This window comes from Sinohyriopsis cumingii, chromosome 19, assembly GCF_028554795.1.
Source record: "Sinohyriopsis cumingii isolate HCF-2022 chromosome 19, ASM2855479v2, whole genome shotgun sequence".
In the NCBI taxonomy this organism is placed as follows: Eukaryota; Metazoa; Mollusca; class Bivalvia; order Unionida; family Unionidae; genus Sinohyriopsis; species Sinohyriopsis cumingii.
Genome location: NC_142979.1, coordinates 31,387,845 through 31,509,740, shown reverse-complemented (window position 1 = coordinate 31,509,740; position 121,896 = coordinate 31,387,845). Strand labels below are relative to the sequence as shown.

The following is a 121,896-nucleotide window of genomic DNA, read 5'->3' as shown; positions in this document are numbered from 1 at the left end:
CCTGATCCAACATGACGCATGTCTGCGGTCCACGTCGCTCAAGACCCATCATACTCTGGCTTTACGGATGACTCAGTTTGGGTCGCCTTTACTCTTTGGAGGAAAAATTGAAGAAGTTAGGAAGCAGGCAGCTCAGGAACTGCCCCTCCAACTCGCCGCCCAACCCTCGCAGGCGTTTAGAAAAAATCAGCCCCTGCCATAGCGGAGGGATGATTGGCGGACCAGGGACAAGGGATCCTTACAATCAAATGTGCAGTATAGATCCCAACCCAATGCCAGGAGACAGCCTAATCAAGCTAGGAGGCAACCATACAGAGGCGGTAAGAAACAAAGTTTCTCCGTCTTCAAGCCTCCTAACTTTAAAAATTGACATACCCTCTCCACCACCCACGGACAGTCTACCTGTGGGCGGCCGCCTCCTGCAATTTCAGGACCACTGGACTACCTTTTTTCCTCAGAACGATTGGGTGATCCAAGTCATTTCGGAGGGACTTCGGATTTCATTTATCCAACCCCCTCCCCTGTCCTCCTCTCCCCTCTTCACGGACGTACCGTCCGATCAGGAGAAGGATACCTTTCTACAACAGGAGATACGGTCGCTCATAGAAAAACGGGCGGTGAAGATTGTGAAAAACCCGCAATCGCTGGGGTTTTATTCCAGGCTGTTTCTTATCCAGAAGGCAAACGGCAAGTTGAGGCCGATCATCGAACTGAGTCGCTTCAACCAATACATTTTACCACCGAAATTTAAGATGGAAACGGCGAGATCAATCCGTCTTTCCATCCGGCGGGACGAGTATGCCGTCAGTCTAGATATGACCGACGCATACTTTCACGTTCCTATCCACCCCGCGTCACGGAAATTTCTCCGATTCGCTTACCGCGACGCGGTTTATCAGTTCCAGGTCCTACCCTTTGGCCTCAACATCAGCCCTTGGGTTTTTACCAAGGTTATGGATTGCGTCGTCACCCTGTTCCGCTCGATTTCATCTACAGGGACGGCAGTGTACTTGGACGACATCCTCCAGAAACATATGGTAAGTTCTATTCTGCTCAAAGGCAGAAACGATCTCTTAGCACTTTTAGATCATCTAGGCTTTCTCGTGAACTGGAAAAAGTCCGATCTCCGTCCATCTCAGCGTTTTGTCCATCTGGGTATGGAGTTTCTCATCAATCTGAATCTGGTACGGCTTCCTCGCGCTCGCGTAATCCGGGTCGTCGAACTCGTCGAGTCCGTTTCCAACAGGACGTGGATTTCAGCGAGAGAATTCTTGAAACTCCTCGGATTATTCAATGCGGCGGCTGACTTGATCCCGCTTGGCTGTCTTTTTATGCGTTCCCTACAAATGACGTTACTGGCACAATGGCGCCCCTTTTCAAGTCCCCTCAATCAAACAATAATGATCACGCCCGAGATACGATTATTCCTGAGTCAGTGGCACAACCCAGGTTGGCTGTCCACGGGGATTCCTCTGGAGATGACCCAAGCGGAGATAACGGTATGTACCGACGCCAGTACCTACGGTTGGGGTGCCCACCTGTTGCCGGACTTCGCTACAGTCAGCGGCACGTGGGAGCCAGAGGAGAGGTGTCTCCACATCAACCTTTTAGAAATGAGGGCTGTCATCAATGCCTTTCATTTCTGGAAGGATCAACTCTCAGGAAAAACTGTCTTCATTATGTCAGACAACTCTGTGGTGGTGACTTACCTCCTCAAAAAAGGGGGCACCAAATCACCAGACCTGTGCATTCTGATCTGGCAGTTTCTACGTTGGTGCGACAACCTCCACATCAACGTACAAATCAGACACATTCCCGGCAGACTCAATGTCTTGGCCGACACTCTATCCAGGAAAGGTCAAGTCATTCACACGGAATGGCCACTCCATCAGTCTTTCTTCGGATTTGCACACTTTGGGGGCGTCCGATGATCGATCTTTTTGCGACAAGGTGGAATCGCAAGTTGCCCACCTTCGTCTCCCCGGTTCCAGACCCAGAGGCTTGGGCTGTGGACGCTCTGTCAATCAGCTGGGGGGGGGGGGGTGTGGGCATTCGCCTACCCTCCCACGGTTTTGGTACCAAAAATAATCAAGAGGTTAAGGGGTCAGAACTGTCGGATGATTCTGATTGCCCCTCTCAGATGGAACAAGTCCTGGGTTACCGATCTACTCGATCTAGCGATAGATCTACCCAGGAAGATTCCAACCAGCCCAAATCTTCTCAAACAACCGCGGTCACGGGTGTTCCATCCCTGCCCGGATCGTCTTCTTCTTCACGCTTGGCTCTTGTCCGGGCAGCCTTGCGAGACAAACAATTTAAACCTTCGATTGTGGACAGAATCTCAAGAGCAAGAAGGCCCTCCACTCTGAAGGCTTACAAGGGAAAGTGGCGTGTTTTCAGGGACTGTTGCCATATCAATAACATCGTCCCTTTGAGTGTCTCAATCCCTCAACTGACCGACTTTTTTCTCTGGCTTTTCGAGGAGAAACAGTTGGCCCCAATTACTATCAAAGGCTACCGCTCCATGATATCAGACACATTCCACCATCATGGTAGATGTGACATTGGGCATAACAAAGATCTATCAGATCTTTTAGCCAATTTTGATTTCAATCGACCAAAATTTCTCACCCTGTTTCCAAAATGGAATCTGTCCTGGGTTTTAACATGGCTCAATTCAGACAAATTTTAACCTTTAGGCCACACTTCGTTAAAGCTACTATCATACAAAACATGTTTCTTGATAGCCTTAGCTTCAGCATGCAGGGTGAGCGAGTTACATGCCCTTTCCAATGACCCAAACTTTCTAAAGTTCAGATCAGATGGTTCGGTGGTCCTCCTGACGCAACCAGGCTTTGTAGCCAAAAATAGGTTACCATCCATTGCCAATCAAAGAATTGTCATTCGCTCGCTCTCTTCCATAGATAAGTCAAGAGCAGCAGCCATGCAAGATCCTGTTCGTGCACTCAAACACTATTTAAAACGCACAGAGGCGTGTCGGGACACACGTAAGCGCCTCTTTCTTCCGGTCAAAGCTGGTAAACGGGATATCACCCCTCAAGCCCTTGCTTCATGGCTGAAGTGGGTTATACGCTCAGCGTACTCTCAGGTCTCACAAGATCAGAGTCGCCTCATGAAGATTACGGCTCATGAGATTAGAGCAATCTCGGCGAGCCTGGCATTCGAACGCAATGTTTCGATCCGAGATATAATAGAAGCTGTTGGCTGGCATGCAGAGTCAACCTTCTCCAATTTTTATCTCAGAGATTTGGCTTCTCAAAGGCAAACCTTGAATCGGGTAGGTCCAGTGTCGGCAGCCCAGATGACCACCAGACCCATTTAAAACAATCAGCACAGCCTATCAGCTTCGCTGGATTCGCCAGTGAAATTTCGTAGGTAAGATTTCAATAACTATCTTCTTAACCGTATATAGGGGTCACATATCACGTGACCCTAAGCTGTGTTGCTGATGAAATTAGGAGAACGGGTTATCGTTCAAATGGGGAATCCAGCCATCATTCCCTAGAAGGTACCCGGGGTGGAGGTAGGATGCTCAGCATTCCCTCCTCCTATTACTTATTCTCCTAACGTTAATGTGATCGGGGAACGTATTTGAAGGAGAAAGCAAATTTTTAGTAAATTGTGTTTCTCCAAGAATACTTACCCGATCACATTACTTAAAAACCCTCCCAACCACCCCGCTATGCGAGCATCCTCGTATAATATATATCGCTCAGCTTAAAAAAACTAGTGACAGCTGGCGGTGGCAAGGGGAGGTAAGGGGCAAGAGTTATTGCCCTTTGGTCTATATGAGATAGACCGAAAAGACGAATTTTCGTCTTTTAGTAGGGCTGGATTCGAGAGGTAGCAGGCTTATATCCCGAAAGTTAATGTGATCGGGTAAGTATTCTCAGAGAAACACAATTTACTAAAAATTTGCTTTCTTCTAAATACAACAGTGTTGGTTTTTTTCTTTCCAAAATTGTGTTTTTTGTGTGATATGGCAGTTATGCTGTACTATGTCTCATTTTTTTTAAATTGGTGCTTCCCTATATGAATGTGGCCAAATTTTGGCTCACCGTGGTATATAAATATAAACAACTGTAAATAGTATTAAAAGTACATATTTTAAACATACACTGTATACTGACCTTTGACAGCATGCAAGTTTTAATAAAAAAACAAAAGAAAGTGATGCATTTTTGAGTATAAAATACTGAGTGAAGTTGTTACTTGTGTGTATATATAGATATTGTATATATGTGTGTGTGTGTGTATATATATATATATATATATATATATATATATATATATATATATATATATATATGCTTCTCCTTTCCTGTAGTTTATTTTAATGACAAGAATAATCCTAAGATCATACTTTGCTTGAGATAAACAAAAATGTGTGGAATGAAAAGGTACAAAGTTGTCACAACAAATTGTCGATAAGAATTAAAGAAAGAAAAAAAACCTAAAAATTACTAAAAAATAGCCAAACTTCAAAATTAATGAAAACTATTAAACTTTAAAATTTATAATAGCTGCTAGATCCTGTCAATTAAAATCTAACAAACAACATTTGCATCAACTATAAAATGCTATGAAAAAAAAAGTTCAGCAACAATAAAAAGAAGCAGTTTCATATTTTGATCTGAAATGCCAGAGTGAAATGAAAATCTGAAGCTCTTAAATTAACAAAGATATTTTATTTGTAAAAGGCCAAATGACCCTACAGCAAACAAACAACACAAAGGATATTTACAATCAATATGACAATTAAAAAGTGATTTACAGTGGGATAAAATGATGGAAATTAAACAATGCGAAAAGAACATCATGTAACTATAATCATTTGATTGTGTTCTATAGGCACACATGCATTATACAGATCTTAAATTATTATTCTGTACAAATGTAAATAGGCCAGCATTCTGTGGTAGATACCTCTCTCAAAAGTAATGTGTCTTGAAATAAAACTTCTCAATGATATAAAACAACGATCTCAAACATGCAGCTGTGGGCTGCATGCGGCCCACCAAGCTGTGTCATGTGGTCCCAAAAAATGATTGGTGTCACAAGATGTCATGAGATTATATCAAAAGTATGTGGCCCTTGGGCCATTGAAAATGCCATCATGTGACCCTCAGGGTGGTTTGAGTTTGAGACCCCTGATCGCCTTAAAATCTTGCTTGTGCGTATCTCTTTATCTCTCAAACCATCATACAATATTTTTCTCTTTTGGCAACATACAGTTTCTATATTGAAGATTTGCAGTACACATGTGAGATGGTTAAAAATGACATAAAAAAATCTCAACTGATATTTCTTTAAAAGCCCTAAAAACAAATATTAAAAGACTCAAAAGTTAATTTTATTTATAAAAGTAGCACAACAAAAGTTAAATTAATTTAGGTTATTTCCAATAATACTTGGGTATATATTTATTGAAGTCGTTATAACAAGGACATTCTAAGATAGTGAAATTTCAATTTCTAAAATAATACAACCTCAGCAGATTCTATTTTTAAAAAGGAATTTGTCTCAGCTTTGCACACCTACCCATTTGCACTTCTTGGTAAGAGAAAGTACAAAGACAATGCTAAATTTCTAAACATCAACAAGATCGAGATAAGAATAAAACCAAAATCATCAAAATTACAATAAAATTAAGCCCTAACAGAGTTGTGAATTTTTCTTGGTAAATTTTTAATGATGCTGTCATCTTGTTTAAACAGAGTCAAAAAATTATTAGCATCCACCAGCCTGTGCCAATTTGTCTGCATCATATGCAAACGTCCGGATTCATGTGAACAGTTCAAATCTTCAGGGGGGCCCCAAGTGGCTGAGTGGTCTAAAGTGCTTACCATTCCAGATCACTGCCATCTCAGCTCTGTCTGTGTGGGTTCGAGTCTCAGGCTCAGCTAACATGAGTATGTGAAAAAGCTTGCCAATAGCTTCTCGTGAGTCACTGGTTCTTCACAGGGTTTCCCAAGGTTCTTCCTCCACCAGTTATACTGGCCGCTATGTATAGCCTACCTTGTGCTGAAAATGGCGTTAAACCCTACAACAACAACATATCTTCAGAAGTCATATTTCTTTCTCAGCAAAACATTCTTACAAGTATGGATTCAAAGTAGAACTGTTCTAATTAAACAGAAACTTAAGCTTCATGTTGTTAATGGCTTATTTGTGGGAGAGTAATTTCATTGGTAAGTATTTTCCACAAGTTTTTAAACAATAATTACAAAACAAACCTTGTTTCTCACCTATTTCGATCCATGTACAGGTCTTTTTCAAGTTTTCATGGAAGGACTATTTTCATTCTGGTGCGAGTTGCACCATTTTAAATTTTCATCATGCTTATTAGTGTAACTAGAACTGTCGTTACTTTGAGTGAAAATATCTTCATCTTCCTTGTTTGCCTCTTGTACACCCTCAACTCCTAAAGTTCTACTTTTTGGATGATCTCTCTCTCAAACAAAAAGGGTATGAAGTTTAGGCTCTTTCTCCATTTTGTCATGCAGCAGGCCTGGGGCACGAGCCAAACATAGTTACAGACAGAACTCCGCTTTCACCAATTATTTCACAGACTGATGTATCCAATTTTAATATAGAGCAAGCACCGACTTTGTATGTGACAAGAATAGAATATATGTAATGTATATAATAAAAAATTACAAACAATGCTTATTTTTTGTGTCATTTTGGGCAATAGAGACAATAGTTTTGTGGCATATTTTCAGATTTTGTGAGAATCACACAATCATACATACTCATTCAACCTCTGTATATCATGACACCACTGTTCCATGTTCAGACTATTTTTTTTACAAGCAAATAAACCTTGTAAACAAAATCAACTCTTTACTGTTACATATTTATCTTACTAAAAAAGTGTTTGCAAAATAATCCTATTAAACATATGTTATATATTATTCAAATTGCAGTAATTTATGTTCAGCATATGTGCATTATAACCATCTTGTAATGTTGATTTATATTTATATATTATTGTTCTTATTATATTTGAAATACTGAACAGTGATAGTAGTAGTTTTGCATAATTCAATTGACACTGGTGCTGGTTAATAATTTTGCAATACTATTGAAGTCAAATTTTCCATAATACATCACCAAACAGAAACAATGTTTTTACTGTAATACAGTCAATTAAATGCCAATTTTTGTTACATAATAAAAAATATCTGCCAAATTCACTTTTGTAAAAATTCATTTTGGAGTGTCTGTTATATGTGATACCATGGCAAAATTAAAACCAAATTTTTTCCTTCTTGTGTACAATTTTGAAAATATGAATTAAAGTAGTTTTGCACTGAACCTTTGATTGGCTCATTGTGTAAATTGGGGGGAGCAGGTATTAGAATTAACAAGAAAATTATGTGACACCTTTTCGAGCTAAAATTGAATTTCATCAACATGAAAATAAAACAAAAGTTGAATATTCTCTTTAACAAAAATCAGCAACATTTACATTTGTGTGTCAAATGTAACTCAAATACACTTTAAAGCTCCCGACGCACAGATTACTCTAACTAAAACAAAGTCTTAAAATCTAAAAGATCTTTAAAGAAGAATTTGTGCCATTTGAAAGACATTTTCTACCATACACAGTGGCATATGTCAACATTTATAAAGCAGCTATGTCCAAAATTATGTTACCATTTCACCAGTCATGAAATGACATCCCAAAAGTTGTGAAATCATTAAGATTGTTGATGTGGTCCTATGGTGTAAAACCACTTGGTGACAGTGCATTGGTAGGACTAGCAATGCTGTTATTCACACTTCCAGAGGGGCTTGGTGATCTGATGTTGCGGAATTTCTCTTGCATGCTACTGATGAGAGCTTTGTAGAGAGGCTCCTGTACACCTAGCATACTACCAGGACTCTCAGCAGACTTGCCCCTCTTTGGAACTATAGGTGTGCAACCCGCAGACCTGAAAATGAAGTGTAATCATCATTATTATTATTATTAAAAAGTGAATTTCGATTAAAGGTTATCTCTTCTAAAAAGCCAACTGTCCTGAGACTAAAGAACTCGATACAATTATTGTGGAGTATGCATAAGAATAGTATGCATGTATGAACAATAATTGCTATGTGATGCCAATTCAAAGAACAGTTCTACAAATGTGCCAAAAAACAGTACATTACATGAGAACCAACCACCGTCATAGACCATTTTGACTGGTTTAATTTGTATTTTCCATGTTTGAAAACACAAATAGATGCATTCACGTATACAGTTTAGTGGCATATCTGAACAATCCAAGCAGTATAATGCTGATTAAATGTTGTTTTAAAAAAGTCATGGTAAAAATTGCAAAATACGTTAGGAAATCGAGAAACCATCATAAATAAAGGTAAACAAATAGACCTTCAAGATAAAAGGCAAAGATGTTAAAATTCTTGCAAAGGCATATAAAATTAAATAAACAATCCTTAAAATATAGGGTCATACCTATCTATCTATCTATCTCTCTCTCTCTCTCTATATATATATATCCACTTTGCTTTAAAATGACCAAGACTTTTTGTGGAGGTACATCATCAAAAAGCTTCTTAACAGAGTCCACATACAAAGTCGTCTCACAAAGGGGAAGTTGAAATACCTAACAAGAATGTGCTCCATTGTTAATGAGTACTAACAAAATATGTACTCTAAGGTTCACCCTACAGGATGTATGTATGCAGACCTGCTAACCCTAACAAGATCTCAGTCAGACAGTCAATATTTGTAAGTTAGACCGATTTTCATTAGGTGTAACAAAATACATGTAGTGCTATACTCAACTTGGAAAACATGCATTTGAAAAAAGCATGACCATCTATTCCGATACAGTAGTGATAACAATATTTACAACAAGGCTGCTTGATGTCAAAATCAGCATGACTTAATTTAAAACCAACAAGAAATCATAAAAAGTCTTTTAGTGAAAATCTCATATTAATATGACCATCTATAAAGGAGTAGTGCTAATAAGATTTTCAAGATGGTCATATTGGATGTGTGAGCAGAACCATTTTCTTTCAGGATCAAGAAGTCTTATGGTACAAAAGCCCATGTCAATATGACTTTCTGTACAGAAGAAGTGATACAAATATTTTTAAAATGGCTACCATATTGAATGTTAGATTGGCACATTTTTTCATTTTGGACCAAGAGTCACAACAGCAATATTTTCAAGATGACTGCTGTGATAGCCATATTGGATGTCTGAGCAGCAGCATTTTCATTGAGGACCAACCTGACAACGGGAAGAATTTTCTTTTTAAATTTGTAACACCAATGTACCTGAACTGAAAATAGACTGCTCATGTGCACTCTTGACCATTAAATACATTTTCTTCACTAAAGTCAGCATTATACATCATCATACCTTGATACATAACAATTTTATTTGAGGACACTGTTAACATTATACACCAAACCTTGATGTATAACAATTTTAACTGAGAACACAACTAACATTATACACTGTACCTTGATTGTAAGAATTTTAACTGAGAACACAATCAACATTATACATTGTACCTTGATTTGTAACAATTTTAACTGAGAACACAATCAACTTTCTACACTGTACGTTGATGTGTAAGAATTTTAACTGAGAACACAATTAACATTATACATTGTACCTTGATTTGTAAGAATTTTAACTGAGAACACAATTAGCTTTCTACACTGTACCTTGATTTGTAAGAATTTTAACTGAGAACACAATTAACATTATACATCCTACATTGACATGTGTGAATTTTAACCAAGCATACCAGTAACATTATACATCTCACATTGACATGTGTGAATTTTAACCAAGCATACCATTAACATTATACATCTCACACTGACATGTGTGAATTTCAACCAAGCATACCATTAACATTATACGTCCTACATTGATGTGTGAACATCAACCAAGCATACCATTAACACTATATATCCTACACTGACATGTGTGAATTTTAAACAAGCATACCATTAACATTATACATCCCACATTGACATGTGTGAATTTTAACCAAGCATACCATTAACACTATATATCCTACATTGACATGTGTGAATTTTAACCAAGCATACCATTAACATTATACATCCTACATTGACATGTGTGAATTTTAACCAAGCATAGCATTAACACTATTTATCCTACACTGACATGTGTGAATTTTAACCAAGCATACCATTAACATTATACATCCTACACTGACATGTGTGAATTTTAAACAAGCATACCATTAACATTATACATCCCACATTGACATGTGTGAATTTTAACCAAGCATAGCATTAACACTATTTATCCTACACTGACATGTGTGAATTTTAACCAAGCATACCATTAACATTATACATCCTACACTGACATGTGTGAATTTTAAACAAGCATACCATTAACATTATACATCCTACATTGACATGTGTGAATTTGAAACAAGCGTACCATTAACATTACACTAAATATGAGCCAGATTTAGTCAGCTGTAATCACTTGTGAGCCATTTAAATTGCAAGATATTCCAAGCCACCATTCTGTTTACCAGTAGGATGCCAGTCACCCTAAATGTAATCTTTTCAACCTGATTTAAGTAAGATTATGCCAGTTATAAAATCAATGTTAAGTGAGGTGACTACTGCCAGCTGAAATCATGTTGGGATACAATGCAATGCAAAATTGTACTATGAATCAATATATTGTGAAAACCCACAGGGTGTCAACTGTTAGAATGATTTGCTGAGCTTGTAAGTTTCTATTACATTAATAAGATGTTCAAACTGTTGTTTTCCTTAAATTTAGAGGTAAATCAATATTTTTCAATAATCATTATCTATAATCTAATTGTATGAAATTATTATGATTAGAAAATAACATTTATGATTTAGAGAATTACATTACTGTAGTTTTGTATCCCATTATTATAGTTGTAGTCATTAAAGCTGTAGGTATCCTGCCTGGTGCATACAAGAAAGATGTGCTGAATTTCTTATTACCTGTGGGAGTATCCACATCACAACCACAAACCTGACGATAAAACTTTCAGCCAATATTTTACAAATTATTTCTATTTTTATTTAATGAATTTTTTAAAAACTTGTGATCTGAATATTTTATTATTACTTTAAATGTAGACAAAGCACTAACATTTTAAATGCTACCTAATTATTAATTTTACAAAAATATTATGGAACCATTTTTATTCAGACTGCATTATTTTTGAATGGGTGGCATAGAATTAACAAAGAAATGATGAAGTCTATATTCTACTTTATATCAATTTTTATGCTTTAAAGAAATTTGTAGTTTATTCATTTTAATTTTACTGGTTATAGTGGTTGGTATAATTCACATAGTACACAGCATTGATGTACTGACTATTGCTTTTACCTGCACAAGCATCTGCATCGTAACCGTACATCTTGTGTTGTACATTGGCCTGCTTGATCTACTACAAATAAAATTTCTTTAACACTGCATATTCCAGTGACTTCATTTTTCCAACTGACAAAAGTTTGTGCTGACAGAACAAGGTTTGTTGTGAAATTTTTAAGGTATGAAGGGATTACATTATCTCCAGCTAGACTCTAAATGTCCCAAGTATAATACTTTTGAAATAAGGAGGTACAATTAAAAAAAATGGACCTGCTATGGACTATAATTATTTGTCAATGTGAGAATGTGTATACCAATGTGAAGTAAAAGTGGGGGACTGAATTCCAAGATAGCAAACCTCTAAATTTCTGGATGTTTTCCATGTGGATTCCATGTTTGCTACAGAAAACTCACAAGTTCATCAACTCCCAATAGGAGAAAACTTTCTTTGCCCATACTGACTGAATACACTGTATGATAATATCAGAATAACATGAATATCACGGGATAACTCATGACCACTAAAATTAAAGACAATAAAGTTCTCTGCCCTGAAGATTCATTTGCTGCCAGTTAGACTGCTAAAAGGGGGTTAGATTTATTTAAAAAAAATATATTCAATGTTTTCAACATCCACACCTGTAATTTCTGATTTTGTTGACACGGCCCACACTAGAAGTGATTTTCCTAAACAATCCTCCACTGTCAAAATCACAGTAGTTTGAAACGCATCCTCGTATAGAAGTTTTATTAAAATGCCATCCCTGTGGTGGATATGTTTTACGGGAACAATCCTAAGTGTAAAGTTACACCATGTCAGCTGGATTTCAAGTTTTGGGATCAAAAAGGTTTAAGAAGATGGGACCTAGATCTAGTATTCTAGTTTGTTGTTTTTTTATTTAAAATTTTTACTACAAGTGCCAGGTTTTGTTACTGACCTAGGCTCTCTGCAGGAATGAAGTCTCTTCAAAGGATTAGATGAGAGCAACTCCTTATGTAGTGAACTAAGTGAACCAACAGAAGGCAGTGGGGACATGGTACCCAAAGAGCTGTAATAGTAAAAAAACAAAATTAAACAAATGAGTAAATAAATAAATCAATAAACACAGATAGAAATAAAACAAGGATTCTGTGCAGCACAGTGTCTTAGAGTTGCAATGGCAAAGTGGTTAGCATACCAGGTGTATAAGACAAAAGTTGAGTGTGTGAATCCATCCCAAATCTGCATTGGACTACTGTGTTCTCTTGGCCAGGCACTGTATACAAATTCCCCTGCCACTATATAGTCTTTCATTTGTTGATGTGTTTTTAAACTCCTAAAGAACTTGACTGGTAAATATGTTGTAATGTATGCTATATAAAACTTGACAGTTAACAATGTTATTATGTATACAATATAAAATTTGAATTGTAGCTATATTGTAATGTATGACTTGTAGCTATATTGTAATATATGGCTGGTAACTATTTTGTAATGTATGACTTGTAGCTATATTGTAATGTATGGCTGGTAGCTATATTGTAATGTATGGCTGGTAGCTATATTGTAATGTATGGCTGGTAACTATTTTGTAATGTATGGCTGGTAACTATTTTGTAATGTATGACTGGTAACTATGTTGTTTATGTATGTTATGTAAAGCTTGATTGGTAACTGTTGTGATGTTAACCTGGTTACATTTATTGTGATATATGCTACATAACACTTTACTGGTAACTATGTTGGGATGTATGTTACATAACACCTGCCTAGCAACTATATTGTGATGTAGACTATATAACACTTGCCCGGTAATATTGTGATGTATGCTAAATAATACTTGACATAAATGTCCAACTTACACAAACCTTTAACATTGTTGACACAAATAACTACAAAGTGGCTGCCAGAAAAGTACAAGTTATGCCTATTCTTAACTGTCAATTGGGTGAAGACAATGAAGAGAGTGAACATTACAATTAACAAAATTCATACAGTCATCAGGGAGAGAAAAATGTTGAAAACACATAGTTGCCCACCAGACAATCAGAATGAAAAAAATCTGGTTGCCTGTCAAAAAACTTTGGTTGTCTGATGAAAAATCTAAATATTCCAATTAAAAGAGCGATCATTCAATTATTTAAAATTTATAATCCATTTTGTTGATTTTGCATCATGGGAAACATACTTAAAATCCTCAAAATCAAAAGCTGCTTTGTCCAGTTGAGATCTAATTCAGATCACTTGGTTGCCTGGTTTACCTTTTTTTAGTTCTATCCTACTGGGCAATGGATTTTTCTACCCTGATACATACACTTGTAACTACATCTGTTTATATCATGAACCCTTCCTAAGATGAGCAATATAAAAGCACCATAAAGCTTTAACACAATCTAAGGCAAGGATTTCAAACTCTGTGGGTTGCATAAGAGCATTTATGATGGCCCATGGGCTGAACCCCCTTTGTTATCTCTCACGACACCTTGTGATACCAATCATTTTGCGGGCCACAGGATATGCTGAACCACCTTTGTTATCTCTCACGACACCTTGTTATGCCAATCATTTTGCGGGCCACAGGATATGCTGAACCACCTTTGTTATCTCTCATGACACCTTGTGATGCCAATCATTTTTCAGGCCACAGGATGTGGCTTGGTAAGTTGCATGTTTGAGACCCCTGATCTAAGGGTTAGTCAAGTACATGAACCAAGGGTTGGATTTCCTCTAAATTCCTTTTCAGTAATGGCTTGGTGAACGAAAGACCAAACAATAAAATATGTATACAGAAAGAAAAAAAGCATTTTGATTCAAGTATGATTAACAAGGTAGACGTACTCATTTCTTTCATGTTTCATCCTAGATTTGATGAGACTTGGAGGTGTGTTCATCTGAAAAGAAAATAACCTTATGAGAAAAGATTTAACACGTAAAAGCAAAAGAAAAGCAGCATAAGTTTTTTTCCTGGTAATTGTGATTACTTGAGTTAATCTGCTTTTTTGCTATAACTGATCCCACACAGACATAATTCAATAACACATAATAATGCTCAGATTCATGTACATTTAGATTCTTTTACATACCTAGAGGTTTCCAATATAATATATATTTATCTCTATATAAAAAATGCAATGTAGTTCATTCTCTGTAGAGTCCACCTTTCCCATAATTTATTTCTTTTTCTTCATCTGATGACTGGAATTGTTCTCTTCTATCCCATAATGTAGATATTTCATTATTTTTCTGTACTTTATCTGAAGGTTTTCTTAGGCCCTTGTAACTGTCCCATTTTTATCTCATGACAAAGAGCTTACCTAGCCAAAAACATTTGGAAAACTAATTTTTGAGTAAAATACGTTTTGTTAATACTACCCAATTATAATACATTAGAAGAACATCCTTGACCATGAGCGCAGGGTTATGATTGAATATGTAAGACACCATCAACATCTATCACATAACAAATGAGGCAAAGATCTTTCAATATGTGCATCTTCAGATGATGACCATAATATCAAATTTCACAGTTATCCATCAACAACTGCAGACAAGTTGTATTCACAAGATTTTCTCATACAATGGATTCAGCTACAAGGCAAAAGGGGCACTAACTAAAACATTGCATCAGCAGTAATTTGTCAACATGCGAATCTTCAAATTAAAACCACAAAATGTCTAGTTTCATGGCAATCCACTGAAAACTGTGAGACTAGTTGCATGCACAAAGTTCTGTCATAAACTAAAATTAGGCTTCAAATAAAAAGGTCAAAAACTCTAACAAAAATTACAGAATCACTATGATTTGTAAATATACACAACATGACCAAAACATTTCCCAAATTTCATGGTGATCCACTAAACATTGTGAGACTAGTTACAATCCCAAGATTTCTGCATATACTGCATTCAACTGTTTTTTTTTAAAAAATGTGGTAGTAAAGATTTGTCAATATGCATATCTTATCTTAAGGTGTGTGTGTATGTAAGTGTGTGTGCATTTTATTTTTAACATAGCTTTAAAAAAAATTCAGTCATATCACTATGATGTCTGCAGTGTGGCAGTTTATAGTGATGTCTAGCACTGGGGTATCATGGGGTATCATGCCACAGACATGTAGCATGATGTCCCACCCAGTCACATTATCCTGATACCAGGCTGACCAGTCCTAACACTAACCTCTTAATGCTGAGCATCTAACAAGGCAGCTGTTAGTACAATTTTTATGTCTTAGGTATGGCTAGGCCAAAGTTTGAACCCATGACCTACTGCATCCTAGGCAGATGCTCTAACCACTAGGCCACCAGAGCAGTACTTTTGTCTCTGCAAGCAGATCACTTTTTAGCATTTTTAGTGCGAAAGCAAGTTAAAGGATGTGGTTAATATATTTTATGCTTGTGAGGGGACTGTATACACGACTGCAAAGGTGTGAAGTGCACAGGCTATTTAAGTTACGTCTACTGATGGAGTAGCAAAGTACCTTGTAAGTACCATAATTGTCACTACAAAATTGGTTTATGTTGGAATAGTTGTAGTAGTAATATAAACTAACAGATGTATTTATTATGTCCTTCATTGGAGTGCTTTTCCTGTCAGGTGTCTTAGCTTCATTGACCATCTGCACAGGTAGTGGTGGTGGTGGAGGAGGGGGCATGGCTTTGGAGAAAGTGCCATTATTTTCTTTGTCTTTCAATCTCTTCTCTACCAATCTCTTTGATGTGCGCTTCCGTCCTTTGCTCTCTGTAAAGTACAATTATGAACAGTGAAATCTGTGATAAAAAGTCATAGGGAAAAAAGAACCCAATAACAAATACACAATACAGTATATATAATTGAGACCTAATTCAGAACTATGTTATATCCAAAAATTTTAAAAGTCAAAATTCATTACATAGTTCCAATGTATTTCTTTTGCCACATCCTCACAAATCTCATTCAGTTTATAAACAATGAAAAAGAAAACAAAAATGATTCTTCACAATTGTTTGTTAGTATACTTTGGACATGAAGATTAATTTCTACAAATATACCTTGATAATTTTATCTACATTTTGCAAACATAAATCAAGATGTTCACTTTTCAATACAAACCTCTCACCAACAACAGCATATTTGTAGTAGCAGACAATATACAGACTGGTACAGAGGAAAATACCATATGTACTCGAGGCTGAACATTACTTTTGGCATAGCTGAGTATTCTTCTTGAGATGTGTTAAAACAAAAAAATTTCATGTATAGGTCCAATGTGACCCAAGATATTGAGGGCATAATGAACAGATAACTCAAAATACAAAAATCACTCAATAGTGAAGATTAGGCTACAGTGACCAAGGCTTGGTATGGTTAAATTACGCTCCTTGAGACGCCTCCATGTGCCTAAAATCAATACACTTTGTCATTACCCTACATGCAAGCTGTTCACAAAGTTTTGGTCAAGGTCTGTGAAGTAGAACTAATTAATGTCCAGGACAAATGACTTTTGAAAATTCACTTGTCCCCAGATTTACATTATCTAGAAAATAGTGATTAACTTTGATTTTATTTAACATACAAACATTATTATTACAGAACAATTTCAAAAATGAATTTACAAAAATACCATGTTCACTTTTTCTAGGTCTAATAATGACATTAAAAAGTAACATTACAATTTTTTTTAAGATCAGTACATGCAGTTTTTAAAAACTCATTGAAAATGTATTTTGTAAACCTTACCATTCTTTCTTATAACTTTTTTCTTGATTTTTTTCTCCCTTTTCTAAGAGTGGCATATATAGCTACATAGATAATTATTCAAATTTTCATAAGAGTACAAAACCTGATAATATTTATATAGTACCTGATGAATACTGTGTTTTGAATCTGCTAACTACATTGCAAAGGTAAAGGGTTATTTAGTTGGAAAAAAATTGGGAGAGAAAAATAACAAGACAAGGAAATCCCAGTCCCAGGGTTACATTATTTGTTTCCCCACTTGGTATAATCTCCTGGGGAGACAAATAATACAACCCCATGACTTGGATTTCCTTGTCTCGGTACAAACCCCAACATAGATTCTATCAGTCACAGGCTGGCCACTCAAAATTTGTCAAAGCCAAACAAACATTTTACCTGTCCAGATATGGAATTAGCTCAGTTCTGTATTCACACAAATATTTTTCTTTACATTTTTGCAAGGATCCAATATTTATAAACTACAGATAAGAATACCTTGAGAATACTCAAACACTCGATGCATGTTGTGTTTTAGTGCTGTCAGCTGAGTTTTACATTCTATGTCACTGACAGGAGGTCCAGGGTTGTCTCCTCCATGCAAAACATCCATAATTTTTACCTAGTAGGTGAAGAAAACAAAAGTTGAAACATGAACTGTTAGGAAACAAAAGATGAGACTCAAAAATGAACTTTGAATATATCAAAAGGTACAATATCATCGGCCACAGCCAAGAACAGGAACAAAGCCTAGGAAAAGAACGGACCATGATAAGTACATTAATAAGACCACACACCACTTTAACAAGCAAATTTTTAAAGGTATTAAAGCAAATTGTTAAGGTATTAAATGCCCATTATTTTTACAGGCCTATACAGTTGTTTTCAAGAACTTTTCAAATCCTTCAAAAAGTTATCAACAAGGATTTAAACTTCCACTTTTACTTTGTTTAACACTGCAAAAGTAGAATGAACAAAAAAAATCAGCAAACAACTACTGGCAATATTGTATGCCATTTTTTGATCCACCAGTTTTATCAGGTATTTTCTAAAATAAATTTAAGACCTTTTGGAGAAATATTAAAAAGTTTTCATCATATTAGAGCAGCTTACAAAGATAAAACCAGTTTTTAAAAAAGGCAACCCCTCAAAATTCAAGAAGTTTTAATAATTTTATAATAATTTAATGTCCCCTGATAAACCCAATTTTTCCATGAATATTCATGGCTGGCCCTTTGGGTTTAATATGTTAGAAATACTGTCATTAAAGATGGCCTCCAGCTTCCCAATCTCATTACCTTTAATTTAACATTTTCATCTGAAAAATGTTGCATGTGTACCAAAAAGCTGATTTAAAAGGATTTACAATGTGCAAGTCTCAATCCAACACATAAATTCATAAACATTTTAATGCAAATGGTTATGTAATGCATACATGCCTCACCCCCAAAGAGGTTTAAGCATAGTTATTGCTATTATATGTGGCAAAAAAGTGTAATTTGGGAGTAAAAAGTGTAATCTATATATTACATGCCAAAATTACAGCAACTATGAAAAAGATATGTTTAGTTTTGTTACAAACATGGATCTGCAGTGGTCAAAATTTTTGTTGTTGTTATATGGTTTAATGCCATTTTTCAGCACAAGATAGGCTATACATGGCAGCCAGTATTAATGGTGGAGGAAGAACCCAGGAAAACCCCAGAAAGAACCACTGACCCATGAGAAGCTACCGGCAAGCTTTCTCAAATACCCACATTGGCTGAGCCCGAGACTCGAACCCATGCAGACAGAGGTGAGATGGCAGTGATCCATAATGGTGAGTGCTTTAGACCACTTGGCAACTCGGGGTCCCCAATTTTTTTTTAACAAAGAGTAAAATCCATATGGATTAGAACTAAAATTCTTTATATTCAGCACTCACTGTTTAACTAATCTATATGTTTAACTTTCTCTAATGATCATAAACTGGAATTCTGAGATGAACATGATCAGAGTCCTGTATTATATTAATCTCATATTCTTCTTTTAAAGTTTGTAAAGTGGTGTTAATTTGTCATTTTTTCTGATCTGACATGTTCTGAATGTTTGAAAAGATCAATCTGCTCTAACATTTTCCATCATATAGTATCCACACCTCACACCATAAAGCATTTCGCTTTACATCTGGCACCATCTTCTTCAAAAGTATATACTGGTCTGCTACCTAACTTGCTTATCAATATAATAAATCTGTGAGGCAAATTTATTTGAAGAAACAAGTCTGTTAGGTGAAAAAAAAGCATAATGGTTGGCATGTATGTTTAATGTTCCAAAGTGGCGGTAAAATTAATTTTAAATTTTCATTGGTTAAGTATACACGTTCGTCATAGAACAGAAAAAGAAAATTTCTTTAATAAGCTGTCCTAATGCATCCCAATCCTAAAAAAAAAAGTATTAATTAGACACACAATTCAAGCTACATGGATTAAGAAACAGCAGAAACTTTCAAATAATTAAAACATCAATAATTACTAGCCCTAGATAAATTATTACGTTACTTAAAAACATTTCACAAATTTGAAATCATGGATAAGAAAACTACCATAGCTATAAACATTAGAAAACACATTTCCCCCTTTTTGTCCATGTTAACATTTCCCTGACTGAGGGTATGAAATTTCCCAATCATAAAATTCCCCAACTCTTCTACGACTTTCCTGAAAACTGAAAATTCCTACCCTTTTTCTGACCTGTGAGCATTCTGCAAGGACATAATCCAAAAGCTGGAGTGAAAAACTTTAATATCCCATCATTGGTTAGAACGTGTCATATCAGAGTATAGGAAGAAAGCAGAATTTGTGACTATATAAGATTCAAAATTTCAAGTAAACTGGACAAAGGCACATTAAAGATGTCTGCCTGTACTAAGCTATGTATCTATGGTTGGTTTCAAGAAATGCTCTTACTGGTTTAGAAAGCAAAGTTGTGGTTTACTGTCATAATGATGAATGTCATACATTGAAATTGTGGCATTTAGTGGCAGTACTGCAAAAGTCCCTGTAAAGGTCAAGCACAAATTAAGGTCATGGGTGGCACTGAAACCCAAGTCTGAAACCCATCAACAAAGAAGGAGAAGCTGTCCATCTCTCTGTTTCGAAAACTTTTGGACAGACTGGTAGATCAGTAGATTATATATATAAGTCATACAAAAACAAGAAATTCCAAGGAATTATGTCTTGCCAGTATCCCTGCTTGATACAGATATTTTACCTTTAAAATGACCATGACCTTCCATGTGGCTCAGATTGAGTGTATGGATATCAAAGGGTATACCATCTTAATTAGAGTCCAAGTATGAAAACAATCACTCCATAAGTGTGACCACAAAGAAAAAAATTAACCAACAAAAGACTCAAGTGGACACAATATTGCTCATCTGACTGACATCTGTCAAACATTCAAATGCAAGAGCAGTAGGCAAAGAAATTAGGGTCAGTTGTCTGCTTTCTCTTGCAATTCCTTCAGTGCTGCTGATTCTATATGTTATGAAAATAAATGTTTCAAGGTTTTTCAAGTTTCTTTCTGACCATCCACATGTGATCCCACATCAGTATAATTTTCTAACAAAAGACCCATACACCAGGACACTTTAGTCAAATTCTGTTCAGCATTTTTTTCGTAAATGAAGTTTTGCAAATAATTTTTTTATAATTTTAGTAACAGCAGCCATATTTGATTGTGGAATGGAATCTTCTGTTTAAACCTGAAAGGCATCCATGACATCCATGTTTTGGGGATAGAGGAAGTGTGGGGGTACATGGAGCCAGTAGGACAATGCATATTGATTGTACTGTCCATGTATGACAGTATTCCCTCTAATGGTTTGGAAATTGTGACCACACAAAACTTTAACCTAAAATTAACCACGATTTTTAATGACCTTAACATGAGCAAGAGTGATGTCATGTGGAGATGAAAGAGCAAATGCTTAATGATTACATGGTCTAAGTATGAGGGCTATCCAATGAATCGAAACCTTCCCCACAATATTGTGTGCAGATGAAAGACCAAATGCTTAATGATTACAGGGTCTAAGTATGAGGGCTATTCAATTAATCCAAACCTTCCCCAATGTTGTGTGCAGATGAAAGACCAAGTGCTTAATGATTACAGGGTCTAAGTATGAGGGCTATTCAATTAATCCAAACCTTCTCCAATGTTGTGTGCAGATGAAAGACCAAGTGCTTAATGATTACAGGGTCTAAGTATAAGGGCTATTCAATTAATCCAAACCTTCCCCAATGTTGTGTGCAGATTAAAGACCAAGTGCTTAATAATTACAGGGTCTAAGTATGAGAGCTATTCAATTAATCCAAACCTTCCCCAAATGTTGTGTGGAGATGAAAGACCAAGTGCTTAATGATTACAGGGTCTAAGTATGAGGGCTATTCAATTAATCCAAACCTTCCCCAATGTTGTGTACAGATGAAAGACCAAATGTTTAATGATTACAGGGTCTAAGTATGACGGCTATTCAATTAATCCAAACCTTCCCCAATGTTGTGTGCAGATGAAAGACCAAATGCTTAATGATTACAGGGTCTAAGTATGAGGGCTATTCAATTAATCCAAACCTTCCCCAATGTTGATGCTGCTGCCACAGCAGTTGGTATAAGTGACTATATATGTCTCTCCTATTCTAAAGCAGCCAAAACAGAAACTAATATGCTGAAAAAAGGCAAACAAACAACCTATATTCAAAAGGAATCACAGGGACAAAGGACATAATCCGTCACTGTCAGCGATCTCCCCATATATTTTTGATAGCATGGACATATACACATGTTATCATTATAAAATGTTTTAACAAATGCGCATTATCGTCATAAAAGTGAAACAATTGACGTCAATGATATAAAAGAGAAGTACATATATTTACATAGTATTCATAGAAAGATTTCGTAGATGTCTGTAACCAAACTATACAACAGATTTGCTTAGCTGTCTGTAATTATCATCTGCTGTTGAAATCTGAGGTGATAATGAAACGTCTGTACCCCATTATCACTCAATACTCTGATGCACACATCCAGTTATTTTTCTCCAAGATTGCCATTCACGCTTTCATCAAACCAAAACACAAATGTGTTCCATTTGATTTTCTACTCTAAAAGAGGTGAAAGATGTGGTGCTATACCAAAGGTAAGAAGGTATGCTAAATTGTGTTCCCCATATGAATGCTGTTTGGCAGTGGCACTGTCTGGAAACATGATCTTAAAATGTCTGAAATGTCTTTACAAAAATGAAAACTGAATAAGGTTGTGACAACTTTTTGAGTCCACAAAATTTCTGCTTTTAAATATCTTATGCATTTGTGGTGAAACTACTCAAACTTGTCAAATTCAGGCCAATGGTCAAATTCAGGCCAATGCTTGATATGTTGGCACAGTGGCAGTAGCTAGCTCCCTAGTAATAGACTCTGGATGTAAATAAACTATGTAATTAAAACAGCATGTCAACCTGAATTTATTAAAACCAAATCTTTATTTCCACTTGCATGACTGTTCAATGCTGACTCTTCCATTGCCAAAATATCAATGTGCTTTTCAGTGGGAAAGCAGTATGCTTTGTTAGCACTTTTTCAAAGCTAATCTATCATATTCCTTCCTTTCAAGCCATGTTTCATGAAAGTAACAAGAACTCCATTTATAGTGATGGTTCATGATTAATCAATTGCTTTGTTTTATTTTTTCACCTGCTGTAAACAAGCACACAGTACACCCTTTATGAACTAAAAACTGTACTCCCAGAATGCACAAGACCACTTACATGCAATTAGCAGATGACACGTTCAGTCATGGTCCACTAAAAACTCTGAATGCCAATTATTTTTCATATTATGAACAGTACAGCAAATGAAATGTATAAACATATGTTTCAGATATTATATATTATATTTTGTTCCAATTTTCATAAAATTCAAGTATGTTCAAGGACATGGAAAACAATTTCAAAACTCAAGGACATTCAAGGTGTGTATAAACAATGTTAATGTTTCATGGAAATTTCCATTAAGCTGACTTTCATCCTGCTTCTCAAATTGTGTCTTTGGTTTTTTGTTAAGTTTGCTTACCATATTTGCTGGCCTATAAGTCAATGCGGAGTATAAATCGAATGAGCGAATTTGGCAAATTTTGTATCCTTCATACATATATAAGTTGATATTGAGTATAAGACAAGGCCAGATCAATACCATGGAATCGTCTTTTTCACTTTGTTCCTCACAGCATCGTGAATTTTATCTATCCGTAACTCAGTAAACTTTCTGGTCCGGATCAATAAATGTAACTAAAAGTACCTAATTTGTTTCACAAAAAGTATTTTAAATGTATTATGTACTTTTAGCCCCATATAATGACAATGACCTGAAAATTTATTGAGTTACAGATAGGATGAAATTTGCATTTCTGTGTGGAATTAAACTATAATAACTTCTGGTTTCCTAAATATTAAAAGTATCAATGTATGCTATTTCAGATTACCAGCAATAGGGAAACAGTATCATTGATGCTAAAATGCTTTTTCCACATTTTTTGCAAAGGGGGGGGGGGGAGAGAGAGAAGCATATGCATTCCCTCGCATTTTTCTTCTTGCACTCATGAACAAAGTAAACTATGGCCCGATATATAAGTAAATGAGAGAGAGAGAGAGAGATTCCAGGTCTTTGTGCGTTTTTTCTTCACCTTACTGCCCATTTAACTGAAGCTTTTGTCAATGAGAGAAAAAATTATTAATTAAAATAGTAAATGTAAACTATGAAAATACATACCATACTCATTCAAGGTTTGAATATTCACAACAGTTATATCCACAGACTCAATTTTCTAAGTTAAATCCCAAGAATGACCATTGTGCACGCCTAATTTCAGACCTGCCAACCCTGATGAGTCTGTCTCAGTAAAGCAGATGATTTTTTCCGTACATTTGACCAGTTTTCAGTAAGGTGAAACAAAATTTCATAAACTGCTATTGTAAAGCTGGAAAACATAACTAAAACTTCACTATTCAAAAAATTGCATCGAAGATAAATGTTATGTTCAACTGAAAAAATTTCTTACCACTAGTACAGTTGGACAAACTTTAATTCCAAACTCTATGCAGCTCAATGGCTTGTTACTATCTCTCAACTTTACATAATTCATTTCCTTTTCACATCACGGTGGCAATCATATCTCCCACCATGAGACATACTCAAATTGGCAAGTGATGTCCAATAAACTAACTGTATACCTTCCAACTTTTATTCACAAGAATCTGAAAATTTCTTTTTATTCTTCTGTGTTGATTATTAACACAGCTCAAGAGGCTTATTTTCCCTTTCATCTTAAACATGCATTGCTTGCTGGATGCCATTTTAAAAAAAGATTCTATAATAACAGTTTGATCATGCAGACGCTTTGCATGAACAAATAGGTGCAGTTTAAAGCATCTGAGGTGATGCTGTAAAGTTAGTCTGGTTACCTACCTAATTTCACTATTTCTAATATGAAACCCAGAACCAAATCAAACACGGATGAACATATTATCTGGACCTGTCAGTGATGATTATTTTTCCATAGTTTATGCTTTTATGCCTAAGTCCGTATTTTAAGGGTAAATTTTGTAAGACTTACGGAAAAATCGTAAGAGTTGGCAGGTCTGTAATTTTCTTTGCAAGTATAATGACCTCTCCATTCCCAGCAAATAAGATTATTTTTTTCAAGTGCATGTATTCTTCCTGTACTTAGGCGGCAATTGGTTTTTTATCTTTGCTCATGCTAGATGTTACTTTAAATTGCTTTCAGTCCTATTGGCAAGTTTAAAAGATGTCACAGGATGAGAAATTTACATGAGTAACACCTGGCATTTCCTTTCATTATGTGGTACCATATTCATAATACCCATGGTTAGCCTCATTTCTGTATTGGTAGCCTCACTAATCTGATCTGGTCTGCCAAATCTTGACATCAAACAGGTGTTAACTCTGGAAAACCTGACTACAGTGGTAGAATATTTAATTAGCATGTACATACCACCACAAAGCCACACAAATGGAGAACAATGGAAGTGATATCTAAAACAAGAGAGGACTGCTTACCTAACTTGTACATAACTATGATAACAGTCGTCAAGTAAGTGAACAATAAAAGATTACTGTACAATCATACATACATCTCTCTCTCTCTCAAATAATGGGGCAAAATTTTTTTCTGATCATGAGGTGCAGTAAGAAAATTGTGAAGCAATATCTGTCTCTGTCATGGTTATTCAACTTCTAACTTTTAAATTCTAATGCACCCGTATCAAATTTGAACAACGTATATTACAAACATATATTACTAATAATGCTGCTTTAGCACAATTACACCTGATATAAGTTAATTTTATGATTTTGCGATCTGGATGAAAATATCCATATATAGGTCAATTCAGAGTATAAGATGAAGCAAAGATTTTCTGGTTAAAAAGGTATCATCGTATAGGCTGGCAAATACGGTATAATGGAATTAATCATTCCATATCTTAACATCAATCTTACAGGAATTAGTCTAAGTTGTGTTTCAGTTCAAATTTGAGATGATTTATTTATTAAATTAGTCACTGGAATTACAAAGTGCCCTTTGATTTTTGGACATAATCATTATTTTGGGATTGCTGTGAATTCATTAAAGGTCATTTTGGATTATACCATTGTGATACATCAAGACTGTAAACACATCACCACATTCCAGGCTACTGACACAGCTGCACATTCAAAATTAGACTTCATTCGGATCACCACTGTAATTCATTTAGAACTCGTATTTATGGACTTGTGATAGAACGTTTAGGACTATTTGGGATTTAATTCACAATACTGATGTTCTTTTCAAATTTTCACTTTGTATTCTTGAGAAATAAATTATTTGCTGAATTTTACAAAACCTGTTGGTTTTCATGCTTTTTCTGTTACTTAGTTTAACACTAGATTCATGACAAGAAGGCCTTGACTAGTTTTACAGAGAATACACAACATCTTTCCGTACTAAGTTATACTGTGTTAGGAAAAATGACAAAATACCAATGCCACAAGAAAATATTCATCATATTTAGAATTTATCACAGTCTTAATTCAAAGTTACAGTGTCTTCCAGTTTTACTATGCAAAATATCATACGTATTATACAAACTTTTAAAAATGACAGAAATCCAGCATTTTCCATATCTTGCTTTTTCTTCCTCCTCAGAATTCTGCGATAAACTTCTGGATTTGCATCTAGGTATTCTGTGAGAGCCTGCAAAAGAGAACAAATTTTGTCATTTTGTGAAGCACAACTACTAAGCTCAAGATAAGAATTAAACAACTTGGATATTTTTCAACCTGGTTTGAAACTAAATGGATTTTAAAAAATTTGACAGGGCATTTTGGAAATATGGCAAAACAAAAAATTATGATATCAAATTGAGTTATCATGAAGATGTTTATCATACCTCGTAGACAGCATAAAACAGCTTGTAGACCAAAGCTAATTTAGGATACACACGATTATATGGCTCTGTTTGAGTTAGTGTCCTTACTGATATCAAGTACTATCATTTTAAATATGCACGAAACATAGTTGATCAAATGTGCCTTAAAAAACATGGGCTATGCTTATGGCAGAAGAAAAAAAAAAGCTTTGTGTTGAATGTAGAAAATAACTTTCTTGCATAATTTACATGCATTAAAAATTTCTCTGTGTATTTGTACTCAGTTTGTTGAGAATAAAATATGCTGCTTATGAAGATCTCTAACATCTAAAATATATTTTAATATTTAAGTTGTTGTGTATATATTGGAAAAAGCCAGATCAACAACAGCTGATGCGTACTTAGACCCATATTTTTGCACACTTCAATTTACTAATCTTCACAAATTAAAGCATAAGAATTAATAAACTGGATATTTTAATCCCTATTTTGGAATTAATTGCATTTTTAAAAATCTGATGCAGTATTGTATAAAGACAAAAGAAAAGAAAAAATGCATGCCAAAAGACTGAGTTTTAATCATCAAGATGTAAATCATGCCTTTGGAATGCATCTAAATCGCTTGACAACCAAGACTAGCTCAGGATGCATTTTGTTATTTATATGACTCTGAATAGGTGTTTTCACAATGATCAAGTACCATCTTTTCAAATGTACATGGAACATCTTGAACTTCAACATATAGCAGTGTGCTATCAGACAACATGGACTATGCTTTCAACAGAAGCAATATGCTGAAAACTCAGGTCCAAATGCTTAAAGTGGTAATATTTTTGCACAATTTAATTGTCAACATAAAATATCCAAATATCTATTGATACCTTCATTAGAAAATTAAGTTGGATTTTTGTGTGAATGAAGTAAAATCTGAAAGAAAATGTTTCTTTATTTCAAGATTTAAAAAGGGATTATTGTAAAAGCTACTAAATGGTGAGCAGATCCTTTGATAGCTCCACAGATGTGTCTGGACTGGCTTTTCACTTTCGAGTTTCCTTCTGTGATCTTGATATTTACTTATATACCCATTGCATTACATTCAACTGTGATTTGCAGAATTAAGATAAACAGGACAATGTACACATTCATGTCAATATATAAACTTCATTTTAAATTTGTAGAACTAATTTATACTTCCTGCGTTCTTTTCTTTCTAATAATTTGCAATGACTTATTTTAAATATGAGTTTGTGTGCATGTGTCATGGTGCAAAAGCATTCCGAAATGCACACATGCATACTTGAACAGTATACTCTTATTAATAAAATATAAATGGTGGGCATGAGAAGTGTCAGATAAACCCAACTGTTGAATAAACATTTCTTTCTTTGAACAGTTTTTAAAAAATTAAATTTGTTCCAAAAAAACAATACATCCACTGTCAGGATAGCTGCCCTGTTGTGCAAACAGACTATTTAAAAGCTAAACTCACTTATGAAAACAGATTTTGAAATGAACTTGTGCATTTCCCAGATATGTTGTCCCCAGCTATAGTACAAGTCATACATGTCATTTGGGTGTTCAGAACAGACTTTTTCAGTAACAGGTGTCATTGGTTAGAATTTAATGCAGATATCTTTAAATGGCAATTATTCACTTTAATTGGATCTTCAAACAGCCATATTCCTTTAGAAGGTCATTATTCACATGTCAGAAGAAATACAATAGCTATTCTAACAGAAGCCCCAGATGCAGTGCAATTTCCAAAGGAGAGGGGTGTGTGTTTATTAAGGACTATTAGCATTATTACCATCATCCCAAAAATCCTGCAGAAAAAGAGTCTAAAAAAAGACCTGGACCCCAGCAACAAACTCAGAGCCACTGATAGGCTTCGCATTTGGCAACAAATGTAGAAGAATTTTGAAAGTGGCACTTTTTTTTACTGACTGGCGAAAGTTGCTGGCAACAAATTTTTATAAAGTAAATTTTTAATTTTTCATTGATTTAAGTGACTCAGGCCACTTAATACCCGTTTTTACTATCTGTGGCAGCCAGTGGATCATGTCAGTAAATGATGAATAAGACGTTATTCGAACATGATTGCAGCTAACTGCAAGCTGTCAGCCGGTTTTGAGAAGCAATTAAATGTGATTAGTAGGAAATAAGGAATGACCAGGGGTTACTCTATTTTTGAAAAGGTTGGCAAAAAGATTTGGTGTCATTTGCATGTGTTGTTAATTTATGTTAATTGCAAACTGTGAGTGCGAGATATGTTTGGAACTGTGTTTTAGGGATTATTTACTTAGATAACACGTTTTTGTGGTCTGAACTTAACTGAGTAACACATGATGCCATTACAAGGATGCCAGTTGTCAACTCTAAAGGGCCAGGGTCGCTTATATCAATGAAAAATTAAATAAATAAACTCAATAAAAAAGTCTGTGTATCAAACACAAAGAATATGGCTAATTTAGCTCTGCAAAAGAAAGATTTATATCCAGCTACATCTGAGACAGCTACCAGGTTACTTGTTGCCTTTATTTCTACATACAGACTGTGAGAGGGGGTTTAGTAGCCACAATCTGCCATCAAAACTTAGGAAATTCTATGGGTATATCTACTCTGAAAAATTTAATGAGAATTTCTATTAATGGGGCCAGTGTTGAGAATTTTGATTTCAGGAAGGCATTTAAGAAATAGTCGGGGAAAAAAAATGAGGCGGATATTGATGAAGTGTCAGTGACACTCTTGATAAAGACTAAGCAGCATTTTGTATTATCATTCTTGCTTTTCATATGCTATACACTGAACTTCATATGTATATAATGGTATTGTTATGTTTATTAATAATTATTCTTGTGCTTTGAAATGTAATAAAACATGTAAAAACTTTTATATATAAAGTCCCTGCATCATGGCATACAATAGCTTCTTTGGCTGAAAAGGGGCTCCAAATTTTTTTTATAGTGAATTTGATGGCACAAAGAAAAATATTTCCAAGGAAGACCCTGCAAACTAGTTATATTTAATCTCCATGTGTGTAACAGCTAATCCGGTGCTGAAATTCCACTTGCTTTCACTGATGTACACATACCTGTCAAAATTTCAAAAGCCAAGTAGGGAGACTGAATGATTTTTTTTTGAAAGGGAGATTGGGACCTAAAACTGGTAGGTTTTTCACAGTATTTTATAAACCTAGTTTTCAATAAATATTGACCGATCTTCCGGGTCCAATCCGCGTGAAATTCTCAAAAGATGTGCAGTTTCTCCCTGTAAAGTGCATTATTTTTTCCCCAGGACATGCCCTCTTTTCATATTCTGGCCAGCTGTGGCATTAACAGTTAATCCTGATCATTGCAATTATCTTGTCAAAAGGACTGGACCTCTGACATAATTCAAAGAAATCATGTTCTACAGTGAATGTTATGTAAGCACCAGCAATTGATTGGCGAATAAATAATGCACTATTTTGTTGTAACTAGCGGTACCTAAATACGCAGTCTCAAGCTACATGTACCATACATGAGACAACTTATTTTCCCATGTTTTATATCCCTTTTATAGTCTCAACTCAAAAGGCCTTTAACATCATTTACTAAATGACATATTTATTCTGAATAATTTTTTGAGGGTAAATAAGCTGTCTGGTATGTTTCTCCATTCCATCTTTTAATTTAATAATGGTAATTAACGTTCGTAAATATGGTACAATAATGCCAGGTGTTCACTCGTGTAAGTTTCATTGGTGCAAATGGAGATGCTGATCATTCTTGGGACTGAAACTAATTGCTGACAATTTTGTTGTTGTGCTTTATTTTCTGAATATAGTATTGTTGTAAGGTTAGAAACATTCAAAAATTGACTTGATTAATGTTTAAATTCTATTTACTCAAGAAAAATGTAACAATTGGGAGTTCTCTGCAAAAATCGGGAGATAATATGAAATCAGGAGGTAGGCATGGAACACCCCCCCCCCAAAAAAATGGGAGTTTTTGTTTCCTGGTGGGAGAGTTAACAGGTATGTGTACATCACTGTTTGACTGAAAATGTTCATAAATTAAGTTGTTTTGATTTTTCTAACAGTCATTGGATTACTCATGTACTGTTTTAATTATCTGGATTACCACAATGGATATTCATGGATATTTATGCCTCAATAAGGTAGGAATTTCTTTTTTGTAGAGAAAGGTAGGAGGGTGTTTTTATTAGAAAAGGGGCTCCTATTAGAATAACTATGGTACTTACAGCATAATCAGTGGTAAATAATTATAACATTTTTTATGGTTAACCTAAAGGTGTGATCCAGTATAAACTGGACTGAATATTGTGTGTTATAATGTCACAATGAAAGCAGTATGCATTGAAAACAAACACATGCAACCTTGCATTTGTTACGATAGACCTGAATTTATCTTTTCTTGAACCAGTTTAGTACTTGGGTACCATTGTAATCATAAGTATGTAGTAATCAATAATTTTTGTCTGCAAGTTTCTTGACGGCATGTAAGGTGCACAACATTCAGCTCTCAGCATTGAAAAGGCTTTGTTTACACTATTTTAATATTAAATTTTAAATAAAATTTACTTGAATTTGAGAAAATGAACTTACATCACCTGTATGACTTTCACTATAGTAGAATAATTCAAACAATCAGAATTGCTTTGAGCCAACTCTAGTTATCTTTACACCAGATATATTTAAATGGACATCACTGTCATATTGCCAAAGAAGTGGGCATTACAAACCCCAAAACTCTAACATTCTTAAAGAAGAAAAAAGCCATGATGCTTCAAGTTTTATGATTCTTTACATATGAATAGGAAATAGAGAATTGTAAGTTTTTCAGAGTGAGTTTTTACAACAAAGTTGCTTCAAAACATAAGTTAACAAAAACTAGTAGTTTCTTAGAATATTTATGCTTAAATTATACTGTATAATGTAATAAATTACACATTGTTACAATATCAGCTGCATATGAACACATGACATGAAATCAAAGTACAGATCTTTTGGACACACCAATCTAGGTGATTCAGTTACCTCTGTCTCTGATATGTACCTTTCGTCTATTGCCAGGGTCAAGTTGAAGAAAATTTATTTAAAAATTTTGCATCACATTAACTCTACTTTTTAATGTTACAAATATCTACAGTGAAGGAGCCAAAGGATGTCACTCATTTTATGAAAAATACATCCACTGAACTTGTGCATGCACAAATCACAGTTTGTAGTGTAGAGATATTTGAGCTTTGGAATACTGTAAATTAGAAAATAATATTAGTTTTAAAAAATCCTTCATGACAGGGAAACTGGATTTAGGAGGTAGTGGATGTACTCCTAGCATGTTATAAATGGTTTAACATACCTGAAGAAGAAGTAAGCAAGACCTGGACCTGAATGTCATGCCCATGAACAAATCTTAAAACAAAACCTTAACAAACTGCAGCCACTGTAACAAAACTGGTTACAATTTTTAGCTTCCCACTAACATTGGCTCAACAAAAATAATCCCTATCTCATTATAATAATGAAAATATTATTGCAATGATAATGACAATTATTTGTGATTTGACCTTTAATGCATTTTCTGTTTCTATTGATGTTTCCTCTTCAAACTGTTCTTTCGTCATCTGACAGCAGTACGTCTTTGTCATTTTGTTGGCATCATCAAATTCATCACTGTTTTCAACAGTATAAAAAGCCTGCTCCATGTTTTGAATGGTTCTGTAAAGAAGAAATGTTTAAATTTAGCAAATTATGTCCTTTTATGGTAAAATGACACTTGTATTCTTTTTAAATACCTTATTAGCTTTGAACAATGTTTAAAGCTTTTATAGTGTTCTACATTGCAAGAAAATGATTGTATTTGTGACTAAATATTGGCATTTATGAGTAAAAAATGTCAACTGATCACCATCTGGCAAACATAAGAATCATTATGCTGGAACAAGAAAATGAACAACACTGTCAAATTAAAGTTACACTTATATATGTACCATGTCTTGCACTAACAAGTATGCCCTTGACGTTGGTACAGCACACCAAAAAGGTCCAGGAAGAATCAAAATTAAAACTGTTGAAAATATTTAAAATAGCAAGTTTCATAAACTTTTAATTAGGTCATCTATTGATGCATATGCATACCAAATTCCATTTGTCTACCACATGTGATTTTTTCCCCCTAAATTTTGCTCAGATTTTGTTGTATAAAATATCTCCCCAACTAATTATTTCAAAAAATAACAAATATTACTATTGTAACCTGAAAATTTTCAGAGGGCACTTTGTGCTCTACGTAATTTGATCAGGCGACTGTTAAAATCTGTGGGAAAGTTAATTTGAATTCAGTCCTGAATTTTATATATATATATATATTTGTGTTCAAATTAAAAATTACTTAAGTTTAAATGTTTTGTTTTCATTTATGAATCACTTTACTACAAACCTTGCTGTTTACTTAGCAGATGGAAATATAATTTCATTATTCAATCTAATATTTCCTGAACTTTATCCTGTAAACCAGGATATCCTGAGAGTCTTCAATTATGTTATTGCTAAGCATGGTGTGCTTAGCAACCAGAAAAGGTGGAACCAGTCTAAAACAAGTAACAGTTAATGTGACCAACAAGGACCTAAGTCAATAACTTTGAACCACAAATGATGGGAATGCAGGATTTAATGTACATGTGAGTACACAGTACCATGTTGTCAAGAACATGTTTGCAAAACTGTTGCTGACACAACATTTACTTTTTTACTTTTTCTAGGAAAATAACGTCACTCATTTTATTTGTAGAGTTTTATTCTTTTTACCTCTTTTTTATTGTACATCTTTTTATCAGGATTTTAACATTTTTACATTTTATCTTGTTTTGCAAAACTTCGTAATTAGTTTAATTGTAAGCTTTATCATCATTTTTTTGCAGTTGTTTATATTTCCATGTTTAGAACTTAACTTTTAACATCACCATATAACCAGTATTGTGCTGACATGTCTTTAAAACCTCAGCAGATACTTACATGCTATTTGTGTTGTATATATAAACAGGTTTTCCATATAAAGTTACTCTTATTCATAAGATCACCTTTAAAGGCATGAGCCAAACTTGTCACTTGTAATGATGGCCCTGCAGTTTTGATGTAGGAACTGTCAGTCTCACAATCAAGATGGGATTAATTTATTCAGTGAGTTAAGCTGCATGCACTGTTTTATCCTCTCACTGTGATAGAGATGGAACATATTGCTTTGCTGTCGTATGTCAATGCCAAATTACTGTAGCTTAAAAACTGTTTGGATTAAAGTCATGAAATTGTGCACACATTATTCTGGTTAGGAGTAGATAACTTGGTCAGAGTTTTAAGTCACTGCAGCATTTTTATAGAGTTTTACACACTCTTGATCCTTATTTAGCACAATTTAGCAAAAACCACTGGAGGTAGGCAAATGAAAATTGGTAGGTATAATTGTTTTTATATGACCTGGTTGGACATTCAATTCACTACAGCAAATTTGTCATGTTTTGCAAAACTATTGAACTTTTTGGCAAACTCCACTGAAGGTAAGCAAATGAAATATAAATGGCAAGTTATCTTTCCCATAGATTTTAAGTCCCCTGATCAAATTACGTAGAGCACAAAGTGTCCTCTGAAAATTGTAAAAATTCTGTTAAAGTCTACTGCATAAAAACTGTTAGTTTACTGACATGTACAGATAAGTTACCAGTCCAATGTTTTTGCAGCTGGTTACCATATATTTGCAAAATATATTAACTTCAGCAAAATTTATATTTTGCAAAACTTTTTAAAAAACCTAATATTTTCCAAAGATAACACCACAGTTTACTTATTACAAACCAATTCATATTTTCACAAATTCTCCCCTGAATGTGTACAATATTAAGATGTTTCCAGCTAGATGATGTGAAGTCATCATGATACCTCAAGACCTGCAGAACTATCCACTCTGATTCTAAGTGAGCACCCTTACCTGGCTAGGAGGCACTGATGCAAAGGAAGGTTTGAGGTTCTGGGACATCATTTAGTCAGAAACCAGTCCTGATTTTGCCACCAAGTCAGATGGCGATGAAAACTAGAGCACAAGGAAATCCAAGCACACAAAGGGTCCCTGTACATTCTCCAGTTTGTCTATAGCATGAATTGTTGAGTTTGCAGATTAAAGCTTCCTTGAAGAACTACGTATATTGCTGCATTCAGAGTGCCCAGTATAATGCGATAGAGGAAGAAGAAAAAAATGATATCTTCTCTAAAAAACTTGCACTAAGAGAGACAGGATCCATTAAGTCCAATCAAGAGAACCCAAACATCCTGTGATGAGTGAAGAAAATTCATTGTGTAAAAAGAATTCTAAGGGATAAAATATGACTCCTCTTGGTTGGGGATTAGTCCCAGATGAGTCACTAACAGAGTGAAAGGTCCTTCAGATCTGCGACTCTGATCAAGCTGTGTGGTCAAAATCATGGAAGATGGGGACTCTTTAAGATATGAAGTCAGCCGCTATTAAACCAATCACTCAAGTAATGGCTCTGGGGACAGTGGCGAGATTGAAGGAGAGGCCCTGAACTAAAAGATCTCCAGACCTAGATAAAACTGCATGACTTTCCTGTGGGATGGGAAGGTGAGGCTTATAGGTAAGCATCTTAGATCTATCTATGGAGACCTTACGGCACTCCTGACTGAGGCTGAAGTTTCATTTTGAAACATTTATCCTTACAAAATCCTAGAATTGGAATGCTTGTCACCTTCTCTACAAAACCCATCCTTAGAAGTGTGCACACCTCTTCTTTTAGGGATACCTGTATGGACTTGTGGAACAAAATATGCATCTTTGAAGAATGTGGAGGATCCTGGATGCAAAGTTGGAAACCCTTCTGTATTGTGGAAAGAACCTGTGCATTGTCTATCAGGTCCAACCAAGCCTTAAAAAACAGTTCCAGTCTGGCACCCACAGGGAAGAAGGTAACTTGGTACAAGAGAGAGTGCACAGGGAGGGGTTCGCAGTCTTCCTCCACTGCTTACCATGCACTGCCCTAGTCCCTGCCACCTCATGTGAAAGATGGGTCTGGTGATTCTGCAATGGAACCTATTTTTAGGGAGGAGAATCCATAGACCTTTTAGAATGAGAGCATTTCTTAACCAAATCAGCAGGGCCCACAATCTCATCTTGGGATGGGTGTAGCTGAATCCTCTAATTTTGCAAACCCACCATAGGAATAAGCCCTTTGAATAGCATCATCACATCAAGTGTAGTGACCCTGAAGAGGTTTTTGGTATGCTCTATCAACACCTTTGATATCTGCCAATGACTGTATAGAAGCTTGGCAGAGAATGCTCTGAACATAAAAAGCATGTATTAATGTCTTGGAAATTATCTCAAACAATCTCTTCATTGTGACCAGAGACGACAAAATTCCTTCAGAAGACTAAAAAAGGCAACCAAAAGAATATTGGCATGGGAGGCAATAGAAACAAGCATACAAGTCTTGAGCTCCAAATCTTCAAGGGTTTGAACAGAACTGACATAAAATAGCATGTAAACTATGCAGATGTTACAAAAATGTCACAGGGTGTTTTCAGGATGAAAGAGGTCCAAACTTCCACCATCACAATTACTTGAAACTTGGTTGGGGTGAAGATGGGGACCTAAAAAAAGAATGTTCCAATGCAACTGGGTCTTCTGGGAACTCATTTGCTTCTACAAAATTGAGAGTTTGTGGTCTCATCTTGGCTCTTGGGCTAAACAAGATCATCACTTCCTATCTCCCTCCTTGGAGAAGGCGACTTTACAATCATGGGACCATTATTCAGTTGAATCTGTTGGTCGTTTCTCCCCACGGAAAGGGATAGATGATCCACTCTCATCATGTATAGTACATTAGGATACTCCGGGGCCCGGAGTGGCCGAGTGGTCTAAAGCGCTCTCTGTTACGGATCACTGCCATCTCACCTCTGTCTGCGTGGGTTCGAGTCTAGGATTTAGCCAATGCGGGTATGTGAGGAAGCTTGCCAGTAGCTTCTTGTGGGTCGGTGGTTCTTCCCGGGTTCTTCCTCCACCATTAATACTGGCTGCCATGCAAAGCCTATCATTTGCTGAAAAATGGCGTTAAACCCCACAACAACAACAACAACATTAGGCTACTCCAATTCCAATTATTAGCATTTAATTAACACTGCACAAGCCACTGACAGCTACATTCTCCAAATTACAACAGCTAGAGTGGATGTAGCATGATATGGTTTAAAATCTGTAAGCCATTAAGGGATTTAATAATGCAGTGTATAAAATGTCAATGATATATTCTCTAATACTCTTCTTGGCATGCTTACAACCAGATGACCCCATGTTGGAGAGACTGTGAAATGTTGTTGTTGTTGTAGGGTTCAATGCCATTTTTCAGCACAAGATAGGCTATAGATGACAGCCAGTATAAATGGTGCAGGAAGAACCCTGGAAAACCCCAGGAAGAACCACCGACCAATAAGAAGCTACTGGCAAGCTTTCTCACATACCCACGTTAGCCGAGCCTGAGACTCGAACCCATGCAGATAGAGGTAAAATGGAAATGATCCAGAACGGTGAGCACTTTAGACCACTCAGATACTTGGGGCCCCGACTGTATTGCATCAAATGTATCTATTTCTACCTATTAAATTGTTGCACATGTAATCTGTGAAAAAAATATATCATAGTATATCAACAGCACATTAGAAGTGCAGAAATCTATTGTCTGAGTCAGAAATTTATAATTATGTTCAAGCAACCTTTGCAAGTTTACTTGTCCATGAACACGTAAATTGCACCCAGTAACTTGAAAGGGCAGTATTTCCCATTTTATCTGAGCAATGTTTACACATATGCCACTCATAATTACCAACCAGTATCATATGGGTGCATTGTATATTTACACAGTGTATGCTGCAATGTGTCAATGTTTGACATGTTCCAAACTGATCTCACAAGTTTAATTCATAATTAAAATATCAATAATAATGATAACATAATTTAATAAAACTAAGAACATAATTTATAGTACAATAATTTTAGGGTTATTAGGTACAATCACATCTAATTAATGAATTTTTAATCGATCCTCTTTGTTCTGACATCAAAAGAAAAATCTTTTACTTATGAAAGCGATATTTTTCATGCCACTTTTTAACTACCTTTACCTCACCCCCTCTTCGTGGTCCTGACTTTAAAAAATGATGGCTCTGTAAAAACAAAATGCTATAAATATGTAAATCTTTTTTTTTGACTATGTTTTTTACTGATTCAGTATAGATGACTGAAATTTCCTTGTAGTAAATGTATATTGGAATGTCAAATAGATCTTGTTCAGTGCTCAGATTGTTGTAAATGGTGCCATTGAAAGTGCATTGGGATGTCTTCTACACTCAGCCAATGTACACACTTCAGTAGCACTTTCACTGACATGTCCTGTTTGGAAGAATGTTTTTGTAAAACCACATTCAAATCTGCCTGGTGTTGTGGACCTTCAATCAGCAGTTTGTGTTAGGGCAATCCAGCATGCCTTGTCAATGTACTATTCTGAAAGTTCTGGATTTTTGCACATTTGGTCATAGAGTTTTTTTCTTTAGCCTCTGTACATATATGGCAAAACATAAAGGCCTCTTCTCTTTCACATTCATCACTCGGCTTAACTTCTTTTTGAAAACATATCCAGTTGTATGTTTTCAACCGCTGCTGCACAAAATTACGTTTTATCTTATGAGTAACCATTACCTCGTCTTTGGATGATGAAGGCTCCACTAGTTCAATAAAATTACTGTTATCATCGGTTGGACGTAAGCAAGATCCAAAAGATAATTTCATTTGTTTTGGATCTATTTTGATTTATTTTGCCTATGACGCCATTTTCAGTTGAATGCTGACAGTATCTTGGAACAATGCAAGGCATACTATTCAGCGAATGGAAATTGTTACTAGTTGCAGGAAATGGGTGCGGATAAAATAATAGTTTCCTGTCAGAATCACTTTAAAATCATGTTTATATTTTCTGCTTCTTTCTTCGGTGTGGTAGTATATGGTTCTAACATTCTGTTGCTACAAATGATCTGACAGCTACAGGTCACGTAAGGTCAGCTCCAGGCTCCACACTCAGTTGTAGCCCTATATGCCTTATGGTAACATTAGCATAAAAAAATGACGTGTGCATGTTTTCCCTGTTTGGGAGAGTTGTAACCTAGTCATTGAAGTTGTTAAACCAAACCTCTGTTTTGTGTTAATCAGCAAAATATAACATTGGGGTGTACTAATTTACATACTGGCGATGATTTTTGTGTGTCAAATCGGAAAAGTCTGCATATTTGACACACAAGTAGATAAAACACTAGATATTCCACTCTGGATTAGAACTGATATATACCAACAGCTAGTTTATGTTATATGTTCACTGGGTTTAAGTTCCATGGGGAATATATTTTCAAGGCAGTCTTTTCACCCCTTCCTAACTGTACAGATGTCTTGTATTTAACAAACAGTATAGAACGCCTTCTGCAGTTATTCTTCAATAATAAATAACATTACATCATTGGAATGATGAATCATACTGCAAAATGTTTAAATATATAATTCGTAATGTTCACCGTTCAAGAACCTGGATTGAAGAAGGCATGGAGACACAGTACTGTCTGATGTTTCTTAAATTGTTTTCTTCACGTGTTCTATAATATGGCTTGTGTTAATAACTCGGGTCATTTTAGTGAATCTGACATTTAGAATACTGCACTGTTGGTGTCCGTCAGCAAAGCATCAAAAGCAAGGCCACAAGACTGGTTAGTAAAGTGCTGATATTTAATTTAAAAAACAAGCAAACAATGGTCTATTGATCTTGTACCCAAATGAATAGCATCACAATTAGAAAATCAGCTGACATAGTCTTTCTCATTGGCTTACCTATAAGCATTTAGTTATAAATATATTTAATTAGCCTGAAAAGCTGAATCTTCAGATTAGACTGTCGACACAAGTGTCAAGTGTAACCCAGCATGCCATTATGGCATCTTCTGAGTCCTTGAAACATAGGACCATGTCTATCATACTATGTCAGAACAAGTCATAGGTACTTTTGCCACTTGGTATGATTTTGTCCTTCACATTATTTGGCTATAACAACATAACTAGAGAGCGCTTCAGTCGGGCCAAGTGCCACCATAACGATTTAAAGAACTACTGCCCAGTTTCTAATCTCCCATTCATATAAAAAAATCTTAGAAAAGGTTGTTCTGTCCCAGTTTGTATCTCATCTAAATTCAAACAGTCCTTTTAGCAATGTACAATCTGCATATCGCCCTTGCCACAGTAATGAAACTACTCTTCCAAAAGTAGTTAATGACATTCTCTCTGCGTAGGATAGTGGAAAGATAACAGTCCTCACCATCCTTGATTTGTCTGCAGCATTTGACACAATAGACCATGATATATTATTTCACCGTCTCCAGCATATATTTGGCATTCATGATACAGCCTTACTGTGGTTCAAGTCCTACTTGGTCAACAGGACACAAACTGTATCTGCAAATGGAACACACTACAGCCCAGTTAATCTATGTTGTGGTGTTCCACAGGGGTCTATTCTTGGACCTGTTCTCTTCATTATGTACACTCAGTCGCTCTCAAGTGTTATAGATCATCATCCAGTGTCTCACCAATTGTATGCTGATGACACCCAAATATACAAATCAAGCCACCCAACTGAAGTTGATGCTACCATCCAAGGTGTAGTGAGGTGCATTTCTGATGTGAAATCATGGATGACATGTAACCAGCTGCAGATGAATGACGATAAAACTGTGGCCATTCTGATCACAACACAAGGACTTTCTCATTCACATCCTTTACCTCAAACAATAAATTTATCAGCAACACCAACATTAAATTCACACAATCAGTACAAAACCTAGGTGTTACTCTGGACAGTACTCTCACATTGCACCAACATGTCATGAACATATGCAAGGCTGCATACCATGAGTTGAGACACATCAGCTCAATTCGCAAATATCTTTCAGTTGATGCCACTAAAACACTTGTGTGTTCATTAGTACTTTCAAGACTGGACTATTGTAACTCAATTCTGTCTGGTTCATCTCAATATCTGCTCCAGAAACGTCCAAAAGTTCAAAACACAGCTGCTCGGATCATACTTAGAGTACCACAATCAGAGCACACCTCTCCGCTGCTCTGTACCCTACACTGGCTATCCATTCTATTAAGAATCAAACACAAACTTTGTTCTCTGTGCTACATTTCACTGTCGGACTCTAGTCCAACATACCTATCTGACCTCACCCATGTGTACACACCAGCAAGATAATCATGCTCCTCTTCTGACAATCGTATACTCATTATTCCCACTATGAAAACAAAGTCATATGGACAGCGTTCTTTTGCATACCAGGGCCCTGCAACGTGGAATGAATTGCCCACTGAACTTAGACACAAAGACACAGTGATCACATTCACGAGTGCTCTCAAAACTTACTTATTTCGACTGCAAGAACAAACTTAAAGACCTAATAATGTTTCCTACCTGAAATATTCTCAGCATGTTTTTTATTGTTTCATGTTTTTCTAATTTCATGTTGTTTGTTTTTGTAATAATATTATTATGTTTCTTATCTTATAGGTGTCGTCTAATGTTGTAAAGTGCTTAGAGCTTCTAACAGATTAGGCACTATACAAAGTCCTCATCATTATTATCATTATTATTTATGGGGCTCCTATTCTTTTAACTTTGATTGGATAATTTGATGAATAGAGGGAACATTTTACATCATAACCTTTGCAAAGGAAACAATTTGGCTTTTCTTTTAAACTATTCGTTTTGGTAAGAAATTGATATGGCTCAGAGAAAATTTTCGTGAAAAATCCACAAAACATGTGGGTCATGGAGGGTTTCATGCGGGAGAGGTTTTATTTATGTATATAAAAATAGAATGTGCCAAGAATATTGTGGTAGTATTCTTCATTTCGTGGGAATAGAGTTGTATAACATACCCTCCATCTCATCTTTAACTGGAAGTGTATGTCAGTTCTCTCCCTTGAGCACCTGGTTGTGGTAGCAACCACAGTCTGACGTTTTATCAATAAAGTACAACGAAATCTGTGACAACATGAAATCATGTTATCTGTATAGTAAATATACATATATTTATAGTACATCAAGGTGATTTATTGTAAGGCACTTTACTGACAAAGTCAGACTCCTTCGGTAGCAACTATATACTGAATGAATATAAATATCATTGCTACCACTACATGTAACCAGCAGTTTGTTTTTATTAATACTGCTACAAAATAGTTTAAAACCTCCCTGATACCTTTGGATATGAAATTAATTTATTAGTAAAAAAAGATTAATACAAATTTATACTTGTATCTTCACAGATGAGATGTGATTGTTTTCTGTTTGAAGAATAAGACACCCCACCCTATAATAATTTCAAAGAAACTTTTGAAGTTTTTAAGGTTACTCACAGCTCAAGCTGTTGTAGCATCCATACCCCCTGCATAAACATCATTTGTCTGTGATTTTACCATTATTTTACACTGTATAAAAAATAAGTTAATATTGATATGACAAAAAATGGCAGCACAATCCAATTACGCAAAAAAGCAACTGCAAAATAAAAAAATAAATACAAATAAAAAGTATATACAATACTGTAGTTAGTGTTGATCCAATTATCAATTATAACCGATCATCAGTTGGTTGAGTGAACCAATAAGATAATCGATTGTGAACTCCATAATCAATTGTGCGTAAAGGGAGACTACTTTTTAGTTGAATGCAAAGCACAAAGGTTAGTAAAACTCCCAGCCACTAAAGTTGACCTGAAATCTATTAATTCCCTTCACAACTACAAATATAAAACCAATTATTTCATAGGTGCAAAATTGCATAATTAGGAACATTTAGTGATTATTACATGATAAAGTTGTTAAATTGTTGAGTTAATAATTTTAAACACATTTTGATTTGTTTTAGTTTAAATGCAACATCATTTATAGTATTTGTAAACAATGACAAACAAAAATACCATGTCCTTCTACACTTAAAAGTATAGACACATCACATATGACTGAAAGGATTTTGGGGGATTGTAGCAGTATTTCAGTTACATATGACTTATCAGCCATGAAAAGTTGTGCTCATTTAACAAAACTGTAGAACAAAAATAACACAACACAATAGACAAAAATGTAATATTATTATCAGGTTAAAGTATACATGTCATTAAAAGAGATTACTCCTGTACATTTATTAACATCTAGAACTCTTGATCAAAGATATAACTCTATAACAAACAAAAATTAAAACTTGCTCTTAGTAGCCGATTATAATTGATTATCAGTTGGTTAAGTGGAACCGATTATCGATTATGAATTCCTGACCAATTCCCATCACTAACTGTATTTAACTTTTCACAAGAAATATTAGAGAAAAATAAATATTTTATGAAACTTTCAGTCATAAAAACAATACTTTTAGATGAATTAGTTTAAAACAAATTTTATTACAAGTAGGCATTTAAAAGGAATAAATACCTGGATTGTCTTGTTACATTGTCCTTATAGTTTACTTTTGAAAAGTAAGTAGGCACATGTTACCGAACCCTTTTGTTTTTCACTTTCACATGAATAAAAACAAGCTTTCCACATAATTTGGCTTTTGGATTGGACATACACCCATATTTGTAAATTCTGAGTAATTAAAGCTGCAAATTCTGGATTGGCTGAGGCACATTTTCCCAAAATTTCCTTTTATATACCATATACATTTGTAAAGTATGCCTCAAGAACAGTCTGGTTATATTCTCCAGTGACTGCTTCATTAATTAACCCCCAAAAACATTCATTACTGGATTTGTTTTCACTATATACACTGTACAAAAAATGCTCATATCATAGAGAATTCTTTGGGGGGGGGGAGGCAATAAAAAAAGTTGTTTGCACTTGCTATGAGCAAAAACCATGAAAGGAGCATACTTTATTTGCTAATTTGTTATTGTGGTGCTTTGACCTTATCAAAAATACCATATTTATTAACCTGAGATGAAATTTTAAATTTGGCCTGTTATCCCTAGATTATTAGGTTTTTTGTGCACAGGCACTTGATTCTGGGGAAACTAATGTGTACAATCACCATACATTAATTTCCCCAGAATCAAGTGCCTGTGGTTTTTTCAACATCAAGCTCCCATCGAGTTCCTGTGTTACGACCCATTTCAAAGTGTATGCGTGAGGGACTGTCAGCGTTCGAATTCATTACAAATGGTATGGGCTGTAAATGAGGCAAAGGTGGGGATGGTGGTATTTAGTCCTACAAGTACAACCCAAGACGACCACCCTGATATTTATGATGTAGGGGTCGCACCCACTCACCCCAAATAAATATGAGTGGACGTCTTACATTGTAGGACTACTGAGAATAATAATAATAATTATAACAATAATAATAGTTTTGTACCAAAACAATGTAATTTTTAACGAGCACAAATACATCGGTGTTAAAATATATTATCGATAACCGGATGTTTCTTTTTCTAAAGGGATCGCGACTATCTATATATTTCGACACAAATATATACTAATTTGTGATAACCTATAACCTTAATATTGATTGTGTTCTTCTGTAATATTAATTTTCTCAGTATGAGCTGCAACAATGATCAACTTCGAATCTTATCTTAATTTGAATTTTCCGGTTATAGCCTCGATATGAAAATGACGCGAGACTTGAAATGAACTTTGGATACAGTCTACATCCGGGCAATTGACAGGCGCTTGACGCCATTTAATGAACTCCAGCGATCGGAAGGTCGCACCCAAGTTGTTGATAGGCGATTTAAAAGCCGCTTTAGGGGAAAATATAGCCCCTAAAGTCTGTATTCAGATTCAATATTCCATATATATTTCATTATAATTCAAATTATATAAATAAGTTATTGATTTATTTCATATTTTTGTGTTGGCCAACATGGAGCAGTAAAAATGGTGTCTCAGAAGTCAGTGTATGTCTCAGCACTCGAGAAAAGTGTGGCCTTGAGGTCAGCTTTCTTTTTTGATGAGAGAAAAGAAGATAGTGATGGAAAAGAAAACAAATGGTCGTCAGTCATCTGTGCCTTCTAAGGCCAATGGAAGCGACACCAAAAAGGGTATGGACTCGCTATAAAATGTTTATTAAAAACCACAGGTGCTTGACGTGATGTTGAGAAAAAACCAACAATAATTTGAAGGGAAAAAATGACACAAGAGTGATAAAAATATCTTATATTACCCCATCTGACATTGGACCCTTTCAATCATACTATATAAGACTCTTAGAGAGATGGTTGTCCTACAATGCAAGACAACACACGTTAGTACAAATATTAGTACCCCTACTCATACATCGTGGTTGGGGTACTAACATGAGCTCTTTTAGCCAAATGTCAACAATTTAAACATATTCCCTGCATATAATGAAATAAATTGAGTATTATTTAATACTGAAAGTATCGCAGATCATTGTAGAAATAGTTGTAAAATGTCGTTTACCTTGTACGATATTTTCGTTTAGCACGTTCTCTATATAGTTTCAAATAATGATTACTTCGGTTCTCAGCCTCTTTTGTTTGTGTGCCATATAAGGACATTGAGGCCTTATTTGGAAAGGTAAACAAATTGTACAAAAAATATGGTGCAGTTTGAGTCAGAAGTTACGAACATTAAAAGTACATATGGTTTATCTGCAACTTTTAAATAATAATAATGAGGACTTTGTATAGCGCCTAATCTTTAGAAGCTCTAAGCACTTTACAACATTAGACAACACCTATAAGATAAGAAACAATAATATTACAAAAACAAACACCATGAAATTAGAAAAACATTAAAAAATAAGAATATTTCAGGTAGGAAACATTATTAGGTCTTTAAGTTTGTTCTTGCAGTCGAAATAAGTGAGTTTTGAGAGCACTCGTGAATGTGATCACTGTGTCTTTGTGTCTAAGTTCAGTGGGCAATTCATTCCACGTTGCAGGGCCCTGGTATGCAAAAGAACACTTTCCATATCACTTTGTTTTCATAGTGGGAATAATGAGTATACGATTGTCAGAAGAGGAGTGTGAGTATCTTGCTGGTGTGTACACATGGGTGAGGTCAGATAGGTATGTTGGACTAGAGTCCGACAGTGAAATGTAGCACAGAGAACAAAGTTTGTATTTGATTCTGGATCAAATGGATAGCCATTGAAGGGTACAGAGCAGCGGAGAGGTGTGATCTGATTGTGGTACTCTAAGTATGATCCGAGCAGCTGTGTTTTGAACTTTTGGAAGTTTCTGGAGCAGATATTGAGATGAACCAGACAGAATTGAGTTACAATAGTCCAGTCTTGAAAGTACTAATGAACACAAGTGTTTTAGTGGCATCAACTGAAAGATATTTGCGAATTGAGCTGATGCGTCTCAACTCATGATATGCAGCCTTGCATATGTTCATGACATGTTGGTGCAATGTGAGAGTACTGTCCAGAGTAACACCTAGGTTTCATACTGACTGTGTGAATTATTTTTTGGTGTTACTGATATTTATTGTTCGAGGTAAAGGTTGTGACTGAGAAAGTCCTTGTGTTGTGATTGGAATGGCCTCAGTTTTATCATCATTCATCTGCAGCTTGTTACATGTCATCCATGATTTCACATCAGAAATGCACCTCACTACACCTTGGATGGTAGCATCAACTTCAGTTCGGTGGCTAGATTTGTATATATGGGTGTCGTCATCGTACAATTGGTGAGACACTGGATGATGATCTATGACACTTGAGGGCAGCTGAGTGTATAGAATGAAGAGAACCAGTCCAAAAACAAACTTCTGTGGAACACCATTACATAGATTAATTGGGCTGGAGTGTATTCCATTTGCAGACACAATTTGTGTGCTGTTGACCAAGTGGGACTTGAACCACAGTAAGGCTGTATCATGAATGCCAAATAGATGCTGGAGACGGTGAAGTAATATATCATGGTCTATTGTGTCAAATGCTGCAGACAAATCAGGGAGGATGAGGACTGTAATGTTTCCTGTATCCAAAGCAGAGAGGATGTCATTACTTTTAGGAGAATAGTTTCATTACTGTGGCAAGGGCGATATGCAGATTGTACATTGCTAAAAAGACTGTTTGAATTCAGATGAGATTCAGACTGGGATAGAACAACCTTTTCTAAGATTTTTTATATGAATGGGAGATTAGAAACTGGGCAGCAGTTGAAGTTGAAAACCAGCAAAATCTGCAGTGACCCCCTGACTTTGTAATCCTAAAAACATATTTGTCAAATCCTAATAACATATTTGTCTCTGCAAGTTTACTGATTCTTTGTTGTGAAAGAATGTCTTGGGTAGTAATGTGTTCTCCAGATAACTTAGGGCAAATAAGGGCAGATTTTAAAAATTCTTAATCCCTGTCACGAAAGGGTTATTCACTTGTGCAGTCTTCATAATCATGCGATCAGAAGTCACACTGGTAATCCTAATGGATGTGCCCTATTCCAGTCAAAGGGATTATTTTCTCCGTTTTTCATTATTAAAGTTAGATCCATAGTTACTTTTTTTTGTTCTGCTTCTTTCACTTTCTTCACTAGTGATTCTAAGTCCAAGCCATTTTAATCTGGTGATCACTTTCTAATGCAACAAGCATTGATGTTAAACATCTGGATGACATCTTGATGAGCTGGATGGAAATCGTGTCAGAGCTCACGAGATTAGGGGAAGCTACTCTGTCATAACATTGCCTATGCTAGTCTGGTTCCCTGTTTCTTATGCACCATGTGTTGCAATCCGGTATATGAATAGTGGAGTGCAATGCAGGGAACATACGAAGCAGGGAACAAGACTATGCTTGTGCTTGAAGTATACATGATGCTGTCCCTCATCCAAAGCATTGGATGTTAAATAAGCCCAGATTGATTTATGTGAATCCTTTGTGGCAACAAAACGTGCGTCAATTTTCTCCAGTGTGCGTTCCTGATGCACGAATGTGTGTGTAGGGAAACACTGCCTTGTACACGTGTGATAACTAATTGCATGAATTATTTAGTACTAATATTCGTACCCTAGTCCAGGTGGATATGAAGTGCAAAAAAGGACAGGACGCTTTTACTAACAGTTTCAGTCAATATTTCTATTTCACAGATGAAAATTTTTTGGTGTAGTAACTCATTTTTAATAGTATTAACATATTTTTTTAAGATAAAGTGTTAAAAAGGGGTCCTTTTCATGACAAGGACATGGTTTGTTTTTTATTAACAGTTTCAATCTAGATTTATATTTCATGAATGAACTTAATTTGTGCAATAACTCATGGTACAAAGAATATAGTATTTCTTTTAATATAAAATGGCAAGGTAATAACTTTTCAAAGAAGACAAAAAGGATGTGTACATTTCATCTATAATGAAGCATATTCAGGTTTTGAGTACACACATGAAAGCAGGGACAAAAACTAAGAAGAAGAAAAAATCACAAAATAAGACTTGGATTTTGAAAATAAAATATTTACAGACTTTGCTACGCATCATTTCCATCAGGTGAGATGATAGTTCTTCACCCTGGACTGCAACTATATCATAGAGCATGTTTTGAAAACAAACAAAAGAAGACTTGGTGGCTTTACTTTGATGGTTGAGTTTTAATAAAATTCACAATTATCTGATTTTTTAAAGATCAATGTGAAAAGAATGACACTGACATGCCTGAAATGACATCTCATTTTTTTTTCTTCTCATGTCAGATCATTCAAATTCCTTTTTTTTTTCTGGCGTAATTTTTTTTTATACATTGCTTTAAGAAATTAATGAAATTATTGTAAAACCTTGGAGCCATGAGATGACTCAGTTATCATTTGAATTTATGTTATAACAAAGTATATTATGCAGAGTTTCACTGAAAACCACCACCACCTTCAGCATATACTACCGGTAATATAGTGGACCAGTCTGGTAGCCTAGTGGTTAGAGCGTCCGCCTCTGATACGGGAGGTCGTGAGCTCGATCCCCGGCAGAGTTGTACCAAAGACTTACAAAAATGGTACTAAGAGCTGCCTCGCTTGGCGCTCATCATTAAGTTGTTTGTGTTAGGACTGGTCAGCCTGGTGTCAGGATAATGTGACTGGGTGGGATATCATGCCCGGACTCGAAAATCGCTTCCAAATTTTCCTGTGGAAGAACCAAAAATGCTGCAGCTCCTGTGCATTCCTAACAGTGACAGTGAAAGAGTATTTTCATTAGTGAGGAAAAATAAGACAGACTTTAGGGCCTCCTTAGCTGCAGAAAATTTGTCAGCAATTTTAGTCCCCAAGATCAACCAGCAGGCAATAAGTTGGAACTGTTTAGAAAACAAATTTACGATCAAGCAGTTGAGGATGTTCAAGTCTGCCACAGTATCATGTCTTGATAAATAAATATTTCTGCATATATGTAGTGTTTTATTTTTATTTTGCGAACTTGATATAGTGTAGTATTGATGGTCAGAGTGGATGGAATTATTGTCATGGTATTTTTCACGAATTCATGTCCAAATTCATGACTTTTTATCCCTATTTTCACTAATTGTGAGCCTGGAAGGTTGGCAGCTATGGTTTGGCTCCCGAAATTTCATGTGCATGTATTTTTCTTGTACATGAAAAAAAAATCTTATCTGTGAGACAATCATTTCATGGCTCCTGAAATTTGATATGCATGCATTTTCTCGCACCCAAAAAAGTATTTTTTCTTTTTAAAAGAATTAACATAATGTGCAAAAAGTTCAATAAGGGATTGTACTGAGCTTCACCAATGTCACAAATTTCGTTTGTTTCCTTATTGTAAAAAAAATATACCTTCTGGCGATACTTTTGTGACAACATTGTTGATTGTTTAAACTTTTATATGCGTTTGGATTGGAGACTTTCAAATGCACCATGATAGGAAGCTGCAGACTTGGATACAAAATGTGCTGGAATATACATGTGTAACTGATGTGATTGGTAAATATACGGTTCGGTCTATAACATGGTCGGGTTTTATGGATCCCGACTACTGTGTAGTTGCAAGGTCATACTGTGTGTGCATTTCAAAACACTACAGGGGCCCTGAGTGGTCTAAAGCACTGTCCGTTACAGATCACTGACATCTCACCTGTCTGCGTGGGTTAGAGTCTCGGATTCGGCTAATGTGGGTATGAGAAAGCATGCCATTAACTTCTTGTGGGTCTGTGGTTCTTTCCGGGGTTTTCCCGGGTTCTTCCTCTACCATTAATACTGGCCGCCATGTATAGCCTATCGTGTGCTGGAAAATGGCGTTAAACCCTACAACAATAACAACAAAACACTATATATATTTGTAAATGTTATGTATACAAAAGAAAAAGAATTAAACCCAATATTAAAAATGTCTATAATGCCTATTCATTCTCCTTTTTACTGTTTTCAATTAGTCATGCTTTCAGATAATTCTTCACTGATTCTTTTATTCTTGTGTCTTTTATGGCTTTGTCTGTATTTATGACATGCCTATGGTAGTCTCGCAGAGGAATATTCCAATATAATCAACAATGGCCATATTTGCAAGGAGGTACACCATAAATGAGTTTTCTGACCAGGATACTATACTCCTCTTAAGCTGGTTCTTACGTGCATTTCAAGTATTGAGCCTTTGGTAGAGACAGTGGATTGTAAGAATATCAATTGTGCCTGGTTGCAGTTCTATGGCAATGAATTAAAGTTCCTTGTCCACCTGTTTTTCTAAACAATATTATCCCTGCCTCCTTTTAACCAGTTTTTTTCCCCATTCCTTTTAGCATTGTTGGATGTTGGGGTTGCTATAAGATCGAGTTATTATCAAAATACTCTGTGTACGAGGTAATTTATTTAAAAAATCTTTCCATTGAAAAGCAGGACTTTTTAGCATGTCAGATAAGACTATTTAGACACAGGTAACACAAAATCTGAAATGCATTCAGGACGACATTAAAATGAGAGAAAAAAGAGGGTTTTTTTGTAAATTTTAAAGTGAATTTACTTTGCAGCAAATATATATCCCGCAATTACACAGATTATTTGATTTGACTGATGAATCTTTTTTAGTATTATCTAAATGATAATGTTACCAGGAAAGTGTGCAAACAACAGAGTCCAGAGTTCATGTCAGTTTAATGAAAGACAGTTTTTGAGGTTACTGTAATATTGAATTTTAAAAATCTGTATACAATACTGATTAACTTAATACCCAAATTATATTAATTTATGACATAAATATCAGTTGAAAATATAAGTAAAAACATACTGGAGAAGAGGAATCGTTTTGCAAAATAAAGACTTTATATTTAAAAAAAAATACATTAAATATTTTTTTTAATGAACTATTACACAATAATTTTCTTTGTTAACTCTAAATATTGATTGATACTGTTAGTCAAAACATATTTGGGTCCTTTTCATAGACAGTAAGTTATTTTCACAAAAAGAAACCATTCCGGTGGCCTAGTGGTTAGAGCATCTGCCTCAGAACGGGGAGGTCATGGGTTCGAACCCCAGCTGAGTCATACCAAGGACTTACAAAAATGGTACTTATAGCTGCCTCGCTATGCGCACAGCATTAAGAGGTTAGTGTTGGGACTGGTCAGCCTGGTCTCAATTTAATGTGATTGGGTGGGACATCATGCTACATATGTGCGACATAATGCCCCAGTGATAGACCACTGTAAACTACCACAGTGCAGACATCCTAGCGATGTAACTGAAACATTGTTAAAGCTACGTTAAAAATCATAATTTCACGCACACACATTTTCACAAAAAGAACCTGTTTCACGAAAATTTTCTATTTTTAAACTTTTTTAATAAAAAAAAAATAGAACTATTAAATGAGCTACTACACAATACAATTTAACTTCAGAAATAGAAATATATACCCACTGCCCTAGTCCTACAATGTACGATGCCTCCTCTGGTATGTGTATTTTTAGGTCACGTCTTATTGTATAAATAACAGTGCTGTGTAGCGTGTTTTTCGAGAAGTCATATTTTTAGATATATTTCGCACACTTGGCAGCCCCTACTGATGCATTTTTACAAACTTAAGTCAATTGCTTTAATCTGACTTTGGTATCTTTTTTCTAATAAGTTCAAATTCTGACAAGCAAAAAAACCTTTTCAAGTTTTATTTACGTACAATTGAGCTCGCTGGAATACGATTGAAGCAGGGAATGCCGAAAGTGGTTAAAAAGGATGATAAGAATCTTGAGCAAAACAAAGCTGTCTAAACATTTTATTCAACATCAGTATATTTTTATTTGCTTTGTTAAAGAAACATACTTCAATTTGAGCTAGAAATTGGGTGGTTATATTACAGTCCTTCTTTCAAAAAAAATGGATGGATCCACATTTCCTGTGTAGCATCATATTTTGTTATTGGCCATGTATATTCATTTGGAAAGAAGGGTCTAGTTCATTCATTTATTGACTTTTATACATCAATTTGCCATCAATGAATAGTTGCAATATTGAAATTAGGATGAACACTATGATGTAAAGATATTTGTGCATGAGCTCTAATGTCCATGCCATGTGCATTTTTGAAAAAGATGGCTATGACATTACAAGTTCACACCCAAGTCTCTGCCAGAGGTGCACTTTGGTCAGTCACTAGAGAATAAACATTTCCAAGTTGAGATCAAAGACATCAGGAGTGAGCAAGATGCAGAATAATGATTAATATGCAAGGTCTGTGTCAAGTGACTTTTGGATGTTGCGCATTTATCCATCGTTAGACCTCAAATTTTCTGATTTTCTGTTTATAGTAACTGTACATAAAACTGTTTCTTGAATGTGAAACCATGTGTCACCAATTATATTTTGATACATGCATAGCAGACCATTCTAAGTTGAAAAAAATGGCACCATATATTAAGAGAATTGGGGTTTTAGTTTATGGATGTTAAATGATTGAAAAAGGAGAGAAGTTTGTTAAACTTTAAAGCATGTTGCATCACGAAAAGGAAGAGTACTACCATTTTACAAATTTTGAATAGGGAAACAAACCAAATTTTCAATAATATTTGAGAGTTGACTATTAATATTGACACAGACAGGTAGTCAGAGTAGATCTTTTTGTTATTAAAAACTCACAGTGTAATGCCTTTTTTCATACTGAAGGGTACATTTGAGTGTTGGAATTTTTCAAACTCTAATTTGCATGTTTTAAATAAGTGAAGGACAATGGTACACGTCCCCAGCCAGAATATGCTAAGTTAAAAATATGGTGAAACAAGTATAGAAAGATCATTACCCTGGCTTATTTTGATGGGTTGTGTAAGCCTTGATTGCTCATTTGGCCACAAGGTTGGCAATCAGGGAGGCAAGACCGCAGTGCCAGAGTCTGCTATAACAAGGAGCAGTTTTTACAGGCAAAGAAAGATATTTTTTTTTGTAAACAATTAGAAACTTGTAGAAGAGTGTGCAAGTTCATGCATTATGTGCCCTAAAATTAATTGATATGAAATGAACCAGCAAGTTAATGATATCCAGTCATGAAGATGTTTGATCCTCGGTTCATAGCAAGGGAAACAGTTCATGCAGTAGCTGTCTTAAAGAGATAATGACATGGTTTGGAACATTTTATGGCAAGTTGTTGTTGTAGGGTTTAGCTCCATTTTCCAGCACACAATAGGCTATACGTGGTGGCCATTTTATGGCAAGAGGGTCATGGCATATTACTTATTAAAAAAAAGGTTATGGTGCCCACCAGTAGGAGAATGGCACCATGTTAGGCTAAAATGGGAACATAATATCTGGGTAGGATCAGTCACAGCCAAAGAACCATGTAAGAAAATTAAATCTGACAATGAGAACGCATTTTCCAATATTCCTTTTCCATCTCCATTATGTGTTTTTTTTTATTTATATATAGATAATGTACCAAAGAATGGAAAGTATGGTAAAAGGAGAGAGAACAACAATGGTTTTTACGGTGACAATGGCAACTACAGGAAGCCTATACCACAAAAGCAGAAGAATTTTGGAGATAAAAGACCCAGGTCCAGGGGATATAGTAATAATCAGAAACAAGTACCCGCCGTAAGTTGCATTAGTTGAACTTTTATATATCTGCTATTTTGGCAGAGTGTATTACTGTAAATCATTCAGCCCTAATCACACCTACAGTTTTGGTGAAAGGTAGTAGTAAAATTGTCTCAGATTGTTATAGACTGTGCTTTTTTCAAGAATCTGATAATTATAAATCAATTAGAAATAAGTCTGCTTTGTAAATTTGAACTATTCATAAGCTAAGGTTACAAATCAAGAGCACTTTTACTGCATGTGTTTTATTGCTGAAAAATAGTTAACAGTGGTGGGGTTTAGATATTTGATGATTGTGAGAGCAAAAACAGAGTTTCAATGGTTTGGTCTAAAAAGTATTGAGAAAGAGAGGAAAGATGTTCAGCACATGAATATTGTACGAGATTTTGACACTGGCATCAAAGTTTCTGGGACTAAATCATCAATCTAAAAATGATGCTCATTTTTTGTACATAGTATATAACGTGAAAGATTTGGACAAATAACACAAAATATACATGTCAGCATGGAGACTTATTTAAAACAGTTGGTAAAAATTTCATTGGATTTAAGAGGATAAATTAAGGTAAGAATGAATGCATGTACGTAATGTTTAAAAAAATCCATTTAGTTGAAAATTTGTTGGGGCACAAGCAGCTAGAGGGTGGGGTATATTAGCGGTAATGTTGATAACATTAAATTAAATTCATTGTCATGGGTGGACAAATGACTAATTTTGTTGTATTATTGTATTGTATTATTTCTTGTAGCCCTGTTATGATTATAATAAGAAAAAGACTGATGTAAGAAAAAAATGCAAATTTGGTCCTTTCATTAATTTATAATTTCTAACCTGATTAAGTGCAGGGTTCACTTAAACTGACATCTCTTTCCTTTTTCAAACTGAATGGAAGGTCTCCATTATAAATCAAGAGCATGCTGTCTTTTTATTTTCTTGGAAAAAAAAACTTTTTTAGTGAAGAGATGGGTCTTGAACACTGCATCATTAACATCAAGTATTATTTAATTTTTTGTTGTGATATTACCGGTTTTTTGTTTTAGAATAGTAATGGAAAAATATGCCCCATAATTTGAAAATGCGCACAATATTTATTTTGAAGAATTTGAAAAAATTTGTACAGATTCATATAAATATGGACACAGTGTTAGCATAGAAACTCCCATTTTGTTAAAAATGTGAAGATGACAAGTGTTGGAGTACATGAAGTCAAATTGATGGGACCAGAGCCCAGTATGACATTTTCTCTTAACTCCAACCGTTCTTAAAGAACTTCAACCATTCTTAAATATTGTAGCTAGAGGACTCAGCAATAGAGGTTGGCTCAGCATACCAAGTTGGATCAAAGAAAGCTAACTTTAATCACCTCCTGAACTTCACCTATGCTCCTCGAGACAGTGGTGTCATGGACTATTGGCCACGAGGGGGGCGATCAGGGAGACAAAACCGCAGTGCCAGAGTCTGCTATAACAAGGAGCAGTTTTTACAGGCAAAGTAAGATTTTTTGGCAAACAGTTAGAAACTTGTACAGGAGTGTGTTAACAGGATGTTTTCAATTACTTTCATGATTTGGCACTGTTTTAAAGATGCTGATATTTCAGGAACACATTTCTAAGCATTTAATTTAAATTCCTTCTACTTTGATACAGGTTTTTTTACCTGCTTAGAATAATACCTTGATACCTAATTGTAAACAGGTACTTATTGTTAGGTTAAAATGCATCCATCTTTTATGACACTAATGACTTTGTGTGCGAGGATGGGATTGATGAAAAGGAAAAATGTTGCTTTGTTTAGATATACAGATTTGGATTTGTTCCCTACAGCTGCCAGTTTGTAGTGAAGGAAGATGGTGACTACTCAGTTCACTATATGGACCCAGATGTCCTTGTAAAGTGGGAGGCAGTAGAACAGGTGGTGAGTAAAAATTACAGATAAATTCATTTTAATGTCATTGTGATTATTTTTTCTTTTGTCTTACAAAAGTCTAAACCATATCTTGGAATATTTGTGTAAAAAGTAACTCTTGGTTTCATTGCAGCAATGTTTACACTACAACCAGTTCTTCTATTTCATTGAGAAATTGCCATATCACACATAGCCCTTCATGTGTTAAATGGTCTTTATGTGTTAAGTGACAATGTTTGGAAATCCCTCCATCATTTTAATTTCAAGAAATTTCAAGTTTCAGCATGCTATCATATCTTTAAGTGTTGAAGCAAAATAATAATGGTAACACCTGGCTTTGATTACTTCAGTAAATAATCTGACATCAATCTGTCTATCCCAGTTTGATTAGATTCGAGAAGTCGATGTACATACTAACACCCATGTCCACATACAAGCATATGTCACACTGAGTATTAAATACAGTATTTGTACCAGTATAAAGTATTTGGTTATCCTTGGATGAATATGTTGTTTAATCCTGACTGATATATACAACAATCACTTTATTCAAATTCTTGCAATATAATGTTCCAAAAAAAAATTTCAGCTTAAAAGTCTCAAGTTTAAGTATGGCAGATGGCATTTTCTTTAATATATGTGTTACAAAAATTTTATCCTTCATGAACAGTTTCTCAAGCCTTTTTCTTCTTGTGAGGATATTTCATGCGATGAACCAGCATCAAATGCACATGGAGAAACAGAATTTGGAACCTCTTCCAAACTGAGCAACTCAAACTTAGACCCCCTTTTCAAATCTAAGTGACCACATACTTGCGAATTGCGATTTCTGAATGCAAAAAGAACACCAAAAGAAGGAAAGAACACAACTGCAAGGATTATTCTAGGCTGTGCCCATGGACCAACAACCCATGGCTGTTATCTTTTGAACATGACAGTTTCATGCATGTTGCCCATTTGCCACACTAAAACTGAAGATCATTAGAGCTGATTTTACATTTACACCACTCCCTCGATAACTCGCGCACATTGGGGTCTAGAAACATCGACTGCACTGTAAGTGAGGCACGAGTTATCAAGGGACCTATAAAATAAGCCCAAAACCAATAAAGTGATCAACGACATAAAGGAATAATAAAGGGGGGGGGGGTAGACAGATTATAGTGTTGAATACTCACTTTATAATCGTGCTGAGATTGACTGAATAAATATCTCTTCATAACGGTGTACTTTATTTATTATTTCCTCATAGGGCAACATTAATTTAAGGATAAATTACAGTATATTGAGGCGATCATCGAAAACATTATTCCTCGTGGTTTCCATTTGCTTAACATGTGTACCACTTCACACTTCACACATTGTGTACTACGTCACTAATTTTTATGTTGAATTGGATACATTCTAGTTTTATTGTTTGATCCAAATTAGACGTTTTTTTCTGTACAAAAGATTGACTCTTTTCGGTAAACAGTGTCGATCGAACGATAGATAGATTTGAATGCGACAGAAGTAAAATGGAAAACAAAAAAACAAGGGTTAATCAGTACTAACATATTTAATTGGTCTACAAATTTAAAACAACATAAATTAGAACAAGTTAATCCTTGCCGTTTGTGCCATGCTTGACAAATATCAATTCACTTTTTGTGTTACTCCTTGGTTTCTCTCCCGCCGAGCAAAATCCCTCAGATTTCTCAACTGCATGAGCTTTACGTAGTCAACATTTTGGGTCTCCAGCATCCTTATGGAAATATCAAAATATTTTATTGCTTCCTATGCAGAGGGGGGAGGTGGTGCAACATCTGCGTCTGCATCACTTTCAACACTTGTGGTACTCCAGTTAGAATCGTCTTCTGCTGAAAATTTGTTCGTTATAAAATTAATTATTGTTTCATCTGACATGTATTCGGCTGTGGGGCAATCATTGTCAGCACAAATCCACTCCTCCATATCATCAAGAGAAACGCCCATCTCAGGACCATGAGTCTGTACGAATTTCTCCCAAACAGCCTCGTCATTAATGACATCAGTTTCACTGAAACCTTCGAAGTCACTATCATCGTCGATGTCTCTGTTACTGTTTTGCTTTACGTCAAAGGCAGCTCCAAGACCCTTAATCCTGCACCCCAGGTCTCTTGTAATCGATTTTTTAATGCAACAAACACTTCCCCAAGTTGTTGATCAAAACAAAGCCGGCATGTAATTAGGTTCTCACAGAAGTACTCACGGGTTTCGATGTGACAATCGATTGACTCTTTTCATTTTTTTCAATGAACAGAATATGTTGTGATTATAATGTTTACACTGAAACAGAATTAAAGGATTATAACGTGACTTTCACACAGGAAGACGTTTAACTGGTGTTTATTTCATTCTCTGTTGCCACCTGTTAGCATTTACCAGAAGTTTTCATTGATCGCTATTTCACCAGACTGTTTATTTACAGTATACTGACAACTATTTATCATAAAAACTTACATAATATATGATGTCTTTAAACAGAGGTCTCGCTAGGTTTTTAAAACTGAGTCTTTCTGCCTCTGAATTCAATCACTAAATGTCAGTACATTTTCTCACCCAGCCGCCAGTCAGAGCCTTTGAACTAGCCGCCTAGCTATTGCATTATGTTTTTTTTATTATGTACTCTTATAAAATGGCAACATGTATGTACATCAAAGAGTTTTTCAGTCACTGAATTCTGTCGTCATAAATATCAGCACAGTTAACTGATCAACACATTTTCCCACAAAGCAGGTGGCTGAAACAGGACTGGCAAATCTTTTAATTTTCCCAGGCACCTATTACATGCGTACGGAGGACTCCTGCCTCAGTGATTTTCTGCGTCCCAGATCAAAAATTGGCGTCTAAATATGCGTAATTAAGCGTTTTCGAGATCTCTGAAATTTTTTTAAAAATTAATTCTTATTTAGAACTTGCAAATTTCAAAATATGGATTATATTTTTACGGGCATTAATCACCATTTTCGATGATAAAACGAGCAATGTATCAAGGTTTAAAAGGTTTAATTTATCAATTCTTATCGTAATTTTACATGTTCAGCATATTTTAAAGATATTTTAGATACATTTTCTCTGGAAAAAATCGGGAGCCAAGACGGACACCGCGTTATAAGCAGGATCCCGAGTTATCCAGACTCGAGTTATCGAGGGAGCGGTGTACCTGAGTACATAATGATGTCATGACAAAGAATTATAATCACTGCATTGCTTATTTATGATTGCTTGACTACCAAGAGCACATGCTCATGCACATAGGGGTGGACATACCACAAGCCTGCAATTTATACGTTGATGATCTAGTTGATAAATCTTTGTCCTGTTGTTTGACAACATTTCTTGTCCAGGTTAATGCAAATTGTATGTGGTTTATATGTTTTCTACTCATTTTCTTTCAGAGGGTGTTTGGTCATGAGATTCCTTCCTGTCCAGTATGTTTGGAGCATCCAATTGCTGGTGAGTTGCTTATCAGGCTTATGACAGATCTGTAGGAAAGGATATAACTTTTCCAGTGTTAGTCAGAAATACTGATTTTTAATGCAGATCTGTTTTCTATTTTTTTTATAGAAAAATCAGAAGGATTTTTTTTTAATTTTATTTTTTTGTTTTTTAAAAATGTGAATATTTTTTCCAGGATATAATTGGAGTGGGAAAGAAAGCAATGTTTCATTATTTCTATGTGTATTTATTACAGTTTTGAATAATGTCTAGCACAGTCTAGATCTTTTGAAATAATGGCTTTTATCAGAATTTAAATTCTATGAAAGAGAATGTATGGACATCAGGAACATTTGTTAGTAAAAATTCCTTTCAAATAGAGCTCATTAGAATAAAATGAGTTTTTCTTAATAAATTAAAAAATCTGAGGAACCTTGACTTGCTTGGTAGATAGCTGCAAAGACCGAATTAATTATGGATCCAGTTGGCAAAAAAGCATTCCTTAACCATGTTAAGATGAAAAAGCACAGTCAGGGAAGATCCATAAGCTTCCAGTGGTTTTTCACTAACTTTCATCTAAGCTAATGGCAACAACCACCTCACTGCAGGCACCCCAGGCTGTGTATGGGCTGGCTTCTAATGTGACATTAGTGTCCACCACAACTAATATTCCACCAGAAAAGGGCCATGACAGCTAAATTCATCAACATTTAATACCCAAAATCTGATCAAGAAGCTTTATCTGTTGCTTCATTGTGTAACATGGCTTACCTTTGTGAATTGGCCCAAAATTGATAAGCTGGAAATTCTTAACCACCTTCCAAGACTACTTGTATAATGTTGATACAGTAGCTATATTCATGTTCATAAATGAGCAATTTTCAAGTTAATAATAGTTAATAATCATTTCTTACATGTTTTGTGAAATTATGCACTGCAAACATGCTATACAGATGTGAGGAAAATTGTCAGGGTTTTTATTTAAGCTGGTTCTACCCCAGTATAGGGTTCCCATGCTACTGTTAAATTGTAAAACAAAGGAGAAAGAGTAGGTATTGTTCTCAATGTTCCTTGACTGGGAAATGACCTTAAATTTTGCAAATGTTGATGGTCGATGGCGGTGGGAGGGTTAAGCTACCACTTGATCAGCAACTAAAAGTGGAGTTATAATGGAACAGTTCACTTGTCTCACTCTGCCAACACGACTACATTTCATCTTTGGGTTAAAAAAATATATTTTTTTCCCTGATGCCATTTTCAGTATGTAAATTTTTGCTTACTGCTTACTACTTGGTATTTTGCCTGCATTATCGTCAGTAGTATTCTTTGCCACCCTTTGCATTGAATTTTAATCTTTGACCTTGCTAAAGTCTTAAGAGATGATTCAGCAATAAAATTGTGTGGCTTCATCTCTAGAATTGGGAATTTTATCACAAAATGAGTATTTTATAGACTTTTTAACACATGGGTTTCTTGTCTTCTATCCTTTATCACTCATAACAGCAGATTAAAAAATTACTATTACAAGGGTTTATGTTTACATGAAACCAAAATTAGTTTTGTGAATTTTTTAGTTTTATAGTGATGTTTTCGTAAATGGCAACAGTAATAGAATTTGCTGCTGTTCTGTTCTTGGCATAAAAAGAACAGCTTTTCTTAAATAAGAAATCCTAATATGAAACACATTTGTTTCTTCATCTAAATGAATGGTTTGTTGTAATATTTTTTTTTGTTACGTACAGATGTTACTGGAATAAAGGTGTTTCATGAACATATGGTACCATTAGTTTCACATCAAATTCAAGTTCTGTTAAGATTTAAAAGATGTGAATATTTGCAGCATATTTTCCAGACAATTTTCTAGAAACTAGAATACTGATTGCTTTCTGAAAAATTCTTGCTGAACATTCACATATGATCCATGAAAAACAAATGAAAAATTGTCTTTGTGTCACCCACTCAAAATGCAAATTATGGCTAATTGGACATATCCAGGTCCATTTACTAGCTAAAATAATCACTGTCCAATATTTCATCATACAACATGAAAAGTGGTTCATTTTCAATTTTTGTTGTTGTTGAGGTTTCCAGTTTGTTATAAAGTATCCAGTTTAACAATACAAGTTTTACTGTTTTTATTAACTTCCAATATTTCATCAGCATTTTAATAATTGACAGGATAATGTGTGAACAGAGTTTCAAGCAGCTATTTCAAACTTTCTACATCCTGCTTATCCCTTTTTTCTACAAACTTATTCTCCCTAGAGAGAGAGGCAAACTACTGAATGATTAATATGACTTCTGGTAAGGAAAAAGGTAAAGTTACGGTGAAGGGAATGAGAGAAATGTTGTGACAAACAAATATTGATTGATATATTTAAAACAAAAAATTCTAGGGCTGCCAATGGAATTGGGTTCATGTTGCCCAAATTAAGAATCATCCCTGTGCTTAGAAATCTCAGACATGATGGTCTTTCTATCGCATTCTGCAGCTATTAGTTAGCCCACGACTCTCTGCAAAATTTGAGAAATTATTGTGACTTAATTATGACGTGAACACTGACATGCACATGAAATAACTTGAGCACCAATAGTATTGGAGAACAAATTCATGTGACAGTAAATATTATGAAATTATTAAAGTCAAGTTGAAATTTTTTGGTAAGTTTGTTAGTTTTTCAGATGATTATTTTGTTAGAAATTATGATCATAAGTTGCACCAGGCGCAGTTTTTTTTATGATTGTAAAATACATTTTTGGCTAGGACCCTGGATCGGGGGTGCTGCCCCTTGAGACCCCATTGGGGGAGGACCCCTAAACCCCCCTTTCAAATTTTCAGCTTTCTTTTAGGAATACCAAAATAATGTCTGAAATCTTCAAACTACTGGGGCAGTTCTCAGTGAAGAATTCCTGCATGCCTCTGATAAAAAAGAAAGCAATCTGAGTGGAAAAGTGAAAGCACTCAAACCAGATTAAGTTCCCAAAAGATTTCCTGATATTGTTTATTTTAAATTAGAAGTGTTCCCATGTGGCTCATAGAAAATCATAAGAGACTGACCAATCTAACACCATTTCTAGATGATCTGTCTAGGGCATAGCCATGTTAGGATTTTAAGACTCCAGACCAGTAGTCATTAGTTTTAATATTACTTTTTTCTGACTGAAAGAACTTTATCCACATTTATCACATCTACTTGTCCAGATTGCTGCTTCAAAGAAAGACATTTATCAGACCATGTGATAAGCTTTCTTTAGAATTTGTAGATAAAGTTTGCAAACATAAATTACATGTAGATGGTAATATTTTGACTTCTTTTCTTTTCAGCCAAAATGACTCGCTGTGGTCATATTTATTGTTGGGCATGTATTCTGCATTATCTAGCACTGGGGGAAAAGACTTGGAGAAAATGCCCCATCTGCTATGAGGCAGTTCACAGTGAAGATCTGAAGAGGTGATTTTTTTTAATTTAAAAAATAAATGAAATTGGAATCTCACACACTATCTGCCTTTCTCAAGTGTTGTATCTTTGTGAGGCACAAGTTATTTTTGTTGGTTAATTTTAAACAAAGGTCATGACTAAGCTCAGTTCAACATTCTAAGGATCAGTCAACATGGGTGTGAGAAAGCTTGCTGGTACCTATAATGGGTTGATGTTTCCTTCCTAGGGTTTTCCAGAGTTCTTCCCCCACCAAATATACCTGTTACCATGTATAGCCTATTGTGCTGAAAATGGTGCTAAACCCATAACTAACGACTTCAAGATTTAAGTTTTATTTGATTATGAGCAATATCCATGCATATTCTGATGATGATGCATTTGATAGGAGCTGTAATTGTTCTTTTTATCGCAGCTCTATGACAAATTTCAAAGAAGATGATAGATGTATTATGGTACTCAGGTTGAGAACATCATTATGCCCACTGCAGGATTTGTGGAGTTGACTTTATGATAGCTTGGAAAATGTTTGATGATTTGTATATATTAATTGTCACTATGCTTTTTGTTTGCATTGTGGTACTTATCCATATGAATTTTGACTATTTGTAACATATAAATTCATAACAAAACGAAATGAACATTAATCATACCATTTGTTCATACAGTTAACTCTAATTATGATATGTAATATATCAGCTGCGCTTTTAATGCCCAGATTATTCCTTTTTGCCACTTGGATTATGATAATACCTATATAGGGGTTGACAGCTATGCCTAAACTACCCATGGTTTGCCAAGTCCAGCATGGCTATGGGGATGGGCAAATCCACACCATTTTTTTTTTTAATGATGTTGCTTTCTACCACCTCCAGCATCTGAGGATATTGGCTAGAAAGTACGACCATGTATTGAATGCCTTACATGATTTCAAAAGACTGTAAACATTTATTTTTCAGTGTTGCTGCTAAAAAAACACATAATTACAAAGCAGGTGAAATGATTACCATGACTTTGATGAAGAAGGAAAGGGGTAGCACATACGCAGTTCCAAAAAATGTTTGGGAAAAGAGAAGCCATTTTCATAATATTGATGGTAGGTTTAATCTTGTTATCTTTATAGCTCCAGGACACACAATTGCCCAGATTGACCCTAAATTTAAATTTTTCTCTTGACATAGATTCAGACTATAATGGGTTTGCTGCAGAAAGTTTACATTAGGTTCAGTTCTTACAGTACATTACTAAGCATGCTTAGTAGAATGGTCAGCTACCAAGTTATGTAAGATAGTGAGTTATATCAAGTTCACTTGGACTTCTTGTTAGAGCTATGCACCTTGTGTACAACTTATCCTACACCTTTTGATTAATTGCCCCAAAAATTGGGAGATATTTTGAACAATAGGTCGACATATGCATATTGTATTATCATCATGCTTCAGTATCCCACTTCTCTGACAAATTGCCCAGGAACTTAGCAAATGTTACTCTAACTTTCTTGTATACATATCCTGGAATACCATACACAAATAATTGTATGTCCTAGTTCTGAGAATATTTTTTGACTTGAAAGGGTTCATGTCTGTGGTATGCTTTCTACTATTGGTTACTAATTATAGTTTGTGTCTAATCATAAGGCACTTTATATATTGAAAGGTCAATCATGTTCTGTAAAGGGTATATAATTCTAATCATGAGATAAATGATTTGTTGGTGCTAACCTCCCATGATATAGTTTGACAGCTTCTGTGTAGCATTTACAGTTTATATGCCATTCTTGGTTATTACACAATATTTTTGGGCTGTATGAATTTACAATAGCACAGCAGAAACTGTATATTCTAACTAATTCTTAGTGATAGAAGTACCTAGATTACAGTAATTATAATTTGGTGTAAATAGTTAATAAACTGCCACTAGAATCATACTTTTTATGTAGCTTTCAAAACTTCACTAAATATTGACCAAGGCTAAAAGATTCCCATTAAGTTTTGAATTAAACAAGTAGTTGTAAAGTTGAGAATGCTCTTCTGTAACTCAGTGATCACTGTGGATTAAACAGATGAACACCATGGTTTAAAGACACGTGCATGTTATTGCGTGTACACTTTAAAGGGACCACCCTAGTGGTTACAGTGTCTGCCTCGGAAGCGGGAGGTCATGGGTTCAAACCCTGGCAGAGTCGTACCAAAGACTTACAAAAATGGTAATAACAGCTGCCTCACTAGGCACTCAGCATTAAGAGGTTTGTGTTGGGACTGGTCGGCCTGTTGTCAGGATAATGTGACTGGGTGGGACATCATGCTACATGTCTGCAGAATGCTGCCCATGTGATAGACATCACTATAAACTGCCACACTGCAGACATCATAGCGATATGACTGAAAAATTATTAAAGCTATGTTAAGATTCCCAATCACACACATACATAGCTCCATTTGTCTTGTGAGATTTCAATCTCAGTCGTATTTATTGGAGATGATCGAGATAGTTTCTTTTGCCTACTTTGGGCTTTAGGGTTTTATTTGGCATCCTTTAATGGGAAAAGGAAGTGTCATAATTGACTCTACCTATTAAGGGTTCCTCAAATGTTTTGACAGCTGGCATTTCCAGGTGGACTGTCTTGTTTTCAAGAGATCATGTCAGACCCTTACAAAGACCTGTTTTCATTAAAAAAGGAAGCCTGTGAAATTACAGCTATTGCTACTGCTTGGGCCCATTTGAATCACTCTTTGGATGATATTATGAGAAGCATTTTCTGGTGGTCTCTCAGTACCTACTTCACTTTTAATCGTCAATCTTCGATGCATCAGAGCAAAGGCACCTTAGTGTTGGGCTCATCAGTGATAGTAAACAGGTGGCCCAACATTCTACCAGCTAGAATTAATCTTATTTATTTAATAATGTACCTTTTACTATCACCATAATTTCCCATGTTTTCAGTCCGATACAAAAGATGTACAATATGTTGGTTATGACTATGGAGTGAGACTTTCATCATGGTTTCAATTCTGGTCTGCCATAACTAATTGGAGGGGAAATAATTAGCTTGGACTGGGTGTAAAAATAAAAGCCTTTAAGTATTAAATTATTACAATAGTTCTACCCACACAAAAAATACATATCACGACTCCTGAGTGGACAGTTACATTGACATGAGGTTTAACCAAAAGACTTTGTGGTGTCTTGTTCCTAAATAAAAATGGTTGCGCTTGGACATCCAAAATGGTGCTGTGGTGGCTGTCTTATTATTGCACTTTTGCTGAATTGATGATCATATCAGTATGTGGTTTTCATTGGAAGGATTCTTATGACGTCAGCTTGGTCCTAAATGAAAATGGTGTCAATCTGACATTCCATATGGCCATCTTGAAAATCTTGTTATTACTATTACTGAATAATACTAATGGAAAATCAGCATGTCATTTTTTTGCAATTTGTGTTTCAGTTCAAAACCTCTTAGGATTCAACTTTCACCACCAGCATTGGTGGTTAAATCAGGACCAGTTTCAGAGACCCATTTAGCATTTCTGAATCTCACTCCATGAATTAAACAGAAAATGTTTTCTGCCATCCATGGTGACCATCTTGAGAATCACTACTCCACCTAAATAAATATTCATATCCACATTAAGTTTTAACTAAAAGACTTATTATGAGCTATAGTTTGTGCTAAATGAAAATGGTGTCAGTCTGACATCAATTAGGCAAAAATAAATGTATGGTTCTGCTTTACATTAAATAAAAGAAATTAGGTATGTAGGGGAGTACAAACTTTTGTTTTCATCTTTTTTTCCCGCTGTACCATTATGGGGTTTTCACCAGATTTAGTGCCAGTCTAACATCCAAAATGTTGTCCATAGTGGCCATTTTAAAAATCCTGTTATTACTACTCCTTCAGAATTATGGTCATATTGTCAAAAGGTATTCACCAAAGACTTTGTATTATGTCAGCATAGTCTTAAATGAAAATGTTGCCACACAATATGACTGACACAATGAACATACTAAAAATCTGGTCTCCTGAATGGATGGTCAAATTGTCTTGCTTGAAATATGGCTGTCATACTGCCATAATGGCTAATTTCAGAATCTTTACTGATCAATAATACCTGCAATGGTTCAACCACTTGTTGGTTGAGAAGCTTGTCTGGAAATTGTGGTAATCCTTCTCAGACAATAGAGCCTTAAGTCCCTTCGAGAGACTCCTGTTTCATCTTGCTAATTTCTTTACTCATCTGTCTTTGAGTTTTGTATTGAATTTTGTTGACAGGTATAAATATCAAAATTTACAAGCATTTGAATAGAGGCAAGTTTCACAGTTGTTAAGAGCATATGACTTTGTGTGTGTGATTCACTTGTTCATGTCAGTAATGTTTTTCTAACTTATTTTTAGATGCAGAGAGTATAACACAACACCAGAAGATACTGATAGCTTTACCTGAGCAAGTTCTTAACATTGTGGCTGATCAAAAACAGGCTCTCCAGATACAATTGATTGATGCAGAGGTGAACATTATCAATAATTACATATGAATTAACGGTTAACAATTACTTTCCAGCAAATGTGTGTTATCTAAAATCGGCAAAGATCAATCTTTACCATTCTGCAAATTCCCTATTCCCAGATTATTAAAACCCACAAAAACAAAATCTCATCTTTGCCATTTCAACATGTTCTGGCTAAATCCCGATGTTTCTGAGTAAAATCTGTGAAATCAAAGTTCCCTGTCATTTCCATTATCTTTTTAGATGTTCTTCACACACCGAAAACCTTATAATGCAACACATTTGGCAACCTACCAATAAATCGGCATGTTCTGTGTGCATTGCAAATTCACTGGAATGAAAACTCTTCAGACAGACTTCAGAACATCAAACCAGGGCTCATAAAAAATGCTCAGTCTTTTATCCTAACATACAAATTGACTGTGCTATGGTAAACTCTCCTACTTAATTGTCCATGAATCGAGTATGTGGACATTCGCACCATGATGATAAATCTGCATACATTTTCTACCCATAACAAGTGCCAAAGTTGATCACTGTATATGTAGCATGGGTCAGTTCTCTGTTAATTTTTGTGTACATATTATCAGTCCAAAGCATGTTGAAAGGAGTCTGACTTTTATGTTTTCTTCAGAAGTTCTGATGCAAACTTTATACTAAAATGGTTTCATATGATGAAAATATTTCATGTGGAGTGAAGACTTCTTCCAATCTTCATAAAGGGGGACCTTTACACACAAGAAAATCTAGTTTTTTTACTTGTAAAAAGCAGCACAGATGGTTCAAAAATGTACAGAACATTTCTGGTTATGATGTCTGATGGCACTTGAGATCTACCATAGAGATGCAATGAGTACATGATCTTTCTTGACATGTCTGATACATACTTCCATATACCAGTTCATATAGCCCCCACTCTAACTCCTTGGGCCTTAGCTAAGAGTACATCATGGCTGCTGCCGTGACATTCCTGCATGGCACACCACAAACACACTCAGTAAGTTCATCACCTCTTGATTAAAACTTTGAAGGCATTCAGACTTTTGAAGGATGCATTGCCATCAGCACTTCATTGACTTCTGGAAGCTGTGGTTAAGATGATGAGAAATTGTTAATGTCTATGGTGTTCTGGCACTCCGCCACTGCAGCAGGGAGACTGTGATGGTCTTGTTGGACCATTGCAAGAACCTAGTACACTCTGTGCCACTTGAGGTGGCGACAGTTTTTGGAAACCTCATCCCCACTGAGGCATCCCATGATTTGTGGGACCAACAACACAATTGAAGCTGCTGCTGAAAAAAACCAAGGGATAGTTTTTAGGAAATCTTACCATATTTACCATATGTATTGGAACATAAAAAAAATGTTTCCTGTCCCAGAACTGTCACATCCCAAAACTTAAGAAACAAAATAAATTTGTGTTTAAATTCTGCCACCTGCCACTCATACATTGCAATAATATTGATAAACAAAACTCTTACTTCATGATAAAATGAAAGTAACTAACCTTGTATTGTTATCATTTATTTGTCTCTTTTTTTCATCATGAACATTGAAGAAAAAATGTTTCTATGAACTCCATATATGTAGCGTATGTATCCATACTGTAATATGTATCATGTATCTCATATGACACATTGTTCATTGACATCAATATAGAAAAATGAATCATGTTTGTTGTACTCAAACAAAACTTTGAATATTTTATCAGACTGAAAACTAAATCCAATAAAATGTGCAGATGACAGAAAGAGAGAGGAAATGCCAACTGATTGCTTCGAGGCACCTGCCATTCATGCACAATGTAAGGTGTAGAATAACCAAGATTGTATTATATTCAGGTTAAGTATATGACCGTATCTTGCCAAAAAAATCATTATTTGAAAATACATTCACTGTGAGTGCAAATGACATTCTTTTCACTAGCAGGGATTACAAAAAGTATTATTAAAGCAAGTTATTGCTGTGTATACTATTTAACCTGCAGACATCTCTGCCTGTTTTTATCAATCATGATTACAGGTAGCAAGCAAATAGAAGCTCAGCTCATTGTTTGAACGTAACGACAGGATATCAGATATAAAAGTTATTTCATTACAAAGCATGCCGACATTGGATTATTTAAATGTGCTGGGTTTTTTAAATACAAAGTTGGCTGGCAGAAGAAGCCAACTTTGGCTCATTTTTACCAGTATTCATGGAAATTTTGACAATGAAACAATGGAACAGTTTTTAAAGCAACACAATCTATTGTACCGTGCATGGACATTGATGACCCAGTCTCTCCCAGAACATTCGGAGGAGAAATAAAATGATGCAGTGCATTTGTGAAGGCCAGAAAAGAAAATTACGATTTCACTGACAATATGATCATCAGTAAAAATGAAACTCCAGTGTACGTCAATCTCATTCCTGGACAGACTGTCAACGATAAGTAGGGGAATAACAGTTGCAGATTTTTTTTTTAAATCTTAACTTTAGTCCTTGTAGTTTCCACTTCATGAGATGTGTTGCCTCCAATGATAATTTTCAGATCAAGAGGAACTACAAAATATTCATGCTCCAAAAGGATGGATCATACATCCGCAGGAGAAGGGTTGGATTGATGAGATTATGCAGCACTGGATTAAAGAGTTTGATCTCAAGTACTCCGTTTGATATTTTTTTAACATAAAATTTGAGTGCATTTTCTGTTATGTAATTTTTGAATGATTTAAAATGTGTCCCAAAACTTACAGCATGATAAAAAGATGTGTCCCAGAACATACAGTGCACAAAAAATTACTTTATGGTGTCCATGGTAAATATGGTATATCTATTTCAACTTTGTACTTTTTTTTCTGGCACCTTAAACCCATATGATAAACTTATGTAAGCTTATAAGTATTTAACAGTTTTTTAAAAAAAAGTGATTACTTTATTTTTCAGCCATCAGAAGAACCCTTCATTGAGGCTGCATTGGCTAATCTCAAGGTAAAGACTTCTCAATAGTAACTTTAAGACCTGAAATTTTTTTCTTTTTGAAAGACCAGTATTTGATATGCCATTTTAAAGTACGGCTTACTATACTATAGCATTTTCTGTCCATCCATCCATCCATCCATTAACATTTGCATATCCAACCCATAACATTGTAATGGTTGAAGACATTTTAATGAAACTGCCCAAAAATATATGACTACATGTGTCACAGACCATAGCCATGCCTGCTGCCTCAAGGTGACAACAAGGGAAAGTATAAATAGGTGACCTTTATCCATGTGCAGACATAACTTTTAAACAAAAAATGATGAACTTGTGCCTGTTTTAGACCTTGACTTGATATTGTGTACTCAGTCATATCCCCTGCTCTCAAGGTGTAGATACAACAAGGGCTCATTTTCAGGGTTCTCAATAGATTTCAAAATTGAGGAGACAGTTGACCCTTGATTCCAAAATCTCAAGTCAGAATGAAAATCTAAAAATTGAAATCTCAAAAGTCAGTTGTTTTGGACCTCATAGCTGTGATTGTTCGTTATTGGTGGAACCTAATGATTTTTAAGATTTCTTGTCTCCTGCTGAATAATGAGAAACGTGCAGTATTTTGTAAGAAGCATACACACCCATTTATTACATGGTCTGGTTGGTCCTAAATGAAAATGGTGGCACTCAGATATCCATTGTAGCTGTTGCGGTGGCCATCTTGAAAATCATTTTAGCAATACATCTCCTGAATGGAAAGTCATATCAACACAAGTTTATCACTACTGAAAATTGGCTACTTGCAGGATTATCATGAAACTTCGCACATATATTCATCCCATGTCTTTGCTGGTCCTAAATGAAATGGTGTTGCTTGAACATCGATTATGGCCACCACAGTTGTCTTCTGAAAATCTTGAATTGATGGTCATATCAACATAGGGTTTTCATTAAAAGAGTTTCTATTTTGTCCTATATGAAAGTGAGACATATCTGATGTTCCTTGAAAATCTTGTTATCCATACAAATCCCAAATGTTCATTGGTTTTTACCAGAAGTCTTCTTATGTTGTCTTGTTTCTCCTCAGTGATATCTGAATATGTGCAACATAGTGGCTAATTTGAAAATCTTGTTACCACAGAAGAATATCAGAGATGAATTCAGCACTCTGCATTTACAAGGAAGAAATGGTTTTATCTTTAATTCATTGAAATTCTTTTAAGCCCAATGTTCTGTTGGAGGGACTTTTGTTTTTGCTCTGCAATGAAAACATCCATGTGCATTTAAAATTTGCTAATGAATTTGGTTGTTGCAGATAAAAATTGAGGCAATGAAATGAGACCTCATTTACATTATTTGATATTGTGCTTCTTCATTGATGTATACGATTTAGTAGGCAGTGATCACTGTTCATTTGTAGGAGAAGGAAGGATGTCTGACAGGAGTAGCCAGAGTGAAAGAAGAAGAGACAGCAATAGTCAGCAATTTTAAGGTCCTTGGTGAAGATGCCACAAGAAAAGAGTCCTTGCCTTTGAAAGAGTCTGAACCATCCAAGCCCAGTATGATAAAGGTATCCATTAAGACATTGTTCATAAATAGGAAATCACAATAAGGAAATCCAGATTCATCTTGTCTCTGTTCCCTAGTTGTAGGTTGCACATTTATGTTTTGTTTATGTACTTGCAAATTAAGATCTTGAAAAGGAGAGTGTTTGGGGAAAAAATTTGCAGATGGGTGTTGAAGATCTAGATAATTATTTCTCAATTCGGTCAGTAATAACAAGGCAACAGAAGCATCTGACTACCTGAGGTTCACTTAAGTACTTCAGGAATTAGTAGTCTTCATTATGGGATAGGATTCTTGGCCAATACTTTAAAATAAATTGTAATTTGAAAAATACATGCACAAACTAAAATTAATCCAGTTTAATTATGTTATTGTTCATGTGATATTTGCCATTGTGATTGTGATGGATTGCTTTTCATGAAAAATGAGTTTTAATATTTCAGATCAAACGAATACCAAATTTAAATGAGAGCAGCAAGCTGTTTTCGTCTCTCAGGGAGACGTTTGTTCAAACAAAAAGGGTATAAATCCACATTTTAGCATATTACATAGATTGAGCTTGTAATTCCACCACCACCCCTCTCAAAAAAAGGAAATCTGATTGCGAAAATTGCAACATACTTGAATCCTCAATCCATTTATTAGGTGCCATTGTTTATTAGCAGAATGTTCGTCTACATCATGAATTTCAACATGCACTGTTCATAACTCAGCTCTATCTGCGTAGGTTCGAGTCTTGGATTCGGCCAGTGTTGGTATGTGAAAAAGCTTGCCAGTAGCTTCTCGTGGGTCGGTGGTTCTTTGCGGGGTTTTCCCGGGTTCTTCCTCCACCATTAATACTGGCCGCCATGTATAGCCTATCGTGTGCTGAAAAATGGCGTTAAACCCCACAACAACAACATAACTCTGCCTTTGGAGCACTACTAGTTTAAATCGGGGTTTTGTTTTGTCAAATAAAAAGTCACTGTCTTAATAGAACAAGTAGTCAGTGAAAATTTCTCAAGTCCAGGTTCAAGAATGTAGATTTTGATGTTTATTTGTTCCCTGTGGTAAACAGGGCTGCTGTCTTTGAAACTTGTGGGTCCTGCTTTGTGTCAATAAAGTTTTCACTGATCAGATGGATTTACAGGATTGTTCCATTCAAATATACATGGTACCCATGGAAGGCACTTTTTGAAAAGTGTATGCCAGGGTACTTAGGTTACTTGCATAAGTCACATGAAAATGATAAGAAAATTCTAAATTACATCTGTAAGTGACGACTCCATTTTGAAAGTACCTCTGCTTGGTCACCAGTATGTTTTACTGGAACAGCCCTCATCTTGATACTTTTGCAGGGCTCAGAAAAATATTTCCCAAGCACTCGTCCCCAGGACAAGTGAGTTGCAAGAGTTATGCACATAACTCTTAGTATTTGTGTCTTGGTGTCATAATTTTCCTTTTCACATTTGTACAAGTTAGAGATGGGAGATGTTAGGAGATGAAAATGAGAGAATTTTATGGTTTTCATCTGGTCAAACTGTTGGGCTTGCCCCACCCAGCTCACCAGTATTTTCAAGACTGTGTAGCTTTTTTTGTACATTGCCACACCAATGTAAAGATGCCAGCATATATTGTAGAGATTACTTTTCACAAGAAATGTGTTGCTATGTTGCATTTATATATAAGAAGAATTCTTACTATCTCTGTTTCATTGTGGACAAACTTCCATTCTAGAATCCTATAATGAAGATATGCAGATTGGTTAACAGAATTGGACCCTTTGAAAGTCATTACCCCAACTAGATTTTGACCAATTGGCTGTTATCTCTGTGTTATCTGCTTTATGAATAGATTATGCCCCCAAAAATGTGTATTTCCTATGGCACTGGTTTTAAAAGTAGGGCAGGTAGGTAGTTTTTTAAAGTTAATAACAATATATATTATAATAATTAATAGATATACATAATGTTCAAAGCACTTCAAGTACTGGGCAAAAACTGGTTGACGTAGATGCACAAATCAGTTTAGTTTTTTGGGGGGGGCAGGGGGTGTGTGTGTGTTTGCTAGGATCGGCAATGAAAAACATTAGTAGTCAGCCGACCAGAAACATGGGGGTGTGTGCTTACAATAGCATGCATTGTGAAAGTTGGTGAGATTTGGCTGAGACAGTTGAAATATGAATTTTGAATATAGGTTGGCTACATTTTTGTTATGAAAAGTAATTACATGCTTAAAGAAATATCTACTGGCATCTTTCCCATGGAATGACAATGTATCAATAAAGCTTCAGAATTGAATGTACCAGTGACCTGAAGCACATGTAACATATCCCATTCAGATGAAAAATATTTTAACATTCTTAGTCTCTTAGCTTCTTAGAAATTTAACTCGTAATGATGTGTGATAGTTCATTGAAAGGTAATCTGCTTCAGATCTAAATGACATAAACTATTGAAATGTGTCAATGCAAATGGAAACACTATTATAAAATTGAAGACAGAGTGTGAAACTACAACATAATGTGTCATAATATTTAACTGTTTTAATATCAAACTTATGTAGAGTACCTGTGGGCCAACAGTTTGCAACATGTTAAAGACTGTCAACACATTGGCAGATTGGTCATAGGTTATTTATAACTGATGCACAACAAATGTAGAACGATGTTGAACTTTGGTGCTTATTAAGGGGAAAAAATGTAATCAGATGTATTGTAAATGTGTAAATCTGCCATATACTTGGCCCAGAGATGAGCACATAGCCAATTTTTACCTGGTCAGGACAAGTGGTCTTCCTGAACCCTGCTTTGGTACCTGGGAAAGACTTGACAATATTTGGCTTACAGCATAATGGAATAAGGGATTTTAGTACATTGTTTTAGGGACTCCCGTTTCACAAGTACCCAGCAATCACCAGTAACAATTTTGGTGCATGTGGGTATGCACATGGGTCTGTCTGTCTGATTTTAAAATATAGGTACAAGAATGCAGTTAAACTTGGTTCACATTGATTTAAGATGGGATATTTATTGAATGTTAAATTTCTGCAGAAAAGCGAGCAATATGGGTCTGATTTTTCTAATGATGAAGAAGAGGAGGACAAAGATGAAGAAGATTTAAACCAGAATAAGTCCCAAGATAGATTTGACACTACCTTGTCAGAGTTTGCATCAGCTTCTGAAAATCTAGAAACAGAAAAGCATGATTTTTATGAGGAGAAGCCAGGGATTCAAGAGAGGGCTAGTGAATCAGTTGTCCCTTCAGAGGACTTTATGGTAGGATCTCCAGAGAATCCTCACATGCGGCCAGCTATGGAAGCCCTGCCAGAAATCATGCCAGTAGAAGAAGCAGCAGAACACCTTGAGCTTCCAGTAGAGGAAAAACAGAGAACAGGTGGCCAGAAAAGCAGTGATGCCTTCTATTTTTATCAGGGTAAGGACAGGAGAACATTACTGCTATTTGAGTGTAAGAGTGGTAGACTTTCTGCTGATATTGGAAAAAAGTACTGAAGATTATTGTTTAAAAACTCAGAATTAACTAAAATTCTTTTGATGACCTGACTTGTGTGAAATTACTGACAAATAACCTTACAGGATTTTAAATTTTGTTTTAGTTCTTATTTTGATCTTTGAACATAAATTAAATGGTTCCCCTCAGACATACAATATGGACAGTATGGGTGTCATTTTAAAATCTTATCACTACTCCTCCTGGATGATTGGTTGGTGTGATGTTGGGTCTTCACTGTAAGACTTCTTAAGATCTTTAATTTTGTCATTAAAGTTGTTTTAAAATGTTCCTTCGAGTCACAGGTGGTATTAGAGATTGATATCATGATTGTAAGAAATGACATGCTATTCAGAGTTGTGTGTGCATGCATGCATGCATATATATATATATATATATATATATATATATATATATATATATATATATATATATATATATATGAAATATTGTTTCAGCTGCAGATGGTCAGCACCTCTACCTGCACTCCCTGAATGCCAGATGTCTTGTCCATGAGTATGGAAGTCTTGAAAACTGCCCCCAGACTATCACTGCCATCATTGTAGAAAAGGAGTCTGTTTTCGTTACAGAGGTTGGTGTCTGTTGAATACTAGACCAGCATACCCATTTACTTGCTTTATAGTTTTTTACAAAAATCTTTGTTCATTGTGTTTTTTGTATATCAATTAGAGCATCAACAGTGTACAAGTTTTTGCAAGTTGAGTGTGTGTTTGGACAAGCAAAATTTAGTGGCATATATCCCCACATACATGTCGGCACACACAAGTGCCACACATCCTTACATACAGCCATACATCTGTCATCTAGAAAAGCACATTAATTCATTTAGTCTATACTGTTAATGAAGCAAGATTGATGCCAAAATTACATAGATGTCAGTATGTCTTAGTTAATGCAGAATGTGATGTCCATACAGTTCTTACAAGATACACATTAGCACTGGATAAGAAAAAAAGTTCATCAGCATAAAATATGAAGATTTTAAAGAGATTGACTGCATGCAAAGTTTAGAAAATGTGTAGTATGTTTTCCTTCACTGGACTTGTTTTCTCTGCAGGAATTGAGAAAGCGATTGAGGTACCTAAACCACCTTCCTTTGACCTGTGCCTTTGAAGTTGCAGAGCTTGCATTAAAACCGCCTGTTCTGTCCAAGGAAACACTGAAGCACTTTGCAGGTGTTGTATTTGACATTGAATGTTATTATGTGTAATATCTTGAAATGAGAAAATATATGTCCAGAAAAACCCTGGGGAACTGGATGGTAGTGGTCTTTGCAGGCAGCTGGTCTTTATTAACAAATACAAATTTATATCAATACCCAATACACACCAACCAGTGACAACAATGTATGACATCACAGCATTTTCATTGTGATTGTGGATACATAGTAGTGTTACTGTTGATTCAGAGAACAATACTTTATTTTAGAAAATAAACATTAATTACAGAAACTAAGTTTTATCCCAGCAGATCATAGCTTATGGGATAGTCTGTGTTCCATCATCTGTCTGTCCATTGGAGGATTGCCATGAAACTTCACACACATTAGTACCATGGTCTACTTGGTATAAAATGAAAATGGTGCTGCTTAAACATTCAGTATGGTGGCTAAATTCCCATCACTATTGTTCCTGAATGACTATTCATATCAGCTTGAGTTTTTCACTGAAAGACTTCTTATGATGTCCAGTTTGTCATAAATGAAATTGGTGCTGATCTGATATGACTGCCACAATGGCAGACCTGCCAACCCTTTAAAATTTTGCCAGAAGTCTTGCAGAAATGACTCTTTAAATACACACTTAAGAAATAATAGCACAAATTATGGAAAATCATTGTTGTCAAATCCAGATGCTGGCTTGTTCTGGGTTTTGATTCAGATCTGGGTTTGATTTCGGATTCACTGGAGTTGATAGGGAAATGGACCAACTTTCTAGGAATACCTCAGAGATTTTAAACTTGGGGATTGTGCTGGGCTTCACCAATGTCACAAATTGCAAAAAAATATTCTTATTGGCGACAAAATATACTATCTGGCGATCTTTTTGGCAACTACATTTTTGGGCTGTTAAAAATTGTGTGTACAGTTTTGAGTTTGGAGTTGAGAAATTCAAACGCACCATGACAGTAAACTGCAAAGACGGATATAAAATTGCACTGGAATCTCTCGTTACATAAATCAATCCTTTGTTCATATTGACAGACCACCCTAACATGGCACTGTTATATCATGATCCACTTATGCTGATGTCTGTACTCTGTGCTGTAATATAACCCAAATAGTTATGCTACCTGACTAGCTACAGTTGACCACTTCTGAAGGCAGGAATGGGAATGACTACAATCTAACAGATGATGGCAATTTTTTCTCCAAAAATGTATCAGAAAAAATAGTTTTGCTGAAACTTCAAAGAAAACTGATTACCTTTGAAGCATAGATCGTTGTGTGTGTGTGTGTGTGTGTGTATATATATATATATATATATATATATATATATATATATATATACATACATACATATATACATACTAAGCAAATGAAAAAGAAATGTATGTCTCCATCAATGTTTTACAATTATTTGATGTTGCAGCAATAACAAATAACAAACGGGCATTTGTTTGGTCCTTCAAAGAGCACATTTAGTGGCACCTTCAGTAACACATGAACCTTTATCAAAGCAAGCCAAAGACCTTTGATCAAAGACAGTCAGCAACAAACTTGAATAAAAGCATTGTTTCATTTTTCACAGTGATTGGAAAATATTTATTATGCCATGTAAGTTTCCTTTATGCAACTAAAACGTTCATGCTTATGACCACTGCCAAATTAAAGTTCCAAAATTTTGAAACAGTAGATATCTGGCTGTCAAGTTAAATGAAGGTGGGACATCTGGGACATGTGAAACTTTTTAATTTGTTCATGTTTTCATTTCCCTATGAATAGCCTTATCCTCTTGGTAGCCTCGGTATCTTGTTTCTTGTTTCTGGCTGACCTAAATCTAGCCCAATTTAAGTACACGTACATGTAAGATATAAACAACTATACAGCCACATGTTACAAGGATAATAAATATCAGAGTGAATTGTTTTGGGAAATGTGTTTGTTGACAATGGGATATAGATCAAACAAGGACTACCATGTTTTGTGTTTTCTAACAGGATTTGACTGATACATGAATTTTCTAGCATATGATCGAATACTCAAATTCATGGATTTTTCATGTGCATGTATATTATTTAACTCATTGTGGAGTGTACTACACAAATGTAAGTTGTCAGTGTACAAGTGTATTTCAGACTAGTTGTCTTCGTTTAATCAAAATTTCTATTTTTTCTCTGCGTAAATCCTTGTCACTGATGACAGGTCATCACTTGTATATGTAATTTCGATTTATTTTCAGCCCCCCACCCCAATCTCATTAAAACATGCGCAAATGTCAACAATATTACCTTGGTTCCGAGGATGTGAGATAAATGGATAGTACTGTATTATGCAAATGGTGACATTTTTTTGAAAATTGGTGACAAAATATTGAGGTTGGCAATTTTTTTGGTGACATCTTTTTAAAAGCCAGCCCCATCCCTGTAAACTGCATGTATTTTGTGATGCAGAATGTCTGCTTGATCAGGCTATTGTGTTATTTTTATTTTTATATGGCTTCCTTCAAGCAATACCTTTTCAGGATGAAGGGACAATAAACCTCTTAAAATAAACTTTATGATCAGTGCAGAAGAATAAAAGGAAATATTCAGATTCTTGGGTATAAAAGCAGGAAAGGCAACAGTTATGTTTAGTAAATATCATGTGTTGATTTGAGTATTTCATATGGTGGGAAAGATGATTGCTGTTGCCATGGCCGACATGAAATAAAAAATTTCCTTAAGGATTATGTCAATTTGAATTAAAGAAGCTTTTGAGTTCCATAGGGTATGGAACAACAGTTTGTGAAACTGTACTGGAGGTAATTAAGGTTCAGGATAACTTTACAGACTTGTTAGATCTAGTTTAACAATATATACTGTCGCTGTCTTGAATCACACTTCTGGACTTTTAAATGCATATTGTCCGTCTTGTCAATAGTAGTAAATAATAGTTTGTTACACCTTATTGAAAATTGATTTAACTAGAGGGGGAAAAATTGTTTGCCTTACTCTGTGTGTGTGTGATTTGGATTTTTAACATAGCTTTAAAAACTTTTTCACTCATATTGCTACGATGTCTGCAGTGTGACAGTGTATACTGATGTTAGCACTGGGGCATCATGTCGCAGACTATGCCACCGGAGCAGTCTGTTTGACTTACTGAGAAGGTCTTGCTAGGGTTGGCAGGTCTGCAGTGGCATAACTTTAGGCCTTGTTACCAATGATTTCAAGATGGCATCTCTTGTCAACATTGTGCTTTCACCAAAAGACTTATTGTAATGTCTAGTTGCTACTAGAGAGAAATGGTGCTGATATGATATTGAATAGGGCTAGCATGGCATCCATCTTGAAGATCTTTTTATCTTTGCTCCTCAAAAAGGGGAAGTCTTGTCATCATGGGTCACTGCCTGAAAAACTTATTTTTATGTTCACAGCTAATTTGACAATCTTACTATTATGGAAGAATATCATAGCTGGTTTCAACACTTGGCAGTTGAAAGGAAGCAATGGTCTCATGATCTTAAATTCCTATAAAAAAATTTGATCAAGTAGAGCATTGAGGGACTCTTGTTATTGTTATATAGTAATGCCATTATTTTGTTGCAGGATTTTGTGTCATATGAACTCTTTGAATAATCAGAATACCCTGGTATATATATTTTTTAAAACTTGCCTTCCCTGGGTAATGTGTATGTTTAAATGTAATGGCTCTAACAGTGTCATCATTGTTCATTTTGTCAATTGACACGAGTTGGCTTGGACTACTAGCTCTTGCATGGCTAGGATTTGCATGCCTTTTAACTTTTTTTTATTCCATTCCCTTAACTTGATTTGAAGCGTAAGACTGAATTAATTATGATAATGAATAAAATTTCCAGACACCTCATCAAAAACGAGTTGTTGCAGATTATGTTGTACAGGTCATTGCTTTATAAAGCAATTTACACAATAACAATTGATAGAACTAAACTAATAGTTGCAGCTGAGGACAATAAGTGACTATGAACAGGTAGTTGCAAAGATGCTGTTGCATGCAGTTGCATCAATAGTGCAAAATTGTACAAATTCATGCACTTTGAGACTATTGATGCGTGAGAACTCTCAGAGGTTTGTTTAAAGTTGCACATGTGAACAAGTATTCCCAGCAGTATACGATTTTTATTCAGTCTTTGGAAAATGTTTACATAACTATAAAAAATAATTTTCAAACATGTTCCAGCTGGCAAATCTAGCTATTTATATCCCCCTTCAAACAACAAGACTGAAAGAGGGTTCTCAGCACTAAACAGTATTCATACTAAGGTTTTGTAAATATTGAATAATGATCATTCCTCTTGCCCCCTCCATTTTATTCTACCCTCCTCTCTCCCCACCTAAAAACTTATTTCTGTGACAAAGGGGGACCTTTTCTGCCTGGTTCACCTTTTGTATTTCAGAAATATTCACATAGGAAATTGAGTTGTCTTTGAACCATCTTGAAACATGATGTGAAGAAGTCAGCTTTCAGCTTGGCAGTCAAATTAAAAAGTATATGCAGCCCACCAATATCGTTTGTGTTCTTTTGTAAATCTTTGTGTTTCTGATTGGATATGCTCAGGTTTTAACATAGACACATAATCACATGGAATTGTGTTTTAACATGTCGTGTATTTACATTGTCTAGATGATATAGAGAAGCGCCGTGTACTGAGAAGGAAAAAAAACAGAGAGGAAAGAAGATGGGCCAAACATGCAGATGAAGAAGAGAGGAAAAGGCTTGGACTGGGTAAGTAATCTTGTTAGGAATATCTGATGTGAAATACATTATGGGTGGTTTGACCATGTTACTCGTATGATATTGAATGACATATTGAAGATTAGCCAGTTTTCAAAAGCTTTGATGAATGAATTTGCTAAATAATGTGAGAGAATGTTCAACCCTTTTTTTTATACAAAAATAAGAAGAAAAAAGATAAGAACGTGAACTACTGTATAAAGCCTTTTATTCTTTTCAAATAAAAAATGGGGGCCAGTGCAATTATAAGAAAGGGGCTTGTCTTGTGGTTTCCTTTAGTGCTCTCACAATTGGTTGTAATTGAAAGTGTGGTAACATAACTGGAAACGTAAGAAATATGTTCTGTGAACCAGTTTGTCTTTATGGAAATGCGAGTCTTAAATTGAAAAATTGCAGTTAATGACTCTCAGTATTTAATCTTGGAGAAATGGCTGATAGAAAGGTATTGCTTTGTTCCATCTGTTTGTATACATGTCTGTCTTGATGCTCTCTAGGTCCAGGCTGCAAAATGGGATATGCTACTACACACTTTGATATCAAATTGCACTGTTAATACATCATGGATAAAGGTTGCACATCAAAATAAGGTCATTGTGACATACATGCCTAGATTGATTCAACTAAAACAATTTGCCTTGGCTTGAATTCCAATGCATGTACTCCATCAGATTTGGCATGCATCACATTTTTGCAGGGTTAATGCATTATTCCTAAAATTCTTTGTAATCTTGAATTGCAGGATTTTTTTTATACATTCACCATTTTGGTGGAATGTATAATGCTCTGACCATGTCTGACTGTTCATATTTCTTTTCTCCACATGATGTCCTCCATCCAGCAGCTCTTCACAAACTTGTGGAGTGCTTGCATCTGGAGTAAAAATCTAAAATATCAAGGTCACTGTAACTAAAAGAAGAAAAATGATTTCTACAAAACATAGCTTTACATCACATACCTGAACTGAACATAATAGATTGCTTGCACTTGGTATGGAAACATTGTATTGATTTTGGAGTGCAAGGGTCAAGGGTCATAATAATGGTGAAAGAAGAAAACAGTCTCTGTGCTGAAGTTAAGTTCTTAAGCATGTATCCTCACCAAAATTCATGGATAACTTGCACATTTGGATGGAAATGGGTGTTTATAAAAGTCTTTTATTTTAGAGTTCCTTTACCAAATTTTGTGCATTGCTTGCAACTAAGGTAAGTTAGCAACCTATAAATTCTTCGGTCTAAAGGTTAGAGGTCACAAACAAAACAAGTCTTACAAGAAGTAATGGCTTCTGTACAGTAACTTTAATTCAAGACTACATGCCTAGATTCAAAGTCCAGGTAATTGAAATCCATTGGTCAGTTCTATCCAGAGTTGACCATGCCCCCGATACATCCTATGTGGTTTATATAACAAATTTTGACTATGTTTAAAAAACATCATGTGTTACCTTGATCTTTTATTTACATACATTTTACAAATTGTTAACATCTTTACATTTATATTTTACCCTGTTGTTTCATGTTTACGTTTATTTTGTAGGGTTTATTTTCCTACATTTTAATGCAGTTGTACACTTATATAACTTTATCTTTAGTTGGAAACATATATTCACAGTTGTGCCGAGTACCATAAAATACTACATATATACATACATAAATACACATAAATATTAAACTTGGCAGATTTATAAAGCAGTACTCTTGATACATCTTGGCAGCCTCGGCTAACGTTGGTACGTGAGAAAGCCTGCCAGTAGCTTCTCGTGGGTCGGTGGTTCTTCCGGGGTTTTCCAGGGTTCTTCCTCCACCAATTATACTGGCCGCCATGTATAGCCTATCTTGTGCTGAAAAATGGCGTTAAACCCTACAACAACAGCAAAAACATGATACCTCTTGGCACCAGACTTGTACTGTGTGTGCACTTTGTCAATTATTGTATTGCACACATCAACACTGGTTTGCTGGGATCCAGCTAAAATTCCAATATCCTTTCACCTTTGACCACCAAGCCCTACTCACTAGAGGTTCATGAATATTCAAACTATTACTGAGTAGTACAACATTAGCATGATAATCTTGTAAACTACTCAACAGTATTTGGTTTATGTAGTTGATAATAACATAACATGTGGTGTTAATACATTGGATATATCCTTTTTAAGGCTCAAGAGGGACAATTGTGCAGAGTGAGTTTGTTTTGTCAGGATCATCTGTTCCAAAGTCCACTGATGATGCTGCCCGCAGTGACACTAGTTCGCCATCATTGGAAACACCTTTAGAAAGCCCTACTGGTAAAAACCCATGTTGCTACATATAAAATAATGCCTTTGATAAAGTGCTTTCTAATGCTTTCAGTAATTATCAAAATATGTGTTACAAAGAATTGATTGAACATGATTTTTCATAATTCTTGTTGAACCTGCCTCAACAGAAGTTCTTTAGTGGCCATGTGTGTTGCATTTCATCTGTACATCGATACATTGGGTCATACTTTTTCAAACTATGGATCATGGCCCACTTGTGCAGGAGATATATATACCATGCAGAGAATACCAAGAAGTGGGCAGTGCGTGCAAAATGTTTCCTTAGATCAACCACAAGTTTTTTTCCACAGCTAAATAAATGGTGGGCTTGACAATAATCATCTCTCGTTTATTGTTAGTATTTTAATTTTTATTATCCCATCAACAACAGAGTTAGGATGGAATGCAGTATTTTGAATGTTTACCCATTTGTACATTCATCATGTAGTACAGTGGTTCATTTTTTATTTGTTCAGGTATTAAAATCCGTCCATATATTAGAGACTTATCATGTCATTGCAACTTTAGCCTTGTTACATGAAAACTATGTTACTGTGACCTGTTTCTGTGAAAAATTGAGATTGTGATTAAACTGGTCATTTAGATGTACATATGGTTGTATCATTAAAACTGTGATATGCTGGATCAGAACTAGGTGCAGATACAACATGTTCCATTTGAATACTTATGTCTCTCAGTTAGATAATTAAGCCAGATATGCTTATGTGATGGTCTGTTCATTTTCTGTCTGCTGGCATGTTGCCACTTCTCTAAAACTATTTGGAGGATTGCCATGAGACATTGCATGCACAGTCATCCCTTGCTCAATTTGGTCTGAAATGAACATGATGCTGCTTGGAATTTCAGTATGGTCACCACAATGACCATCTTGAAGATCTGAATGGATGTTGTATCAACATGGGGTTTTCACTAAAAGACTTCTGATTTCTGCTTGGTCTTAAATGAAAGTGGTATTAATCTGAGATCCAATATGCTGCCACATCCAGCAAGATTCAGAATCTTGTCATTGTTACATGGATAATTATACCAGCATGGGGTTTAGACTAAAAGACGTGTGTCTAGCTGGTCCTAAATAAAAATGATGCCAATCAGACAGCCAGTCTGGCCACCATGGAGGCCATCTTAAAATCTCTGTTGTTATCATGGAACCTTGAAACTTTGCAAGCAGATGCATCTTGAGGACTGCTAGGTACTGACTATTAGAGTTGAATCGATTGATCAATACTTTTGCTGTACTGATGCACATATCGATACAAGAGGTGGAGAATAAGTACAAAACAATACTTGCCGTATGCAGGTTATTTTAATCATCAGCAGTTGATAATTATTAATCATTTTCCATATTATTCTTTAAATTTAGACGTCATCCTTGACAGCTGCTACAGTCACAATCACTCATTTTTTATGGTAAAAAAAAACAATGAAAAGACTATTAACAACGCTCACTCACTAGCCTTCTACAAATGAACACAAAGTGGCACGGTTTATAATCTTGCATGCCCCCCTCCCCAGCCAATCCCATGCTAATTACTTTATCCCAACAGCATGTTCAGCATGAATGAGACATTCCAGATGTGTTCCACATTCATAATCAGGTACTTGAATCATCTTTTAATAACCACTTTTACGCAAAGTTTCTATGTTGATTTGTATCTTGTCTACTTTGGTCAAATTTTAGCAACACAACTGATGTCACACAGTGAAATATGTTTCATTGAATTCTCATTGGTGGTTATTGTGTGTTCCATTCAAGGGTAAATAACCAAAAATCTGAACCTAATGATTTATTCCCTGTGTAAAAGACAGGAGGTGTAGTGCAAAAGTGGTGGTTAATTCATATGTAAAGTACTAAAATAGAGGTGCTGTCAGTTCATGTGAATTGCAAAATTCATACAAATTCCTGCACCTGTGGAGTGGTAATGCTCAAAAGTGCTTGCAGATTGGTTGAAAGTTTTGTGTATGAAAATGTACTATGTCATGTATCATTTTTTTAAACCCTTTAAGCGCTTGTTGCAGCATTAATCACGCCGGTAGACATGTAGCTTGATGTGACGTCTGTTTTTCAGGTTGATATCTATTCACACGTCTAGTTTTTTGAGCTTGGCATGAATGATTGAACTAAATTTGATCAGCACATTGTGCCCTGGAACAAGAATTCTGTTGTAGTTTGAACTTGTATCAAGGAAGATTTACAAATTTATTTAAAATACGGGTTACCTAGAAAACCCAAGATGACTGATTCCCAGCGTGGTTCATCTTCAAATTACAATTTCATTCAGCTAATACAGGCAGATGATATTTATGATGACAGTACTTTATGAAGTATTTAAGATTATTGGAGCTGGGAAACTGTTAATGGATATACCAGTGATTTGTGCCTGAAAAAAATGGTGTTAATTACCAGTACATTGTACATGCTTGATAAACAAAAATAGACAGCATGCCACTCAATTCCCTTTTCAGCAGTACTTTGAAATGTAGAAAAGGGATAATACAAAGCCTAATTAAAACAGTTTAAAAGAAAATGCAATTTTCATTTCTCAAACAATTTAGCCCTCCAGGATCTTGTACTATAAGACTATATATCCCTATCAAGGTTGATATAAATTGAATAAATAAGAATTTAAATGATAAGATGTTTATTTGATCAAAATACCTCTGTCTGAATATATTCAAGCTGACAAAGCTAGCTGTGTATATGCCCCTTCGGCTGGATGACTGAAAGTAGTTCCCTTGGCACAGAACAAGATTCATACACAGATAAGGAATAGATTATGCTTAGAAATAATCAACAAATTAATGCTAAGAGAACTAGAGGTGACATCTGTTATTGATGACATTCTGGTCTGAGTGTTGTCACATGTTACTTGATCATTGATTGTGCTGTTGTGATAGAACATTTATCCCTCCCAATTGGGAATTCAGCCATTCTTCTCTTGAAGGAGGCTGATAGTAGAGACTGGATACTCGTTCTTTTCCTTCTCATACCTATTCTCCTAACAGTAATGAGAACATGGGGAATGTATTTGCCAGAGAAAGTAATTATTTTTGTAAATTATGTTTCTCCAAGGATACTTAAACAGTGAGGTGTCATTCACTTTAAACTGATAAACAACCAGTTGAACTTGAGCCAGCTAGCTGTAGAAATGGGAGGTAATGGGTTAGGTTTCTTCCCTATATACGGTTTTCAGATGGGAAATATCAATTTTCATTTTACAAGGGTTGCTGGGTTCAAGATGTTGAATCGCCTACTTTCTAATGTTGATATGATACGCAAAGATTCTCTGAGAAAAGTAATTGACTAAAATAACAACGTACTTTCAATTGACATCAACATATCACTTTGCAAACTACATAGACATTATCCTTGAAATTTGCATCATGTACCCTACTTAGTCCTCCTATGCATGTATCTATCTTGCAATTATTTAGAAATAGGTGTTTGGCAGAGGGATCCTCTGCAGTTGTATTTCTATTAATAAGTAGGTTATATCTTGCAGGATAAATTAGATAGTTTGTCACAGAATCAGAAACTGATTTCTGTAAATCTTTTTTTTATATATAAAAGTTGAAAATCAAAGTATGAACTAATTCCTTTTGCCTGCTTACCAATTTTTCCATCACAAATGCTAGTGTATCAGTTAAACAAGGCATATTATATTTATGCTTTAAGAGTTCTTTTGCTGTAGAATAAAGATTTAGCTTCTGTTCATTGCTGTATCTGATTCAGGTTTTAGCTGCAGTACTCCAGAGAGTAATCCATTTGTATCCAGCCTTCAGAAGGAAGGAGAACAGACAACAAACCTTTCCTTTGCTCAGGTAAGAGAAGTTTTCATCATGCAGAATGCCCACATGGTTGAGTATTTTTACATTGCAGAATAATCGGGAAGTGTCAGTCAAAAACTGAAAACACTTGGAAGGCAGAGAGAAGAATAAGTTGGCAGTGCATATTTCATTGTTCCTTAGTGGAATGGTCTAACCTGTGAAAATATATCGACTAACTGATATATCTTAACTCTGGCAGGTCTGCTATGTGTATTAGTAGAAACAACTGGGAGTGGATTTCAGTCAGTCTGTTTATCATGTTGCATTGACAGTGTGTTTTATACTTCTTTTGATCATTATAATGATCTTATCCATATGCACACTTGTTTAGGGACTATATTGCTCAGAAATTATCATGGGAATACATACATACATACATACATACATACATACATACATACATACATACATACATACATACATACATATATGAAAGTGAGAAACAGGGTACACAAATGATGGTTGTTAGGAATAAATGCCCATTATGTGGAGATGTCTTCTGAGACAGGTTTGATTGTGTTTGAATGATAAATGCATTCACTATAGCAGGATTCTTGTGATATTTTGATAGGTGAGAGGAAGAAAACATCACGCGTAATAAAAGAGTTGTGTGTCTTTTTCTTATTGTGAACTTGGTCTTCTGCAGGATGGTGCCAGTATTATAAGCATGATCCACAAGAAGTCTCAATCCATGAACCATAAACTTTACTGTGATCCCTAGTTAGGAAATATCATCCAAGTCATTACAATTTTAATATTGCTTAATAATGTAAGTTGACTTTTAAACAAATTATCTGGACATCTCTACAGTGATCATTCTGTGTTAAGAACCAAGATCTTGGCACATGTTAGTTATTTATGTCCCAAGGTGTCCAGAGTTAGTGGTCAATGATTCTTGTAATTTGTACATTTATTATGTTCCATTTTTAGGCTTACCATTGTACACAGAAATTGAAATTGAACTGCCTTATTATTGTTACAGTGGGATTACAAAATCTTGTAGCATTGAAACTCCATTGTACCATTCATACTTAATACAAATACTCAGTTACTGAATTCCTAACCTCTGGTATGTATTGATTACATATGTTAAAGAAAATGTATTCTAGTTAAACTGGCAGCAGACATGTTCTCTTTAACAGATGTTGAAAGCTGGTAAGCAGGCAACAGTGTGGCCTAAAGCTGTTAAGCAAGAAGTGATTTCAGTTTCACCAGTCATTAAACCAAACAATCCTGGTAGTGATGAGAGCGACACTGAAGATCGTATTCCTGTCCCAGAATTCCATGCATCTTTTGGAGATGCCATTGAAGCTGCAATTCTTAGCTTAGAGAATTCTTCAGGTATTTTGTCATGGTATTTTTCTCGTTCACAAAATAGACAACATAGAAAGGGTTTTCACCAGCTATGTGTAATTAATTTTTTTTGTCCCACCTGGCATGTAACTATGACTATATCCACCCGTTAGTCTGAAAACATTTTTGTTTCTGCAGCACAAGTCTCACATCGTTTAGTTTATCTTTGTGAAATTTGTACACATATTGGATTACTGGACCTCATGTGCCTGACATTTTGTGGATTTTAAATGTTTCTAAAGCTCAACTTTCACATTGTTCAAGGTATGAAACACACATATTGGACTCCATTCACAATTTGTCATTTTCAATATTTTTTTTTCTTTCTGTTTTTAGTTCACCTGGCCATATCGTAATGTCAGGTTGTGGTATGGTCCATTATTTTTAGTGCACTGTGTGTCTTCTGTTAAAAACTGTTATTTACAACTTCTTAGAAAACTGCTTTTGTAATTTTTTATTATCTTTTTAATTCCACTCTTATAAATTTGAGAATATTCTTTTAAAAAAAATAGTGACTGCTCCAGTGGCCTAGTGGTTAGATCGTCCACCTCGGATGCGGGAGGTCGTGGGTTCAATCCCCGGCCGAGTCATACCAAAGACTTACAAAAATGGTACTAACAGCTGCCTTGCTTGGCACTCAGCATTAAGAGGTTAGTGTTAGGACTGATCGGCCTGGTGTCAGGATAATGTGACTGGGTGAGACATTATGCTACATGTCTGCGGCATGATGCCCCAGTGATAGACATCACTATAAACTGCCACATTGCAGACATCATAGCAATATGACTACAGAAATTTTAAAGCTACGTTTAAAATTAAAAAAAACACACCAAAAAACAAAACCACATAAAAAATAGTGACTGCTGCACAAGAATAGCACGAGAGTATTTTACTTTATTGATACTGATAGCAACTGTATAAGACCCATTTTTAAGAAAACAGACTGGTTTCTTCATCAGTGATCTTTACTTAACAGATTCATTTTATTGGTGACATAGTTAGTGAACCAGTCTTTTATTTAAAAGAAAAGGGCACCAGATGCTAAGTAAAACACTTTACGGTGTGAGTTTTGGATGTTATATGATGGAAATGTTAGAGCAGATGGATCTTTTCAAACTTCTAAACATGTCAGATCAGAAAAAGTGACGAATCAACATTGCTTTATAAACTTTCAAAGAAGAATATGAGAGAAATGTAATAACAGCACTCTGAGTACCTGACCGTAATCATTGCATAATCACGATCATTCAGTGAAAGTTACACATGTAGACTAGGTGAAGTGAGTGCAGAATATAAATAATTTTTCAGTATATTTTGTGTTTATGTTCTGGTTCTAATCCATATGGAAGTTTGCCATTTTTGACAAGGCTTTGTCCAGCTGCAGAACCAGGTTAGTTGTAAAAATGTCTTTTTCATACGTGCTGTAATTCTGGCATGTAAGATATAGATTACACTTTCTACACCCAAATTACGCTTTTTTGCCACCTATAATATCAAAAATTACGCTTATATCTCTCGGGGTGGGTGGGGGTGGCATGAATGCATAGGTGACCTTCAGTTTTATGCAAATGAAACCAATCTGCCACCAAGCATGGCCAGTATTACAAAAAGTAGAAAAAACGTAGGCATGAATTTGTTTCTCATTTGTTCAAATGATGCCAGTTGGCTCTGGAATTGGCCACCACTACAAAAAATTTAAAAACCTTAAAATGATTTCAGAAACCAATGCATGGAATTTTCTGAACTTTTAACAGAAAGCATCCTGGCATGAAGACCTTTCAAATTTATACCATGATGCAGTCTGCTATCAAAAATGGATTGCTATTACTGAAGAGAGAAAAACCTTAAATATCTTCTCAAAAACTAATAAACAGAATTTTACCTAATTTGAAAGAATACATCCTTGCATTAAGATCTTTTTGAATTTATTAAATTAAGGTCTTGGGCCATCAACCATTACCATTGTTTAAAAAAATATATATATAAAATACTCTAAATGACTTCTCAAAGCAAAGACTGGTTAACAGAAGTTGACCGAAATTGAAAGAAAGCATCCTGGTATAAAGTTATTTTAAATTTGATCAGATGATGAGATCCGCCATCAAATACAGCCACTTTTGCAATTAGTATTTACAAAACAAAACATAAATGACCTCTTATAAACTGCTAAAGTCCAGAGAATGAAAAGTTCATATCATTTTCAGAACTGGAAATGTACTGGTCTGCCAAGAATGGTGACATTAAAATGGCATTGCCCAAAATGACTGAATAATTCACAACAGTTCAAAAATATTATTATAGTTCAGTGAGCACTTTGTTTCCACTAAATAATCCCCAAAAATGTCTTTCCTCTCAAATGATATCTGCATACAGCATAAAATACATTTGCAGACTTGATGTTACAACAGGAACACAAGAAATAATAAAAATCAGCCAAATTTGAGCTATTTACTAAAAGGAAAACACTTTCCACGACAACCAACAAAAAAAACACCTTTTGTTATGGCTTGCAGAGATGTATATATATTTATGTAATTTTTGCTTTGTAAATGTATGACCTTTTACATTGGAAAATGTTGCAGAGTCTGAGTGGGATGAATAATGTTTTTGATAATTTATGTTGCAGAGAAGGGGGCCAACTCGAGCAAAATGGGTGTAAGAGGAGGAAAGAAGAAAAAGAAACAAATGGTTCTCTTTTCAACTTCCATGGCAAGAGGAGGCAAATGAACATATCTTTCAATCATTTCAGGCAAAAGCATTTGTATTTTTTCCATTCCTGAGTTTGGATCGACAGACTGGGAATTGTGCATGTCTTTGCTGCAGATGAGCTTTACATAGCTTGATGTTTGAGCTTTTGTGAATACTTTCATGTGGAGATAAAGAAATGTGATGCCATACAATAACTGATCATGAGTTTCTTCTGTGCTATAATTGTTTTACAAATAAATTTTTTTTTTCAAAGGATTAGAGAATGATTACATGAATGATACGTACAAAGGAAGTGATATTGGAACTAGATGCCTGGAACATTTTGAAGGATTGTGCAAAATGTAGTCATTAGAATAGCATTGATGAAGTGATGCATGGCATTTTGAATTTAACTTGGAGGGTGTGTATTATTATCATTGCTTTATATAGATATTAGCAAACATTCGTCAATATTTTTTTGGTAGGTGACAGTGATAAACAAATGACTTTGATATCTTGTTGACATATATGTAATATGAAGTATTGTTGATGCAGTTTCCTGATGCTTATTTTGGCATTTAAATGAATTAAACTTGTAACATCTATTTAGCAGTCTGAATAAGTGGAATTTTAATTTATCGGAATCATTCAGACCAAACAATTTTTGCCGTTTTGAACAAGCCCATGGACAAGATTAAATAAAAATTCTAATCTACAAATTTAAGTCTACACTTTAAAATAGGGCAGTTGTGGAAATGTACCAAAGTGACATGTTCCATTTACTTGATACAGGGAAATGCAACTAGAAGCAGTAGTCTAGGTCCATGACCATCTAGCATGCTAATACTGAACTACGACATGGTGGGAATTATTGGAAATTCAGTGAATGTGATACCCAATCAGAGTATAGTAAGATTGATAAAATATTTGATAAATGCGATGGGGGTGGGGCGAGGCATTACAAAGTGACATCAAACATAGTGTGATCATTTACAACATTTAATCTTGATAAGATGAATCATGTTGAAACAAAATTATTAATTGTTGTGTAAGAACATTATTAATTGTAAGCTATAGGTTTCTGAAACTTGACTGAAATATTTGTATCTGTTATCAGATTGGCTCGTGTTTTAATAGTTTCAGGGAATAAGAGACACCTAAGAAGAAAATCATGAGTCATGAGTGATTATGTTGTAATCAAATTCATGTTATAATAAAAAGCATTAGAGTGGGTTTCCCAAGTATCTATAATTAACACCCACTTACAAGAGGCATGTGTTTCCTATATCTTGGAGTAGAGTAAGACTTGTTAATACTGTGAAATATGGATGATGGGGAAAATGTATGCTTTTACATTTGTCAAATTAGTATATGCCTGCCAAAAGAGAAACATTCATCTGCTATCTTGTTGGCTTTAGGACAGTAACTTTACTTTATTTACCATCTACCTGTGCCAAACCTCGTGGATAGCTTGTACTTGGAGTGAGGACAGCGTATTGATTTTTAGGTTCAAAATTCAAGCTCACAGTGACAAAAATCGAACAGTGGTTTCTGCTCTGTAAAATTGGTTCTTGGCCAGAATTTGCAAGTAAGGAAGGAGATTGTTAATTTAGGGATCCAATGGTCAAGGCCTCAGAATGAAAACGAAAAATGGTTTTACCACCCAAACAGATTTGACCATGTACCTTCACTAATGGTTTGTGGATGACTTGCACTTTGGATAAGAAACAATTCTTAACGTTTTTGTGGTCATAAGCTCAAAGGTCAAATTGACTGTGCCTCAAAAAGAAACAATTATTTTTGTATAGTAACTTTAATTATAACCCGTATATCTTGACCCAAGTGAATGGTTTGCACTTTAGAAAGAGGTCTACTGATGTAGGGGTCAAAGGTCAGTTATTCAGACTCCATAAAAAAAATTTTTTTATTAGTACAGTAACTTTTTTGTTACAGTAAAATCCTTGACAGTGTTTGGTAATGGTTTGCACTTTGCATAAGAATGAAAACTACATTTTGGTCTGTATATGTCAGAAGTCATGGTCATGGCAAATCTAATAAGAAAATAATGTTTCTGCACAGAGTTTTTGTTGGAAATCATATATTTTGACTTTTGACAGACCATTTGGTCAACTACCTCCAGTATAAATCATGTCCAGCTACTGTCTGCATAGTAGAGTATTAAGCATGTTACCTAATTTTGAACAGAAAAATACAAGACCCAATTTAACATTTTAAACTGTGTCACCACCACGTGTATATGCAGTTGGGTTTGCTATAAATTGATGGAAAGGCCTATGTGCCCCTGTTTTCCGTTTATTGTTGTCTTCTTTATATAATTATTATTTTGATTGTACAGTTTTGTAATTAAATTGGCAGGTCACTACAGCAGATCTTAATAATTGTTTTATTGAGTATTGTTCTCAGTTGTTATTTTAAAGTCGGAAAATGGTGCCTTGTACACCAGATTGCATGTTAATTATCAGTTGATTGTTCTTCATTCTTTTGCCACCTGTTGATTACCTGGTGGCACATATTCATGAAATAAAATGTTACTAGTACATATGGTAAAAGGTTATTGTTACAGATAGCTTCCATATTATTTATTAGTTCTGTATCAGTTTGTTTATTTTTTTGTCTGCCTTTTTCTGTTCAGATGCATTGTGAATAAAGACAAGTATCATTAAAACTTGTCAACCTGACATATGTCTTGACATGTAATTATACCTCAGTTCAAATTGCATTTGGAAACATAATAGCTTTCTTTCTCTTGGTCAGGATGATATTGGACAGCCTCAAAATGACTTGTTCAAAACTTGTCTTAACTTGAAATGCAAGCAGTAGTGTCACTGAGCATTTCTCCCTCCAACTAATTTTTTCCAGCATCTTTCATAAATGCATGCCTTTCATGATTACAATTTTTTATTTCACTCTCAACATACATTATAGCATCTTTTTAGAGTCTTGTTTATTTTGTGAACAAAACTTTGACTTTCTCAAGCAGAAAATGCCTGATTGTTTTATGCCTTACCAAAGATAATGGCAGGGTATTATAATTTAACTTGTATGGGAAAACAAGTGGTCATCTGGTTTGGTTTCCAGGTATTAACCTAAGTACTGTTAGACATTTTTTAATACAACCAGTTCAGAAGCCTACCGATTTTGGGGTCATTACTTCCAAGATCAAGGTCTCTGTAGCCTATGCATTTTATTTCCATAGGACAAGTTCTACTGAACAGATATCAGTGCTACTTCTAAATGTGTCTTACTTAGACATGTGTACAACACATTTTTTTCTCATCTAAGAAGACCTCGTTATTTTTATGGGTTTCCCTAATGGTTAAGGATACTATGACTAAAAATAGAGTTGGTTTTGCATTTCATTCCACACATGAACTTTAGTTATTTTCAGTTGATTTCAAATAAACCTGGTACATGTATTTATAATCCTTCTACATAAGGAAGAACAAGATCATTTTGGAGTTGGTACTTGATGATCAGGGTCAGACTTACCACCAATAAATTTTTGTTGTTGCATTTTGCTTTTAAACAGAACTGTACATCTGTTTAATGTCTTTTCACTGAATCTTGCTACAGTGGAACCCCGATATAGCATGATGACTGGGGTCCACAAACTGATACGTACCATATCATGCTATAGTGAAATGAGTTGGTTAGCTGTAGAAAATGATGCATACCTCCTCTACACACACACGCGTTAAAAGAACAATGATCGGGGGGATAGAAGTGGGCACAATACTCAGACAATTTTTTTCTCCATTTTAAAGTGGAAATCCGCTTTTCTCCCGACTTGAATCAGAGTTTCTTGATATTGTCCGTCTTTTATATCTCTGATTTTTTTTTTTAATGTCTGTCCGCTCCTATTCTGCAACGACCCTTCTAAATTATTCATTCCATATATTAGTAAGTACATGACTCTCGTAAAGAGTATTCAGATTGGTCAAATGTTTAAATTCATCCAATGAACGAAACTGATGGCAATGGAAAGAAGAAGTATGCTTGCAAAACATGGTGTCTTGAGTTGTTGAGAGAGACCATAACATGAAAAGTTTACATAAAGGTTTAAAAAACGTATGGGAATGGCTGGAGTGAAAAGTTGACAGAAATTTAGTTGATCAGTTTATAAGAAAACTGAATGCTTGAGACTGGCATTTTGTGACCTCTGCAAGAAAGATCTGAGTTACAGTAATCACAGTTGGAACAGCGCCTACAAAAGAAGCTGCATACGGAAATGTTGAAGCTCAAAAGGCAACTGGAAAAAGTGCAGTTAATTACTATAAGAAGAAAGATTTCTTGCATGAGAGAACAGATGTAGCTATCTGTCAGAATATGCGCACTACATGTCACCAATACAAGCACCGGTGTGAAAGGAAAAAGTCATTGAGAAGGAAAAGAAACTATTGCACGTTGAGCCAGAAAAGTCAGTGGCGACAAAAAGGAAGGCTAAAGAAATCTTTGCCAAAGACGCAAAAAGAGCTCGACTGGCGTATCAACAGGTTGTGTCCATTGGAGAAAAAGACAAAGTGTATGGGATTATTTGTATATAGTTGATGTACTTGGGTGTTTATTTTACAGATTTGTTATGAAAAGAGAGAAGTATAATATATTTGCCGCAAAAATTGAGAAATTATTGTTACTTAATTGCAACGTGAACACTGCCATGCACATGAAATAACTTTAGCATCAATAGTATTGGAGAACAAATTGATGTGACTATAAATGCTGTGAAATTACTGAAGTCAAGTTAAACATTTTTAGTAAGTTTATTAATTTTTCAAATGATTATTTCGGTTTATTTTATGTGTATAAGTTGCACCAGTAGCAGTTTTTTTATGAGTGTAAAATGCGTTTTTGGACCCCCAGATTGGTAGGCACTGCCCCTCGAGACCCCGTTGGGGGAGGATCCACAAAGCCCCCTTAAGATTTTTTCAGCTTTTTTTTATGGAAGACCAAAATCCTCTCAGAATACTATGAACTTAATTGGCTCGGCCATCAGCTTGTTCCATATTGAACAAGTACTTAAAACAGTTATTACATGTATGTTTATCTATACAGTATCTACAACATCAGTGTAAATAGTTGAGTACATGTACTTGTCAGTCAAATATTTTTTCAGTAATAGTGATTCTAGCAGAAATGTGGATAACAAACTTAATTTCTATAATAAAAAAACATGTTTGGTCCATTTGAATCCTGACATTTAATTTCTGGCAACGGGTGATTTTATTGCAGCATTCATATATGCTTGATGTATTCAGAGTGGTGGGGGGTGTTTTACAAGTATGGCCACCAATTCGTGTTGTAACTGAGACATTTCAGTTTAATGAGGATTAGGAGGGGAATGCGGGATCTGTTCTTGCCATCAATGGTGTTCCTTCCATCGTTTGTAAGGCACTAAAGTCAATTTTTGTCCTTCCATTGGATTTCATTGGTCGCGTCTGAGATCTTTTGACTCCATAGATCCCTTTTATCTTCCTGGAAGCATGGGTAAAATACCTCCCGGGAGTCACAACGCGAGTCCTACTATTCCTTTCACAAGAGTTCCTAACGTGTAAAAAAATCCTCTGCGTTTCACCAGTGGATGGGGATTTTCTTTTAGACCATTTGACAAAGAACATGTCGATGCTTGGCTAAGCATTTGTTCTGATGTTTAGAGAAGGGTATCGTGCCTTTCAAGACATTCAACAACATTCACACACTGCATCGATGACGTCGTTGGATGCTGTTTGAATGGGTTATTTTTGCATGGGTGGAGAAGGTTTGGTCAGGACGGACAACATGTCCCCGTTGTTTGACTAAACTCGGAGAAAATCCTTTTCTTTCCTTTGGGGAGTGAAGACGGGTGCCATCTGGGGATGATATCTTTGTTTGTATGTTAGCTGGTTTCAGGGCACACTTAATGTGCACTTCTTTGAGGGGATATCTTTGGGCATTCAGGAGCACAAAAACACTGATCGAATCGTTTGACTCGTGTCTTTTTTATACTGGAACGCGTCGCCACTGATTGTATTTACGTCGTATTAACTTGATAACAGGCATCACGCTTCGTGGAAGGGTTCACAAGGGACTAAATGGGGACAGTTCTTGCTTGGACAAATCCAGTAAAGTCCATAACATACCCGATCTCTCTTGGACTTTGATTTTGGGATCAGGTACTTTGTGAACAGCTGCCACTGCATATCTAGAGGAAGAGGGTGTCACCGCTGGAGGAGAAGTTCTTGGAGACGCGGGTTTCCATTGTTTCGTCAAATGAGGAAGAACGGGTGTCAAATTGGGTTTGGCTGGCATCACCAGCAACGGAGAAGTAGAAGAACCTGACGATACTGGAGACGCGGTCACGGTCGCTGAATATCGTGGTTTACGAATGAAAGGTTGCGCATTAACCGAAGTGCCTCTCTTGCGGATAGAAAATGTTTTCTGGGGACTTTTATTTTTCTGTGGATGTGACTTGGACTTGACACCGTTGCTCTTTTTTCTTCTTCTTCTGGGTACGTCGGGGAATGTTTTTTTCTTTCTTTTCATGGGGAGAACTTTGGGGGCGTTGGGATCCCATTTTAAGAGAGAACGAATGAAGATACCTCATAGAGAACCGTTACCTCCAAGTTTCAAAATAATTTGCCTTTTGGCTTAAGTGTCGATGCGAGGATCGGCCAGTTGTGTCAAGGCTACTTTGTTTCTGTCAACAACAAAAACGTTTGGTTTTGATGTGGAATGTTAATGATGCCTTGCAGTAATTGACGTGCTGTCACTGTAAACTATCGTCAGACTTCTTCGAGACAGTCTTCTAAGACATGAGCACGTATTTGTGGATTTTTTTCGCGACTGATGCCATACAAGGCACGAATCAATTTGACGGGAAGTTGAGACTGAAGGGACGTCATTTTGACGCTGTGTGAGACAGATCCAAAGTGTCGGAGATTTTTATATATTTCTTTTTGTTAAGTCGACGACGGGGACGTGTACACGACAGGCCCTCCGTCTTGGCACCAGTGGTGAAACAAATGGGTACGACATCGCAAATAATCGGGGTTGGTAGGTTTTAAATCCACTAGTAAATAGGCGTTATGGGGTTTGAGTTGCATCGACCTACGCATGAGTCATCTTTGGTGTTCCTATCTGTTTGGCTAAGACTTGCACTTGCGATTTATCTGTAGGGCTTTTAAACAAAACCACGTAATGAGCATCGAGATTGATTGTGCGATGGGCTTTACTTTGTTGAAACAAATTTTAAGTGATGTAAATGACACTGACATTACGATGATGCCCTTTGCAGTTTGATTTCTTCTCCTAACATGTCGTCGAAGATGATCAGATGGGTTTGACTAGGGTCAGACACGATAACGTTATCTTTGCAAGAAATGTCTTCCACAAACACGATGAGATCGCTTTGACTTTCTCGCAAGAGACTGTCCACAGATCGCCATTCCTTGTAACAACACGATCCGTTGAGGTGGACGATCTATCAAATGATATTTATGTTCGATCAAACGTTTGACAAATTCGGTTTTTCCTGAACCGCTGGGTCCGGCAATTAACATGTCAAAGGGTTGGCGAAGATACAAGGCCTCCCAACTAGGATGATCTAAGTTTTCGTCGATGACTTTGAAAGTGAAGGAAGAGGGAGCAGAGATAGCCATAGTAGTGTCGGGAAAGTCAGTTTTGAAACAAAGACGGACAAGACAAGAATTTAAATTTTAATAATTTTTTCAGGACACATTTATTTTTATTTTTTAAAAAATGGAACGAAGCGAAAAACAAAAATACATAAAAGCCAGATGGTTAAGTACGGCGATAAAATACACATCAAAACGATCAAAGTGGAATATAAACAAAAGCATATACCAAGGTGTCCTAGGGACAGTGTGTAATGTTCTTAGTCTCTACGCTGGGTACAGTCACACACGTGTCTTCCCGGAATGGACTTTCGAGAATGTCCTAAAGGAAGTGGTTGTCCTCGGTGATGGGTTCTATTTCATCTGACAGTGTCGCTAACACAAGTTTAAAAGTTACTTTTTCACTGCACGTTTGAATTTAGGATCACAACTCTTGAGTATAATTGGCCACTTCTTTGGTCCACGCCTCGAAACCCCAACTTTTACAGTCACGTACATCTGACCAATGAGGGTGTAAGTCACAACTGACACACACATCGTCGTACACATCTTCAGTACATAAACGTTGACGAATCTTTTTTCCCGTAAGAGGTCGAGAAGTATCGAGATGAAAACTCAACCCTTTTAAAAGAATGAGTCTCTCGTGGAAATTTAAAGGGACTAATTTCATGTTTATTTTTGGGGGTTCCTCACTGTACAGATCGTAAAGAGCCGACAAGGAATCAGCTGATAAACCAAATCCCAGAAAGCAAGTCACTAAGACACACACCACATGACGACCCAAATGTATGGGATACAATGCTCGTAAAAAGAGATGATAATCCATCTCAGTTTGAATACTGTCATTGATTTCCTTCCACGGCAATCGTTGTATCACGAGTGACAAAGGTCGGGGCATAGCAGTCCGTTTTTATACCTCCTTTGTCGGAGGTAATAAGTGTACTTTTTGCACAAAACTGATCGTACTCCAGTAGCGAACCCAATGTTTCACACGCCCCACATCGCACAGAATTTCCCTCTACAGACAAAATTTGATAGCGTAAAATATTTTGGTAATTCTCTAACTCTTCCTTTGGAACTCGTTGTTGTATGGCCAAGTAGAAGGGTGAGTAGCCAACAAAGTCTTCTGGTCCTCGTCCAGTTCAACAATATCTGACCACTGGACCGCTTTCAAATGGATCGGTCCTCTTATAGCATTCAGGTACCAGTGGTATAAACATCGGTGACGTAACGGATAAAATTGTTCTTTGCGTTGAAATTGTATTTTGTCCAGCTCTAGATAAATGCGTTCTCTCAACTCTAAAGGCAAACCACGAATTTTCACTTGTAAAATATCCATGATCACGTAAGTCAGTATTTATACCCATGTTGGGGTCACTTCTAATTGTCCTTATTTTATTTAAAATCTTCTCTTAGAGCGAAAGTGATGTACATAGTGAGTAATTTCTGATCATTGCCATTCAGGGTAACGGTAAAAAATGGTAATAAAATCTTCTGTTGTAAACGGCTAAAAGCGTAATAATCGGAAGAACGCGGACTTGATCCAGGCAAATCAGACGAGTTCGTTGACTTTTGTCAATTTCCTCTTGTGAATTTCTCGACACAAAAGTTCCTCAGTCACCAATTGAGATTTTGCTCTGGCAAGTCCCTGCCAAACTTCCTTATAGATCTTCTCTTACGATTCGTTTCGTATTCCTTGAATATTTTAAACGGGGTTTAAATACTTGTCTTCGTGTTGACCAACGTTTGACTCCTAGCCAAGCTGGTTTCTTAAACGACATGGTATGCCACTTCAGTGACTAGGGTCCCACTAATGGTATGTAGTGACAATGCGTAGACCATCGAGTATGTTCCAGGTAAGCCGAATCCTTCTGCTCCCACTCGTGAAGTGACAGATCGCAAATGAAGCACTTGACTTTATCCCTTTCACCCAAGTAGATAAATCCGGCTCTGGATAATTCTTCGGGGGTAGGTCCTTCCAGATATTTAGACCATTTTCCTTTGAAGGTTTGAAGTTGACTTTCAAAGTTGCAGTACTCAGGCAAACGCACAGGGAAAGAATATTCGTCTTTCACAGGCTCATTTTGAGGAGGGTACGGCGAAATCCGATGCAGTTTGCTCAAGGGTGGATGACACCCGAAGGGTGGTAGACGCATCGTTTCACGTGGAGAATAACATCCACCATGAAAACCAGTAAAAAGTCCATGATAACGAGTGGCCTCACGTTCGAATCCGTCAGGTTTGACACGCACGGCATCACTTTTTATATGGTGGGTATGGTAGTAGTGGTAGTAGTTGTCATAGCAAAGCTCTCATGATGTGATACTGAATCGCTGAGGTCACAGCGTACGGCATCCCTGCAATCGCAAGGCACAGCATCGCATTCCACTTGAGAATCCCCGAACTTGAATGATGTCTGTTTAAAAGTATTCATCTTTCCCGCTTTGTCTTTGTAGTTACAATGAACTGGTTTTGGACGTTGTCCTTTTTTATATGCTGACCAATATCGACGTGGCCGTACGGTAAAGTGAAGTGATTGGGAAGCCGCACTCGCTTATGGTACACGACTTTTTCTAAAGGCCGACTGACAATTTGGTGTGTGGGTAAACGTACAATCTTGTGCGGTTCGTGGGTGGTCACTCTAAAATGTCGATCCTCTTCAGACATCAACACGCTAAAGTTCACCACTCGACTGGTCCTATGGTGGTACTTTGAGAGTAGTCCTTTCACTTTACACTGTGTGCACTTCTCCTTGTTGGTCCCGATATTCTTAGCCGTAACTTTTTGGACCGCCACTAGCAAAATTTATAATCTTATGGCTGGGATGCTCGTTTATCCAGGCTTCTAAAGAATCTCCTTCGATTTTAGGGTAACAGTGACCCAGGCGATCAATGTAAATACAAATGTCTGTGTCAGCACACGATCTCCAAACGGTTCTAAAACTTCGTACGATTTTAAGCGAGCATAGGCTGTCACATCGGCTGCAATGATGACATTTCCAAATTCGTCGGCTTCTACAAAGTCCAGTTCTTCGTAATTGACTAAGATCAAGTCCTCACGAAGTACGTCCACGTGTTTCATGTATTTGCTTTTGTCTTGAATCATCTGGAGGTAGCGGGACGGTTCTGTGAAATACTCCGTATTGGGTAAACACGGTCGTTGTGCCATTTTGCATCACAAGCAATTTAACATCACTTTGGCAAACAATCGCCTGCCTTCGTTTTTCTCCACGTGTTCTAAAGTGATGCCTTCCCGCTCCTACTGTTTCTCTTTACATTTAGTTTGCTCTTCGGGAGTGTGGCACCAGGAAGGGTAACCACCGGCTTCTTGTCTCAGTTTCACAAAGCATCCACGTAGTGTGCGAAAATGTCTTTCTGAATTTGGTCACCCTTGTGGTATTGTTCTGTCGTGGGAAAGTGCTAAATTTCGTACACGTCTAAAAACTGGTATCCCCGGTCCAGATCTTTGAACAATTTCACACTGACCCGCGTTCTCGTCAAGGCGCGTTCTTCCTGGGTGTGATGACAAGGTCGGTCTTGGTTACACGTTTCGGCACAAGTACGGCACAAGGGAAACTTCAGTTTTCCTTGGCAATGGTGAGGTAAAATGGGGTCAAGTCTTTACATTTAATCAAGCCTATGTATTGTCAAAGGTTGTCAAGGTCGATGTGTTTCGTCAGCTATTGCAGGTGCCCTGCGGAAAGGTGACCATATTTGTACACGTAAGGATACAGCGAACACACTTCCAAGCATTTGATTTCTTCTCCTTTCTTCTCGTCAGCGTAGTACAGCAAACGTGTCATTCGTCCGTCCTCCGTACAAACTGTTCCGCGGGTTCAGAGGGTCCACCGGCTTGTAACTTTCCACGATGCGTTTAAACTCGGGATCGGTTTTCAAACGGTGATCGTACTCTTGTTCTCACATTTCCACCACTTGGTATCCTTGCTGTTCTAACTTCAAGCATCGCTCACAAGTGGCCTGGTACAAGTCTTCCAGGGTACGCTGCAAAAACTGATGTTTAGTGCCACGTTGAGGGTGGCAGGTCGAACATTCGTGAAATAAGCATCCTTCAAACTCGTACACGATCTTGGGGTTTTATGAGTCTCAGCCATCCACCGAATACCTTCCGATGGTCTTTTCGCCTCCTCCACTTTGGGCATGTTGGATCCATTTGTCTTCTTTGTCGCACAAGTAATGTAACCAGCATAGGGCTTTAACCAAGTGTTGACGTTTAACAAAATTGGTCGTTTGAGGGCTCACAACAGCCAGGGTGTTTTCGGGCATGAATCGTTGGCGGTATACAAAGGAACACGCTTTTGCAATGGTGAACGCTTATTTCAAATGATCGACACCCCCACCCCCCGCTCCATGAACAGTTCTCGAAATTTTCCAAAGCAATGTCGTAAAATGTCCACGTCAGAACGACAATACTTTAACATTTCTTCCTGAAAGTTGAAAGGGTCCGAGGCTGAGTGTGGTACCAAGCGTTGAAAGTTTCTCGTTGTTCGGTGCGCATATTGTCGAGGTTGTAGTAGTGAGCCTCAGGCAAATGGGACAGAACGGCGTGTTGATTGGCTTCGGTATTTAAAAAGTGCCGAAATACCTTTGGCCAGTTCTGTCATTACAAACGTTTTAGGCATTCGACTCAATGTCATAGCCAAGTAACTCATTGAATCTTTAAACTGTATCTGTCCCACTTGAATGGAAATGAGTTTGACTTAGTTCAAAGTCACTTTCGGACGTTCGGTACTTTGTTCCGCATACTATCTGAGAAGAAACTGTCCATTGTATCTCGAGAAATTGTGAGCCATCACCGTGGCATGACGATGACAATCTACGTAATGATCGATGTCCTCTTGGCTCCACGTCTCGTAGATGGGGTCTAAGATCCATTGGGCGAATATGGTCAGCGTGTTCGGACCCCGAATTTTTTTCTCACGTCCTCCAGGAATCCTGCTGCAATGAGGACAATGACTAATGGTAGACTCTTGGATGCACTTCTCGCACGCTCAATGAGTCACGTAGAAATTAGGAATGTAAATGCCAGTCTCTTGCATGCATTCGAAATCGAAACAGATGAAATTGCCTTTCTTCTGGTTATCTTCCTCTTCTTGTTTGGAATGGCATTTTTGAATTTAGCATTCGTGTTCCAAGTCCACGATTTGGCGACAAATGTGACATCGATTCTTTCCTGAGCACACGTGAGCCTTGGCATTATTGGTACATATACTTTGTCCACAAATAGGACACAATCTCGGGAGTTGGCAAGCACTTTTCCGCTGTAAACCTTGTGTCTTCAGATGTTGTTGGTAACAGGTAGGTTCTGACAAAAGTGCGCTGACAAGTTGGGCAATGTACTCGTTCTTGTCCTTCGTCCAGACAGGGTTGAGAGGCCAAACATCCCTCACATTTCGATCCACAATGCTTGTGTTGCTCTCGATTGTTATAGCCATAGTCACATTTCTCGCAATAATAACCGTATTCCAGGAATGCAGTGATACTGGTAATATCATCGAAATGTTGATTGTGATAATAGACGTGAATGTATTTTCCGTTTTTGAAATTTTTGCCTCGAAACGACAGGGCTCCGCGCACTTCTTGAGGTTATACTTTTAAGGTGTAGCGTGCAGCCAACACGTGTCGGAATTTTTTACATTTCAGAAATGCCACAGGGTGTGTCTTTGTATATCTCCGCTTGCTGTAACAGGAGTTCTGCTTCTCTTCGTTGTTTGGTTCTGTCCGATCGTTGAATAGTTTTCCAAGCTCTCTTCCATTCTACCGTGTCGTTTTTGTCGGCATAAGTTCGTCCTACGACGATGGCATGGGCTAAACACATATAGTCTTGAAAGTTGTTAATTTGGACGAGGCTACTCTTGATGTTGCGAAGGTGGTCCACCAATAACACCTTTTATGCGTCCGGTCCCTTGGGGAAGAGACACGTGGGTCATGAACAGTGTCGCTTTTAAATCGGTGATGTGAAACTTGTCGTTGGATTGCTGCAGGTGTTGGACCTTACCGATGACTTTGGAAGGTGTCAATTCCGTCGGGCTGCTAAATGATGAATGGAAAGTCTCGAGCGATCGTATTCTTTGGCTTCACATTGCCGTTTTAGTGTGGTTAACAAAGAATACCACACCTTGGTGATGAACTCTTCTGCAGTCTCTAAAGGTAATTCGGACTTGGAATCTCTAAACTTCACCGTGTACGTGTAGGCTGTGGTTCTAAATTTTCTAGTGGAGCGCTTTTCCGTTTCTCGAATGTGATAGTAGTTTTGAGGGTTTACTAGTGATTGTGGACTGTGGTTGGATGTATTCTCTCTGAGCCTGGATTCCAGCTCACTCATGTCATTTCAAATCGCTGGCATGAATTTGTGTCAAGACTTCATCTACTGTGCGAGGCGATAGATCACGTTTATGTCTCTTACTTTCTTATCCTTTCTCCACAAAATGATGCGATCGTTTCATCTTGACTGCAAAAAAGTCAAATGACTACATTTTAAACACTGTGGGTCCCTATATCAAAGTCAGGCCAGTGTCTTCCCTCCCATTATTCATTTCAATCACAAACCTATCAGAACGACGGAAGAGTCAACACAGACCGAACTTCTGATCAGAGCTTTGCGAAGTGTCATACGCAAGTTTTCTTCAGACAAGCCGACGGACTACTCCCCCTCCTTTCGAGATAAAAGTCAAGATACTTGCTATATCTGTCAGAAGAAAGGGCATTGGGCTACAGAACGTCCAGACAGTCAAAAAAGCAAGACAGGTGTCAGAAGAGACAAAAGTCAAGATACCTGTTATTATTCTCAAGGCAAAGGATATTTGAGTTCAGAATGCCCTAAGAAACAACAGGAGCAAGAGGAAGAAAGGGGTTCTGAACAGGAAGAAGAAGTACCCTCGCAAATAGAAGAAACCAGACACGTCCAAAAATAAAAAAAGAGAAGAAAAGAAGACGAGACGAAAGTGAGGAAGAAGAGGAGGAAAAACCTGTGAAAGTAACGAAATTCAGAAACAGGTGAGAGTGAATAAAGACACACAAGAAGTCTATGAACTTGTTACAGTGTTGTGCTGTGTTGTGTTGTGAATTGGATTGTAAAATTTGTACCAGAATAGACCAGGCAGAAAACGTGTCTCTTGGTTTTGAATTTTTAGAATAAGGACCTACACTCACGTGCCCACACACGTTCATCATAACGCACAAAAAGGGATTTTGAGTTTTAATTGGTTTTGGCAATTGAAATACTATCTCTTTTCGAAAGAAGTTGGTGACCCTGAAAAGGACCTCTTTTTTAAAAAACAACTCAGGAACGGGATGTAATCAACTTTAACCGCCTTAAGCTTTTGCCACTGCCAAGGCCTACTTCTGGACTTGCTCCTGTCGATGATTTGGTAGAAATCACTAGGGCTGGTATCTCAGACGTAGTAACAGGGTTGGGCTGTTTGGTTCGGGAAGGTCTTTTTTTCTTGGGTGGTATTAAAGAAGTCAGATACATTCGTTTCAGATTCCTTAACTCTGCCAAAGTGTCTAAGAGTACCGTCACTCTTTGACTTTTACTGTCCTCTTTCTCTCCTAGACCTTGTTTCTTCTCTGCTGCTGCTTCTTCTTCCTGTCATGTTTACCCCGACCCAGAGTAGCCCAGTTTGAAACATGTATAATCAAGGTAATTCTGACAGGCCATTGTTTGATGTCAAACATTGCCGAAGGCTAGCACTAATCCGTTACGTAAGATTTTTGTGGCTAGAATTGAAGAGCCGGACATCGGAGTTGCGAGGCCGCCCGATAGCCAATTATCACCTAGGTGTCGAAATGTTTTCCAATATCAAAAGAAGTTGCCTGAAGAAGTGGAGTGTCTTAACTTCTTTTCCCTGCAAACAGACAGACAGGTTGAACTGGCCGCTAAGACGATTGGACAGGGGCACAGCGACACCCAATCAGAATCGAGATAGGGGAGAGACCTTGATTTGGGTAGAATGATATCCCCGCGTCTCCCGGCAAGAGTTAGTTCACTGAGAGAAATTACCCAGAGAAGAGGTTAGCGTAACTCCGAATAGCCATTCGTTATTGGCGGGAAAAATCTTAGAGCAGGAAATTCTAAGTAGAAAGCTTCAAATAAGGTCAGTAGATATTTGTTCGGTTTTTGTGGAATGCGACTGCATTTTAATTGTAGGTCGTATGTATACTTTATTATTACTAGAATCGTAGTACGAAGAATTACTTTGTTTTGTTAATATGTTTGCATATTTTGAAGAAATGAGTTGATATTTGTAAAGAATTATATAGCTTGCAGTCGTCGTAAGAGTTAATATTGTACTTTGCTATGTGGGTATTTTATAGTAGACTAACACATATGTTCATATGATTATAGATTTTGCCATTGTTGAATATTTGTAATGTACAGACATGCGTTTGATTGTTGTCAGATTGTAGTACGATGAGATTAAATATATATGTGTATATACTGACGTGACGCAATGTATTGATGTCTGTATAACAATTCGCCGATACTGTGTTATTACGCCATTGTTTACCCTGCAAGAAGTGTGTGGGAATTTCGATGTGTATGCATGCGTGGCCGAAACAGTGACAGCTATCTGATGATTAATTGTCGATATAGTGTGAGGTGAGATTCGATAAAACATATGTTAACGCCTTGTGGTTTTTCAGAGGAAGCTTTGAGGGGCAGACCAGTTAAAGTTTGGTCCCGTAGTCTCGGATAGAGAGACGGAGGAAAGGAGAAGAAAGGAGAAGAAGGAGAAGTTGAAGTCTGGGAGCGAAATTGGAGGAGGAGATAGTAGAGAGGGAAACGAAGACAAAGGAGGAGTTAGAGGAACGGAAAGAAGGAAGGAATCAGCGGGAAAGAAATAGATGAGTAGATGCAAGGACAGGGGAAAATCGAACTCACACTGTAAATCACGGGATGAATTAGGCTGTCACTTGGTCGAGGGAAAGACGAGTGAATGGAAGTTATCGTTTTAAATTATCACATTTATTTAATTGTTATTGATTGAATTTCATCTTCGTGTTCTCTATAATTTAACCGTCGGCATTGCTGACTGGGGGCTCAGAGCTGTAAATCTACATCGTCACTAATTTAACTTTCTAACCTAACGAGCCAGGGTGGAACTTTCATCATAATTAATTAAATTATATTGGAAGAACCCCACCCCAATACGTGCAAACGTCACACCTTCTTCTTGCCTCTTTTTCTTGATGTTGCTATTCTTTTTTCTGTCTCTGTTTAAAACCCTCGACGTGAGGTAAGGAAGGAGAAGGTGGCGAAGGAACTGGTACCGGAACAAATTCTTGCAAGAAGAGAGAATATCTACTAAATCCCAATTAAAATCTGCCTCTTCTGGAAGTAGGACTGTGTTGACTTTGGTAGCCGCTGGTATACCATTGCTTCTCGTCTACACGGCCGTTGCACCCCAATTCATCGTCTTCTTAGTTTCCGTCATGTTTGAAAACACTGTTGCATTCATTCACTGCGCACAGACGCTGTCGCATCTATATAGGGAATGTGATGTCATTGGCGGCTCTCTTCGGATTGGATGACAGACCCCGCACTGTGACTGAATTTTGTAACACATATCGGGATTGGTATAAAAAAAAACAAACAACAACAATCCTTTTCTATCCTCTCTTCCACTATGAATTACCGCGGTTCACTTCTTTCCCCTCACCTGTTCTCGTCACAAGATGTGGACTAACGTCGAATCATCTACCCTCGTATCGTCGATGCTTTTCCGTACGGATTTACCGATGTACATCAGACAATCATCTGGATCACCGATGCGAGCGTTTGGAAAAGAAAAATCTGTGTGGAGAGATAAGGTTGTCTGAAGAGTCCTCATCTACGGTCCTGAAGTCAGAAGAAGTTTGAGGAAGAAAAGAAAACATATGCGATACCCTCTATGTTAACGGAATGGTGTTAACAAACAAAAAACACAAAAAACGGCCCTTTTGAGGGCCACTCATATGCCTCGAAAAGATTCGCTCTCTTGACTACAATTTTTTTTGGTGGATTTTATATTTTAGGTGTGATATAAAGATGTTCATCAATCTATGTATGTGTTATAAACGTGTTTACCTAGGGTAGAGCGTATTCAGGTCAGTCACTTGCAACATTGTTGCTAATGTTAGGTACCGTGATGTCACCCCTATTCCATTTCCCCCTGTCGCTAAACAGTCCCAACAATTTCTGTCGCTCTATACTCTCATCCATGTTAAATTTCCCCATGTTCAATTCCCCTTGTCGCCAGGGTACAATTCGACGTTAAAATTGTCTTGTCGCCAGGATACAAATGACCTAGTCTAGCACTGAAGTCACATTGTTGCTATAGTATCCCACTTTACTACTTGCGTTTTTGTCTGCATTATTTTATGGTGACAAAATATTAGGATAATTTATAGCAAACTTTTACGTCAATATCAAGTAATTTAAAAAAGGGTTTTTGCATAATAGCTTTTGTTCTGTAGCACGTATCTTGACGAAAGTTTGTAAAGTTCTTGCACTTAACGTATGGAAGAGGTCTGTTGATTTTTGGGGGCAAAAGCTCAAAGGTCAGTGTCACTGTACACGAAAGCAGCCCCCCCCCCCTTCCCAAACAATGGTTTCTGCACAGAAATTGTAGTTATCGACGATATACATTTACAAATGTGGATGATTTGCATGTTGCACTGGGATGACACCTGTTGATCTTGTGGTCCAAAGGTTAAAGGTCATGGTCACTATGACTAAAAGAAGAACTTTTTTTGCATAATAACTTTAGTTCTAGATCACATATCTTGATCAAAGCTTGTAGGGGGATTGCACTCTAAATACGGAAGATGTCTTTTTCAGTTCGGTGTCAAAATATTTATGATCAGGGACATTGTGGCTTACAGTAAAATGGGTTTTGAAGAATATTATTTTTCAACAGCGATTTCCTAGGCCAAACTCTCTGGATTGCGTGAATTTATGGTAATAAAGAAATCTATAAATTCAGGGCCGCTGTACGGCACTCTTGATGAATTATTCAGCTTAAATCATTACTGCCTTTCACATTTCCCATATCTTTGAATATCCACTGCCGTAGCCAGGCGCGTAGCTAAACCATTTTTCGTCATGCGAAAGTATAGAATGGCGAAGGCAACAAAGACAGTAGTTGCGTATATTCAAGATAAAGACTAGTAACCATGAAATCATGGGTTGATTTTTCTCATATCGAGATTGATTGTAGTACTTACAAATCATTAAATTAATTGGTTTGAAATGCATATTTTATCTTGTCAAATTTTTATACTCAGTGGGAACCGTTGGATGTAAACCAGAGTTGGTATGCAGCTAAATATCGACGAAACCTCGAAAAAGTTAAAACTTTCTATTTTATCTTTTTTTTTATTATAAGTGACAGGTAATGTCCCAAATTGTCCTTCCTTCTAATGTTAGTTTCCATAGCTTACCTTCATTGGATCACTAGATTTTGACCAAAGTTGCCATGCAACTTTACAGTGATGTAGCCTTGAATGACGTTAGTTTCCGACGTTCCACGACATCATTTACAGCAATTATGTCTCAAGGTTAACCTATCTCCTGAGTTTGGTTTCCACAACATAACATTATCAAGTGTTCTTGGATTTCACCCAAATTCGTCATTGGCCATTATTTTTATGTGAATGTGTTACATTTTCAGTGTTTGTTTGTTTTATTTACAGTATTTCTTTGTTTGTTTGTTGTGTTGGGGGCGGCGGAGGCTTTGTTTTGTTTGGAACCAACATAATTGTGTTTTCTTTCTACATCATGAGAGTTAATTGTTTTCAACTAATGTAATGAATATAATTATTTCCTTTTTTCTATGCAAATCGGAGGACCGCTCCCGTGTCCTAAATGGTTAGAGCGTCCGCCTCTGATGCGGAAGGACGCGGGATCGAACTCCGGCCGAGTCATACAACATACTTATAAAAAAAGCACTAGCTTCTGCCTCGCTTGGTGCTTGGCGCTCAGCATTAAGAGGTTAGCGTTAGGAGTGGTCGGCCTGGTGTCAGGATAGTGTGACTGGGTGGGACAGTATGCAACATAACTGCGGAATGATGATCCAGTGCCTGATATCATTATAAACTGACATACTTCAGACATCACAGCGATATGAATGAAATTTTTAAAAGTTACTTTAAAAATCCAAATCACACACAAACACACAAGATAGAGCCAAGATGTTTTGGACCTTATTACTGGTCCAACCCCCAACCCCCCGAAAATCACAGCTCCAGTCCCAGCATTCCGCCTTTTTCTGAACGAAAATTATTTCTGTCAGTGTTTTGACGGACTCAATCTAATACTAATTGTTGAAATGAGGCACTCATCTTTATATTGACCAGACTGATGATAAGTTTGATTTCCAGCATTCCACAACATTACTGGAAGAGTTATAGTCCCCAACTGCCTGGTATCGTAACATTCGTTTCCCAGCACACTTTTTTTCCTTCTGTTTCGATGCCTTTTGGGAGCAACTTGTAGTGCACAACGTACATTTAAAAACGAGTACTCATCGCGATTAGGGGAAATGCAGTTCGTGCTTTGTATGAATTCTCTAATAAAATTTCTTTATTCCTCTAACAAGCCGCTGTCATTAATATTCGATGGCAGATACCGAACTTAACGTGATGGTAAAGATGCGCCACAAGGTGTCACTGCTATGATAATTTTCTCTCAAGTGGAACTCTTATGTCACTTGTTTAGGCTCGAATAAATAGTAACACAAGAAAGAGTGAAAATAACAAGTTTTTAAAAACACAATAATTTATTTCCCTGGAAAATTTCTGTAAAAATGAAAAAAATATGAACTTACGGTTTTATAGAATCAAATCCAAAAATGATTTAAAAATAATCCGAGAATAAAATTTTAGTAGTCCTAATAACAAAATGTTCTACTGATTTCACGTTCGAATCCCGACGAAGAATCCAAGATGGAAGACGATGACGTATGCTATAATCTGTAGCATTGAAGTCTTCAGTTCCTTGTAGAAATAAAAATTATCACTCCGGTTTCTGTTAGATGAATAAAGTTTTATAAAAAAAAAAATATCCTTGTTCCACAATATTACATGAGCACACGGGGCTCCGAGTGGCCGAGTGGTCTAAAGTGCTCTTCGTTACGGATCACTGGCATCTCACTTACCTCTGTCTGCTTGAGTTCGAATCTCAGATTCGGCTAATGTGGGTATGTGAGAAAGCTTGCCAGTAGCTTCTCGTGGGTCGGTGGTTCTTTTCGGGGTTTTCCCGAGTTCTTCCTCCACCATTAATACTGGGCGCCATGTATAGCCTATCGTGTGCTGAAAAATGTTTTAAACCCTACACCAACAACAACAACATGAGCACACGTATTTTCCAAAAAAATAATGGAATTAATCCTTTTGAATCCAAGTAATTTGAAATGACTCAAAACCAAGTAATTTAAAAATAACTCCAAACAGCACAAGATACAACTAACAGTTTAACAGCCCATCTTCTTCTCAGATTAATTCTCCAAAACATGGGTTATATGGGCTTTCTAAAACGTAGACAAGGGTCACGTGATCATCTTCTGGAAGTTTATAGAAGAAATACTTGTTACAGATCACGTTTACCCAGTATGACCCTGGCGAAAACCAATCAGTTGTACTCTAAGAAATAAAAATAAAAAATTGTTTATATCTTAAAGACAAAGTCTCATCATGACCTTGGAAACAACTAATCATTTTAAAATAAAATAGAACTTGTTTACGAAGGTTGCTACAAATTCTGAAACAAGGTCTGGATTTAGATCAACACCTGGTGTTTATAAAGTCACGGTCAAGGTTTTTTTTTCTAAAAATGTATCATCTCTAGTGAGTAAATTTACATTACAATATCATGTAATGAAAAATAAAAAAAAATAAAACTGACAAACAATTTGTAATAATCAGATTTAATATATATATATATATATATATATATATATATATATATATATATATATATATATATATATATATATATATATATATATATATATATATATATATATATCACGCAGAAAAGTGCGCGAAGTCTTGTTTGGACTGTTTAACATAAAAGAGGTGCTATGTTTACTATTCAGGATGCTCAAAGAAAGACTATGATTAGTTTGAATTTGAATAATTGTACATTGAATATGATAAAGCAACGGCGGGCGAATTTGGTGTAACATTAATATTTATTTGTGTTTAGTTCGCTATTAAATCCAACCTTCTTATTCTACTTGTAAGTGAAATAGCTTCCCCACATTTGTGTTTTTCTTCATATAATGCCGTAAACGGCAGGAATTTAATTTCTAAACTAAATTAACGTTATGTCTGATGTAAGAAATTTTAGCATTGCTGTGAAACTAATATTTTGAGCAATCAAAGTATATCGGCAAAAAACAAGATAAGTAAGATTATGTTTAAAATTTGTATTGTATTATATTTTCGTTCTGTTCTGTTAAAACCATCGATCCATAGATAAATTATATTTTCGTAAAAATTGATTTCTGATAGATCGTATTTATATATGAGTAGTGAATAGGGATACTTTACGGACAATGGGAATTAGCATTAAAAACACCCCTGGGACACTTTACGGACAATGGAAATTTAACATGGCCAAAAATCGTGGGATACTTTACGGACAAGGGGAATTAACATGGCTAAAAAATCGTGGGACACTCTACGGACAAGGGGAATTTAACATGGGATTTTTTTTTTTTTTAAAAAAAGGGGGTAGGCAATAGAAAGGCTATCTCTTTTCGAGAAATAGGACTGGCCCTGAAAAGGGCCTTTGGTTTATGTTAATATGCCCTTAACATAAAGGGCATTTGCGACATCTTCTTTTCCTCAAACTTCGTCTTACAGCAGGGCCATACATCAGAGTCCTCTTGAGGCAACCTTGTCTCTCTATATAGACTCTTCTTATCCACAGGCTGCTGTTGGTCCTGTGGACAACGGTCCACTTGGATCGGACATACATGAGCATGTCCGTCCTGAACATCATTGTTGACACAAGGGTTGAAGATTCAACGTCTGTCCACATGTTGAGGCTCCGAGAATAGGTGAATCAATGCAGTGAACGGCGCTTATTTATAGGGACAGGAAGGATTGAAACGGATTGAGTTCATTCACCAATCCGAACACGCGTTACAGAATTCAGTCAGTCCGCATCCAATCCGAAGAGAGTAGTCTGTGACGTCACGTAGTCTATATAGATTCGCTAGCGCTTGTGTGCAGTCAATCTATGCGACAGTGATTCAACATGACGGAAACTCAGAAAACGATCCATTGGGGTGCACCAGCAGGGGAGACTGCCCAAGGGAACTCGGACTTACTTTCAGAAGAGGTGAATTGGGATTTTGTAGATTTTCTCTCCTCGCAAGAATTTGTTCCGGAACCTTCGTTACCTTCTTCATTACCGCAAGTGGAAAATTTTAGACAGAGACAGAAAGAAGAATTGGAGAAATTTATACAACGACAAAAGGAAGCGGAACAGGCTTTTCTCCTACAGCAACAGCAACAAGAAGAAGAGGTAAGAAAAAAACAACAGCAGCAACAGCAAGAAGAAGTAGCAGCAAAGAAACAAGAGGGTGAAAATCAAACGGTCACGGTACTGTTGGACATTTTAGCGGAGTTAAGAAGTCTGAAACAAATGTATCAGACTTCTTTATCACGACCGAAGAGAATACGACCTTCCCGAGCTAAACACGTCAACCCTGTGACTAAGCCTACCGTACCACCCTTAGTGATTTCAACCCAATCATCATCAACATTACGCAGTCCAGAAGTAGGCCTTGGCCGTGGCAAAGGCATAAGGCAGTTAAAGTTGATTGCTTAAACTCACCCTTTCACCATGAAGAAAAAAAGGCCCTTTTCAGGGCCACCCACATTTCTCGAAAAGAAATACAATTTCAATTTGCCAATAACTAAAAAAAAATAAACCCCACCCATTTTACCCTTATAGTACGTGTCTGTGTATGAGTGCGTGAGTGTACGTTCTTATTTTAAAATCACAACTCAAAGACACTTACCTTATATCATTCATTTATTCTTTTCTCCATTTTTTACAATCCAATTCACAATTCACAACACATCACTTTAATAAAAAGTTCATTGACTTCTTCTTTCTCCTTGTTTAGTCTCTCTGTTTCTTGAATTTCTTCACTGTCTTTTCCTCATTTTCTTCCCTTCTTCTTTTCTTCTTCTCCTCTTTCTTTGCCTCTTGTAAATAGAATTGTCTTTTTTCTTCCTCTAAAGAATCCCTCTCTTCTTTCCAAGAATCCCTCTCTTCTTCTGAAGAATCCCTCTTTTCTTCTGACTCCTCTTGTTTCTTTTTTGGGCAATCTGGAGACCAATGTCCTTTTTCTTGACAATAATAACAGGTATCTTGACTTTTGTCTTTTTTAGTCCCTGTTTTTGTTCTTTTTTGACGGTCTGGACACTCTGAAGACCAATGCCCTTTCTTCTGACAGATATAGCAAGTATCTTGATTTTTATCTCGAAAGGAAGGAGAGTAGTCTGTCGGCTGGTCTGAAGAGAATTTTCTAATGACCCCTCGCAAAGCTCTGACGAAACGTTCCATCTGGTTAGTCTCTTCCATCGTTGTCCTCGGCTTGAGAGTGAAATGAATAGTGAAAGGACAAGACACACACCCTTTTATATACGCTGGTCTGCTATGACTATAAAGTAGCTCATGGTGTTTGAACTTGAGTCATTTGACTTTTTGCTTTCAAGATGAAACGATCCCATTCATTCGAGAAGAAAGAAGAAAGTAAGAGGCAGAAACGTGATCTATCGCCTCGAACCAGGGCTGAAATCTTGGCACAAATTCATGCCAGTGACTTTGAAGAGGACATGAGTGAACCAGAATTTGAAACCTCTAAACCAAGTTCACCACCCTTAGTCAACCCTGAAAAATACTATTCCATTCGAGAGACGGAAAAGCGCTCCTCTAGAAAATTTAGAACCACGGCTTACAAATACACGGTGAAGTTTAAAGATTTCAAGTCCGAAGTACCGTTAGAGAAAGCAGAAGGGTTCATCACCGGAGTGTGGGATTCTTTGCTCACCGCACTCAAGCGACAATGTCAACCCAAAGAAGACGATCGCTTGAGACTTTCCATACAACACGACGGTTTGAAATCCCCTGTTTGGATCGAGTTTAGCACCCCTGCAGAATTGACTGCTTCCAAAGTCATGGACAAGATTCAACACGTACAACAATCTAATGATCAGTTTGACATCACCGATGGTAAAGCCACACTGGACATGACCCACGTCTCTCCTCCTCAAGGGACAGGACGCAAAAAGATGTTATTGGTGGACGACCTTCGCAACACCAAAAAGAGTCTCGTCCGAATTGACAACCCTCATGACCAGATGTGCTTAGCCCGTGCCATCGTGGTGGGACGAACCTATGCCAACAAGAACGACACGGTAGAATGGAAAAGAACCTGGGACACTATTCAACGTTCCGACCGAGCCAAACAACGAAACGAAGCAGAACTCCTGTTACAACAAGCCGGACTGCCCAAAGACACACCCTGTGGCATTCCTGAGATGCAAAAATTGCAAGATGTCCTAGCTCCACGATACACCTTGAAAGTGCACCCTCAAGAAATGCGCGGACCTCTATTGTTTCGAGGCCAAGATTTTAAGGACGGAAAATACATTCATGTTTATCATCACGATGACCATTTCGATACCATTACCAGTATCACCGGATTCCTAGTATACGGTTATTACTGTGAGAAATGTGACCATGGTTATAATAATCGAGAGCAACACAAGCATTGTGGATGGAAATGCTCAGGATGTTTGGCCTCTTCACCCTGTCTGAGCGAAGAACCAGTGCCTTGTTCCACTTGTCTGCGCACGTTTGTCAGCCCTACCTGTTACCAACAACATCTGAAAACACAAGGTTCACAGAAGAAATGTGCTTGTCAACTCCTGAGATTGTGCCCTACGTGTGAACAAGTCATATGTACCAATGCTGCCAAGGCACACGTATGTCGAGGAAAGAAAAAATGTCACATTTGTCACCACATCGTGGACTTGGAACACCAATGTTACGTGCAAAAATACCAACCCCCACCAGAGAAAGAGGATTGTCACAAGAAGAAAGGCAATTTCATCTTTTTCGATTTCGAATGCATGCAAGAAACCGGCATTCACATTCCTAATTTTTGCGTGGCTCATCGAGCGTGCGAGAAGTGCATTCAAGAACCTATCTTCAGTCATTGCCCTCACTGCAGCAAGATTCCTGGAGGGCGTGAAAAAATCTTTCGGGGACCGAACACGTTAGCCGATTTTGCCCAATGGGTCTTAGACCCCGTCGACAAGACGTGGAGCCAAGAGGACATCGAACGTTACGGAGATTGTCATCGTCATGCCACGGTGATGGCTCACAATTTCTCCGGATACGATGGACAGTTTCTTCTCAGATACTATACGGAACAAGGCACCGAGCGTCCTAAAGTGACTTTGAACGGAGCCAAAATCATTTTCATGCAAGTGGGACAAGTGCAGTTTAAAGATTCGATGAGCTATTTGGCCATGCCTTTGAGTCGAATGCCTAAAACGTTTGGAATGACAGAAATGGCTAAAGGGTACTTTCCACACTTTTTCAATACGGAAGCCAATCAACATGCCGTTCTACCCCATTTACCTGAGGCTCACTATTACGACCCCGACAACATGCGTACCGAACAACGAGAAGCTTTCTACGCTTGGTACCAGGCTCACGCTTCGGACCCTTTCGACTTTCAGGAAGAAATGTTAAAGTATTGTCGTTCTCACGTGGACATTTTACGGCGTTGCTGTGGAAAATTTCGAGAACTGTTCATGGAACACGGAGGGGTCGATCCTTTGAAAGAAGCTTGCACCATTGCCAAAGCGTGTTCCTTAGTGTATCGACAACGATTCATGCCTGAAAACACCGTGGCTGTCATCAGCCCTCAAACGACCCACTTTGTCAAACGTCAGTACTCGGTCAAAGCCCTACGTTGGTTACATTACTTGTGCGACAAGGAAGACAAGTGGATTCAGCATGCCCGCAACGGAGGGGGCGAAAAGACCATCGGAACGTATTCGGTCGATGGCTGGGACTTAGAAAACCCCAAGATCGTGTACGAGTTTAACGGTTGCTTATTTCACGGATGTCCCGTCTGTTACCCTGACCGTGGCACTAAAAATCAGTTTTTACAACGAACCATGGAAGACTTGTACCAGGACACTTGTCAGCGGCGCCTAAAGTTAGAACAGCAAGGATACCAAGTGGTGGAAATGTGGGAACACGAGTACGATCACCGTATGAAAACCGATCCCGAGTTTAAACGCCTCGTGGAAAGTTACCAGTTCATGGACCCGCTGAACCCGAGGGATAGTTTGTACGGAGGAAGGACCAATGCCACCTGTTTGCTGTACCAAGCCGACGAAGAGAAAGGAGAAGAAATCAAATACTTGGACGTGTGTTCGCTGTATCCCTACGTGTGCAAATATTGTCGCTTTCCTGAAGGGCACCCGCAATTGTTAACGGAACACATCGACCTGAAAAACATTCGACAATACGAAGGCTTGATCAAGTGCAAAGTTTTGCCTCCCACGAACCTGTACCATCCCGTCTTACCTCACCATTGTCAAGGCAAACTGATGTTTCCCTTGTGCCGTACTTGTGCCGAAACGTGCAACCAAGACCAACCTTGTCAACACACCCAAGAAGAACGGGCCTTGACGGGAACCTGGGTCAGCGTGGAATTGTTCAAAGCTCTGGACATGGGATACCAACTGTTAGAAGTGTACGAAATTTGCCACTTTCCAAAGACACAACAATACCGCAAGGGTGACCCCACGCAGAAAGGCATTTTCGCAGACTACGTGGATGCCTTTTTGAAACTGAAGCAAGAAGCCAGCGGCTATCCGTCCTGGTGTCACACTCCCGAAGACCAAATAAAATTCAAAGAGAAATACTACGAACAAGAAGGCATCACTTTAGACCACATCGAGAAAAACGAAGGTAGGCGATCGTTTGCCAAAGTGATGTTAAATTGCTTGTGGGGCAAAATGGCACAACGCCCGTGTTTACCCAAGACGGAATATTTGACAGAACCTTCCCGCTACTTCCAGATGATTCACGACAAAACCAAATACATGAAACACGTGGACGTCGTTCGAGAGAATTTGATCTTGGTCAATTACGAAGAAGATCTGGACTTTGTACAAGACGACCCTTTTGGAAATGTCATCATTGCGGCTTACGTGACAGCCCATGCTCGCTTAAAATTGTACGAAGCTTTAGAACTGTTAGAAGAACGCGTCCTGTACTTTGACACGGACAGTTGCATTTACATCCATCACCCGATTCAACATCACCCTGACATCGAAGGAGACCGTTTAGGAGCCTGGACAGACGAGCATCCCGACGACAAGATTCTAAGTTTTGTCAGTGGCGGTCCCAAAAATTACGGCTACGAATACCGGGACAAACAAGGAGAAGTGCACACGACGTGCAAAGTGAAAGGACTGACTCTGAATTATCGTACCAGTCGAGTGGTCAACTTTGGGGTATTGAAAGAAGCCTTGCAATCGGGAGAGGATGGAAACTTTAAAGTGACCACCTATCAACCTAACAAGATTGTACGTTTACCCACTCACCACATCGTCAGTCGACCCTTGGAAAAAGTCTATCAAATTGTATACCAGAAGCGAGTTCGACTTCCCAATCATTTCACCTTACCGTACGGTCACGTCGGTATTGGTCTGTATATAAAAAAGGAACCCTAGGCAAGATCGATAGTTCATTGTGACTACCAAGACCGAGCGAACAAGATGAATACTTTGAAAGAGGCATCGTTCCAGTTTGGGGATTGTAAAAAAGTTGTATCTTCCTCTAGTGTGACTAATATTGGATGGATAAGACCCATGCATTGCGACGGAAAATGTCCGGAAGGAAACTGCGATTGTCCATGTGGTTACCATTGTAATTGCGTAACGGAGTTTGCAGACGAGTGCGATTGTGAGCCTTGCGATGGATACGATGCTGTACCTTGTGACCTGAGCGATGCCGTAAAGCATCATGGGAACTTTGTTCTCACTGCCCCTATCATGGAAAGTGATGCTGTGCGTGTCAAACCTGAGGGATGCGAAAGCGATGCCGCTCGTCCTCTTAGACATTTTACCGGGTTTAAAGGGGAATGTCGACCTTCACGTTTACCTCCCTACGGATGCCATCCAGCCCTGAGCAAACTCCTGTTCATGTCACCCAACCCTCATCGAAACGAACCTGTGAAAGACGAATATTCGTTTCCTGTGCGTTTGTCGGAATACTGCGACTTTGAAAATCGTCTTCAATCGTTCAAAGGAAAATGGCCAAAGTATCTGGGAGGACCGACCCCCGAAGAATTAGCCAGAGCCGGATTTTTCTACTTGGGCGAAGGAGATAAAGTCAAGTGCTTCAGTTGCGGTGTGTCACTTCACCACTGGGAACCGCAAGATTCGGCCTACGTAGAACATGCTCGATGGTCACCGAATTGTCATTACTTACCCTTAGTGGGACCGAGACATTGAAGTAACTTCTTACCATAATAATCTGTTCATGGATACTTTACAAGAGAACATTTGTGCTTTGCCTGTGGAGTTGAGAGAACGCATTTATCGAGAACTGGTCAAAATACAAGTGAAACGTAAAGAACAATTGCATCCGTTACGTCACCGGTGTTTGAACCACTGGTACCTGAAAGCTATACAAGGATTGATTCAATTGAAAGTGTTCCATTGGACAGACATTGATCAACGACCTCCTGGTTATAAAAAGGAATGGTTTGGTATGGACGATTCTATCTACTACATTGTAAACGTACTACATCGAATTCCAGAGGAAGAGTTAACGAATTACCAACATCTTTCACGCAATGTCAACTTGGTGAAAGAGGAAACTTCTGAACGAATTGTAATGTGTAGATTAGTGGTGAAACGATTTAGATTCGACAATGAATTAAAACCATGTTTGTGCAAAGAGTACATTTCTTGTGTCAGACCAAAGAGGATTTAGTATGACCTATTCATGGATACTTTGCTAGAGAACATTCGTGCTTTGCCTGTGGAGTTGAGAGAACGCGTTTACCGAGAGCTGGTCAAAATACAAGTGAAACGTAAAGAACAATTGCATCCGATACGTCACCAGATCTTTAACCACTGGTACCTGAATGGTATAAGAGAACTGATTCGTCAGAAATTCTTTCAATGGTCAGACATTGTTCAAAACTTTGAGGTCGCTAATGATCGACATGTTCATGATTATGGTTACTTCGAGATTCACCTAGTGCAACGCATTGAGGAAGACAAGTTAAAGGATTACAAACATATTTTACGTGGAATCTGCTTAGCGGAAGAGGAAACACCTAAACGAACTCTGACGTTTCGGTTACAGTATGCAAGATTTAGATTCCCTACTGGAGAACGAAGATCTCTGGCTAGAAAGTACGTGTATTGCATCCAAAAAAAAGAGAATATAAAAACAGGCTGCCATGCCACGGTTTATGTCACATGTCATCCAACAGATTCCGTGGAAGGAACTCAATGACCATATTCAAACCGTGGATCATTACCATCAATTATTACAAGAATTGTATCCATTTAATTTGGGACGACAAGTGGTGTGTGTCTTAGTGACTTGTTTTCTGGGATTTCGTTTACCAGCCGATTCTTTGTGGACTCTTTACGATCAGTACTTACCACCTCCATGGCCTTAAATGGTCACGAAAAACTCCTTTTGCTCAAAGCCTTGCGGTTTCATCTGGATACTTCTCGACCTCAACAGGAAAAAAAGATTCGTCAACTTTTAGCTACCCAAGACGTGTATGACGATGTGTGTGTAGCTTGTGACTTACACCCTCATTGGACAGATGTTCGTGACTGGAAAAAGGGGGGTTTTGAGGCTTGGACCCAAGAAGTGGCCCAGTATGCACAAGAGTTGTTCAAGGAAAAAAGTTACTTTTCAACCTGTGTTAGTGACGGTGCCAGAAGAACCCGTCACCGAGAACAACCACTCGCTTCAGGACAGGACTGTCATGGACATTCCTGAAAGGTCATTCCGGGAGGACACTTGTGTGACAATACCTC

The 121,896-nt window shown here is 36.6% G+C and overlaps 2 protein-coding genes across 3 annotated transcripts; one reads left to right on the top strand and one right to left on the bottom strand.

Annotated features, from left to right (window-relative positions):
* Positions 1-4,694: 4,694 nt before the first annotated feature.
* Positions 4,695-44,327, bottom strand: LOC149775382 (uncharacterized). Its single transcript, XM_089943439.1, has 8 exons — positions 44,214-44,327; positions 32,135-32,285; positions 26,284-26,388; positions 17,591-17,714; positions 15,930-16,117; positions 14,218-14,270; positions 12,338-12,448; positions 4,695-7,961 (listed from the first exon to the last, which is right to left on the bottom strand). The coding sequence occupies exons 2-8, from the start codon at positions 32,270-32,272 to the stop codon at positions 7,748-7,750; spliced, it is 933 nt and encodes a 310-aa protein (XP_089799565.1). The 5' UTR covers positions 32,273-32,285; positions 44,214-44,327; the 3' UTR covers positions 4,695-7,747.
* Positions 44,328-44,387: 60 nt separating this feature from the next.
* LOC149775381 (E3 ubiquitin-protein ligase RNF10-like) lies at positions 44,388-93,844 on the top strand. 2 transcript variants are annotated; one of them, XM_089943942.1, is made up of 18 exons: positions 44,388-44,759; positions 53,529-53,695; positions 54,994-55,190; positions 55,523-55,613; positions 59,024-59,081; positions 62,389-62,515; positions 63,460-63,596; positions 66,897-67,009; positions 69,938-69,982; positions 71,391-71,540; positions 74,568-74,949; positions 75,483-75,616; positions 76,103-76,220; positions 80,852-80,953; positions 83,118-83,246; positions 87,010-87,098; positions 88,247-88,445; positions 91,084-93,844. In XM_089943942.1, exons 1-18 carry the CDS (start codon positions 44,669-44,671, stop codon positions 91,182-91,184), a joined length of 2,430 nt encoding a protein of 809 aa, XP_089800068.1. In that variant the 5' UTR covers positions 44,388-44,668; the 3' UTR covers positions 91,185-93,844. The 2 variants fall into 2 exon arrangements, with proteins under 2 accessions (XP_089800068.1, XP_089800069.1); XM_089943943.1 differs by having other exon boundaries at positions 53,529-53,699; positions 54,998-55,190.
* Positions 93,845-121,896: the final 28,052 nt, after the last annotated feature.

Excerpts from the sequence above, each read along its gene's own strand:
- LOC149775382 (XM_089943439.1), bottom strand. The coding sequence starts at position 32,272 with ATGGAGCAGGCTTTTTATACTGTTGAAAACAGTGATGAATTTGATGAT. Across the intron at positions 17,715-26,283 it reads GATTTCTGTCATTTTTAAAA|GTAAAAATTATGGATGTTTT; the intron begins GTTTGTATAATA and ends TTCACCTACTAG. Across the intron at positions 12,449-14,217 it reads ATGAAACATGAAAGAAATGA|CTCTTTGGGTACCATGTCCC; the intron begins GTACGTCTACCT and ends TTACTATTACAG.
- LOC149775381 (XM_089943942.1), top strand. The coding sequence starts at position 44,669 with ATGAGAGAAAAGAAGATAGTGATGGAAAAGAAAACAAATGGTCGTCAG. Across the intron at positions 83,247-87,009 it reads ACCTTTAGAAAGCCCTACTG|GTTTTAGCTGCAGTACTCCA; the intron begins GTAAAAACCCAT and ends TATCTGATTCAG. Across the intron at positions 87,099-88,246 it reads CAAACCTTTCCTTTGCTCAG|ATGTTGAAAGCTGGTAAGCA; the intron begins GTAAGAGAAGTT and ends TCTCTTTAACAG.